Source organism: Meleagris gallopavo, chromosome 3 (genome assembly GCF_905368555.1).
Source record: "Meleagris gallopavo chromosome 3, MGAL_WU_HG_1.1, whole genome shotgun sequence".
NCBI lineage: Eukaryota > Metazoa > Chordata > Aves > Galliformes > Phasianidae > Meleagris > Meleagris gallopavo.
The window spans coordinates 55789387-55933565 of NC_139406.1; the positions used below are offsets into that span (position 1 = coordinate 55789387).

The window sequence follows — 144179 nt, forward strand, 5'->3', positions numbered from 1 at the left end:
TTAAATGCATCTTTTAAGATTGTAAATATATATTTACATTTTAAGTTTTCATTAATGAATAAAATAAATATTAGAATATTGCTGATATTAGCAAACAAACAAAAATAAATGAACAAAAAACCAAAGAAGTTCAAGTAAAGTCATTTTACTTCTGAAAATATTTCCTCTCCCAAAAAAGCCTCAAAGTAATTCATGGTAAAGGCACTTTCATGTCAATGAAAACAGGCAAACATGGTTCCTTACCTCTGTTTGAATTGCTCCCTAATGCACTATGAATCAGCTCCACTCAACAGCCTAGAAAATCTCTACTTAACAATCTAAGTGAGCAGGAAACAGCAAAATAGATTGGTATACACAAAGCAACAAGGCTGCCTGTTCCTTCACATGAAAATATGCAAAAGTTCTCCGAGGGCAAGGAGAGGGAGTTGAGGAATGAGGCCCTAGTCTGTCCTAGAACCTTAAAGTAAAGCAAACCAATAAATAAAAGCTTTGGGCATTATGTCATTATATGGCATTAAGTCTGGTTGACAGAATGCTGAAATATAATTATGTTATTAAAACATGGATGCACATTCTATATTGCCTTTATTATAACATGATCTTAACATTTTCGATGGTAACAAGTTTTTTAAAAGTTACAGTTCAGATTTGTGATAATAACTGCAGGCTCCTTCATTTCCACAATTGTTCATGAGAGTCTAATAGGGATGTATTTATTTATAATGCCTTATACAGTAATAGATAATATCAATCTTGAAATGGAGTTGTGATTTAATATTTACCTTGTGTGTTACAAAGAGGTGCAACTATGTGGGATTAGGAGGTGATTTTATGAAATACAGAGTTCATGTGTAAACGGCCAATTTTTTGTGACGCGTTTTCCAGCACACAACCAAGACCCAGACTCGGGACTCACAAATAGGTTGACGAGGTGTACACATTTTGCCTTCTCTCTGTCCTAGTGAAGTAGAACCAACCTGTAGAAGTGATGCAGCAGTGGGGACTGGGTGTGCAGTCACAGAGGAGCACATACAACTCAAGTTTCTCTGATGTCCAAGGGAATTGCCTTCCCAAAAGCACATGAAAAACGCATGCTCAAACTCATTTTAGGCGAAGAAAGGGGATGAATCTTTGTATCTCAACTTTTGAAGTTCCTCATCTTTAAGCCTCTTTTCAAAGAAGTTCAGGCTCTCGTTTATATAGTCCTGCCCTATGCAGACAAACATTAGCCTGCAATTGTTAGTCAAGGAGAAAGGAGAGGAAGATGCCTGTTTGTACCAACACTATTCACTATTGCTATTCATATTGAAAAAACTGGCCATCTTTAATTAGACGCTCATTGATCATGACCATCCTCCTCCAAGAGAAACAGAGTGAGACCATACCTCCTACAGGGTTACATTGTGCCCTTGTTGAAATGGCTCTGGTCTAGAGGGGGCTTAATGGACTCACTCCGGCTTACTGCCCTGAGCCCATCCCTGCAGAACAGCTGAGAGCTGGAGGCAGAGGCCACTAGTGTTAGCAGGTGTCTTGCTGTTGATATCAGGACAGAGGAAGAGCTGGAACCCTCAGTGAGTCTTTCTTTTTCTCTGCCAAGAAGTGAGGCAGGGCCATGTAATACTAATTGCCAAGCCTGTGATATCTTCATAGGTCCTGACCAGGCCATGACAACTGTAATTCAATACTGAAATGTATTAAACATCCCAGTCACATGCTTTGTGCCACAACAAAAAGGGCAGAGATTTCCAGAAGACCTTGCCACCATGCAGTAGAAATGCTCTTTCTATTGTCTCCTCTCTCCTGGGAACAATGTCCAGCTTCCTAGCTCACCCCTCTGGGAAGACCTAAGGGAGCTCCCTGTGCTGCCAAGCAACAGCAGACTCCATGTGTGACAGAATGGAAGCTTCCCTGCAGCCTCAACTCAGGCAAGCCTCTTTTCCTCACACCAACAGTGTTGCGACAATGGTGTAGGCCTTGGGGGAGAGCACACCGCCGCAGGAAAGGCTGTCTTCACACTAGGCAGGCCTCACTTCCTCTCTTTCTCTTTGATGCCAAGACAAATGGCAGTGGGCCAGAAAAGGGGAAGGTAGAAAGGCTGTAAATAAAATGAGCCCAGAATTGGAAAAGACAGAAATTGCAGCTAGAGAAAAGGGAGGCAGAATCTAAATGGCGTGAGTAATTTCTGCATCTTCCGAATCTGGGCTCGTACTGTAGTAAGGTGACTTCCTCCCCTCCGGGACCTTGCAATTCTGCTGGGAAAGGGGAAGATGGTATTGATTTACTGCTGGGAAACAGGAGCGTCTTCGCTGAGCAGCCGGGGCAGCCCCGAGCCGGACGGGTTCAGCACCCTGGACAGCGTCCTGCCGCGGTGACTCCAGCCTTGGTCGTGCTTATTTTATTGCTCCCTTTTCTTCTGTTACGCGGGTCACAGAATCATAGAATATCCTGAGCTGGAAGGAACCCCCAAGGCTGTTTATTTTATCACGTCTTTTCTCTCTCTTTCTCTCTCTCTCTCTCCCCCTCCCGCTCTCACCCCGTCACCCCGCAGCCCCCGCGGGCCGCCGGGCTCCTTTCCCCGCTCTCAGTGCTGCTCTCCAGCCCCTTCCTCCGCCCGCAGCTCCCCTCCCACCAGCCCTGCCCGCGCTTCGTCTGCGCGCCCCGTCGAGACGCCCCGGGGCTCCACCTCGGCCCCCTGGTTCTGGCGGCCCCCCGCGGCACGGCTCCCCGCTGCCCGCTCGCCGCCCTCCTGCGTAGACGCTGGGCTCTGCTTCCCCCGGCAGCCCCCCTCCTCGCCCCACCGCCGCCACAGCCCCGCCGCCGCCCCTCCCCGGAGCGCCGGAGATGCCCGGCGTGCCACGGAGCCGCGCCGCCGCAGCCCTGCGCTGTCCTCCAGCCTCCCGGCGCCGTGAGTACCGCTCGGGGCCGCCTCCGCCCCATCCTCCTCCTCCTCCCCCTTCGCCGCGGGGAAGCCGCCGTCCTCCCACGTCCCCCAACCGGCTCTGGACTCCGCAGCACCGCGGGCGGGGAAGGAGCGGCCCCGACGGCGCGGCCCCGGGGTAGCCCGCATAGCGCGCGGGATGAGGGGGCGGCTCCTGCCCGGCTGTCCCCGGTAGCGCCGTGTCTCGGAGGTGCCGCGCCGTAAGCGACGGGCGGAGAGAGCGGGCGGGAGGACGCATCCCTGCAGGTACTTAACGTGCGGGCGTGCTCCGTTCCCGCTTTGTACAAATGCGGCTCTTATTTAGGGAACCTCTGAAAACCTAAGCAGCCGTGCGAGCCCCGTGGCTGCATCGCCTCCCCCTCCGGCCCTTCCCACCTACCTCCCCCGAGCGCACGCACACGCGCACCCGCTCCCTCCAGCACTTCTCCCCGCCGGGCGCCCACTGCCCGCCTCGCTCCGCTCCCCCGTCCTCGCAGAGCGGCTCCGGCCGGTGAGGGGCGCATGCGCAGGGCCGCGGAGCCGCCGTCCCCGGGCGGAGAGCGCGCATCTGCCGGGCCGGCAGCGGGAGTGGGAGCGGGCACGGCCGCCCCACGGGTCCCCACCGCCGCCGACACCGTAAGTAGCTCGGTCCCGCGGCGGGACGAGACGGGACGGGACAGGGCGGGGGCTGCCTTGCCCCGGAGCCTGCGGTCCTCACGCCGGCATCGCGGGGCTCCCCTCCTCACGCGTGGTAACATCACCCCCCTCCGCCCCTCTGTGGGTCCCGACCTCTGCCGTCATTGGCACCGCCGTCGGGAGGAGGCTGCAGGTGGTGAGAGTGAGGCACGGCCGCAAATACTGAATGAGATTATCTCGGTACACGCCGATGGGAATTGCAGTAATTTACTAGCGACGCAATGTGCTTGGCTCGACCGTTCCGTCATTTCATTTTGGCTGTTGAAAAATGAGCGATCCGATCGCTCCGCGCCGTGCCGCGGTGCCCCGTGCGGTTTCCGAACCCGCGGCCGCTCCGTGCGGGGCAGCGGGGCCACAGCGCCGCCCTCAGCTCGGAACAACGAAGGGTGTGTCCGAGCCAACAGCAGGCTGTAGCGAGGCGTGCGGGGTGCTCCAGGACGAGAGCATCCCACCTACCCCCCACCCATCCCTGCCCTCGCTCTTGGTCTCGCATCTCGGGAGCACCACCGCTGAGGTGCTCCCCCTGCCCCGGGGCGGAGCACCGCGCCCGTTTCCGGCTGTTCTGGACTTCCCCGGGGCCCGGGGTCTCTCCCCGTGTCCCCGCTTCCCAAAATTCCGTCCCTCTGAACGGCCGCCACTTGTTGTCCCGAGCGGGCGGCGGGAAGCACCGCGAGGATCCTTCGCGCCGGGGAGCAGCGCGGTGCCCTCATCTTTGAGAGAGCGTTCTGCCCGCGGAGCCGCCGCGTGATGCAAAGGAGTCCACAGAGCGTCTGGGCCGAAGTGGCGGTGCGGGATGCCGAGTCCGGTATTCAGAGCGGAGCGTCGTAGCGCCACCCGAAGCGAATCGCGACGGCGGGCAGCGATAGGAGCGCAGCGTCAGTCTCTGCCCCACGGTGACTCACCCCGCGCAGCCCTCAGCGCACCGCACCGCAACCCGCTCCGGCGGGAGCCGCGTGAGTCACACCCGCGCCCGGCACCGCGCGGGATGAGTCAGCGGCCGCTCCGGCTGCGCGGCCCCGGCGCAGCGCCGTGAGTCACCGCGGGACGGCAGCGCCGCCCGGGCGGAGCGCTTCCCGGTATCGCCGAGCGGCCCGCGGAGTGCGGTGGTGGCGGAGAGCGGAGCGCTCCGTGCGTCGGGTGCGCTGTTTGCGTGGGGGAGGAGGTTTGTAAAGCGCGGAGCTGAATGAACTCGGTGTGCGTGTGCGTGCCTGAATATCAGCACAAGCAGTACTTGAAGCGATAGTCGCTCCGGCTGTAAAGCTGGAGGTGTGGCGGTTGGGGCCCGGTGTCGGCTGAGCTGAATTCCAGCTCACGATGATCCGGTTTGTGAACGGACTCAGTGTTGGGCAAACTTCACCCATGCTCACTTTTGAACCGCTCGACTGCCATGGCACCCATACACGTAGCTGGGTGCTTTTGTTGCTTTTGCTGTGTAAAAGATGTAAAACTCTCTCATCTTTCCGAATTTACAGGAGAAATAGCGACAGAGGGTGACTCTGCTAAGTGCATTTTAAAACAACTTTTTCAGTCAAGCCTTACAGGATGGAGTCCAAATCAGAGGTATCATAGAATCGCAGAATGGTTTGGGTTGGAAGGGACCTCAGAGATTATCCAATCCCAACCCCCTGCCTGTGGGCTGGGATGTCCCCCACCAGCTCAGCTGCCCAGGGCCCCATCCAACCTGGACTTCAACATCTCCAGGGATGGGGCACCCACAGCTTCTCTGAGCAGCTGTGCCAGTGAAGGAGCAGCAGAGAACGTTTAAGCCCCTGGCAGAAAACCTGAACTGAAGTGACACGATGGAGGCAGCTGTACCTGTTGTTATGTGGGTGTGATGCATTTTCAGCTATTTCTTTTGAAATGTAAAGCAATGCTTTGATCTGGAGAGATGAACCCGGCTCCTCTGAGCTGCTGCTCATCTGAAAAAATAAAGGAAATATACCAGGTAAAGACACTAGGTTTGTGGACCCAAAAGCATGTCGTAATTGTTACTTACACTCAGGGAAAGGTCCTGCTGTCCAGTATCTGCTGAGGCCTTCAGCAGGCCCAGGTGCAGCCGTGGCACAAAGCTGCGTTATGTGGTATGGCTGCCAGCATCCCCTTACTGACAGCCATCCCTCGTTCCTACATTCCCAAAAATTGCCATTGTCTCACTTCTGTTGCAAGATGCCAAATCTCTGCTAACACGAAATCTCCAAAGAGCTCCTACTAGGAACTCACTCAGCAGGTAACACAATAACTATGCCTAAAGCATGTGTGTGTGTGGGGATGCGTTCATTAACATGTATTTAATTCTTCTATATTTAAAACAGCACACTGCTTAGTGCAGGAAACATGTGTCACTTTCCTCAATGAAGAGGAGGAAACACGACTATCAAACTTTCTATTCATATTTCAGTTGACAACAAACTGCCATAGCCTACAGTTCTTATGAAGAATTTCAAATATTCAAATATTTCTGAATTAATAAAAATAAAGATTTGTGGAATCATAGAATCACCAAGGTTGGAAAAGATCTCCAAGATCACCCAGTCCAACCATCCACCTACCACCAATATTTTCCCCACTAAACCATGTCCCTCAGTACCAACATACAAATGTCTCTTGTGGTGACCCAAACACCTCCCTGGCCATCCCATTCCAGCATCTGACCACTCTTTTGGAGAAGAAATGTTTCCTATTATCCAACCTGAATCTTCCCTGGCACAACTTGAGGCCATTCACTCTTGCCCTATTGCTAGTAACATGGGAGAAGAGGTCAACCCCCACTTTGTCACAACCTCCTTTTGGGTCATTGTAGAGAGCAATGAGGTCTCCCTGAGCCTCCTCTTCTTCAGACTGAACAATCCCAGCTCCCTCAGCCGCTCCCCGTAAGACTTGTGCTCCAGACCCCTCACAGCCTTTGTCCAAGAGACATTTGTATGTTGGTACTGAGGGACATGGTTTAGTGGGGAAAATATTGGTGGTAGGTGAATAGTTTGACTGGATGATATTGGATGTCTCTTCCAACTTTGGTAATTCTTTGATTCTATGAAGTGCCTATGTGCAAAAGACTGTCCTATAGGATATAGGTAGCTGAGAGATCCCCTATGTGTAGCTAATGATCATCCCTAGGGATGGATCAGGAATGTCTGCAGAAGTCCCATAGAGCACAAAGCAGGTGGATGCAGAACTCCACTGGAAAGCATGATCCAGGGAGACTCATCTGGTCCAGCCCACAGCACAGCAAGGAGTTTTACCCCAGAAACTCCTCATGTCACCTGAACATCAACCGTCTTGTTCGGAGATTTTATTCCCCATACAAAGAGCAACTCATGCAATGATAACTTACTTTTTATTATTATTTTATACAGTATTTGAAGTCTCTCAGACTCAGTGCAGATGGGTCATAACTGGTGCTGCTGATGCAGCGCTCCTAAGTTCTTTCAGCTGAGACTGAATGGTGACAAAAGTTTGAGAATGCCACCTCCCACCAGAGTGACTTGATTTTAACAAACTCAGATCCCACTGACTACCCAAGAACCCACAGAATAGTGCCTTTTAGTCCTTCCCTATTCATATGAACTAGAAAGACTTCTATTAACTTATGGCTACCCAAGCTCTCACCAAGTAAACAGAGGTGTCCTTGATAGCGGGCAAACTAATAGAACTGGACATAGAGATTTATTTCATTTATTTCATTTATTTCATTTCCAGCAGTTGGCTAAACCTGTACCCAGACTAATAATAATAATGCTGGAGATAGTAAAGTTAAACTACTTTGTTAAGGTATCTTACCTCATTCCATCACAAATCACAGAACTTTTAGGTCTGTTTCAGAACACATATGAACGCTCCATCACCACTTGTTAAATTTTTTTCCCCATTGAAATCCATTTCAAGCCAGGCAAATTTCTGCTGCATATGGTGGGGGACAGAGGAAACAGACCCCAATTCTCAAGATCAAGCAGTATCCACTATAGAGGCTTCCTCTACAGTTTGTTCTTGCTTCATAGCACCTCCTAAGGGCCCTGGAAATCTGAGAAGATAAAGGAGGCTCACGGCACAGGGAGTTTACAGCAACGGCAATTCCATTTTGGTATAAAGAGACTATCTAGAGGAAGATAAGCAATTTCTGATTGTGTTATTTTTTCCCATCAGACCAAACTTTAGAAACACAGATCTCTCTTGCAGCATAGCAACCTAGTGAGGGAATTTCAGGTGATAGGGAATTAAAAAAGCATGAGAGAGCAAGGAGCATCTGAGTTTGATGAGATGCTGGCATACTGAGGGTAACTCATCACTCACAAGCTAGGTTGATGAATGTCCCCCTAAGCTCTCTTCACGGACCTTTCTTCCCTTACCTTGAAGAAGTGATACAAGTCTTGCCCAAATCTTCAAAAAACAAAGCTCAGTGTGACTGCCCAAGGGACTTTCAAAATCAACAGGCCAGTAATCTGGACCAAGAGGTTGATCATTATAAAGATTACAAAATTTCTCTGTGAGGATAAACCTATCAGCCTGATCACTGGTTCTTTCCCACTTCAATGCCATATTGACTGAAAAGCAGGCTCCTATCTGATGTAGGTGATCTGGAGGCACCAGGTGTAGGAGGATGGCTCTGTACCTTATTTTCATCAGCAATGTACCCTCTTCTTCTACAGCCAAGTAATAGCTCCGAAGAACCCCTTACTCTTGGAAACACACACACTTCAGCTCTCAGAGTTCCTCAAACTCCAAAATCTTCCAGCTGATTGCTACAGCTAATGCTTTCCCTGCCCAGCTGTGTACACGCATTTATCCACAACGTCACGTTTGCGGTTTAAGACAACAGGGATCATTCTTTCAGTTTAAAACAAAACAGCAAAGCAAATCATTAATCAGGCTGTAAGCCACCTCTTCTGCTATGTGTAAAAAGCAGCAGCTGGAGGGGAGCAGTGCACTTGTGCCTCTTCCTCTGCTTCCTTGTGCCACTGCCTGCGAGTCTGCAAAGTGTATTCTCAGCTGGGACCCAGAAGGAAACGTAGTTAACTACATACACGTGTATCAACATCTGTACTTTCCTTTACCAACTTTATAAGTATGCTATTGGCTCATTATGCCATTGGTAATTGCCATTTTTCAGTATTAAAACAACCTGATTGCCTGCAGTGTTGGTCTGGAAAATAAGGAAAGCCCTCTCGTGGCATTAGCAGTCACACTTTCATTTTGATTACAGGTGATTTAAGTTCTTCAACCTAATCCTGTGGAATGACAAGCCTGCAGAGATAACGTCACTAATACTGTGTATTATAGCAGTAGGGTCCACAGGGCAGTAAGCAGAGCCTAGTAACTTACAGTGGGTTCAGATCTCATGTTTGGTATTTATATGGTCTCAGAGTGATCACAGTTTCATGTTGCAAGCATGAATTTTTAACTGTATTTCACAGTTCTGCTTAGAAGATGGAACCACAAGATGTAGATGCTTTATACAAGACATCTGTTTCTTCTGCGTATTAATAATTCTTATGTGACCAAAGGGAGTTAGTCCCAATGAAATAGAATAAGTAACGATGTAACTGTGGTTTGGTTTAGAGCCAGAGGTTACAGTGGTGCTGCATGGATCATTGGCTCATTGCTTGTTCCTTGAATCTGGACCAACAGATGGATTTTTTCTTAGTACAATCCGCCAAAGGAGTTTCTCCAACTTGTAATAATGTGCTGCACTCACGCAGCCCGTGATACCCACAGGTACTCACACAGAGGAGTAAATTACTTCCTGTATCTTAACACGGTACTCCTGCTAACACAGCACAGAAAGTCACGTCCTTTCAGTTTGTGACCCACTCCAAACCTTTATCACATGTACCATACGGGAAAAAAAAGTAAATTTATTCTGCTCAGTCCTTTCTTTTCCATAATCTGTGTAAGAAGAGATGGACATTCATAAATATGTGTAATATCAGAAAACTAGAGTGATGAGGCAGTAGAACAGCTGTCCAGAGAGACTGTGGGTGCCCCATTCCTGGAGACACTCAAGGCTATGCTGGATGGGGCCCTGGGCAGCTGAGCTGGTGGGAGGCAGTCCTGCCCACAGCGAGGGGTTGGAACTGGGTGTTCTTTGAGGTCCCTTTGAACCCAAACCATTCTGTGATTCTATGAAATCTTCTGGATGAATAATTCACAAATGAACCGAAGAACTCACTGCTACCAGGTAGTTTTTATTGAACAGCTATGTCTGTACTCTTCATCAAAAATGTCAAAGAAGAACTGTGAAGAAGAAACTGAAATGGCAACTGTGGAATCCAAAAAGATTTTTTTGAATTAACATATAGGAGGATGAGGTGGGGTGAAAGAGCATATTCCTCCTCCATCCACCACCCTCTATCTCTTCCCTTGAATAAAAGCTAACAGGAACCAGTTTTTCCACATACCACTGTCAGTTAACTGCAGAATGGATTATTAGGGAGATGAATGTGTGAACTACCTATGTAAAACATCTCAGAAGGAAGCCTGGATAGGTTAGGCTGCATAAACAGTATACATCTCTGACTCCAAGTTACTCTTCTCTTGTCAATTATAACTGTTTACTGTTCAAGGAAGCCTGAAAAACTGTTACATATATTACCAATCCCTCAGTGTATTACAGTTTTTACATTCTAATTGAACCACAAAGACTTTTAAAAACTTTTAAAACAGCAGAGGCACCTGAAGGGAAGTTAATATTTAGTCTTTTATTCTATTAGTATGAAACTTGAATTTCCAGATGTGATCTGCATTTCACATTTACGCTTCCACACTTTGAAATGAGCGATGCTGTGGGTTTTTTGGAAGCTGTGTTCTTTTTCTGATTTTCTACGTCTGGGCATTTACGTATTGCTGCTGAGATTAGGTCTATAGATTTACAAATGGGTTATCATTTCTGTCTGCACTGTTCTTGTGCTTTATTCTTCCTGCAAAACAGGTGCATCTTCTGCTCAGCATGTCATACATATTTCTTTTGGGAGAGTGGGTGGTTCTCACAAAAAAAAAAAAAAAAAAAAAAAAGCAAAATAGAAACTCTTAAGATCTATAAAACAAAAAGAAATTCAGCAGAAAAAAAAAAAATCCAGCAGAACTGAGTGCTGTGCTCTGCTAAAATAATGCACGTATTTCTGACTCTCCTTAACTCTGTGACAACGTCTCTGCATTCCTCCTCCATCTCACAACAGCATTTCCTAGACTTGTGCGAACATTCTAAACAGGCAACTTTTAACTATCTTCTCTTTGGCTCTCAGATTATATTTCAAATATGGTACTAAATTATCAACACAAAACTAACCCCAAATCTGTAACTGCTAATTTTAGTTTCCCTACAATCATCATGGTCTCGAGAGAAGATTTCATAGAATGGCCTGGGTTGAAAAGGACCACAATGATCATCGAGTTTCAACCCCCCTGCTATGTGCAGGGTCACCAACCACCAGACCAGGCTGCCCAGAGCCACATCCAGCCTGGCCTTGAACGCCTTCAGGGATGGGGCATCCACAACTCCTTGGGCAACCTGTTCCAGTGTGTCACCACCCTCTGAATGAGAAACTTTCTCCTAATATCTAACCTAAACCTCCCCGTCTCAGTTTAAAACCATTCCCCCTTGTCCTATCACTATCCACCCTTGTAAACAGCTGTTCCCCATCCCGTTTATACACTCCCTTCAAGTACTGGAAGACCACAATGAGGCCCCTCCCAGAGCTTTCTCTTCTCCAAGCTGAACAAGCCCAGTTCCCTCAATGTTTCCTCATAGGAGAGGTGCTCCAGCCCTCTGATCATCTTAGTGGCCATCCTCTAGACCCATTCCAAGAGTTCCATATCTTTCTTGTGCTGGAGGCCCCAGGCCTGGATGCAGTACTGCAGATGGGGCCTCACAAGAGCCAAGTAGAGGGGGACAATCACCTCCCTCTCCCTGCTGACCACTCCTCTTTTAATGCAGCCCAGAACTCAGTTGGCCTTCCAGGCTGCAAGAGCACACTGCTGGCTCATGTCCAGCTTCTTGTCCACCAGGACCCCCAAGTTCTTCTCTGCAGGGCGGACTGCTCTCAAGGGGCTCTTCCCCCAGTCTGTATAAACACCTGGGATTGCACTGGCCCAAGTGCAACACCTTTGCACTTGGCCTTGCTGAACCTCATTAGGTTTACGTGGGCCCACTTCTCCAGCCTGTCCACGTCCCTCTGGAAGGCTTAGCTACCTGAAAAAAAACCTTACACACAAAGGTATCATTTGGTACAGGAGGATGACTGTTACATATCCAAGGATCAAACACAATCCAACTGAAGCACTGGAGCACTGGCACAAGGTGCACAGAGAGGCTGGGAGCCTCCTTCTCTAGAGGTGTTCAAAGGCACTTTGGATTCTTTCCTGTGTAACCTGCTGTAGGGAACTTGCTTTAGCAGGGGGTTGGGCTAGATGGTCACAAGAGGTCCCTTCCAACCCCTGTGACCCTGTGAAGCTGCACTCACTTTTCCACAAGCTGGTAATTCATCTACAAACACACCAGGCACTAAGACACAGCACAACTCCCGGAGTAAGAGAGCACATACTAAGTGCTGCAGAGCAAGGCTGAAGCTCACACAGGTCAGAAAGGGACAGTGCGTGCAGCACAGCTTGTCATTTCACTGACCTTTTTTTTTTTCTTTAACAATCAGCAGAACTTGGGCTCCACCAATAATTGTCTCATTGTTTGTTTGCAGGCTTGAAGCTGTAGCTTTCAGTCGATTTTTATGACAAAACTAAAATGATAAAACCCAGATGTGCTTTACATTTCCCTTGTCCTGCTCTCTTGCAGCCCATGGGATCGGAGCGGACGGAGATGCGCAAGCGGCAGATGGCAGCAACCCAGGAGACCCCAGGCACGATGCAGACTCAGCACAGCGTAGGGAACCGCGGGCCCAACGCCTGCTGCTTCTGCTGGTGCTGCTGCTGCAGCTGCTCCTGGTACGGCTCTTACCCAGCACAGAAGGGGAGGGAGGTAACAGCCAGCACGTGGGACAGCAGGAAGCAAACAAACCGCCTGGGGCATTCAGCAACACTGCAATTAGGAGACATTGCTTTTTACTGCAGTGCGTTTTTTTGCCACTGAAATAACAATATATACATGTTTAATCTCTGTACAGTACCTTCAGAAGAGGATAAGTAGGAAAGCATTTTAAGAGATGTTTTAGTCCTTGCGTTAGCCTTTCTCTAAGCTTTGCAGGTGCACACACACACAAGCGATCACCTTCTTAATGAAGCCCCAGCAACACATTCCACTGAAGTTAGAAACAGAACAACAAAAAAAGACAGTTAGAACATTAACTCTTATATACCTCCTTTTAGAAATCCTTATCATTCTCTCTCTGCTTATCTTGTTAGTGAGCATCTAAGTCTGATTCTATTTCTATAGCCATTTACCCTTAGACAAAAGGCTGTGGTACCAGGTGGTCCTCAGCTCAGGGAAACCCTGGCTTTTAGTTGTCTGCATTAGTACTCAGGGTCAGAACTTAGAACATCTCAGCAGCTGAAGGAATAGACCCAAGCCTCACCCATCCCTACAGAACTGCAGGTGTGATTCAAGTGAAATGTTTTGTCTAGCTTCTCCCCCCCCACCCCTTTTACTTCCTTTTTCTTTTATTTTTCTTCCCTGGTAGCCTTTGTTAGCTGCAACCTAAGAACTGGTTGTTCTTGGCCTTTTCCTTGAACTGGTGTATCACCTACTAAATGAACACTTAATGTATATCATGTACTAATAGTGATTCTCCTCAACCTTGAGCTTCATTGGGACTCCCAGTAAAAAGCGAAAGCAATACCATAATGTGTAACAGTTCTAGATGGAGGATTGTGCCCTAGAAGGAACACAGATTGCTACAGGGAGTTAAGAGTACGTGTAAGGATGCGTAGGTCAGAAAGATAATAGCCAAGTGTCTGGCACTGCTTCTCTGTTGTAAAGGCAAGCAGATTTGTTGTCATTAATTAGTGGTGTCAACTCATGGCACCTGCAATTCATATCAAGCTAACTCTTGGGATCAGAGACTTTAAACACTGAAGTGTTCAGTGCTCACCTTCAGTAAATAGTGGACCAGAACATATTTTCAAAGAACTCCTATTACAAGCTTTTGAAGAGGAAAATTTATCAGGGAAGGAATCAAACAGGAAGAGGAGTCACTGGATTCCTTAAAAAAAAAAACAGAACAAAACAAAAAAAACAACAACAATTTGTCCACCTTCACTCTCATATCAGATGCAGTTTATTTCATTTAAAATTCAAGCAAAGCTTGCCATATTCTAAAGTCCTGTTCCTGTTTGGGGTGCATTACTAATTTAATGGGTTAGACCAGAATTTGCACTGAAATAAAGAAAAAAAAGTCTAAGTCATAAGAATTAAACCAAAACACTGACAGCACGCCGAGTGCTTCTTGTAAATACACTATCTACCATATGAACACTTCAGAGCAAGCAAACCTGGGACTGAAGTGGAAGAAAGAACCTGACTGACCAGACAAAGAATCTGTTCCACCATTACTTTTTCCCAACAGCAGCTGGTAGCAAATGCTTTGGAGAACATAAGTTAGGGAACAGTAAGCTTATCATTCCTTTGCTATTAGTACGCAGCTCGCCAGAGCCTATAGACACCCAACCCTGTCCGCCCTGATGGAAACAGAAAACATTTGTTAAGGACAAAAGGCTTCTTTTTTTGCAGGATGCCAAGGTCTCTGGCTCTATCCTACAAAGCCTTGCAGCAGGTGCTTAGAAGTAAACTATGGTAATGTTGAGACAGAAATACCATGCTGGTTAGGATCAGAGTTTGCTTCCTTGCAGAATGGTGCCTATACTCAACCATCACCATACAAACATCAGTGTCACCCGAGCAGTTGTCCACTACAATCTCATGTGGGTCATTTGGGACCTACATTATTACACTTACAAATACACTTGTATATAAGAAAAGAAAACCCCAGACATTTATCTATGAAGTCAGAGTACATAAAACTTGCATTTTGTCTTGGAAATTATTGATAAGTTTTTTGTTTTTTTTTTTTAATTTTTTACCTAATATTCCCAAGGATGCTGATTATCTGTGCACTTCACTATTCAAACAATTCAAAGAAAGCAATTTACTCAATAGATGGAATTATATTACCCAAATTTCATAATGTTGAAAATTCTTACTTACGCTCTAGAATAAAATAAGAATCCAATACAGGCTCCAAAACAGAGCTGCTCATTTTAGCTTTAAAAATAATCCCTGATTTCTTTGAGAACAATTGTTTTCTAGTAGCAAGAAATGCAAAACAAGCCATAATTAAGCTATTTTTATTCCCTGTTCATAAAACCTTTCCTCTAAATAGCTCAAGTACTTTGAACAGAAAAGTTATGAATAGGAATAAAAATAACAGTCTGCCTGAGTCATGCAGCTGATTTGCAGAACAGCCAATACCCAGCATACACTTAATAGTAGATTTAGAATGAAATGGTGAAACGAGTCTCTCAGTCAGATTCCCACAGCCCATGTTCGCTCTGCAGCTAAAACTGAAGCCTCCAGCATGCTACTCTTTGGAAACCTGAGAATATGCATTTTGAATCTTAGCTCTGTTTACCCATACGTTCCTAGGAAATGAGCTAACCCGCAAGGGCATCTTGTGAGGCACAGCATGACCTCTGAAGGCAACATTTCTTTTAGGCTGATTTGTTTTCTTCCCCTTTCTGTTGGATATGTTTGTTCCCGTCAGTCTAAAAACAACTCTGACAAGCACATCAGTTCTTGTGTGAGGAATACATACCACTTCTTTTATTAAAAAAAGGTCAGAACCACTGGTAAAAAGAATACTTAATGTAGACACAAAAATAATATAGAAAAGCACGAATAGGCTTTAACTACTTATTTTCTAAAAACACAAACTCCAGTAGTTCATTGGTTTGAATGTATGGTTCAGATGTTGCAGAGAAAAGATGTGCTTGCTCACAAATCTCACAAGAGGAAAGCTTCCCTATCTCTTCAGTTTTTCTCTCCTCTATTGCCAAACCTCCAGCCACTCTTCCCAAGCCTTGAAATATTACCATTCTCCATCCTCCCACCAGGTCCCTGCAGATGATGGACCACCCATGGAGACAGCAAGAGAAGGAATAAGTGGTAAATAGTAAGGCTGCAAATAAGACAAAGGCAAGAGCTTAAAAGGAAGAAGAAGAAAAAAAAAAAAAAAAAGAATTGATTGGTTTAACAAAAAGCCTTGCTAGAGACAAATGAGATTCTTAGAGATTAAAGCAAACTGTTACATTGAGGAAAAGAAAGATACAAATGAGGAAATAGAGTTTGGTATTTTCCTAGAAGTTGTAATAACGGTACCACTTTATCTCAGGTGAAGTACAGATTTAATATAAATTACTGGTTGTAAGTCACTGGAATGTTTTCTTCTTGACAAACTGTTAGCAGCTTTACAGATCAAATTGTTCGTGTGCACATGTGCATTTCTCACTGAAATGTAATAATCTCAGAATTCAGTCCCTGTTTGCTAAAAGGAGACATGCTAAAAGTCAGCATCAAAAGAATCATCAGCAAAGAAAAGAGAACACTCAAGTTTAAGTGACATAAAATAATTGCATCAAGGGTAACTTAGGTAAGAACAACACTGCAGTATAATAAACCTCAGTGGAGCACATATAGACTTTGTTGCAGATACAAATTACTTTCTATCCAAGGACACTCCTGATATTGTGTAGTTCTGCTGCATGAAAGTTGGCTAAACTTACACAACTGAAGAGCTAGCATCAGAGTATAACTATGGCTCCTGTTAGCATTTCTTTCACTCAACCTTTCCTTTCATAAAATTGGTAAAACTTTTGCTTACTACCTTACAGTCTTACTGTTAGAAACCAGGAAGAAGAGAGAGCAAGGAGAACATCCCATGAACTCCAAGCAGAGGGTATTCCGAACTGTGAGGAAAGGTATGGCTTTTATCATGTGCTCTATCAAACAAGAAATGAAACAAAAATTCAAATCTTATTAAATAATGAAAGTCAATTATCAGACATATGCAAATAAATGTGGATAATAATAAAGCTGAATTTGCAAGTCATCCATCTCTTGCTCCTGAAAGAACCAAGAGTCTGATGTATATCCTTTCATCCCATTTATATGCGGTGTGTAATCACATTCCAGTTTTCAATGCTTTCTGATTAAAAAACAAAAAAACACACATAGTAAATTACAGAGTCATAAAATCGTAGAATGGTTTGGGTTGGAAGCAACCTCAAAGCTCATGAAGCTCCAACCTCCTTCCCCTGCTGCAGGTAGGGCTGCCAATCTCCACATCTACTATTAGACCAGGCTGCCCAGGGCCCCACCCAAGCTGGCCTTGAACACCTCCAGGGATGGGGCATCCACAACCTCTCTGGGTAGCCTTACTGTAAACACAGTCTATCCTTTATCTGAAAAAAATTTAATACTTTCACCATTCAGTTAATACATAACTGGAGCTACCTGGCAGCTCGGCCTTAGAAAAGGCCTCAGATACTCTTAAGAACCAGGCATTTGTCTCTTAAGAGTTGCCCAAGCAGGTAGGAGGATCTGTGAAGCTGCAGTAGATTGGAGGGTGTCTGTTGTGGTATTTGGATTGTTGCTTTTTACATATTTTCATACACTTTGTAACACAGTGATTCAGTAAGGACTATTATGAATAATAAAAAGCTTAGTTGTTGCCGAGGGTTTTTTTTTTTTTTTTTTTACTGCAATTACTCTGAGCAGTAAAGTGCAATTTCTGCATCAACGTACAGGCAATCATCTTATCAAAAACGCATCTGTTTACTGCAGTTTGCACTTGGGTAGTTCCAGTAAGGAGTAAAGAGGTTCATGAACTTTGCATTTTTGTTCCATCATGATGGCAGATGCCTTCTACCAGATGAAAATAGTTTAAGTAACAATTGCTCATTTCTCTCTTGCCCTCTCATCCTACCTCCACAGCCCCGCTCCTACTCTTGAAGAAGTGAATGCTTGGGCTCAGTCATTTGACAAGTTGATGCTTACGCCAGCTGGTCGAAATGCTTTTCGTGAATTTCTACGAACAGAATTCAGTGAAGAAAACATGCTTTTCTGGATGGCCTGCGAGGAACTGAAACAGGAATCCAACAAAAGTGTCATCGAAGAAAAAGCAAGACTGATTTATGAAGATTATATTTCTATCCTTTCTCCAAAGGAGGTATATTGCTTTCCCCATTCTTTGGTGCTGTTTTGCACGGTTGATGTGTTTAAAGCTAGAATACCCGGGGAATATCTCTCATTCCCCACATTCCACTGCTAAGAAGTAGAGATTTAGGGGTAAAAGACAAACCCAGTACTGAGGTGAGATGGTCAGAACTACTTTCACCGTCTGTAAGAAAATTCTTCCTATGCTGCTTTGGCATGCTGATGTGAAGGCTTCAGTTTGAGGCACAACTTAACACAGAATCAGAATATCCTGAGTTGGGAAGGACCCATAAAGATCATGGAGTTCAAGACAGAGATGAAGATTTTATCCTTGCTCAACTTAAAATCTGTTGGACAAATCAGTGGTTTTCTTTTGCAGTGCACATAGATCAGGTCTCCAAAAGCACAGTAACCACAAACAAAGTGTTATTTGCACAGCACAAATTGCCTTTGTGTAAAAAGCAGCTCTCAAAATACGGCACACAACAAAAACGCTAGCTTGAAAATTTTTCAAATCTACCTGTCACTTTGCTGGTAAAAAATGCCCCAGGTTTCAAACATATCTTGATTCATAATTTGAGCATAATTCTAGAAGAAGGCAGGAATTTTAAACTTTCTTATATTCTTGCAAAAATTTGTACACTTCATTATTTGTGGTGCCAAGTTGCAGATAAAATGCAGATAAAAACGCTGTTTAAATCTAGTCAGTGCATTCTAGTAATGCTAACACCTTTCCACAGACTGGTGCTTACAGGAAAAAAAACCAAAACATCACTTGAATGCATGTGGAATCGTTCTATAACTATGCCTGTGGTTCACATCAATTCATCCTGCTTTTTAAGATAGGGATTTGATTGAGCACCGTCTTTCCAGGTTGCAATTTCCATCTGCGTCATCCTGCTTACTCCAAAGTCAGTCTCTTTACCACAGAACTACTTCCCAAGGAAACCAGCTGTCACAAAGCATTACAAATCCTCTCTGCTACAGAGCAGGAAGTCGGTCTGGAAATAATCTTCCAGTCTTTCAGGTTTTAGTAGCAACAGGGTTGCAGATGGGCTTGTTCAAGCAACACTGCTTCTATGAGAAACTTTCTCTGATGATATTCAATAGATTTTTATTGCCAAATTTCAACAGAATCATTCTTGGTGTAAATATACACGTATTTAACAGTCCTTATACTCTTAAAGGACACCAACTGAAACAATTAAAAAATATATATTTTTAAGCCAACAGAACAAATAGCAAAGAAACTGTACACCACTATTACTTACATGATTCTTTATTTTAACACGCAGGTCAGCTTGGACTCCAGAGTAAGGGAAGTGATTAACCGAAACATGCTGGAACCCTCACAACATACCTTCGATGACGCACAGCTTCAAATCTACACCTTAATGCACAGAGACTCCTACCCGCGGTTCATGAACTCTGCTATTTATAAGGACTTGCTTCGGTCCTTATCTGAAAAATCCATTGAAGCATAAGATTTTTTCTTATATGTATTTATTTTAAAACAAATGGGACTCTGGGCTACCCCGATCAACAGGGGATTTAGTATTCATTTACCTGAAAACAACTCAGGCAAGTTTTACTACAGACTGAATGCTTGGAACCCGCACAAGGCTCTGATACGATCAGCTAACGACAGTTTCTGATCAAATGAAGTATTACTTTGCAAAAGAGAATGAAGAACATTTATGTTAAAAAACAAAAAAAAAAAGCAGTATTTTTACATTGCAGCATCCAACTTGGACACAAGTCTCTTATAATGTATATCTGAAGTACTGAGCATGAAAACTCATTTTAAGTGGACTGTCACAGTTTTCTTGAAAGTCAAACCAGTTGCTCCATCCACACTACCACCAAAGTAAGAACAGTTGTACCGTCACTCTCTGGGTTACACAAGATCAAGTTTCACCTCCTGTATGAATTGTGCTCGGTGCAGGTAAACCCCACTTGTCTTATCTGATGCATAACATGTGATAATGGAAATCAGTAATGATCTCAAGTTTCCGAAAACTAATTTTTGAAATAATTAATGCTGCCTATAAAAACCTTTTGCTGAAAAATTGTTATTTTACTACTGGAGTTCACTGAGAGCATTTTTAAGTTCATACTTAACTTTATAACAAAATTATTTACTGAGTAGGAAGAAGAGTCTGGGGATTGAAATTCTCAAATAAAGCACAATTCTCACATATTTTTAACTTCCCTCTGTAGGTAGGTGTAAAAAGCATTTCATTGTTTGTTCCTGAAAGAGTGGCACTATCAGTCATCTTGGTTTTGTACACACTAATTTGACTTGTTCACTGACAGAGCTTGTAAGGCTTAGGTAACGAATACTCATACCTCACACTGACAAACGATGGAAGCCAGAACTATCTCATTCCATAGCACTTTTTCAGACTGTCCAAAAGAAAAGCAACAGCTTTATCAGCTAATAAACTTACGTTCATTACACTTCACCCAAGGCATTACATTACTCCTAATTCTAGCACCGTGAAAAGCATTAAAAGAGCACTTTCAGGAAAAGAAGAAAAAGAAATGGGAATAGCAAAGCAAAATTTAGGATATTAATTTGTCTGCCTCAGTACACTAGATAGGAGATGTGATCTCCCCTAACCATATTCACATTATCAAACAAATAAGGAGCTTTTTCACTGCAGCAAAAGACCTAACACAAGGTAAGTTTACAATAGCTGTGGACTAGTTTCTACAGTCTCCTTCCAAAACTGACACGATTCAACACACCAACTTAAAAACAACAACAACTCATAAAACTAACCACCTTGAAAGACTGGAAAGCAAAGCTCTTTTTTCCTTCAGTATGAAACCGGATGACCCGGAGCACTAAGTCAAGAGGAATCACTTCTACCTACTTCTACTGCAGATGTGCCACTGCTTCATTTATGAACGCAGGTTCTCTAAACTGACTTTGGCATATCCCAAAACACTACCAGTACAGCCTTGGTTATATAAAGTATAGCATGCTAGGCAACAAAGGAACAAACTGGACCTATTGATAAGGCAGCATTCAGGGGAGCTTGCAGTCAAACTGAGAATGCCAGTGGTGCTATTTGAATCAGACTGGGTAATGCTGCTCTAAAACTCCAAGCTGACAAAGTAAGTTTAACTAGGTTAGATTCTGCTTGCTGGAAAGATCAGACACACATATCAAAAAAAGTTCAAAGCGTGCCATTTCACTGAAATGGACTGTTTCATTTCTTTTAAGTTATCTCCTTTCCCTGCAAAGATACCTCATTAAAAGCTGGAAGACAGCTGGAACACTCATACTTTATAGTAGACAATGCATTCTATTATCCTGTGGAAAAAAAAAATATATATATATATGCTGAAATTAAAGGGGAGACAAAATGATATTGGATTGGACAGTTCTATGGCTAATATGAGAGTACTTAAAGAAAAAGTAGTTATTTCTAAGCTTATTTCCCATTTTCCATATTCCATAATAATTAAAATACTCAAGGTAGTTTTCATTTTATTTCTGCATTACAGTGTGCTGATATTTGCAGTGCTCATCTTTCTTGGAAAACCTTAAACTTTAATGCTGAGTTTTAAATTTAAACTGACATTCAATACTAGTCCCTAGGCACCCTGAGAGTATCTCATACAAAATAAGTCACTTCTTCCTTCAACAATGTTATTTTGAGGCTGTTCAATGCTGGATTTAATTGAAGGAAAAAGAAAAAAAAGAAAAAGGCAAAACAAAACTCACACAGAAGACAAGTTTTTAACTACGCTTCATTATGATGTACTTGCTAATTGTGCACAAATCTTTTCCACTGCAAATGTGAATTATAAGTTACTATAAGCAAGACGTTATAGAGAAAAGAAAACAATAATATTGATGCAAAATATTATTTATAATTCATAAAGTAAAAAATTACAAAATCAACTTATCCTAGCTTGAAAATAAGCATGGGTGGTTTGCCTTGGCCTTTATTTAACCACAGGATATCATTAAGCTATAACAAGTATCCAGCCCACTGGTATTTTCTTCAATGTCTGTACTTTAAAAACCAACAACTCTCACAGAACATGCATACTGTTAAAGACTGCTTTTTTCCAAGAGCCTGCTAAGTAGTATTAAAATTGTATGGCCTCCTTCAGTCAACACATTGTGCTTTATACTGACCTTTAAAAGTAATTAGCACAGTACAAATGGAGGAGGGAAAAAAAAAAAACATCTAAACATACACAGGCTGAAAGATTCTACTGTATCAATTAAAATTGATCAGAGAAACATTAAGCATGCCTCCTGATTAATAACAGCTGAAACAGAAAATGTGATCAGAGTCCACCTCAATGTTATTTAAAGTATGTGATCACAAGGGGAATCCAGAACTCCAAATTAAAAAAAAAAAAAAAAAATAGGCAGTTCTTGACAATATCTGGGAAATGCCATGCGACTTCAAAATGGGATTCACAAAAGCTTAGGTCACTGAGCAGCTGTTTACCTTCTGTTTAGTGCAAGTCAAAAAAGACAGTCAGGACAACATCATTTAAAAATCAAATGTTCTCCTGTGAAAGTTAACAGAATTATGTATGAGGAAATGGCTTTGAGCTAAAGATCCAGAAGCCTTCAGTATCTTCTGAGCAGCAGCGTCACTCAAGAAACATGACACTTAATCCCACTACAACTCTATGAGGAATACGGCCTTCTCTTCTTTGCTAATGGACTAATGTGAAAACTTCAGCTTATGCTATGGGACAACTATGTTCCAGACTCCTCTTTGTTAAAAAAATGCGTATGAAAAGCTCACTGCTGAGCACTTCTATTTTTGGATTTGGGTAACCAAAATGAAGCATAACTAGAATTTAGGCACCTACGGTTTTGGGTTTTTTTAAGACATTTCTTGGACTTCATTCTTCCACTGTGACAGCTCTTTATTCTGAAGTCAGAGGAGTGAAAATTTGAGGCTGCTACCACAGCCACAAAGCTGAAGCAGGAGCAAAGAAGGGCAACAAGGCTTGTGAAAGGCGTGGAGAATATGCCCTATGAGAAGTGACTATGTAACTGGGGCTGCTTAGTCTGGGGAAAAGGAGGCTGAGGGGAGACCTTACTGTTCTCTTCAAATACCTGAAAGGTGATTGCAGTGAGAGCGGGGTAGGTCTCTTTTTACTGGCGATAGGTGACAGGAAGAGGGGAAATGACCTCAAGTTGCGAAAGGGTAAGTTTAGGTTGGATATCAGGAAAAATTTCTTTAGAGAAAGAGTTGTTAAGCACTGGAATAGGCTCCCCAGAGAGGTGGTTGAGTCACCATCCCTGGACGTGGTGCTCAGGGACATGATTTAGCAGAGTTGTTAGAGTTAGGGTAGTATCATTAGGTCATGGTTGGACTCAACGATCTTTAGGGTCTTTTCCAACCTGAGCAATTCTACAACAGAGAAAGCACTACCACAGGTCTAGCTCTTTTAATGATTTTCTTATATGTGGCAGTCAGGCAGAAAGATTAAAGAACAAATAGCATTAGGAAGGTTGCATAAACCAACACTGCCTGTCCTGTATGTGTTTTGAACAGCAATGGAAATTTAGGTCTACTTGTCATCCAATTTGCAATCATTTTTAACATTTTTTTTTTTGCCTCATTCCTCTAGAAATGCACTAAAACACAGCATTCTCCTCGAGAGCAAACATCTGTATAATTAGTTTGCTGCTGCCTAAAGCAAATTAAATGAAAAATCTATTATGAACCTGTAAAAAATTTCTAAGAAGCAATTCTGTCTAAGGACTCACACATCGGCAAAAGATATATGAAATATATCTATTCCTCTAATAGAAAAAGGAATGCTTTCTGAATTACAGCCATACTATCAAGTTGAATTTAAAACGTTTTTATGCAAAGTTATGCAAGAAACCTTGAAATGCTGAGCTATTTTGTGCCTAAGAAGCATTTAGATATGTAACTCAGCTTCTTCGATTTAAGCATTTTTCCTTCCACCATAAAAGCTACTTTTTTTTTTTTCTATGTATAATAATAAAATAACATACATTATGGGAATAGGATACATATTTCAGACAAAAATACAGCAGATGATTCACATACTTTGGGAAAAAAAACAAACAAATTATCAAAATACTTCATTGGTAAAAGTTTAATTTCAACTTACTTACAAAAATGAAAAAATATTTTAACATTCACCATACAATCGAGCAACCTGGCCCTACTGACTATCAGCTATAGGAAGGCATTTAAGGAAATGATGGCTGTGTCAAAATGAAGGCTAACTTCAGGCATGTATGCTGCATTAAAAAAAAAAAAAAAAAAAAAAAAAAGAGGAAGAAAGGAAAAAAGAAAACCAAATAACCTCTTGTTTGCAGGAAGCTAGCTGCTTAGCCTAGTTTTTAAAGCTAATTACAAAATCCTCTTTCATACTGGTCCAGATGTCTTGACAATTTCTTCCTCTAACAGAACTGTGAAAAGAAAAGAAATTTTATGAGGTCTCCATAAAACTTAATTCTAAATCTTTGCAAGAAGAAACAGCAATATGACACTATACTTTGGATATGGAAATTAGTATTCAAAGCATTTGCTTATATCATACAAGTATGCTGTCACTCAAGCACATTTTTATATAGACAGTTTTATAACTACTACCTCAGTAGGGGATTTAAGGACAAATGAACTTTTTCTTTGTAACGTATGAAACAACTTCTAAGCTTTATAAATTATTTAGATATCTTGAAGCACAGATCTGTATTCAGTAACAGGAAACATAAAGCAAGACACATAAAAGAACTCCTAATGCAGTAATCCTAATAATGCTTTGCAGCATTATTCATAGAAAAAAACTAACAAAATGAAGATAGCATGCAATATTAAACTTAATATTATATCTTAAATTGTAAATTATGCAGCCTTCATTTCAGTGTTTCTCTACTTCATTACAATTGTTCCTGAGACAACTTCTGTTGTTATTTTAACATTTTATAACTCCCATTTCTTGAAGATTTTTGTTTTTTTAAAGAAATGAAAGCAAATTATCACTGCTCTTAACCCAACACAGGAATATGGCAGCAGTCTCCTCTTTTTTATATTCTACTATTTTTTAGAGTAGAAAATAAAAGGGAAAAGAAACCCAACAAAATGCCTAAAAGAACCTATTCCACTCATCAAAGCAGAGATTAAAAATGGTTTGAAAATCTTTGGGAGAAGACTGGGAAAATCCAGTGGCTATCTTGCCACCACTTTTTATGGTAAAGCATAGTACTGTACCTAGATGTCACAAGGTCTACGTCAATGTCCTGACTTTTACCCTCAGCCAGAATTCTCAACACCTTCGGCCACAGATAGTTTTCTAATATGAAGCTATTTCAGAATATCAACGTACAGTATCATTTTTGGGTTAAGAAATAACTACAAGTCAACAGAAATTCAACTGTCATTTATGGTAAAACATGAAATTAAGCACACAGAGCCTGGTTGTCTGCTGTCGGGTATACAGAATGGTCTAATAGCCTTACCTTCCATCTGTTTCCACATTCATTACAAACAACAAACGTTGTCATAGGTTCATCAGCACTGCGGGTTTGAACCTTTGACAAAGGCAAGAGCCAGAGCAGAAAAGGAAAATTAGCATGTTCAACTTTTGTTAGCATGTGTTCAATGAAAAGGTTTAAAATCAAAGTTTAATGTTAAGTAACTACATTTGGATAAGAATATAAGTTAACTTTGCATCCCAGTTGAAAGCACTTTATTTTGTTTGGATTATATAGTGATCATAAGCTTGTGTTTTGACAAGCAGTAAAATACCAATTTCAGTACAGGAACTGTTCATATATTTCTAGGAAAAAATCTGTGGTGAAGCTACACTTTAAAGCTACAGCATAGGACACAGACACAAAGACTTAAAGTTTCATGTCTGAAACACAGCTTTCTGTTTGAAATACCTAACACAACACTAAACTATAAACATAGCTGATCATGTGATCAATACTACATGCCCTGCAGCACCACTACAGTTCTTGCACATATATTATAATAAGAAAAAATTCTAAGTCAGAGTCTAGCATCAGTCAAATGTAGATGAAAATATATACATATTCACTACCTCCATTAAGAAAAGGTTTACACATTACAAACAGTGAACTAGTTCTCTTCCATATAAAACTGTATTATTAAAATTAAACCAGAAGAATTAGCAAAAATTCAGCATCACAAACCAGCATTTCAGGCTACATACATACTGTGCTTGAATTTAGATATTTGGTAAATTAATACAATTAAGACAACAAACATTCTTTACATAAGCACACCTACATAGGCCCAACTGTTTCCATGTTTTGTACTTTGTTAGCATTTTGTAACGTCATTTTGTAATGAACTCTTTTTTCTCTGACCATGTTTATACAGGGCTTCAGCTTTGAGAAAGGAAAACGAACGTCCCGAATAACCACATACCTGGGTATATGTACAGTTCTTCTTTTTGCACTTGCCACATGTAAACAGATCCGTTTGGGTACCTCCTGTTTTGGCCATCTGGTGCTCTCTGATAGCCTCTTTGGTCAGATTTTTGCGCATTTCTTTCAACTCATCACTTGCCATTTCCTGTCACAGAAAAAATGGCAGAGTTTAGTAGGAAGTTCTTGTTTTAAAGAAAATGAGGTGTGAACCATAGCTCCAATGTGCAGGATCTCAAAAATACATAGTAAGCATTATGTGCACAGTCAAAAAAAAAAAGTTGTTTCTTTTTTTTTCCAATAGCATTTTACTCTGCATTCTGCCTTGATGTGGAATGCAAAGTTTTCTATTAATGCCATTTCCCTTAAGATATCATCTTCAAGATATAATTATATAATAATGTTTTATAGCCATTACATTTGAGAACTTGGTCCAATATACTAATTAAAACAAATAAGGAGCACCGGACAACATGAAACGTGTTTCTGCATTTGTACTTAAACACACATAGAATAAAAACACTGAAAAAATACACTTCAGATACAACCTACTTTTCTTTCCCCATTCTTTTGCCAGCCTCAATTTTTTCAAGGCCTCTATATAAACCACAAAAAAAGCCATTCCTTGATATCAAAGCTAGTCATGATTTTTGTTACTCCTATATACAACTTTATACCTATCTGGGGCTGGATATAGGAGAGGGTGAGAAGTAGCAGAACCCAACACGCATAAGCTGAACTACAAAACTGAAATCAAATGCTATCCATGCTTTTATTTTTCTTTCCTATAACATTTTATTTTTCACTTCTGATTTTCTTTATAAATCAAAACAAATCTAGACAGTGAGCATCTATTTGAACGGGAAGCTTCTGTTAAAGTGCTCAAAATGTTCTTTCAATAACAAATCTAATTTGATTCAAAGGCCAATTCTCCTAGCTTCCTTCCCATATCATTTATGTCTTCTATTTACTGTAAAGTGTTTCCTTCAAAATCATTTGACATAATCTGTCAAATTTCAGATAAACTTTAAGTCAACACTAAAAATGCCAACTGGACACGCACTTCAAAAGCACAGTGCTATACACCTTTCACAGAAGAATAACAGCAGAGGCTAGTATTTGAAAAACAAATGGCAAGACAGGGTAATGTGGATGGTAGTATTACATATCCAGAAGGGTGAATGGCTTAGCAGCTTGAAGTCAGTCACTACCCTGAGCATAAACCATCACTAACAGACCATAGAATTCAGAATCCTTAGGGTTGGAAGGGATCTCTAAAGGCCATCTAGTCCAATTCCCCTGCAATGAACAGAGACACTACAGTTAGATTAGGTTGCAAAGAGCCTTATCCAGTCTCACCCTTCAAAGTCTCCAGGGACAGGGCATCAATCACATCACTAGATAACCTGTTCCAGTGCCTCACCACTCTCAGTGTAAGAATTCTTTTCCTTATATCTAACCTAAATCTACCCTCTTTGAGCTCGAGGCCCATTGTTCTGTATTTCAGAGAATCTGGCAGAGAGCTTACCTGACTCACAGAGAAATTACATTTTCAGGAACCACTAAAATACACCACTTTCATTTCCTCTGCCCTCTATAATTCAGACTGTGCAAGCCATGAACAAGTCGCAGTCCTTCAAAAGTTCAGGCATTTTTCATTAGTTAGTTAGCGGCCAAGACATAAGTCCAGTAGGGAAACAGTTCAAGAGCTTTGTTTTACTTACCTCTGCAGTCATTTTGGCAAATTTGTCAGGAGGTATGTTCCCACATAACACGTTTTTTCTTAGGTTCGGATTCTTTGCATCCTTGAGATTCGCTATCCTACTTCGTACCCTATTTTTGTATTTCATATCAGTGTTTTTTAATTCTTGAAAAATAGGTGCTTTGGACTTAAGGAACAGCACGAGTAAAACAGAGCACTGTGCATTGCTTTTTTGCAGGGGAGCAACCGTTTTAAAGAGAAGTCCCTCCCCATACTCCCATCTCCAAACAGCAGTTATTCTCTGCTCAGCACAGCAGACAGTACTTCACATCTTGCCAAAGCCTAATCACTGTTCAGCACATAGCTGGCAAGACATGAATTTGGGGATAATAGGATTTTAACAAAAATTCACAAAAATCACCCAAGGACATAAGCCCAGTTCCTTGTTCTCATTTAATTTCTAATATAATTTCTGTATTAAAAGTAAAATTAGAAGTCACACATACACAGATCCCTCTGTTTAGTTTGTGGTACTGTTCTAAATACTGAATTTCAGTACTGACGTGTTGAACAGTTTGCTTGTTTCTGTTTTAAATGAAATAAAATACTCAACACACAGATTAAGTGAACTATTTTTTTTTTTTTTTTTTTTAAACAGTACCAACGTTCTTAAATACTCTCATCCTAGAGCACAGATACGCCCAGCAAAGGATATCTTCTTCAATCTGAGAACCCAACTCTTCCTCATCAGCGCCAATAGCAATGTAATCATCTGAGGAAACAAAAATAAGAATATTAGCACTCTGATGATCTCAGCAGTATTTTATATCACTGAGATCCAAGCTGGAACATGAAAAAAAAAAAAAAAAAAAAACAAATCACAAATAACTAAAATGAATTTCATTTGTTAAGGGTTGGCTGACTTATAAAAACTTGTTAACAATACTTAGAAGAAAAATCAGTGAAATGAAGAGCAACAAGAGTTGTTTAAAAAAAAAAAGTAGAATCACCTTAAATCTTTCAGACAAAATTATCTCTAGCTGAAATACAAACAATAATAAAAAACAACTATGCTATACAGAAAAAAACACATTGTCTTCTATTATGCTTGGCAATTACCCATCTCTAAACACAGCGCATCTGTGTTTAGAATAGGCTATTATAATGAGAAAACATTCTTTATCAAGTTTTATCAATTCTTTCAGCCCACACAACACCAGCTATGTTTTGTATGCATGCATGCAAGAGAAAGATTTCTCTAGAAATACAGTAATTAAATATTATTGTTAAAAATATGCCAAGTAGGGAATGGTCATAAAATGTGCAAATTAGAAGAAATGAACCACAGCAATATTGTAGACAACACGACCTAAAACATCTCCAGATAATTGTTTAGTGTTTCTAACCCAAACCCTTCTTCATAAAGACAGCTGCCTTTCCAACACAGCCTGGGACAAATTAGACACTATGTGTTTTCCTCCTCATTCTAACATGGGTACACTTTGATGAGTAATAAAAACTCAGTTTCTTCTTCACCTTAAGCAAAAGGGCACAGAACCAGAAAACAACCACACATTTTGAGACTGACATTAGACCTCTGGATGATCAGCTTACACACTGAACAGGAGGTAAATTACAATAGGAGGTAACACTACAAAAACATTTCTTGGAAACCTACTGAAAGTGGTCAACTACACGATTACAAGAACTAAGAAGCCATATGCATCTTTATAAAAAGCTGTTCATCCTCTGAACTACATATCTGGAGGATCCAAAATCTATGGCCTTTAGTCAGCTCTGATTTCTGCCTGTATCAAAATTCATGTGAATTAAAAGTACAGAAGAGAGTGAAATAGAGTAAAACATAATTTCAGAAGTCCGCTTACATTGAGTCAGGTTACACTAAGAACAGAGAAAAGTTCTTGCAGATGAGAACAATGCATAAGAAAGAATTCAGGTCACTGAGTACAACAGTTGATTTGCTCACTATCTAGCGTATTATCATTCATCAGTTCAAAGACACACAAGTGTACAACAACAATAAAAGTCAAGTAATTCCCAGATGCCTCAAAGGCAGGAAGATGAACAGTGTAAGACTAACTGTGACTATATCCACGAAACTTCAAGGTTAAATTAAAACAGAAAGGCATCCTTCAAGATCTAAAATCTGAAGGCTCACAGGACCTCTAGAGTAAGAAAGGCAGTCATGCTTATGGTGACGTTCTCACTCAGAGATAAGACGAAAAACAGCAGTTTCCATTAATAGAGTCAAATGAGGAATTACAGAGGAAATAACTTCCTGTAATGAAGGTTCTCTGTAGGCAAGATATCAGATGAACAGAAACCACAAAATGTCCCATATCACTAGCAACAAGAAAGTAGTTCAGTACACTCCTTTGTCGAGATTACTCTGTTTATTGCATCTTGAGTGAACTGACCTATGGGTATGCACACACAACTGGACATAAGAAAGGGTACAGTAAACAGGGACAAGAAAAGAACAGAAAGAAGAAACAGTTAAACTTTAAAATGTTGTATACGGAGCTCACCTCCTGTTCTGAGAGCTGCAGAGAGCATTTCTCTACATTTCACTCGTACAGAATCCGAAGTGCTTGGAGCTCGTGGAAAGGAAGGGATGAAAGAATTTGAGGGAGCGCTACCCTCCTCCTTTCTGCTGCTGGAGTTGCTACTTGAACTGCTAAAAAAAAAAAAAAAGCAGAAAAAAACTCTAATAATAAACGTTTTTTGCTTTCTTCAAATCACTTTGTTTGAGGGGAACCCACAGATCTTTTGCTATAACCATTTAATGATATTAACAGAAAAGAAGAACACAAGACACCGTCCAAAGTCAATACAAGACACCACTCTAGAGTCAAAACAATTTTAAGAGTGTCTTCAGAATATTTACCAGGGTATTCCACACAACAGAGACGACAGCAAGTATTTAATCCCATTATGTGGTTACTTATATAGTAAGTTTTAACTCTCAGTTCTCTACGTTAACATGAAACCATTTTTCCCTTCAAGGAACTTTACTTTAAAAAATAGTAAAGAAATATCACACTAACATTCAATCTGCTTACTGTACTAAAGTGGTACTATGGTTTAAGAAAGCTTTTGCAAAGTCTGAAAGTGTTCTTCTCACACTGGGACAAATAATTAGAGGTTATATTCTAAATTGAAAATGGCTGTTGTAAACAGATTTACTACAAGCGGGAATCCGTAGAGAAACCAGACTTGTTGATACTATGCAAATATTCTTCAGCACCTCAAGTGCCATTTAGATGGGCTCATCTTTCTGACAACATATATTTTGTCTTTACCAAAAAAAGGTGCAGAACAAGACTGTTTTTCAAACATAAAAGCTAACAGACAAAAGAAGTATTCTAAACCTCTAATGTACGTAATTACCACAAAGTTGTAACTGAAAGCTACACTTCTCAAAGCTCAGTACTAGTATCGAGAGAGGAAGGAGTCTCTGACAGATAAGACAGAATAAACAATAGCTAGACTGTCCATATCTTGTCCTGTGGCTTTCGTCTTTTCTTAATGTGTCAGCAGTAGTCGGATCTTCTTCCTTAGCAACATACCATTTTTTTTGTACAACTGTACACATTTCACAAAATAACATGGAAGATGTCTCTAATATTTAAAATTTTGGCCCAAGTGTATGTATAAATTGGTTGATTTTTCAGGTTAATCCAAATTTATACTGAACAAAGCTATCTGTCCTCAAGGATTAAGTACCTTTCCTCTCTTGCTTCAGGGCTGTTTTGTGAGGAAGATGCAGGCTCCTTTTTCTTTTCTTCAGAATCTTTATCAGTTGAAGGTCCATCTGGGAACACAAAACATGTGAAACTTTTACTCAGTAATTGATTTAAAGCAGTTGTACAATATCTCTGATAATTTCTTCTGAGCCAGTTAGACATGCTATCAACTCCTACTCTCTGATTTGTCTCTCTCTTGCAGTACAGCTTTTCACCTCTCACACCCTTGCCAACCCAGCAAACGAAATCTATGTCAACACTTCAAATCCTTCAGGCCAAGTCCAGCATCTGCTTTAACTGGCAGTGAAAATACAATAAAAAAGATTCTGAAGTAGCTTGACACTAAATGAGCCGCCTGCTTTGGCTTCCTTCCTCCATTACCTACAGAGAACACCCAGAGACACCGCCATCACTCACCTAATTTTTGTGAATTTCTCCTTCCAAGCCCTCATAGATCTGTCATTATACACTAACTCTGTACACCGTTATTACTTGGATGAACTTATTACAAATTTTAAAAGAGAACTAAATTCAAAGAAAAACAGAGAAAAGGCTCAGTCACAAACTGGGTATCTAAACCTTTGCTTAAGCATCAAAAAGGAACCTCATTTCCTGAAGGATCCTATCCCCATGTTTCTCATGAGAACCTGTGGTATGAAACACACAGATTCAGGTCTCTTCTTACTCCAGCACTTAAAACACACTAAGAATTCCATCTCCAGATGTAACCAAAAATTGATGCCTACAAAACAGTCTGAGATCCAGGCAAGTCCACAAAATTCTCCAGAATATTCTCTACAGGGGAGCACATATCTATACTCCCCTTATATATTACTATTATATATACTCCCTTATATATTTGGAGTGATTGTTTTTAATAAACTGAAAGTATTATTTAAAAAATCCTAATAAAGATACTGGTTCAATCAAAGTATTTATTTAAAAAAAAAACACTAAAAAAGCGAAGTATAAGCAGAATGGACTGCAGAAGATTTTTACTATGACACCCGAAGACAGAGAAAGGAAACAAACCCATAATCCATTTTTAACACGCACATTCACAACTAGTCTCTATGGCTACAAACACACGGTAAATACATTTTTAAATATTCTATTTATGCATGTTATCTCATCTACTCACATCTTCAGCACATGACAATTTTTGCCAGAGGTTTTTAGACAGATATATCAGTATGTATCTTAGAGTAAGCACTTGTGAACATTTACTGATACCCTGATTGTGTCTTTCACTTACATAGGGCAGAGTATACATGAGACCAGAGGGTAAAGTAGGAGGTAAAATCATGGCTCCTTCTAACCTGCAGAGCAGTCTATGCAAGCATGTCTCAAACAAAAGGTCAAACTTCAGCAGCTGAGACAACTGAACCATCTTCAGCGAATATGCGTTCAAAACTACACTATCTTTAATATCTCAGAGAAGAGTCTATATATATTTCTCTTAAATCCAGCTTCATAAATCTGAAAATAAAAACATTCTCTGCTTAGTAGAAATATTCTTACTAAGTCACTCACTTTTATGCATCATACATTGAAAGTAGTGAGGAGGTTCAGTGCCAAGCAGTAATTACTCTTAAACTCACACATGAACAAGGATTACTTATTTTATTAATTATATACCTTTCTTTTGTCAACACAGTGTTTAACAGGGGAAAAAAATATTTATCCTTGAGAAATAAAAGTCTCTTCCAATTAGCTTTTTACATCCAGTGGCCAGACTCTGAAGCAAAGGAAGAATGACAGCTAATGGGAACTACAAACCACCATAGAAATCTAACAAAGAAAGATGAAAAAGCAGCTTGTGACAGACACTTAAAAATTCAAACGAACAAGTGATTCACATCAAGAAACACACAGAAGCAGATAAATATTTAGAATTAAAATTTAAATTACCTAAGTTCCTCTGAAGAGGCATGATTTTTTTTTTTTAATTGTACAGCTATTATAACTTACAAAATCCTTTTTTTTTTTTTTCCAGAAACAAACTGAAATTATCATCAATTTTAGAAATGAAAAATGTAACTTCAGTTTTAGCCACTACTGCTTCAAAAGCCCATTAACAACAAACTAACACACCCACTTGAAGCTTTTTCTTCCTTTTAAATAACAGAAGTTAATTTAAAATAATATCCAGTTAACTGAAGGTTTGCAAACACAACTCCAGTCTACCAGAAGGGCAGGAAGGAGGATTCAGAGAATTATAGGCTTGTATGTCTGACCTCAGTACCAGGGAATGCCATGGAGCAGACCATCTTGAATGTCATTGTACAGCACATACAGGACAACCAAGTGATCAGATGCAGTCAGCACAGATTTATGAAAAACAAATTCTGCCTGACTAACCTGATCTCCCATGACAAGACGACCTGCTTAAAAGATGAGAGAATGCGTGTCAACATTGTATACCTTGACTTTAGTGAAGTATTTGACAGTTTCCCATACCTACTGGAGAAACTGGCTGCTCATGGCTTAAACAGTTGTACAATATGTTGGGTGAACAACTGGCTAGATGGCCAGTTACAGAGAGGAGGATGTTGCTCTCTTTCTCACATGCCTAGCAATTGGACATGAGAAAACAGTCTCAAGTTCTGCTATGGGAGGTTTAGATTATATATCAGGAAATTTCTTCAAACAGAGAGGAGCCAATCATTGAAACAGGCTGACTGAGGCAGAGACAGAGTCCCCAAACCCCGGAGGTATTTAAGAGATGTGTGGGCAGGGCACTAAGGGACGTGGTTTAGCAGTGGGACTCAGCAAGTCAACCTGATGGCTGGACTTGATGATCTTGATCATCTTTTCCAAATCAGGTGATTCCACAGCTCACACGTGAATGTAAAAGAGATATTCTAAAACTACTTTTGCACTTGCTATCTTATAAATAGACATATTATACTCAACAATAAACACTATTCCTGCACACGGACTGTAATTTAGGAATTTATTTTCTCAATAAAAACTTGAATTCAACCAGTAAGTTTTTAGATGTCCATGAACAACTAAACCTAATGACAGCATTACCATGCCTGTAATAAATAGTCTTAGACTGTACCAGACTTGCTCCAGCAAAATCAAAACTAAGTTTGAAATAACAGAGGATCATATACACAAATTCAACTGAATAACACACTTCTGCATAGTCTGACTAGTGTTAACTTGGTAACATTAAGCATGCCTGAGCAATTTTGTTTCAAGACAGACTTTTTTTTTTTTTTAAATTGACATTTCAAAATGCGCTTGGACACATTTTTATTGTGGTTGTTTTTTTTGTTTTGTTTTGTTTTGTTTTGTTCTTTTTTTCCCCTGGCAATACAGCATCAGACTTACACTTAATGATAAGATTATTGTCCAATAATTCTGCATTTCCAGCCCAGTACATAAGCTGACTGAGGTTAAATCTACTTAAAGGTCTAGACGTTCCTTCTCACTGTAAACTCTTAGATTTTAGTAAGAAATTTGAAAACTACTGAAAAATTACTAATTGTGTATATATATATATTTGAAGAACTCCTCATAACAAAAGTTGATATCCACTGATTAATCTGTATAACATAATCTACATACTCAAGTACTTGGCAAAACAGTAACTTCTTGCAAATTCCATGTTATGACAGAATGTTATTTTATTCTGAGAACAGAATTTGCTTCTTCATCTAAATTGTGACCAACTAGGATGTGTGGTTTAACGTTTTAATACCAACATCTGAAAGCAATCTTTCACTATAGCTCACGCAGTGACTCACTCCAGATATTGCCTAAGAGCCCTCTGCTGGGCAGCTTCTGACCTCACTTGAAAATCCATTTGTAACCTGGCATAGTTTTAAGCAAGCCATAAAAATCTGTTAAAACTCTGGTGATTCACAACCTTATTTTGATTTCTAGTTTCCCATGCACCCTTAAAACATAAGTTCCAAAAGCATTCAACTTAGTACATGCAGCCTGAACAAAGATTCTTTCCTAAATTCAAAATATCATTTATAAAAATAACTCACAAAGATTTCAGATCTCTGAGTACAATGCTTGGTATGATTAACAGCTGTCCGCTTCTGTTGCCATCTTTCATCCATACCATTTTACATGCACTATAAACAGCATAATCGAAACTGATTTCTCAAGCAGCTCAACATAGGGTATTTCGTATTCTTCTGAGAAAGTCAAAACTAATGATAAAACAGAATAAGAGTACTTCGTAAGATTCCCACCCAATAAGTCACGCAGCCCAGATAAGTCTTGTAATTCTGGAAGTTCTAATTACCAAGCAATGAAACAAGAGATGAAACATTTGATCTACTGTGCTTTATTATATGCTCTACATTGTCATCAACAAGAATCTAATTATGTCAGATTTTAATACAAGAAGTGCTGTATTTTCAAAAATAATTTGGTTTTATTCTGTACGTGCATAACCATAAGTGCAACAGACTTAGCATAATCATGTACATGCAGCAGTATCTGCCCCGTAACAAAAATTAGAGTAAGATAAAGGTAACATACTCTCTGCCCCAGGAAGAACATATACAGTTCTGACTGTAGTCAAATATTTGCTATTTACTTTCCAGTTCTTCATACGTTTGAGATCACCTGATGTAAGCAGCCTAAAGGTAGATTCTCACAATTGTCTTAAAACAATCTGAATGTAGCAAGCCATCAAAAGGGGCACCTTTTAAAGTTCCATCTTTCCCCAGCTGTGTGCTACTGCTACAATCCCTTTGCAAGAACTGCAAAAGAGCTGGATCAAGAAACTGACAGTTGAGAATTCAGAAGAAATAAACAAAATAATTAGTTTACAACTCCCGAGTTCCCTTTTCTGACCTCTTCAGTATAGGAATGAGCAAGAAGGCCCCTCTGCAGAAGGGAAGGAAAACCTCTTTCAGCTGCCACCTATACTTGGATGAACCTACCATTACCATCAGACACTACAGACTTATTCCAGTCTTCCACAGTAAGAACACACTCAGAGGTTGAAGAAGTGTTTTACAATGTTTGAATAGTTAAATATCAGTCAGCCACAGGTAACATATATTAACACAAATTTGCCTGACTTCAGACATTAAAGAAAAATCAAGCAGAAGACTATTTCTATCATCTTAAACAAATAGAAATCCCTTTGTTCACTGGGTAGTGACACCAAAAAGTTACTATTACTTGCCTAATTAGAATTATCTAATGTTTAAAAGTGTTAAAAATATCTCTGGTACAGAAGCTGTTGCTTACAAGGATGTACAAATTATTGAAAAGCAGATTATAAAAACTGTCACAATTTCTCCTTTTTTACATATCAAAGCACTGTCTAATTGAAACAAAGACATTTCTATGCCACTTACAAAAGGAGTGATAAAGTATTTGCTAATACTTCATGACTGATAACACAGCTAACAGGGATAAAATGAGGCTAACAAAACTGAGGCTGACTCTGAGGCTGGCAATGAAATGGCAGACATGTATTTAGCACATTTATCTAGACAGAATATCAAATATTTAAATCAGTAGAAAATCATACAAACTGTTTCCTATTTCAAAATCTTAAGCTTCCTGAAGCTTAATTTATCTAAATTGGGATACAAAGAAACAATTGAGTACAATACCATGTTGTATTAGATCCAACTATCTAAAAGACAACTTGAGATTTAAATCTTTTCAAATACAATAAGTGCTACAAGATATCCTCATACAAAACCCTGTTAGCAGAAAGCTTTCCGTAACTGCTTCGTTGCAGTCACGGAAATGAAAGAAAAACTGTTGGTTCACTAATTAGTAAATTTTCTAGAACTATTAGGGTTTTACAAAGTACAGGCTTAATTAGAGAAACATTCACTATCTCTAACAGAATTTTAATTTTTTTGTTTGTTTGTTTGCTGTTTCTTCTCTTTACAAATGAGTTTATAACCAAACTTCAAAGGCTATACACTTTCACATGAGGTTCTGCATGAATTCTTCAGAGTACTTTTTACATTTGACAGAGGAAATAGTCAAGAAAGGGATCTTTAGCTTTTAGTACTGCAGTACAGTACTGCTCGCTCAACAGCACGCAATGAGGCTTGAGAAATGAGTCATGTTGCAGAAGCTGGTTTCCTACCGTTTGTCAGCACTAGTCAACGCATATTAACTTTGCTTCTGACCATATTTTCACAGTAATCATCCGTGGTAGTCAAAGAGGTTAAAAAAAAAACAAAAACCTACCTCAGCACAGATAGTTTCAATACTTAAGCAAGAGCACAACTGTTTCTGAAGAATGGAAGCATAAGGTTCTTTATCAAGTCTACATGTAGTTGTAATATACAAAATTATTTTTTTTAAAAAAAAAAAAAAAAAAAAAGGGTGGTGTCATACCTAACAGTTTCTTCCAAGATTTGATCAAAGACTTTGCTAAAGAAGTAACTTCTTCATCTGTGCTTTGCTTGCGTATTGCATTCACCGACATTCCAATTCTGGTAGTCTGCAACAGAAATGAAAATACACACTATAAGAAGTGGCATGAAGATAATTGAATTAACATTTCTAAAGCTGCGTTTTAGACAATTTTATTTTAAAGGGACATGTTTTTATTTATCTTTACGAGTATCAGGATGAAATGCTGCAAGCTTTTACATAAATTTATTTTAAAAACACACAGTACATTTTACAAAGAAATACAACACTACCATTTGTCTCCATCACAGAAGTTCAGAATTAAAGGAAATTGGCCCAAGTATTTCTGTCCTTAAACCACTTCAAAAAAACTCTACAGACTACTGACCCAAACTAAGTGTGGCATCCAGACTACCTAAGAACGTGAAAATCTTCTACACATTTTACTGTTCTAAAAAAATTACTTTAGTATAGGTTCTAACCACAGAATCTTATTTTCCTGAGACAGAATGACTTTTATATATATGAGCATTTATATTTGGTACGACCAGAAACTTGCTAAATGTTTCAATAACTTCGTATTTTTCAAATTCCCATTTACTGACTATGGAAGAAGCTGTACCTGTCATGTTGGGGATGATCATGTTTTAGGTCCTAAGTCATTTTGGCAACATTGAGACTTATTAAAATTTTAAGCACAGAGGTTTCTGCGTTTAGGTAGAAACAATAAGAAAAGCTTATCATTCTGAGAAGGCCAAGCTGGCAAATAGGCTTTAAAGCTTTGGCTCTACTGCCACCTATAGAGTGAAGATGAGATTTATGAACTACTCAAGATTTTTTTTTTTTTTCCCTTTTAAGATCTATGTCCATGAGGACATAAGTTATAGATTTAGATAAACAGCAGTAAAAGTTTCATTTCACAATATTTGCAGCAAACATCTTAATAGAATAATAAATAATAAAGAAAGAAAAATAGAACACTTTCACACTTTCAGTTTTGGGAAAGAAGCATTTTGTACAAGTATTGTACTACAATATCATATTTTGATTGATGACTATATTTTCACATTGTTCTTAAGATGCCCAGCTTTGTTGCATTTATTAATTGCCAGACTCACTAAGTATGATTTATTCTATTTATTTTTGCAGTGGCTTGTCATAAATATCTTCTCCTTTTCCTTTAAAGGAGAAGTTAAATCTCAGCGTTACACTAAAAAAGGAAATGATTTGTTTCTGAAAATTACCCCTTACAGCCCACACAGAACACTTCTCTAGGCACTCTGGATGTGCTAAATGACTGGAACCATACTGAAATCTTCAGTAGATATTTCAGCAAAGGAGGTACATCAAAATTTGAGGTCTGAACATATTTTAGACTGAAGAAAACAGATGGCTACTCACTTGTAACTAAGGTTTCTCAGGATGATCTTTGTGCACATACACACTAACAGAAAGCATCAAACAGGTGCAGAAGTTCTTCCCCATTTCACTTTTCGCCCTCATGGTTGAGCACTGACGACAGGCCAAGGACTTCACTCATGGGCAGCTATTTAGCATTTCTTTACTACTGCCTACATGCTCTTCCCATGATACGCTGTATGGAAACTGCTGAATCACAGCCTAAACCTCTGATTGATCACCTGAGGCGAGCAATGAGTCAGCCCTGGGAGCACAGGTGAAGGGGCGGAGCCTGGCTCCACCTCTCCTAGGCCCATTTAAGAGCTGACTGCCAGTGGGGAAGGATCTCTTTCTTGAGATCCCTCCTTTGAAGTTTTACAGCTAGCCCAGGAAAAGGGTAAGCCTTCTATCTATTCTTTTTGGTGTAATAACCTGCTTAGCCAAACTCTCTTGTGTATTTCTTAATTATAACACCCATATTCATTATTATACCCATGCTTTAGCAACTAGCTAAGTATCGCACAAAGGCCTAAACAGAGCGGAATTGATCAACTACTGGATATTATCCACAAAAATGATTAGATGGCTGGAGCATCTCCCATATGAAGACAGGCTGAGGGAGTTGGGCTTGTTCAATCTGGAGAAGAGAAGACTGTGGGGTGACCTCACTGCAGCCTTCCTGTATTTCAAGGGAGCTTATAAACAGGAAGAGAGTCAACTCTTTGAAAGGGTTGATAAATGCAAGACAAGGGGAAATGGTTTTAAGTCGAAAGAGGGAAGACTTCTGTTAGATATCAGGGGGAAATTCTTTACAGATAAAGTGGTGAGGTGCTGGAGCAGGCTGCTCAGAGAGGCTGTGGATGCCCCATCCCTAGAGGTATTCAAGGCCAGATTAGATGGGGCCCTGGGCAGCCAGGTCTGGTATTGAATGGGGAGGTTGGTGGCCCTGCATGTGGCAGGGGAGCTGGAGCTTCATGATCCTTGAGGTTCCTTCCAGTCCAAACCATTCTATGATCCTATGATTATGTTTACATTATAAAGATAATTTTGAACTCCATAAAACTCTCCTCTGACTGAGAAAAATGTACCTAACAAAAAAAACTACCCTTCACTGCTAACTGGGAATGATCCTCCAATTTATTTACCTGAAAACTTATGCAAGCAATCATGAAAGATCATTGTTATATTCACCAAATGACTGCTTTAACATCAGCTATCAGCATTTGAAATTTCCTCAGTCTTCCAACCTACAGAAGTGTTACTATGAGAATCATTTCAAGTCAAAGACTGGTATTTCTGTCTAGTCCAATTTAACCCCTGAAACTCTGTACCAGTTTATGATATGCAGGTATTCAAGAACTCTGTTTAAGTGAATCACTCTTCCCTACTTCATGTTTCTGAGCACTTGTTTGCATTTACTGTGTTCTGTTTTTGAAGAGTAAAGAAACTCAGACTTGCATAAACATCTGTTTTTCTCCACCAAAGCATTCAGGCTGTAGGCTTAATAGCTAGGCCAAGCAGCTCAGAAAGAACAGTAATCGCTAAAGCAAGCAGAGATGTTACCAACTTCAAATTGCAATGAAGTAATAAGACGGAGTTTGGAAAACTTGGCCCAAAGGACTGACAAATAAAGCCCTTGAAAATAACCACATCAAGTTTCCCAGGTCTCCATGGCTTGCCAGTGGACTGGCAAGTAATTAACAAGGACTGCATTTCACAGCTCAGTTTTGAGTAGGGGTGTGCACCTGCATGTGTGTAATTTCCAGTAAAACCTGCTGGTTCAAATGAAGACATCTACTTCACTCACTGTCTAGCTGTACACTACCTACAATGAGAATCTGAAGGCCAGTGTACTCATTATTATGCACCTGCTATAAATTCCATGTGACATGAGCTACTGGCTGTTCACACAGGTGAGCAAGCTTACACATAACTTCTGGTATGTAAAACAGATTGTGTTTAACTGCTTCATCTTTCTGTGACAGAAGTCCAATAAGACAGACTCACGCCACAAGCACTAGCCCAAACTGCTCAAGTGTACTTTCCCACCCCATGCAGCACTTGTAAATTGTCAGAGGATGCCCCCAGTTCAGACTGAAGTGACAGTCATGCCATAAGATGAATTGTCACTTCTCTTACTGCAAAGGAATAATGAAACTATCAGTCAGAAGTGCTCTTTTCTGTGTAGGCAATTTTGAAATGGTTTCCCCTCATGTCCCATGCTGGTTTGAATATATCAGTCAGTATTTCCATCTACACAGAGGAAGTTAGTGCTCCCATTCTCTCACTGTCATCCCCCTTGACATTAGCACACCAATGACCACCAACTAGCAGAGCCAGGAGTGTGATTACTCCACATTTGGAATCATTCTTCCAAGTCCTCCATTGCTTAAGCAATTTTGGGAGACTACTAAACTTACAGCAGACTTTACATGTTTATTGAACTCGGCAAAAATAACACAAATTTCAGTCTAAATGAAATCTTACACAGCCAAAGAAGTGTTTTGGATACAGGAACGGATGCTTGAGTAAAATTTGTCTAAGCTATAGTTAGTCTACTAAGAGCAGACAAAAACAGTCGATCCCTTTAGACTTACTGTAACAGAGAAATTTTCTTTGAAAACTCATAGCATCTGCCAATACAGATTAAAACCAATCCTTTATTAGAAACATTACTTTACTTTTAAAATAGATCCATGTGATGTAGATGGGAATAAATAAGCTTATTTCAAATAGATCAGAAAACAGGACGGAATTAGTATGCAACCCATATAAACTGAGCTAGTGTGACACAAGTACCCTAAAACACAGACAGGTGAATTAAAATTTATCAAGATTAAGAGTCATCTCTGTTTATTACTAAGAAAAGTTTACACAGCAAATGAATAAGAGTCAATTACCTACTTTATTCAGACCCTTAAGGTCTGAAGGGGAAAAGAGCGCAGTGTCATATGAGATATGCTAATGCATGCAAAAAGGTGAAATTTTAATTAAAATTCCAATATTAAATGGCAATCACTAGTACTAATTACGTACTGAAATACATTATACAAAAGCATAGGCAAGACTGACACTACTTAGATCTTTCCAGAAAATTCTGCATCTGCAAATTAAATGTCACTTAAAAAAAAAACATTACTTTTCGGTCTTTTCCAGTGTGCCTATCACAGCAAAAAAAAAAAAAAACAACTGAACTTCTGCTAACCTCTGCTATATTCAAATTTTCAGAAATGGGTAATCTCCAGTTAATTTAGGACAAAAGTTGATCATTGCAGAACTACATAACCAACTCTAAGACTTTACATGTAAATAAAGTTCATTGATACACTTTTTTTGGAAAAATTTATAAAAGTAATGTTAGAGATGTAAGAGATAAGCAAAATGAGATTATATGCATGTAAGAGAGAGAGATTGTCCCACACCATCATATCCCATACAGAGGATGCAAAATTGGTACTGTAATTAACTACAGAATTACACTACTGAAAGGTACATATTTAAACAGGCAATGATGAAACACAACCTACCAGAAGATATGAACTACACTTCTCCTCAATTACAGTCCAGAAACAGAACTAATTATGTAAAAGGAGGACCTCTTATCAGGTGCATAATCCTCCATCAAAGAGGGAAACATATCATACTTGTATTAATAAGAAATTAAGAATGCATTTAAGGGAAATCTATAACAGTGCTCTCCCTCTGCTCTCCTGTGACAACATTCACCATTGTCAAATCAAAGCTCAACTTTAAGAACTTGCCACTGGAAGAAAGTACTTGAGAGCCCTAAATTGTAATAATACTGTTTAGCCAAAATAGCAATGATTCTTCACGAGCTTTCTCCACAGGAGTCTATTTAAGTACTGCAACCTTCTAAATTTGCTGGCTTCGCTTTCATTATTACAGAGTTAACTTTTGCAACATAACAATAAAAGAAGTTGTACCTGTAATAACTCAAGGGTCATGGGAATATTCTTAAGCTCCTTTAATAAATCAAGAGCTCCAGCCTGCAAAACCAAAAAAAAATAAGTCAAGTTAGTAGGAATCAAGAACTTCAAAAATATAGTACCAACAGCATATTCTTAGTCTTAACGGTCCCAGATTGGATCCAAGCCATCAGCTTTCAATTTACCTACAGAAAAATCCCAGGAAAAGTAACATTCTGATTCACTAACTCTAAAAATTAACCAACCTGAACTCAGAATTCACAGTATTCACTGAAAGACTAGAGAAGTTTAATCCTGTATAAATCAAATGCCAGTCATTGTATTCTTTAAGTTGCTCCTTAACCACCACACATCCTCTAGAAGATGTCCTCAGTCACTTATCATAAACTAAACAACAGCCACGTACAGTGAAGAACCTCATGTTTGAGAACAAGAACTTGGAATTGAGAAACTCTGCAGAATCCATCAGTAACACAGCTGGTTATAACTAACTTTCCTATCTGTATTTAGAGTGGTTAATTTAAGCCATAAAGTCATACTGGTTCATACACTGTTCTACTAGACACAGGTTTACTGTCCACCACAGAAAGAGACATCTGTATAAGCATGTTTACTAACAGATGTCCCAGTAACAAAGCTGAACAAGACTTGCTTAGAAGTCTTATTTTCAACTACTCACTTTAAATATTAATTCAGTGAAATATACGTATATTAAATGACGTAGGTTAGTGCAGACAGATAACAGTATTCATTCTACATCACATTGGCCAAGCATCAACTTCTTCCAAAATGGAAGCCAGAGACCATCCCAATGCATTTGTTTATTATATGACTGCCACGTGGCTCTCTTTATTCCTTTTGCACTGCTGTGATAAGGAAAGGTACAAACAAATACTGTATGAGCAGCAAATTTCAAGATAGATGAGCCCATTTCAAAGACTGCACTTAATAGCAATTATAATTAAATAATTAATGTGTCTATACACACAGCTACTTCAACAAGTCATTCGCTTGCCATCCTGGCCTTATTTAAAAGTTTTCAAATATGTCGAGCAACATGCTTCAGAATTTACTCATTCACTTCAGTAAAGCTGTGCAGCACCCACTCCTCACCACACACAGGGCTGCCCAGCAGAGGACAGCAGCCTCACAAGCTAAGACACGCCTGCTATTATTCAAATGCATCTGGTTCTCAACTTAAGGACAGCAAGAAGTTAAAGGACTTCTCTCATAAGAGGCCACTAACTTCATCACACCCCTGTCTTTTTTTCTTTAATTTAAATTTGTTTGGAAACAAACCCCCAAACCCCCTTCTTTCATTAAAATTCATTCCCTTCTCTTTCTTTACCTCTCACTCAACATATCCTATTTTGCTTACCATATTTGCTTTTCTATACTTAAAATGTACATTTTGCATATCTTTATTTGCATTTGTCTTTGTTTTTAAGTTCCCCCCAATCAACTGCTCACACTTGTTACAAGGGAACTCAAGTAATCTGCTGTTGCACCTGCACCGTCTTACAATTTAACCACTAAAGATAACACACACAACAACTACTAAGAGGCTAAGAAAAAGAAAAGTTTCAGGTTTTTTTTTTTTTTTTTCAGCATCACATCCGAACAGACACAGGTTGGGATGCTTTCAAGTTCTGCTACAACCTCTTGCAAGTGACAAGCAGCTAAAACCAGAAATGTAATTAACTCCTACCTTGCACAAACCCAATTCATTCATGAAACCAAAGATCTTCCATTTCTCTGTTACAGAAAAAAAAAATCCTAACTTCTATCCATGAAATACAAGGCTTCTCCAAACTGAACTACCATGCTAATCCATATCCTTCTCTTACCACTCACGTATACTTTTTTTTTCCTATGCAAACACTGATTAAAACCAAATAAGTTCATTAGCTTTAAGAAAACACAATAAAATCAACTTCAAGAAAATTTTCTTAGCCAAAAATAAGCACCGTATTACAAAAAAAAAAAAAAAGAAAAAAAAAGAAAAAAAAAGATGTCCTTCTCCAAAAGACAATACAATAACACTTACCTCCAAAGTAATTAACTTATTAGCAAACTGTGCATGGTACGCGATTTCAAAATAAACTCAGGATATTGCATTCTGGTACAGCACAGCAACGATACTGTAATGCAAAGTAGGAATTATAGCATGTTTCTCATCTCATCTTAGAAATACATTCCATTCAAAATTTCCCTCCCTCTAGTTTGTTTTTTTTTCTAATTCTTCTCTAGTCAATTACATTAAGCGTACTAAATAGTAGATGCTTTACAATTAAATCTGAATTAAAAACTGTACCATTGATAGGTGTATAATCAATAGGTATGCAGATGTTAGGCTTGGTAAAATTATAAGAGTGAAAAGTTATTCAATCAAAATAAATGGAAACGCTCACTGGTGTCACAGACTCACAGTAAACCCCACAAGGAACAGTTTCCAGGAAGAGACCCTTCCTCAGTGGCAGACAGCCCTTAAATGGGGTCTAGGAGAGGTGGAGTCAGGCTCCACCCCTTCCAGTAGGGCAGGTGAATTGCCTTCACCTGTGCTCCCACGGCTGATTCATTGCTCGCCTCAGATGGTCAATCAGAAGTGCAGGCTGTGATCAACAGTTCCCATACAAAAACACATTATAAAGATGATTATAAATCTTTTTTTGCAAAGCATTTCTGTAATTTTATAGGAATTGAAAGACACAGTCCCATTGCAGGTGGCTTCCAGCTTACCTTACTTTTCATCTATGCATTTAGCAGATTATCCTTCTCAGCCTCCCTTAGATGATCAGATCATAACAACAGAAACGTGCTCTACGTGTATAGTTTAAAGTTAGGCTTCAGGCTACAGAAAATGTAATGTGTTTATGAATATGGCAGACCTATACAGTTATACATCTGATCTACTTCAGGAAACAAACATTTATTGACACAGATAACTTTACGTTTTCTTTTCTGAACTCACTCAACTGTTTTATCATCCAACCTTGTTTTTTATACTTATCAAAGTAACTTAGTGGAAGAAGTGTACCTACACACAAATGAGAGCTACAGGAGGGTACAAGATGCATTTTAACCAAATCCCAATAATTCTGAAGTAGTGACATCTATCTCAAAAATGTAAACACCTGAAATAACAGCAGAATATGTATCTCACTGTGTATTAAACACAAAATTGCATTGTTATTTTGTCCTTCAAAATAAAAGATCTGTGTGCATCACTTCAGTACAACAGTTATGAAATCTGCCCAGATACAATTAAACCCTTCATCAAAGCAAGTCACCAAGAGCCTGACTCAGGATGGGTGTCTGCTCTGACTGCCTTTTCATCCCATCAAAAGAAACGCTGCGCAGCTCTCTGTCACAAGCACAGAGCCTCCCTGTGTAGAAGACTGTTTCCTGCCATCGGGCTCTTGACAACTTCAGAGAGAAATGGCATCAAAGCCTTTTTTATTGACGGGTTTCATCAGATCATTCTCAAAGACACACACTAAATGTATACTGAAACACAAAAGAAGTGTTTCAGACTAAAATGCATGTTGGCAGCATAAAGAAATGGTTTAAGGTTTCCTGTTCATTTTAGAATCACAGAATCATTAAGGTTGGAAAAGACCTCTAAGATCATCTAGTTCAACCATCAGCATATCCCCACCATGCCCACTAACCATATCCCTCAGTACCACATCTCCACATTCCCTGAACACCTGCAGGGATGATGACTCCATCAGTCCCCTGGGCAGCCTGATCCAATGCCTCACCACTCTTTTAGGACATTTTTCCAAATATCCAACCTGAACCTCCTCTGGCAGCGTCTCATTGAGGTTTGCCCCATGGACATGGTGCCACTCTGCAGCTGTGAGACAGTTTGCTTACACAAACCAGAGCATAAGCGTATCCCCTGCTGCTGTTAGGAGTTACAGCCCTAAGCCTCCCAAATCCCCAAGAAATAGATGATGGTCAGTCACCAGGAGCATCCACAGGATCAGTGCACTGACAGCCATTCCCAGGTTGTCTGAGATCTGCCACTTGCCTTCTATTGTCAGAAACCTCCCAGATAACACTGAATTGACTGTATCCCACTACTCTCACTATCATGATATTCAAACATTCTGCAGTCAACATGTCTTTCCTAGAATCACAGAATGGTTTGAGTTCAAACAGACCTTAAAGCCCATCCAGTTCCATTTGCCTATCGTGAGCAGGGTTGCCACTACCAGCTCAGGCTGCCCAGGGCCCCATCCAACCTGGCCACCAGGGATGGGGCACCACAGCTTCTCTGGGCAGCCTGTACCAGTGCCTCACCACCTCCGAGTAAAGAGTTTGCCCCTAACATCTAATCTAAGTCTACGCTCCTTTAATGTAAAATCATTAACCCTTATCCTTTCTCAACACAAAGAGTCCGGTCCCAGCTTTCCTGTATGTACTGGATGTCCTCTGACATCCTAAGAAAGAATCACTACTCCAACATCAGAGCTGGGAAAGCGAAACAATGAATCCTTTAGTGCTTAGAAGTTGATAGGGGGGAGGGGAAAGGAAGAAATGAGTATTACTGTATCATGAAAAGCTTGCAGATGAATTTTCTAAGAGCAATAGGGATGTGAGCCTCCCCTTGTGAGGCGGACTGCTGCCAGAAACTTCAGCACCTGGGTACAGGTGCTGCAAGCTGCCATCCCTCCTGTACCAATCTTACTTAAAGTATCTGGTGCTGCTGTTGGCTATACAAAACTTGGTCCAGTCACTGGGAACCAAATAAATTTCATTGCTTTACTGCAACTGGAATTGCTACAAATATGCAAACCTTAGTAAGTACTGTTGATTTTTTTTTTACTTTTGCAGGAAAAATAAATATCGCTGTGCCTACTGTAGAGTTTTGTAAACTGAAGCATCACACCGTTTTTAACGCTTGTATGCTACTTTGTGTATCACCATATCAGGCACTTGGCCTGATAAAGGGGGGAGGGAGGTTTGGTGCTCAGCCCACGTGTGCCTCAGAACCCTGCCCACACAACCTGGCCAGCAGAACCGGGACTCCTCAGCCCCCTTCACGGCTTTGAAGCCTCACCGTCAGTACTCGAACACGAAAACAATGTATTCGGTGGATAGACCCGCCCGCGCGTTTCCCACCCAACTGCTGGCCGCGTACCCGCCTGCTCCGCCGGGCTCAGCGCGGACACCTCCGCGGGCCGGCACACCGAGCCCGCCTCGTCCGGCGCCGGGACGCGAGGAGCCGGGCCGGGCGAAGCAACCCCGACCCCGTCGCCAGGCCAAGGGCTCCCCGGGCCGCCCCCGAGCGCCGCGTGGCCGCGCGGAGCTTCCCGCACGGCAGCAGACCCCGTGGGCCGAGAGGGCCCGCTAAGAGAAGGCAGCGCGGAGCCGGCTGGGGGCCGCGCCTCGCCCCGCCCCGGCTCACCGCGTTCTTCTTCTGCACCATCTTGTCCATCTTCTTGGCGATGCGGATGATCTCGTCCTCCGTCGTCATGGCTGCCGGGGCCGGCGTGGCGGCGGCACCCCCAGCACTGAGACGCGACGGCGGAGCCCGGCGGGAGGGCGGGACGGCGGCAAGGCCGGGACGGAGGCGGGCCGCGGCGCAGCGCCCCGACCCAGCAGCCCCAGCGGCGGCGCCAGGCAGCCCCGCCGAGCGCCGGCCGCTGGAGCCACAGGCAGCGCTGCGGCGCGCCGACAGCAGGCGGGGCGGGGCGGGCCTCAGGCAGGGGGCGGGCCGCGGGAACAGCGCTCGTACCCGCCTCGGCCTGTGAGCGAGACGGAAATAGAGCTGAGGGCACGGCGGTGGCTGCCAGGAAGAACAAAGTGCAATTAAATGAGCTGCTCGCTGCGTTATCCTCTCCAGTTCGCGGTGCTCGTCAGCTCTGAGAGAAACACACCTTCCACGCAGTTACAGCCTCTCAGCATGCCGCCAGTAATCATTCCGTCATTTTGTTTTCGACTGCCAGTTACAGCACTTCGCTTTAAGCTGGGGGAAAATCCCTTCTTCCCTCGAGCCAGAAAGGTCTTTCAGAAAGTCTGCCTCTGGAGGGTGTGTCGTGGAGATGACAATTTTAGATGAGGTTCAGGACTCAGCTCTAATACAAAAGCAACGGAGACACAGCAGAAATCTTTACCTAAGCCCCACATTACGTTGCAGGGCACTAAATGCCTCCTGGTCTCCACACTAGCCCAAGTCTTGTCTGTGTTCAACTGGGATACAAAATGATGAAGCTTGATGTAAATCTATGATGTGCACCACCAGTTAATTTGCCCATTAATTTATTACCCTTAATCTTGTTGTTGAGAGAAAAACAAACAACAACAAACCAGCATCATTTAACTACTTTCACTGCATTTACTTCAAGAAAGCAGTCGGTATAACTGCAGGTTACATGAAGATGATATGCAGATTATCCCCTGCTGAGATTCAGGAGGGTGTTCATGCATGCCTCTAGGCTCTATTATTAGTAAGCCTGTAATGCTGCAGATGTCTGTGTTGTAAACCAGGGGCTGGAAAACATGAACACTTTGGAGAAGAGGTAAGATGTGCATTGTCCTTGAAGCAAGACTCAGGAAAACAATGAGAACAAGGAGCACTGCCATTGCAGCTACATGCCGCGTGCTTTGCAGCAAGACTGCTTTCAATTATGAAACTACATACAGACAGGTGCTTTTAAGGCACTTCTGCACAGCACTCAGTGCACAAGACAGTCGCAGCATCTGCCATTGAAAGGCCCAGGCATACACAGATATTATAGAAGTGATAACATGTATTTGGGAGCTATGTGATATCTTCCCAGAGGGTAGATCTAGCCCATGAACAGGACTAGCATAAAGAAACCTTGTAGTTTTTCCTCTGTTACGTGCTCAAACAAGAAAACTAAGGCACATTCCTTTAGAAAGAAAAAAAAAAAAAAAAGCTCTTTCTTTCATTGACAGATTTCAAAAACAGAACAGTGATCTTTACAACATGACAACATGTAAAGGACTGTGACAATTCAGGTATGGACAATTTTGTCTAGAGGCAGTAACCTCTAGACTAGTACTAGTACTAGTAATGATGAATTCAGGTTAGATTTCACGCTTACCTGAAATTAAATTTATCACTGTTTTTCTCATTACCGGATTAATGATAAAAGCATTGCAGTGAATGCTATTAGCTGAGAGCTTTTGCTACGCTGCATATCAAGTAAGTTCATCTGTGTTCTATAGTAGGTGCAAATTAGGTCAGGGATAACACTCAGAGATCTAGTCAGTATCATCAGATCTAGTCTAGATCTGTCAGTATGCTTACTTTGAACATTTTAAGTTCTGAAATAAAGTCATCAAAAATATTTTAGAAGAATACCTTATTCTATGGAAATACATGGAATAAATTCAAAAATGCAGATGAAATCTTCTTAACACTCAAACTGTGTTAGGTAAGGAAATGATGATTATAAATGCAATGCTACATAGCACTTATAAGAGGCAGTAGCAGGACTGTAAGGAGAAAACAAATCATACATTTAACATCTAAAGTAACAAAAGTAGCAACAGGGAAATATTTCAATGGGGAAATATAAGAATAACCAGATGGGAATGCATATCCTTTTCTTCAAACATCTGCATTAAAAGAAAACAAAATAGAGCTCACATAACTGACTACCATTTTGATTCTGTAGCACACAAAACCACAGGTCCTCCTACAATACTGAGATTTATGAGATAGCTCTCCTAGCAGGGTGCACATATGAAATGCTGTAGAATACTACTGTATTCCTTTGTTATGAAACAGCATACTGAGAAATCAAGGGGAGATCAAACAATAGCACACAAAAAAACTTGTAATGAAGGATCTTTAACTGACACACTTTAAATCTTCCATTTTCAAACCTAGCAATCTGTAAGGAAAAGCTCCTCTAATTAACTGTTATTGCAAGCATGCAAAATATAAAATTAACTGCATTCCACAGAGTATTATGGAACAACAAATTAAATTCACTGCGCCTCGCCTTTTTATTTTAGCACTGTCTGTAACAATGACTTAAGTCTATCAAAGCAGAATTGTAACATGTCTACACCAGTCAACAGATCCTTGCTCTGCACAGAGGATGAACAATTAGTCTGATATTAAGCATATCAGGGGATCTGTATCAAATGGAGTTTTGATGCAAGACTTTCCTCAAAACTTTCTGAAATGGTAACATTTGTGTTGATTAGTTGTTTTTATTGTACTTCAGCAGATAGGATCCTTAATTTCCTTGTACAAGCTGTAGATTATAATTGCATGACCTGTAGTTAGACCACATGTTTTTAAATTCAGGTGCTAGCAGTATCATTTAAAAATGCTATTCTCACTTTTTCCAATTGAAATCAGTAACTGGAGGCATTTATGTGCGAAAGTCTAAAATATTTAAGAAAACCTGATATATATATTTTTAAGGTTTTGTTATTAGACTGTCACTCAGATAACTAGCCTGTAAACCATTGATAGCCCTGCTCTCTATTCTGGAGACTATTCTATGCTAGAGATTCAAAATACTCCAGTCTTTTAAAGACTTTTCACCCCTCGCTCTCATCATTTTAAGCACTACTTAGCAAATCATTCCAAGAATAAGGTAATTCAAGAGTTTGCTCACATTCACAACCAGTGAACATTCACACTCTGACTTTTAAAGTCCATCATCTTCCTCTGTTATCATACAGAAGAAGCCTTTCAGAAACGCTGAACTGCCTTGAGGGAAAGCTACCTTATCTACATAGAAAATCTGAACCTCACACTTTGATGCCTGAAGTGGACTATACCTCTGCAAACTGGCCAGGAGTTTTTACAGAGATAAAAGGAGGTAATGTGTTGCTCTCTTCCAGTATCTGGAGCTAAAAGAAAACCATTATTTACTGATTTTGTGGATGTCAATTAAATTATGTTAGCGCTTCAATTAAATCAGTTTTAATGAGTTACATCAAAGGCACATTTCACTCAAAGAGAGTTAATAAAACCTGTTGTCCCAAAGGCAAATGGCAGTAATGTGAGCAGCAAGCAAAGAAAAAAGAAATCTTTTCTTCTACATCTATTCTTCTTCTTCAAAGAATCCCATTTGCAAATGAGTTGACATTATGAAAATGATGTCACTTGCTTCATTTATCACACCAGTGGTATCATACCGTACTGGATAAAGTTTAATACAATATTACACAGTTGTAGGGGTTAGAAGGGACCTCTGGAGACCATGGAACTCAACTTCCTTCCTAAAGCAGGTTCCCCACTGTAGGTTGAACAGGAAAGCATCGAGGCAGATTTTGAGTATCTCCAGAGAAGCAGACTCCACAGCCTCTCTGGGCAGCCTGTTCCAGAGTGTTCTGTCACCCTCATAGTAAATAAGTGCTTTCTCATGTTCACATTAAACTTCCTGTGTTCTAGTTTGTGCCTATTTCCCTTTGTCCTAGCACTGGGCAGCACTGAAGAGTCTGGCTCCACCCTCCTGACACCCACTCTTCAGATATTTATCAACATGGCCAACCTGTAGTCCACTGGAACATCCAGATCTTTCTCAGAGCTCCTCTCCAGTAGGTCAGCTGCCTACCCCACATCAATGCAATCATTATTCCTCCCCAGGCGCAAGACTCTACATTCGCTCTTGTTGAACCTAAAGGTTCCTCTCTGCCCAACTCTCCAATCCAGGTCTCACTGAATGGCAGCGCAGCCTTCTAATGTCAGCCACTCCTCCCAGCTTCCAATTACAAAGTAATAATTATTATTTACTATTATGCTAATTGTAGGCAACTTTTCTCCTCAAGATTACTTAACTACAGAAAAGGATGCCAGGGCTAAGAGTAAATGGACATTGAAAAATATCCCAAAAGTTTTCCATAAATATGAACTGACAAATTACTTTGTATATTGTTGCATCTTTACTGTTACTAGCTATATTCTCATGTTGCCGTTACACATTCACATATAGCACCGCATCTAATATGCATTTGCATACATTTATTAACTTCATAAATGTACTCCACTACCTTCTAGACATCAGTTTATGCAGACAAGCAGACTTTAATTAAACTGCTGGTGGGTGAAGGTCTATTTTTACCACATGAAGGCCCTATTTCCTCTCAAGTTTCATCAGACGACCACTTCACAGCATGTCTTCCCAGATAATCTTCATGTTTTCTGTTGAGTTTACCTCATACTACGCATACCACCGATCAGCCTCAAATATTAGTTAACCTGAAGAGCATGTGATCCCAACTCCAACCATAAATCTGCTTCTTTAACAAAAATATTAAGTGTTACAGATGCTAAACCTAACGGAACTTCAAAAGCCTCCCTAACACTACAGAACCCCCACAGAAAGGTCTAAAAATACACAGTGAGAAGACTTTGCTATTTAGAGTCCTACTGTAAGAGTACTAGAAGATTTCCTTAGTTTCCTCCATGTTTCAGCAAACTAAATAAAAATTAACCTAGAATATGAAAAATAATATTTAGCATTCTCTCAACAAGGTAGCAAATAATAAACTAGCATACTTTTTACTTCTGATAACTACAAATCATCACGCTTTTGTATTACATTACAGAATCACTCACGCACTACTATGCAGTACATTTGCAATAGGCCTCTGAAGCACCTGCGTGACAGCACATGAAAGCTCAGCTTCTGTCAAGTATGCATAGAAACAGTTGTGAGCACTTGCCCACAACACCTTTATTTCACAAATGATAAAAACTGAAAGATTTTACATTTTCCCTACTAAAGAAGTAATTTTCCAAGTTAAGATTCCTTGTCATAGATGAGCAAACTAAATTACATCTTAAATCTTTATATTAAATATAAATGGCTTATACTTGATAACATAAAGAGCAACTATTCAGTATTTCTTCACAAAAACTTAAGATACGCAGTGACGCACTGCAATTGCCCAAGGAGGCTGTGGATGCCCCATCCTTGGAGGCATTCAAGGCCAGGCTGGATGTGGCTCTGGGCAGCCTGGTCTGGTGGCTGGTGACCCCGCCCATGGCAGGTGGGCTGAAACATGACTTTTGAGGTCCTTTTCAACCCAGGCCATTCTGTGATTCTACGATATGGCTTCATTAACATCTTCAAGATTGTTCTTAGTCACATCTGTTAACATAAATAGCATCCCTACATGAAAGATGCATCCTAATAACTTTAATGAAGTTCAGCGTACCCCATCAGAGAGAACATGTTTTAATTAACAATTCTAGTATCAGCTACAGTATACAGTACTTTTTATCAATCTACTGTGTTGTAATCATACAAGGCAGGAATAAGAAACAAGAGCACAGCCCTCACCACAGTTTTACTTCAAGACTGGCTAAGAGACTTGGCTTATAATACATAACTTGATGCACTTATTTAAAAAATGAGCAGCATATTCTAACAAGAAGTCAGACTTCTGACTGCACAAAACTGCAGCTGAATGTAAGTACCAGTTGAACTTGAAATGTGGTGGGGAGTTAGAAACCCCCAGGAAAAAAATTGACACTTTCATATCAAATATTTTAACAGGTTTGACAGACATCATACCCTCTGGGAGAAGTTTAATGCTGCAAAAATAAAATTAATTCTTGGCCAGTTTTAAATTGTAGCTTCTGAGAATGGGATCTTCATATGTAGAACACTGACAGCCCAACATCTCCATTTTAATAGAAACTGTAGAAATGAACACACTGGGCCAAGCTACATTATACACACCAGTTATGACAACAGTCCTAGCATCAAATCACATCAGGCAGTGATTAAGTTCAGCTACAAGATCACACACAGCCTTCCAAGTAGCTGGGAAGTTAGCAAAGTCAAATCAGTAACTCAGGACAGTGTATTATGGGAAGAGACGGCTTCAAATACATCCACGAAGTTTTCTCTAATTTCTGAATTATTTAGGAACTTCTAACTACAACATACACATCTTCCCCTGCAACACAAACATGAGGAAGGACTCTTCTTAGAAGACAGAAATTCAAATAAGTCATGACATTTACTTACATACACTTTGGTAACACAGCTCTTTGTGATTTAAGTAAGCAGCAAAACAACAGTATAACAAGAAATCTTGTTATGATAGCCAGGTATTTGAATGCAATTACAATATAAAGCATTTATAGAAGAACATTTGAAAGCATCATGGAGAAAACAGTTGAAGCTGACAGCTGAAAATGCAGAAGTACTAGAAACTGACTGCAAACTACGAACACATTGCCTAAGATAAAAGTGTTAAGATAGAATAAAGCTAGAAGTGATCTCACTTTAGCATCTTAAAAGTATTTTTTTAAATTATTCCAACAGAAGAAAAAAATGTCAAACAAGTAGACAGTCAGTTAGAAGATGAACAAGAGCAGAACAGTGTTATTGAACAACTTACAAACAGGACAAGAAAACAGTACAGGAAAAAAATCAGAAGCTCATATAGAACTTTGGAAACACGCCAATATTCAGGGCATAATTTAGACATAGAGGAATGAATAGCCTTCTAAAAAGTAGGGGCAATATACAGCTTTGTTACCACATTCGCAATTTAGCAGGACTGCAATATTAGCTAATGCAATTTGGGAATGACTCCAAGCTAGAAAATACTATTTTCTCAACAGAACATTGGCACAACTGCAATAACATTATGGCTCCTTCTGTGAAAGAAATTAGCTGAAAGACAAATTGGCAAATATATAGAACACGGTGACCAAGTAAAAAGACTAATCAAACTTCAAACTTGATACTCTCCTCAGCCACAGACAGAATTTCTAGAATTGTTCCAACACCATGAAAATAAATCATTTCTTAAATTTTACATATTAAAAGATATTTAGTAATCCAGAGAAACAGAATTAGAAAAGTAAATTGGCTTCCTAAAAATGAAGTGCGATACATATGAAGAAAAGTACTAAAATCTGAGAAATCAAAGTGAACGTGTCAGGTTTCTGGCAGCAACTGTATTAAAAATTGCAGTTCCTAATGTATATATATTTGTACTGGCAACGCTTCTGATATAAATCCAAATGTACTGTAAGAGGATCACTGATTAATCTAGCTGAGGAGTAAGTATCTTTTATGTCAGTTTGAATTGCAATGCTGACAAAACAGATCATCACAGATGCATTCAAGACAGGAACATTCTTTGCTTGCAAACATATTTTAGTATAGAACATCGTTATGCAGCATATTACGTTGTAAAAACCATGGTGTCTTTTTTAAATATTCCTCACATGGCAATGGCCTATAAACTCTAAACAACATCTACCTCAGAAAGTAAATTATTAAAGAAAAAAAAAAAAAAGCTATTGCATTGATTTCTGTAATCCATAGCACTCTAGAATTGTAAGCTTCTGAAAGAGGAGATACCTTGTATCTTGAAGACTTTTTCCCCCACTAGTAGGTCACCATATTTTTAGGCTACAGCAATCCAGGGAAATGCAAAATCACACAATTGAAAATAAAGTTGTGTTCTTTTCCAGACAAATCTCAAGTGTCAGTATAAAGTAAAGAAAGTAGTAGATGGTAAGAATGTGTTATGGATGAGATTCAACAATACACAAAACTAAAAACTATACAGCTGCACTGTTTTCATTTAGTTACTCCAAAGCAGGCAGTAAAGTCAGAACTATATGCTGGAATAGCTCATGTAAAAAACATCATCAACATTTCTATATAAATGAAGGCTACAATTTTGAAGTGTAAGATGAATATTCAATATGAAAATCAGAATTTTAAACAAAACTCAAATTATTCCTATGCACTTCAGAATTCTGTTCGAGTCAGCATTTGGCATAAATTTATAGTAATCCAAACCAAATGGCAGCAGCACAGCAACAAATGATGGTCTAATGAGGAATGAGTGCCTTCATAATTTCCACAGTATCTACCTGTATAAAAACATTTAAAACTGAGGTGTTTTAAATACAGGAAATATTTCTATTGACTATAATAGTCATTCTAGAAGAAAAGCCCTTCCTATTTGGAGCAACAATTAATGCTTAACATTTAAAGCTTTGTCCTCAGTAACATTTATTCTACAATCATATGCTCACTTTGTTACATGTTGTGCACTTTATACATCCATTACATACACAAAATGTTTTAATTTATTTTCAATGAGTACTAAGAACAAATCATGTCTCAAGTATACCAAAGTGGTCACATTTATGTTGCTTACATAAGTTCAGTCTTTGATTGTACAAATAGTTTAAAATTCTGCAAAAGTTTTAAAATAGTTACATTCAGGTTACATTCTATCACTGTTACCTAGCTGCATCATTTTTCAATTCCATCAGAGGATGATCAATACTACAAAGATTATCATTTCTCACATACGTGTACAATTTACTCCTTGTCCTAAGTATAAATTTGCAACACAGTAGTAACACTGCAGGTACAGAAGTAATGCTTTCTTATCAGGCATGTGAAAAGACTAACTCTACCACAGTTGATGCTGGTGTTTATGTAGGCTTCCCACGTGTCATTTCAGTCTACGGGAGGTAGATGTTTGTCTATGAACTGTTTTATATCCATCATCTCCTGCTCAAAGATAAAGGTATGTATTAGTTAAATTCCTTGCTAATATACATTCACTAAATAATGTTTCAAAATTTCAGTTATTGTGGGCAGCTCAGCTAAAAATATTGAACATTTCATTAGTTATTTGACATGTTTTAATCACTTTGCACGTAGCAAGTCAGTGCTGTTAACTCTTCAAGGCACGAAATGTATCTTTACTCACAAATGTTTAAAATACAAAAGAGAACAAAGGTCACCTTCTCTGACTTTCTCTATTACATATTAATCATGCGAACTGAACAGCACCAGGCTGAGGCTGGATTGGATTTGAAGGTAGCTGGATTGGATTTGAAGGTAGCTAAAGCTGTAGTTTCACCCATACTTGAAACTCTGCAAGTTAGCAGTGGCATGAAAAGCCAACAGCTCTCCTAGCCAAAATGCTTTACCTTCGTGAACTTCCTTCCTTCAGTTCAGAGAAGCAATTAAGTGAATTAGACTGCAAAACCAATCCACATTAAAAAATAATTTATTTTTTAGAAGTTTTTTTTTAACTACAACAGCTCCTTCATCAGAATACGCAATAGAACTATGTGATAATAGAAATATAAGCAAGTGTAGAAAATACATGAAGTTATGGCCTCAAAATTATAAATTATGAAAAAAATAGATCACATGGTACTAAGTGTTGTAAAAAAGAGCACATATTTACACATTTGCATGACAACTCCATGTTTTTACTGCCTAAATGTAATAAAACTGCATAAATATCCCAAAAACTTTCTTCAAGAGGTGCAGCAATCCAAATTAAGAAAGTTACTGCTACAGACAAGTGGAAGACCTGTTCCTTGTCACCTCTTCTAACTCCTATCATTTACTTTGTGTACATTCAGATGCTTCAACTCACTAAAGCAGCAAAACTTAAGCCAGCAATCTTTACTATTTTTGCAAATCCAAATAGTTCAAAGTCTCTGATCAGCTCCAGACCTGGTATTGGAGGAGAGCACCAAAAGGTCATGAGCAGAAGGAACAAGTCCACCTTTTTCTGGCAGTTGCAAGCCATTATTAAATCAGCTCAATTGTTTGCTGATCCAGAGCCATAAACACGTTTTGTGGCTGCCATTTCCCTAATATCAACCCTCCTTCCACATTTTTCTGATGTCTCTGTTCAAAACCATGCAAAATTCTCCTCAAAATATCAAGTTGCACTGGTGCTGTGAGAATTCAATCTGCCTTCTAATTCAGTAATTATTAATGTGATTAATACAGATTAGGAAAAAAAAATAAAAATAAGATTGTTTTATAGCTCAGCCAGCCCACTCCCAAAAATACAGTCCTCTGAGGAATTTCCCACTGGTCATATAAACTCTTCCCTTGGATGTTTTTTCAGACAGGCATTCAATATTATAGTTATTCAGTAAAATAAGTCAGCAGCATTATGTGCTTTTAATTGAAGAAGATAAAATTTAAAAGCCCTAGAATTGTTTTGAGGAAAAAATAAAGCCATACTTAGCTAAAACATTTATATTAAGAAAATTACCTCAATACATGAACTATGCATCATGCCAGAGTAAGTTCTGAAGGTTATATTGGCTGGATTTATCATACTCTTTAGCTTCTCAACAGTAAGAGAACCAAACATTAAAGGAACGAGTGGGTCACAGTCCCCATGGCACTGAAGAACAGGAATCTCCTTGTTGACACCAACAGCACCCTGTCAGGAGTGAGAAGAGAAGGAGGAGAAAGTAAGCAGGGTAACTTTAACATCTCTGGGAGAAAATAACCCCAGGACACTACTCCCTACGGTGTGACAAAGTGAATTCTGAAGGGGGAATAAAAAACAATGAACAAGAAGTACTGCAAAATAAAATTGGCACTGATTTCAGAACAGTTCTTAAAACATATGATTTCATATGAATGTCATGTTAAGCAGAGGTAACTGCCGAGTACTTCTTCAATTCCCCTTCTTGCTAGAATTTAAACCCCCAGTGCCCTACTCTGAGAATTGCTGAGTTATCCAGCTGCAGCTAATACTCAGGAATAATGATAATTACTAAGTCCTGCACAAGATACCATCTTCAAGTATACTCATTCTGCCAGTGCAAAACTGCTTCAGAAAGAATAGATAAATACCTGTACAAAAGAGGAACGTAGAGGAAGCCAACAGCTGAGGGCTACAACACCTGCTAACTTCTGATGTGTTGTAAGAGCTGTATACAATGATAAAGCACCACCCTAAAAATAAACAGACTGGTATTAGAATGGTGAAGGTAATGTTACTTTTAAGGTTTGTTTCAGGATCTTTGGTTTCTCCTTAAAACAACTTTTTCTATTCCAATTTATTCTTCCTTAGAATCAATACTAAAAGCAGTACTCTTATATGCACTTATTGTGCATTTTTTTCCCCTTCAACTTCATGTGATCAATTCACAAGTAAAACAGAAAATGTACCACAACTGACAACTGAAACCCAGGCTAGAAATAATGCAGTATCACTCATGACAGTATCATCTCAACTTTAATATTGTAATTCACTTCAACACAGACTACAGAGTTGATACGGACCTAATAGGTCCATAGGATATTGGTCAATTAAGATATTTTAGAAGTACAAATGATGGAAATATATTTCCCTAACAAATCCAGAGCATGAAATATCTATCACATTAAAGGTAGATTAAAATGCTAGCAAGATGTTAAAGAAAAAAGATTTTCAGACAACACTACAGAAGGTACATATATGACTAACAACTTCAAATAGGCAATTAATTTTAGTAACTTTTTTCCACAAGTTCATTTGTTAGTGAAAATTAATTATTTACACAAACTAAAAAACTTTGATTATTCAGGCAATGAGTAACTGACACCTCAAAAAGTCAGAAGCAACAAACACCCATTCAAGTTTGGATTTCCCACATTAAGAAAGCTAAGCTGTTCCCCAAGAAAAGGATGGTTCTTTCCAACCATACCTTACCTGAGAAAAGCCTCCCAGAATAATTCGATTGGAAGGAATTCCATTTTTTACTTCTTGATCTATCAGTGCTTTAACTGCAACACAAAAGCCGTAATTAAAATGCACTCTGTTCTGTAGAAAGTCTAGGAGAGGAGAGGGACCACCTCCCTGATGTCAACATAAAGCTCATGAGAGAAAAATCTTGTCTGCTATACAATAACAAAAGTATCAAAAATCTAGGATGCAATCAAAAATTCCAGTGCCACTATATAACTTCCAACCAGGAAAATGTGCAAGTCTTCTACTGCATGGAAAATGGTGTCACGTTCTAACTATCCAGCGTGACAAACGAATGCCCATATAGCTCTAACTTGCCATGCTATCCAGGGAAGAACAAAAATAAGCATACAAGTTTCCCTGTCCATTTCATCTTTGAAGGTTTGAAGTGTATAAAGTGTTTTCACTGATGAACTGCCTACTTAGTCGTGAAGCTTGAAAAAAAAAAACAAAAAAAACAACCAACCAACCAAACAGTAGCTAAATTTAGATCAGCAATAATACAGTGCATACATATTACCTTTCCTAATAATTTTGTCTTCTTTAATCTAATAGGCTCTTCCAGACTAATCACTAGCTCCTAACAATACATGGAAGTACTTTCAAGACTGAAAAAGTATTCCTAAACATACCATTCTCTGCTGCCTTCTTGATCCCAACTTCATCTTCCTGTGAATCTGGAGAAAGTCCAATGATATCAAACCTTACAAAAATATCAACAAGAGCATTACTCATTAGAGCATCCATTCCACTACTTTAAAGCACAAAACTGAGATACTTTCCAAACTAGAATGCTTGCTAGCTGACATATTTCATACCAATTACCCACAATTTCCAAGAAACCATGAACAATAAAATGCTTGACCTAAAATGTTTGCTAGTTTGCTAAAACGTTGCCTAAAATGCTTGAGGCAACAAAGTTTTTGAGAGCTTTGCTTTCTTCTGTCATTTATTGCAGATTAAACAGCACAGTTTTGATACTTGCTCCAAAAACATCAGCAGGGACTTAAATTTAACAGCCACGCATACAAAATTAAAATACTTTTTGAAGAAACAAACTCAAGTTACTTGAAGAACAGAAAAAATCATGACGGCTGGCTTAAGAATGCTGAAACTACCATATTTTTCCTGCTTTCTATTCAGAATGGATGTTCTAAAGAACAGTTGCTAGACATCCTAATTCTACTGATGCACTAAATATTGCTCACTTGGTAGCAATGGTATTTATATTCAAACCTCAGCTACTACTGACTACAAATCCATACACTACACAGATTATAGATTATAGATATAAGATGAAATTATTTTTTCATGTAGTTTAATACATGCAGATTAGAACTGAAGATTAACCATTACCACAGATACACAGAAAACTGCAGTATACTTTGAGAGCCCTTTCATAGAAGGAAACTGAAGCAAAAAGCTTTTAATACTTCCACCCAATTAAAAGAAGCCATTCAGGATGTTCAGGATTTTTAATTAAGAATAAGGAGCTCAGACCTCTAGATATCTTTTGAATCAAACAGTTTGCAGCTTAATAAATACTCACCATGATGGCATAGCCATGTTCATGTTTAAAGTAACCGGCATAAATGGCCTAAGAATGGGAATGAACAACATTGATGTAAGGTACATACTGAAATTTAATTACGCAGATGCAGTTATGTCATTGAATTACATCTCTCTTTTTCTTCCAAGCCATAATTAACACTAGCTACCCTGCAGTGTGTCTTCAACTAATCTCCCTTGAAATCGGTCCCTCCAAACACATTTATCATTCAGGGCTGACCTTTGATTGGAGAGTAAGCAAAACATTAATGGGCTGTTTTATATATACACCCACACATGTAAAATACAAGTGTGTATATATACATATACATATATATTCCATGCAGCTATTTCTAAATAAGACTTGTATATCACAGTTCCACAGACAGGCTCAGTGGATGAAGGCAACATACACAGCATCAACAAACCTAACAATCAGCAAAATGCAGCATAATGGCAGAGCCTAGCCACACCTATTCCCCTCAGCAGCAGAAGCTGCTTAAGCAATGCCTGACTCCATTCAAAGACTCATTCCCACCCTCATGCTGCTGCTCTATGGCATCTTCTCAGATAACTTCTCTTGACTGCATGACGAATCAAATGTGGCTGCTGTTTTAATCAACTGAAACAGAGGAACAAAGTCTGCAGGGAAGATTGAAAGGAGACAAAGGACAATCAAAGAGAACAGCTTGCTTACTTACTGATGTTAGAGCAAAAGAAAATCTGAATTTTGTGTTAAAGTAAACTAAAAGCAGTAAGATACATCTAGGATTATTTACTGATTCCTCACCCTGCTCAGTACTTCAGTTCTCAAATTGCAAAGAGAGCCCCAAATGCATTATTTGCAAAAGATATAAGAAGATATCCTGTGAACCTCTGAAATGCACTATACGTAACACAGAAAATGCAACTACTATACACACACAGGTTTAAGACGTGCATGTGTATAATGCAAAGTTTATTTAATGGTCAATAAAACAAAAAATTACTCCTTGTTAAGAATGGCTTTTAATGTGTGACGGGGGGTGAGGAGAGACCTCAATCCAGTGAAAGCATAAAGTCAAAACAATCTAACTTTATATCTAGAGGTTTTCAATTTCTTTTCAGCCTGAATGAGAAACAAAAGCAAAAATGAATGCAATTTTGTCCAAAAAAAAAAAAAAAGCAACAAAATATTTAATAGAATCAAAATTGTTTTGTATGTCTTTTTAGTTAAAAGTTATAACCATTCCAAATTCTGTGTGACTTCATCATCTGCACAAGTACGTTAGTATTTACAGAAAAGATGAAACAAGAAAAGTTACAAACTTACGCGTGTGGGCAAATGTATTTTACATGGGGGCTTTTGATACCAGCAAGTGCTTCTGACCATCCATGCCTGTTAACAAAAAAAACATTGTATGTTATGTACTAGCTTAGCTCCTATGTTTATCTTGCTGAAACTACACAGCACACATTAAAAAAATGCTGAATAAGGTCAATATTTATAAAAGAATTGTACAGATAGTCCAATATGCTATGAATACATTCCTAATTTAAAAGGTTTATCCTGCTACTGCATATTTGTTGCGTATATATACAGCCAGGGACACCTTTATCTAGACTATCACAATTGTGTCACAGCTGCAGAAATACTACTTTGGCTCTGTTTTTAAAGCCTGCTCTTTACCTGGCTGGGTTTAACTGCTTCAGTACTGCAACATATGAACGTGTACTGCTTCCAGACTCAGCACTGGCCCACAGCTCACTGTGCTGCTCCTGCAGAGTTAAGGCAGCTTTTTTCCACAGGCAGCCTTCTCATTTTTGACTGCACCTCTTGATGTGGGAGAGGAGAAAACCAACACCTAAGCACGGACCATGTAGAGCCAACCCAATCAAACCAGCATGCTGACTTCGGTTAGCCTGCATGCTCTCAGAATCAGGCAGTTTTTCAAATCTTAAGCATATGCTGTATGAATGCACAGAACCCAAAATTTGCCCAGGATATGAGCCATCAAGTTTCCTACAAACCAGATAACTGGAATCATTATTTAAATTAAGAGATCAGTGAGATTCATGCTGGGGCTGAGCTAGACTTGTACACAGCTTTGGACCCAAAGCCAAATCTGTGCAGAACTGTTGGCTGTGCCTGCACTTTGCTTTAGCAAACATTCAATAGTCACTGGATTTCCTGACTTCTCTCGTTATTCAGCATCCCTAACTCACCAGCACACTGGGTAACAGAGAGACATTTCTAAGGAGAAAACACCTGTAACAAACTCAGTGACATAGCTGAACTTACTCAATCAACAGCAGACCAGCCATAACACTATATCTGTTTTTAGTATCATCTTAAAAAGTTAATGCATAACGCATGAAGTGAACGAGGTTTCAAACTCACAGAGTGCACAAGCATTTGAAATCCAGGCTGGAGATGGCAACCTGCTTCCTACCAGTACTTTTATATAGTTTACTAACAAAGAGTGGGTGATCTTACCTGCAGAGTGTTAGTAATAAAGCACAAAAGACCAAAGAAGGATCTAAAGGAAAAAGATGACTGAGAAGACCTAGTTAGATTTTAAAAATTGAAGACTTTTTTTCTTTTAGCCACGTATAAAGACTAATTTGACAAACAGCAAAAATCACATTGCATAAACATGTACGCTGACTCTCTAGAATAATCCCCTGTGTTGCACGCTTTCTTCAGATTCTGACAAGCGTGCAGTAAGCTGAGCGGATGCAGCAAAGTACAAACTTTAAGCAACTTTCAGCGGCTCCCATATCTAAGGCACGCAACCTTACGCCCGGAACCCTTCACAGCTACAGGCAGGCACTAACACATCGACATACACACCCGGTATCTCCCAGTCCATGAAGAAAAATCACCTAGGAAAAATAAAATCGCGCTATAAGACTACTTCAGGAAAGCGAAATCCCCGGGCTGCAGCCTCCGCTCCACGGCCCACAGGAGGCACCCGAAGCGCCGCGCGGCACCACGCCCGCTTCCCCCCGCCCGCTGACACCGCGACCTTTCCAGCACCGGGCGCCGCTCCGAGCCCGTAGCGCCGGGGACCCGTGGCGCTGCGCGGGCCTTTCACCGCCCGCCCTCAGCCGGGCCCGGCCTCGCCGCGGCGTCACCCCCAGGCCGCCGCCGCCCCCAGCCCCGGTCCGGCAGAGAACAAAGCGGGGCGGGAGCCGCCGCCCGTCAGGGTTCCCGAAGCCTGCGCTGTCTCGCCCACTTCCCGCCCGGACTCACGGCAGCCGTCGCCTTCCTGGCGGCCGGGACGATGGCAGGGAGCGGCGCCGACATATTGTTGCCGCACATACACCGGACTGCCAGGCGGCCGCGGGACGACGGCCAGCGGCGCGAGGCGGAGCGGGGTGGTGGCCGGGGGCGGGGCTGTTCCCGCCGTCACCGCCCCGATTGGCTGCGGTGGGGTTGGCGGGAGACCGGGGCGGCGCGGGGGAAGCGCTGCCGTTAGCTGGCAGCTTTGAGGGAAGGGCAGCGCTGGGCTTCTTTAGATTCTACACAGCTGCTTCTGCTTTGGGGTTTGCAGAAATTACGAAGGGATTGTGCGTAGAGGAAAAGGATCTAAGGGTGTTAGCCGATGTTTGGCTGAACGTAAGCCAGCAGTGTGCCCAGGTGGCTAAGAAGGCCAATGGCATCCTGGAGTGTGTCAGAAGTAGTACAGCCAGCAGGGAAGTGATTGTCTGTACTCAGCTTTGGTGGGGCCATGTGTTGAGTACTGTGTTCAGTTTTGGGCCCCTCACTACAAGAAAGACACCAAGGCCCTGGAGTGTGTCCAGAGAAGGACAATGAAGCTGTGAAGGATCTGGAGCACAAGTCTGATGGGGAGCAGCTGAGGGAGCTGGGGTTGTTCAGTCTGGAGAAGAGAGGGCTCAGAGGAGACGTTATTGCTCTCTACAACTCCCTGAAATGAGGTTCTAGTGAGGTGGGGGTCAGTCTCTTCTCCCAGGAAAGCAGTGATAGAATGAGAGGGAATGGCCTCATGTTGCACAGGGGGAGGTTCATGTTGAATATTAGAAACAACTTATTTTCAGAAAGAGTGCTGAGGTATTGGAACAGGCTGCCCAGGGAGTGGTGGAGTCACCGTCCTTGGAGGTATTCAAGAAACATGGAGATGTGGTACTGAGGGACATGATTAGTGGGCATGGTGTGGGTGGGTTGATGGTTGGATTAGATGTTCTTAGTTGTCTTTTCCAACATTAATGATTCTATGACTGAACTGTCTTTCACCTTTAAAACTAGCTTTCAAATGGGCTTTCAAATCTGAGTGTCTGCCAGATTACACCGCACTTCTATATCATAATTTGTTCATGTCTGCCATTTGACTATTTCTTATAAAAATCAGTTTTTGTGCTTTGAAACGCTTGGGGAAAAAGGAAAATTCAATGTTCTTTAATGGAGTAATAGCAAATACTAAGTCACGGGAAGCAGGAAAAACAGCAAAAAAACAAAAACAAAAAAACAACAGCAGGCAACACTGTTGGACAGAACTCATTTGTCCCTGTCAGATCAGATGCTTGCAACAGTGAATTGTGGTTTATGGCCAAAGAGTGAATGCCTCTTATTCATTTGTTCATTCCAAGAACTCAGACAAACTCTGAATGAGTATGGCTAACACACTGCTGCCAGAATGAAATGCTTTGTGTTCTGTTCCATGTATCTTTGTCAGATACTTCCTCCCAAGAAGTCAATCTGCTCATTGTATTTTGGTGGGTGGTATTTGTCGGAGCTCAGACACTATTTGGCAACTCAAACAGCAGCTGAATGTGCGCTGTGTTGTGTGAAAGCACATCCATCCTGCTGGCAAGTTCCATACCAGGCAGGGATAGTTTTCTACTAAGTAAATTCTTCTCAAGTCTTCATATCTTTGTCAGCGTGGCTGCATAACTTATGTTGGAGAGGTCTTTGCACCAACTGTATAACTTCAAGTACACAACCTCTTTTGCCACGACTGTGATGCTGTTTTGATATCTAGTATCTATGACAGGGGGTTTCCAGTGTTGCTATATTGTTATTTTTAACAAGGCCTCTATGTTTTATCTCTGTGCTTTAGTTCTTGTAACACGTATGATACCCAATTCAAATCTGCTACAAGTATGTTTACCAGATTGTTTTTTTATTCAACAAAGGTAACCCTCCTGAGGTGACCTGATGCAACTCCTGCTGTGCAGGGCCTGATGCCTGCTGACAGCTGGGCCAAGTGGTTGATCATTGCATCTGGACTGACCTTAGCTGAACTGCCAGCCCTGCCAGTGCTGCTCAGAGCTGCTGGAGCAATGTGGCTCTGTGCGCAAAGGGTGGCTGGGAGTTGCACAACAGCAGAAGGGCAGTGGGGCACAGGGCAGCCTGCTGCCTGCAGGCAAACAGCACAGGGCTTGTCTTCCTGAGGGAGCCACTGTTAGCTTCCAAATTGTGAATCTTTCAAAGACTTGTGAGTTGGATGTCTTTAGAGTGAGTTATCTGCATATGAATATTTTTCTACAAAATTTAGGGTAATGAGAATTTTACAAGGCAGAACGTGCTCTAAGCTGTATATTTTCCCCTATCCTAGTGGCTGAAATTGACACAGATGGTTTCCTATACCAGCATTTTATGTATATTGCTAGATAGTTGGTGTTTCTGAACACCAGGAGAAGCAATACAGACTTCAGCCTCTAAATGGATTTCCAAATGTCCATTTCACCTGTTGCTTACTGGCAGAACAGTAAAGGTTACCAGGCTGAGCTGTTTGCTAACTTCCATCAAATCGATGCGCTACGTGCCCTAAGTCACTCTTGTTCATAAGCAGCCTATCGGTTTTAAAGGCTTGGCTTTAAAACACGGGGCTGAGGGCAATGCGAATAACAAAGGAGCGAAGAACTAAATCCAGTTTTGTACCAAAGCCATTGGCACTGTCTGCTGAGAGAAAACTACCTGACGCTTGACTCGCGCTTCCCCGTTCTCGCAGCACGTAGCCCACTCGCAGCTATCCGGAGGAGCGGAATCCGACCGCCGCCATTTTGTGCCATCTCCCGCACGCTCCCGCCCTCCCAGGCTGTGGCACTGCGCGACAGTGCTGGGATGCGCGGTTTACGGCTCTTGCCGTAAAGCAGCTCTGCCTGGGGAGCGCCGCCGTCGTCCTTGGGAGGGCAGTGGCGATGAGCGGGAATGGTGCGCATGGGGCTCTGCAGCTGCTGCGGTCGCTGCCTAAGGTCAGCCTGGCCAACCTGAGGCCCAACCCGGGTTCAAAAAAGCCGGTGAGTGCCTGTGGCTGGTCGGGTGGGTCTCGGGCTCCCTGGGGCCGTCGTAAGGTCTTTGGGAGACCGCGGCAGGCCTGGGAGAGCTGCCCAGCTGGAATGAGGTGGGGTGGCCCCGTATCCCTTAAACCTCTGTGCATGTGGCCATCTCCACGGACAGCTGACTGATAGGCGGCCCTAACTGGGCCTCAGGGTTATTGTAGTGATTGAGAGACATTAAAAATATGGAATACCAAACGTTTATGTTTGGGAGTAACAGTATGCATTAAAAAGGAGAGGCCAGACAGAAAAGGAAAGTAGTTCGAGCCAGCATTTGTTATTAGTAGTGACTGTTCCAGAACAAAACTGAATTCTCTCTTCTCATCCCTACTTATAAAACAATAGAGAAGTAAGGAAAAGAAGCCCAACTGATATGGGGGTAAGAAGAGTCATAGGAAGAGAGAACAAACAGAACTCCAGGCAGAGCATCCCTGGCAGTGCTCTCCAAAGATACTAACAGACCTGGTGAGTTCTGCATATTTGTAATCGCACAGGCCCATGTCGTGGCAGGAGGACCGATATTTTTTTCCACTGTGGTTATCAGGAGTTCTCCTGTCAAGTTGCTTCTCTAGATGCAGCTTTGTCAAGGTCATAACAGCCTGGAAGGGAGACCCTGTGTGGGGCTGGTGTCCTTTTTTTTTTCTTTTTCTTTCTTTCTTTCTTTTTTTTTTTTTTTTTTTCAAACTAATCACACCCATGTTGTCTAAACTTGAGGTTTAAAGGAACAAATGTAATCAGTTCAAATGAGTGTATTTAAGTGCATGTTATTTCACTAACAGATGTTGTGAAAAGAACCAAAATGTTTTGATTAGCCCTATTGACAATCTAAAATGTGGTCAGTATACCAATTGCTTTCTATTTTTGACCACAAATTGGTGTATGTGCAGGCAGCTGCCAGAAAAAATGGGCCAGTAATGCCCTCCATCTGCCTCCAAGTACTTTCACTCCTGCTGTGTATTTGTGCTGATGCTAAAGGTTGTGTGGTGAGCCAGATCAAGGAATGAAATCCCTGAAAACTAATTAGACAAAAAATAATTTTCATCTGGTTTAATTTCCTGATTTATCTAATGCAGAGCTATACAACACAAGAGATTCTTTAAATTAAGCAGTACAGTGTGTGGGTTAGGGATGAGACAGCTTCCAGTGGCAGTAGTGTAGTCTAGCATGATCTTGCACTTCTACTCTGTGCTATTTAATATTAATACGGGTAAGCCTTGCCTTGTTTCAAGTATGTTAATGATTTTTTTTTAAAGTATGTAAAGCCACATTGGCTTTTTTATTAATATGCCAATGTACATTAAGTGTTCCATAACTTAAAAAAAACATAAAACAACAGATTTTTTGTCTTTGTGGCAGTTCTCAAACCTTAGTTTTACTAAATATTCCCTGCTGCAGTATAACTGCAATGAATGATTTACAGTATTACGAGTGCCCACAGTTTGCTTGAATGTTGGATGCGAAAAATTAGAATGTGAAGAGACAATGAAATCTTTTTACTAATGACTTATTTAACTTAATTTTGAATCAACAGTGATTATGGAGTGACTTAGGATATCAAAGGTTGCTTGTGAACATTACAAATCGTGTTTAAAATATGTTCCTTTACGTATTTCCCAGTATGACTGATTCAAATTGAAGAATACAGTGGAAAACAGTAAATACTTGTGGAGACGTGAGAATGTAAGCAATTAAATGGAAAAAAACTTTGTAAATCAAAAGCATGCATCAAGGTGATGTGCAGATATGGTTGTGCCTCTTGGAGCTCGGTAGCAAACTCTTAACTGTACAGCGCAGTGGTGAGGAATCTGAGGCTTGTGGTTTATCCCTGACAAAGCACGAGGAAATCAAAGTGAGCTTTAGTGCTGCAAGATCTTTGGTATGTGAGATTAAGTAATCTTATGCAGTAGATTTTTAATAGCTAGGTCAGTGCGGGCTGGCACTGCTTCATTTCAAGCTGGTACACCCAGATGCTCATTTCCACCATTGTTTAATGCCTATCTTGTGATGCTGTAGATATTTGCATGCTCAGATTCTGCTAAATGATGTAACTAATTTTTTCTACTTTTTTTTTACACTTGCTGTTTGTCACTTAGCTGTGTAAATGCTGTTGCAAGAGGATTGCTAACAAGCTACTTGTGGCTGCAGTGCTAAGTTGAAGTTCAGCTTAGTTTCAGGGTCTTAGTTTAAGCAGTAATAAAAGTTTGAAATATAATCCTCTTCAGATTTGTAGTCAGTAGTTACAGACTTTCTAAAAGATCTTGGTCCCTGGAAAAGAATTATATGTGTGCATTGCAGGTTTTCTGTTCCTCTGCATCTTGAAGTTTCCATGCAATCTCTGCATCTTTGATTTCCACTGTTCGTATTCGCAAACTTCTGAGCACTAAGCAACTTTTTCATTAAACAAGAGGGAATATTCACAGTTAATTCAGCATAATTGTTTAACTTGGAGAGTGCAGAATGTGTAACAGGCAGGATCAAGTACTACTATTCCTTTTATTGCAATATGTGTTCATGTAAACTTCCAACTATTTGTGATGCTTACCAAGAGCGGACTGTCAAAAAAGGCCGCATTAACTGCTTTTCTGAGCATTTTTCCCCTTATAAAAGAGCTGTTTCTAACTCTTTTCCCTCTCTAAGAATTAGCATTTTGTTGTGTTGGATATGTCTCAGAAATCTTATATTTTAAAGATTCTTCGTTAGAAAGTAGTTAACTAAATGTATCATTTATTATTTTCAAGGAGAGAAGACGTGGCCGTGGACGACACAGAGGTAGAAAGTGTGGTCGAGGTCACAAAGGAGAAAGACAGAGAGGAAATCGCCCCCGATTAGGCTTTGAGGGTGGCCAAACTCCATTTTATTTGTGTATACCAAAATACGGGTTTAATGAGGGACATAGGTAAGTTCTTTCATAGTAGCACACAAATTAATCAGTCTGCTTTTCTTAGTCTTTCTCGTGAAGCCAGAATCTGTCTAGTATGCCAAAACATGTTGTAGACTAGTTATGTCTGATAGTTACCTTGCCTGCAAGCAGAATCTCCTGTTTCTCGTGAGGTACTTATTTCTTTTAATAAATTATTTCATTTTGCTTTGCAGCTTGTCTTGTTTGCCCTTTTCTTTGCATAATCTCTCATTTGTAGCAGTCCATCCCCTACAATTAAACCTATTTCTCTTCTGAGAACCCTCCTCCAAACTTCCTTGTTTTTCTCCATGCCTCTTGTCACAGCAGATAGCTGATTGGACTGACTGGAAGTGGGCACTTTGCCTTTAATGAACTTCTGTGAAGATGTTAGCCTTCAAAGTGTAGCTTTTCTTTGTTATTTCAGTTTGCATTATTCACTTGCAGCTCTGATGTCTGCTAGCCAAGCAATTCTGCTTTTCTTCATTGCTTTACTTGCTTAGCCTTGCAGTGGTGCCATTTATGTCTATCTGTGCTCCATCTGTACTGTCTAGTATCTTAAAAAGCTCATTAATAACAAATCTGTCAGACATTAAATCGTCCTTTGCTACATCAGGTGCTCTGCCTTGTCCAATGCTTCTGTCCCCTTTTCTCGTTGTGCTCATTTGTGCCATTGTCCTTCTTTCAGCTTTTTAACATTAGTCACCCAACTTGTTTTTTCTTCTGTTTCTTTTCTTAGTGGCGGATCTGTGTGCTGGTCTTTATATTCATTTTCTTAACTATATTGACAGATGGAAAACTGTTAGGTTTTTGTTGTCTGTTTTTATTCCTTTTAATTGTGGTCTCAAAAACTTCTATACCTATACAATACTGTTATAGGTACTAGTAACTTCTGTTATGTGCCACAAATGGAGACAGTTTAAGAATGAAAAGACTGATGTCTTTGTTTGTTAGTTAAAAATTGCAGTTTGATTTAATGTTTCATTTGCTGATGTAACTTCAGCAAATAGCAGTTCAGTTTTATATTTTCAATTTATATATGAGTTTATACAGACCTGTCCTCATTACTAAAGTCTTTTTCAACTAGTCTTGTTAGTTTTGAAGTGTTTTAAATTATATTTCCATTTACTGTCGTTTCTTCCTCTTTGGTTAATTTACAATAAGAGTAAATGAGAAGCACTTTTCATCTACAAAGGACATGCTACAGAATGCAAACATTGAGCTTCTCACGTTAGCAGTGTCATAAAAATCCAAGCTTCTGCAGTGACAAAAATAAAAGGATCCTACTGCTTTGTAATCATATTGAGTACACATAGAAACAATAACAAAAGGTACTTTTTCAACTTAAGTGCGCTCCAGAGACTACTGTGGTAGAATAAGAGCATAGTGAACAATGTCTCTAGAGTTTATCTGTACCTCTTTTTTTTTTTTTTTTTTCCCTATCTCCAGTGCTAATCCTCTAGTTTTTCAACTTTAGCTCTGTTACGAGCTATCTAATGGGACTAATTCTGTTGCTTTTTTTTTTTTTTTTGCTTTTTTTTTCCTGGCTTAATTTAGATAAACTTCTCAGTTTTTCTACAAGCATTCATGGATTTCCAGTAGCAGTAATTGATTGTATGAGGATAGTTTTGAGCATCACAGGAATCCTTTGGAGTAGGCAGAGAGACTGGGACTGGGCAATCTACTCTGAGGATTCGATTGTGTTAAGTTACAACTTTATAAAAGGCAATAGAAGATTCTGCTAAAGGTGACGGCTATTGACAGAATACTTAATTTTCCTTGGTGATAGTTTGTCTTGACTTGTTTTTTTTTTGCCAGATTTTCCAAAGGCATTACAATGATGTTACCAAGCTGGATTCACTTTCATGTGGTGGTTATTTAGAATCTTACTGAATTAGCAAGAAGTGCTTATACTTAACTCATAATGTTTTGCTGCTTCCTTAAACCAACCAGCTTGTCAACAGCAAAAAGATCAATGTCATATTGGAGGGTGGAAATAGAACGCATAGTGCAATCTTGTTCTGTAACTTGGAATAATTTAATGCAAATCTGGCTTAGGGATGAGTCTTTTGCAAGCATTTACTTGGCTGTTTTAAGACTTGGTAGACAACTGAAGATGTACTGTATATCATTGACCAGCTCTATTAAAGTTTGAATTTTGTACATTTCTTTTTGTTCCTTTTTTTTCCCCCTCATTCTTCGCCAGTTGCCGACGTCAGTATCATCCGCTCAGTCTTCAGAGGCTGCAGTACCTGATTGATTTGGGTAGAGTTGACCCTACGCAACCGATTGACTTAACGCAGCTTACTAATGCTAGAGGTGTAACAGTACAACCTCTCAAACGGGATTATGGTGTCCAGCTGGTGGAGGAGGTAGGCCTACAATGCAGATATATTGTTTCAGGCAGCATAAAGCCTTGGGTTTTCAGTTTTTTCACACTAGACTATCCAATTGTCCTGCTTTGGAAGCATCCTTGCTTTTTTAAATTACTTTTCTGTAGAATTCAGGATATCAATTCCACTAGGGGGCAGCATGTGCAAGCAAAATATTAGGGAGATGTTTTAAGACCAGACAAAAGTAATAGTTAAAGAAAACATAACAATAGGTCAAAAATTATTTTGGGACGGAAGATTAGAACATACAAAAATATATGAGATTTTTGGATGGGTAAACATTTTTTATTGAACCCAGGTGACTAAAGGAGAGCAATTTGGGACAGTAAACAGACAAATCATAGTTTTTTTTTTTTTTTCAGGATAAGAAACATTTTATAACTTTGCAGAGAAGAATGTACGTAAGCCTTAAAATACTCCTGTTAATGTTACTCTAATATGTGTTGAAATTTACAGGGTGCTGATATCTTTGCAGCAAAAATAAATATTGAAGTGCAGAGGGCATCTGAATTAGCAATTGCAGCGATAGAAAAAAATGGAGGTGTTGTTACAACGTCGTTCTACGATCCAAGGAGTTTGGGTAGGAATTTCTGTTCATTTCTGACTTTTTAAAATATGAAGATTAAGGGTCCAAATTTCAAATGTAGTTTTTTTGGGAAAGTTGTCCACTTCATCCATTCTAAAAGCTTAAGCAAAAGATATGTATATAAATGTTGACCTGCAGTGTCTCCTCCATTTTCTTTTTTCTTAAGATGTTTATCTGTTTAGCCCTACTGGTGTTAATGGTTATTTACCTGTCAGCCAGTTTAAGAAATGTCAGTTGCTGGGTAAACAGAGGAACTAATAAAGGATTGTTTCTTTGAATTTTTGTCTTTTCCACACATTTAATAACCCTTGGGAAATTCAGGGGAAGATTGATTTAAATGACGCTTGGTTGATGATACTTTTAATTTAAAATTACTTTCCAGTTAAAATGAGGAAATAACTAAGAGAAGGTCAGAATCATTCCAATAAAAATGGCTATTGTTTTACAACACTTTCACTGAAGAATGTGGCTTTGCTTTGCTCAAGGCTGCATCCTGCCTGATACTCATTCATGCCATTTTTATTGACAATAACGGAGCTTTCATGTGTGAATGAGGCTGAGGACAAGAGGAGTAGGCTTCTTTTGTGCAAAATATGTTGTCCTGGACTGATACAAGCAATTTTTTTTTCCTAATCCAGGAAATGATCAAATATTTAGTTTAAAAACATCTGAAATGTAATTTGTCAACTGTAGTTAAAAATGAAGTGAGGACAGTTCCACAAATGTCCAGATAGACTCATAGAACGGCTTGGAAGGGACCTTGAAGATTCTCTAGTTCTATCTCCCGGTCCCCCACTGTGGACAGAGTTGCCACCCACTCGATCAAGCCTTGAATAGGGCCAGTGAATGATACGTGCACAGCTTCTCTGGGCAATCTGTTACAGTGCCTTTGAGTAAAGAGTTTCTTCCTTATGTCCAATCTCAGTAAACTTCCTATTGATTCTTTGTTTAAGATACTTAAGGAAATGCTGAAGTTACCACTCGTTGACTGTGTAAATAGTGATTTTTAACATCTGAGCCAGTGCTTTAAGCCAGAAGATGCCTCTTCTTCAGAGTTATCTTTCCAGTGAAGGCATTGTAAATGTATTAGAAATGGTAACTCATCTAGACTGTTTTAACTGATATTTATAATGCCACAGTTCTTTCTTTGGATAGGAAAATGGCATTTCGTTCCGAATAAGAATATTCTTAAGATTTGCTTTTTGCTTGGTATGTTTTTATTAAGTTAGCTTAATATATTATTTAGCATAAAATACTAAGTGAGTGTAATTTATTGTCTCTAAATATTGATTATAGAGGATCCTATCTAATCTCTTTTCTTTGCAGAGATTTTAATTAAGCCAGTCCCTTTTTTTCTGCGTGGCCAGCCTATTCCGAAGCGAATGCTTCCCCCTGAAGACCTTGTGCGTTACTACACAGATGCCAGTAATCGTGGGTACCTGGCAGATCCATCTAAGGTTGCAGAAGCCAGACTTGAACTTGCCAAGAAGTATGGTTACACCCTACCAGACATAACTAAGGATGAGCTCTTCAAAATGTTAAGTTCGCGCAAAGACCCTAGGCAGATATTTTTTGGTCTTGCTCCAGGATGGATCGTAAACATGGCAGACAAGAAAATTCTGAAGCCAACTGATGAGAGGCTGCTAAAATACTATAGCTCGTAAATTCAGGACTGGAGACAACTGCAGGTGTACAGGAAACATCTGGATATGAAATAATGGATACGAAGTGGTGTTTGTTTTTTTTTTAAGACTCCTGTTATACCAGACAAAACAAAAGTTTTTGTTTATGTAATCTACTGGTGTAGCTTTTGCTCTTTTTGATTGTTGTAATACTGTGTATGAAAAATCTTAACATTTGGAAGCAGTGCGGAGTCTGAAATAAAGCATGTATTTGGGCACTTTCTCTTGCTATTATTTGCCTATTATATTTTTTCAGAAAAAATAGTTTGGAGTTGTATGTTTCAGTGGATGTTTCTGAAGAGTAGCTTGACTTAATAAGTAGTTTATATTCTTTCCCTTCAATCCAGAAATCTGAAATATGCTTGTGTAAAGCAAATACTAGTGTTAAATTGTTATAGAGCATTCCAATTAATGTTATAGAAAATGTTACCTTGAACACTTCCAAAACATAAACCATCAGTTTTTCTTGGATGGCGAAAATAAAATAACACTGGAAACCATCAAAGTACAGAAGGGTTATTTAACCTCTTCAAGTTCATAGCAGTATTCTGGATTTTACCACTGCCAAAAAAATCACAGTTTTCTTCTTTTCTTTTTTTTTTGTCTTGTAGTTGTTGCTTCAGATGGAATTGAGAAAGCCATAGTGTGTAGTTTGAATTCCAAAAACAAAAGATAACTCTCTTAACAACTGCTTTTATGCAAACAGAACTTAGAAGTTGTCCAGATGCAGATATAATGTCATTGCTGAACATGCACAGAATTCAGTGACAATGAATATTAGTAGTGCATCCAGTGATGTTAGATTATGAAGGACGTATGTGATGGACAAAACGTACAATAAGGATTCAGTTTTCAACTTGGTCAGACTGTGTGGTAGGAGACTAATTCAGGTGTTGTATAAAAAACCTGCAAATTATTTTTATAGAACACAGTATGTAACAAGAACAGCTTGATACGAAGTGAGTAAATATTTTCCAACAGCTGCTTGTTCTATCAATAATACTGAGGTATTAGAATCCTAGGTTTTATCTGGATGCTTAGGATTGGGCACTTTGGGATGACAAACCATGCAGTGAATTGAAAGGAGAATCTTAAATTAATCTGTGAGTGATTGATCTTACTCTTCACAAGTTAGTGAGATGTTTCATAATTACTTGAACTTTTAATGGAAGCTGAGTTTGGCATTAAAGTAGGGATAATTTGTATATCAAGATGCAGGAAGCAGTCCGGAAGACCAGAACATAAGAATAACACTTGCTTTCCAATTTTTTATGTGCCTTTGGAAATGCTGCTTATAGTTTCCTGTAGCAGACAAACCACCCCATCACCTAGGGAAAGCCTTCCAAGTGCCAGAATCTGCTTCTAATTTGTAACACCTGCAGTTTCGTTTGTGTGCTTCAGTAAGAAAAGCTTTTTCTTTCAGAGAATAAAAGAAGTAGCTTTTTTTTTTTTTTTTTGCTGGTGTTTGTCAACTCAGATTTCTGCTTCGCTCAGCAAGTGGCGTTGGCAATCTGTATGAACATCTGTAATTACAAGACAAAGTGAAATGTTCTCATGCAGAATAACTAGCACAGAATGCAGAGATTAGCAGTGGAAAGTTGTTTTTTTTTTTCTGACAATTTACACTTCAGTTTCTATTGTCTGTTAATGTGTGTGAGATGCTATTAATAATGGGTGTTCTCCTGATTTATAGCTGAAGTATAGGTGAAGCATAGCAAAACAACCCCAGTATAAAACTGAATTGTGAATAGCAGGAATTTGCTCTCCCTGGTGTTAACATCAGTATTTTATAAGGTGCACAACACTTTTCTGGCCCATCAAAAGTAACACTGCTTGCCAAAAAAAGTATAGCGAGTGTTAACTTGAACGTGAAGTAAATAACTTTCTCACTTTAGATGTATCCTGTTCTGCATCCTGATGATTGTAGGTTTGGAAACTTAAATGACAAGCAATACTTATTTTTACTTTTTTTTCCCTTGCTGTTGTTACAATGCTGCCACCTCCATTTGGGAAGGAGTTGGAGGGGGAAGAGTATTTATTGCCTTCCCTTATTTGTGCCATAATGTTTCTGTTTTTATGAATCAATTCACAATTGTATTATGTGGAGGTGGTGGTACTCAACAGGAAAGCTACTTAACTGGAAGCAAAGAAGGAAGTTAGTCATATTAGTGAAGACCAGAAGACAAAAGTGTTTATGTATCATTGTGTATTTTTGGGAGGAGGAGAGGGGGGAAGGCAACTTTGTTTCTACTCCTGCTCTTTGTATTAAAATGAACAAACTGCTTTCAGCGATTTTTTTCCTAAATCAACTTCTTTGATACCCACACGCGTGTGCACGCACTGCTTGCTATAGGTTTCTAAGTGGTTTTCAGGTGAAAGGGTAACTTGGATAAAATGATAACAGTGAAAGAAAGAATGAAAACAGGAAACAGATGTCTGGTGACGTCGAGTGATTGGATAGCACTTATTCAAGTGAACGACATCTTAGTCACAAGGCAGCTGTATCCTGGCTCTAGTACTATAATGCTACAAATACCTTAGAGCCAAAACAGCCACGTTCCACAAAATCCGGTCATTCTACTTTATAAAGGTGATCTTTTATCATCTTATAATTGGAGAGGGCAAAGGGGGCTGTATGTTGCTTTATTTAAAATATGCGATGTTCATCTTTTTTTTTTTCCTGCTTATAGTACTTAACATTTTATAACACTTGTTCTGATTTTATTTACTAGTGAAAAAAGTGACAAAGCTATAGAGGATATCCTGTTCATTTTATCTCATCAGGAGCACAAGTCTGCTGGCAACTGAATACAGAATTATCTAAAGCACATGTAAATTATTGACAAGGTTTCCAATAAATCTGTAATATAAACAGCCTCCCAGTGGGCTGTCATTTATTTGGTGATCAGGCCCTTCAATGCAGGACTACAAGCCAGCACTGGCATCTAAGGGCAACCTCTACCTAGGCGTCTGTACCATGTTTTCATGCTTGTAAGATAAACGAATGGTTTCAATATCCTGTTTTGAGAGGGTTTGGTTTTTGTTTTTCATATGCAACAATTAATTACACTGCAAGAAGCACTGAATCTGCTGTAACTAAAAATTGTTACCAGTTAGCTGAGAGAAAGCATATCAGTGCCATAAAATACCAAAAGTGGTGTTCATTCTTTTATCAACATCAGGCTTGAATGGTTCCTTGATAAAAAAGGTCGCATATGTGAGACTGGAATGAAAAAGGCCTTTGAACAAGTATCCAGCTCCATAACAATTAGGTCTGTGTCTATTGTACCTGCAAGTGGCTGCAGGCTTGAAGTGAAACTAATTAAAACGAATGTCTATTCCCTTTTACTTGTATGTACAACAAAACAGTTCTTAGAAGAGCTACTGACTTGTCATTCATTATGCTGCCTACTAAATTATTAGCGTTTAAGAGTCAGCAGTTTTGACTAAACCACTCACTGATTTCTGAAGACACAAAGACATAAATTATTGGCCCTGGCCTGAATCTTCTCTGGCAGAGTGCCAACATTGTTTTGACATATGAGCATAATTGATGTCAGCGCTCCAGGAAGTCATATAATAGTGATCAATTATGAAGATAGCTTCCCATTGTTATTTTATTGGGTTTTATTTCACTACTTAATTAAAAGGTTACTTCAAAGCTAATTTTGTGCTGCTGAGCACTCGGAAGTTCTGTAAGATTTGCCTACATTAATTTGAAATAGTTGCACAATTTGTTATTTTAAGTATTAAATATTAATATTATTCTTATATATCTTTAGAACAAGTGAGATGTAATGTTTGCCCAAAACGGACAATTCTGTATTGTGGGTGCAGATTTCTCTCTTAAAATCTCCTGATCGGAGATCAGATGGGAGTAGTTTTACTGAACTCATGGACTGTACTTCAGTTTATTGTGTTGTCATTCAGTATGTGAAAAGACGTACTTGGAAGTCTTGGTGTGGCAGAATCTTTGCCCGTCAGAGGAAAATTGTGAACGTTGAGCTCCTTTATCTTAACCCATGCAGTCATCATTGTCTTACTTAGCAGAAATGTGTGGCATTGTCTAACAAGCTGTCTGTTTCTTGGTGGAAGCAAGCTCTCCTCAGATCTATTCTGTCTCCTCTGTTCCATCTGTGTCTTTCAGCAGTCTCTTCTCACTTCTCCTGTTGTAGTTGTGGGAACTGCAGGACTCAATCATTCTCACAGTGTCATCCTGTCTGGCCCACTCTGAGTTTGAAAATCTGGTCGTTTAATGTGCCTCTGGAGCAGGAAAAGTGTTGATCATTCCTGCATCTGTTTATATGAGGGGGGTTTTTCGTGGCTTGAGTTTCCTGGACTGGTGTTGCTTTTGTTGTTAAAAATGTCAACAGCAGAGTTGTTTACTTGTTAACCTCATAGATTCCAAGAAACAAGCTGACCAGTGTGGAGAGCTCTTTGAGCAATGGATTCAGAGCTTATTCAGAGTCAAGGAGAACTCCTGGAAGGGTTTCTGTGCACTGAGTTCAGAATTATACACCCTAGATCCAAGTCTCAACAGACACTTCTGTATATCGTGCCCAAACCAGTCTGTGCTTGGACTTTTGGAAACCCAGCCTCTGTAAGATTCATGGTAGTCTCCTGATGGGATCACCCTGACTGATCTCTTATCTATAAACATGGGCAAGTTTGCATTAGCATATCAAACACTAGCATATAATTTCCCTTTACAGTTAATACCGTGAGTTGCTTTTTTAATTTCCAAATTAATGGAAGAACAATCTACACTGCTTACAAGCAGACAACACAAACTAACTGTTTGTAGTCTGCAGAAATCTGATCGTCAGTCAGCAGAGCCTGGACGCTCACTGCATGTAGCCTGGAGTAGACACCTGAGCAGTTGAAGTGCTCTCCAGGCTCCACTATCTCTATCAGTAGTTTTAACATTTAGCACATTTGTCCTATAAAGTATCTGGAGCTGAATCTCAATCTCTGTGTCTTCAGTGACTTGCAAGCGTGAGCTGGGATGATCTTAAGAATCCACAGGATTCACACGTCACCTAGCTCAGCATTAGGAACTTCTGAAGCTTGATGCACCAAATCCTTGAAAATTAGTAGGCTGGTGCAATAAAAAACAAGCCAGAGGTCTTAATGCCACAAGAGATGAAGCTCTGGCAATTAGATGATGAGTGTTACCTTGCAGCTATTGGAGACAGCAGCTTTTCTGAGGTACAGAGATCAGTGGCACTCCCTCCTAGCAGCCTCTGTGACTCTTTCCAGGTGGATGGCTCCCATTTCCCAGCTCCGCACTGGTACTGTCATTCAGAACCTGCTTATCATCTTGACCCTCTTGGTGCAGTCAGCCGCTGTTGTTTGTGCTAACTCTAAAGTATGTGTTTCCTCTGTTTGCAAAACATGGAAACACGTAACTCAGAAAAATGGGAGAGGAGCTCTGAAGTGTGTGCTTCTGCAAGTGGTGCATGCAACCTTCAGAGCAGGTGACAGATATTTAAACATAGGTGTTGTCTCACAGCTTTCTGAGCTGTGTAGTCAGTGTGTCTCTTAAGGTCACCCTGTGACTGCAGAGATGAGTTCTGATGATCCGATGTGCAGAAGACCTATTTTGGGACTGCTCCTTTACAGATTTTGACTTGCCATTTCTCCTAATGTCAATGATTCCTGGGTTCTTGACACCCCACTGACAAGTTTGTTTTTCAGTGTGTAGACAATCTTTATTTTTCCTAAGTAAATAATACTTATCACCACAGCAAGCAGTCTGGGTACGGGCCATGTACTAGACTTGAAACTGCTCCAGCCAAAATATTATTCTACTGGTTTTATGTTAGCCTTGGCTTACATGACACTGCTGCTGCCCTGACTTCTAGGACTTGAGGAATGTTTGGGCTTATTGCATCTTTGCTGGTTTTTTTTTTTTTTTAATTGTTTTTTTTGTTGTTGTTGTTGTTCATTTGTTTTTGTTTTTGGTGGGGTTTTTTTGCCTTTTTGTTGCTGTTGGAAAGTTCCAGCCAAGTGTTTACTATCAAGAAATGAATTACTGTAACAAGGATGTGAACATGTAGCACATTTCTGCCCATGTCAGTTCTTCTGAACTCACTTGTATGCATCTGAAGGAACCAAAGCACAGGGATGTGTTGTCTATTAACTGTGGAAAACATAATCTGTCCATTAAGAGAGCCCAAGAAGAAAATGCAGGGAAGAGAGCTGTCAAGACATTTTTGCTACCTCTTGTGAAAATGCATGTTTTCCCACTTCAAACTGTTGCTCTCAACAAAGTTGGATGGCTTGGCTTGCAGCATATTAAGAAGCCATGCACAGAACCTGGAATACCAGATACTATGGGCACTGACAGGCAGCTCTGGCACTGCAGTCAGCCCCAGTGAAATAAAATATAATTTTCACAGACTTGAGAACATGAGAAACAAAGTATGAAATTCCCCATTTGAGGAGATTCCAAAAGCAGAAAACTTCTGAATGTAGTGCAAACACCATTCAAACTCTGCCATGTACTTAATTGCTCTGTATTTTTTGCTGACTGTACTGTTGTGGACCATAAATGTTCAAGAAATCATTTAAAGAATACATTTTAGGTTTTCTTTGTTGTCCTTAGTGCTTTTAGCCCTGCAGGAATCTTGTTTCCAAGCATTGTTCTTGTATCCAACAGGGCTAAAAACAAATCTAAGAAGCGGGTGCCAGCATTTTCATGTGGTGGCACTGTTCCAGAAATTTGTTCTTTAGGATAAACAGTAAATATTGTAAGGCTTGCAGAACAGTTACTGATTCATATAGTATACCAGTACTGAGTTTTATTCATTGTTTGAGAGTGTAACTCCTCTGCTGTACCTACACTCAACCTTCAGTCATGTCTTCCCAGCATGAAAGCAACATTCAACACTCACTTATAATATTCAACAAAACACTGCATTACCTGGTGCATAACTATCCTATGCAAACAGCATCCTTTCCCCAGATTCTAAGCCTGCTCTGATGATTTGTGGTGCTGAGAGCTGTGTCTACTCACCGGGCTAGGCAAGTCTACCGTCCTTCTGGTACAGACAATGCTGACACCTAGTGACCAGATGCATTTATTCCTAAGGGAATTCACCCAGTCCTGATTTGGTCACTCATCAGTCGTCTCTCAATCCGGAAAATTTAAACTCCAAAGTGAATGGTTCTTCTACAGGTCGAGTTAAGGTGGCTTGAAGTCTTGTTCAAATATTTTAGCCATGAAGGTTTTGCACACGGTCTCATTGGAGCTGCACCTTACAGCTGCTCTAAGCAAACTGAGATGACTGATAGCACAGTTTTCTTGTGTTCTTTTCCCCATTGAAATCATGCTGTTTGGATTCTCTTTGCTCCTCCTATTTTCATGAATCCAAAATCAAACACGATGGCATATTCTCTTAGCTGCAAAATTTTCTGTCCATAGAGGACATCTCCTCATGACACTGCCACCTGGAAAGCACTGCCTGTTTTGTCATCACTGCAGGTCCTGCTGGACATACTTTGAATTTTATGCCTCACTGAACTACATATCAAAGACAAAAAGACACTTCCAGAATGCTTGTTACCAAATTAAAATTTCAAGAGCATTATATATTTCTATATTTCTATGTGACCTTTGTTAAAAGAAGTAGCCACAAGAAGTTACAGAAGGAGTCACCCAGTTGTGAACAACATTAGCATTTTCCTTGCAAGAAAAATGACTGCCTCCAAAAGTAGACTGCAGATGTTCTCAGTAGTTGCCCAAATTAATAGATTTCATATCGAACCAAAAACTGTAGCCCTGAAGTAACAGGACTTGGAGGAATCCTCAGGGCTGGAGAAATTTTTTACCTTTAAATATCTTTTAAAAGTTTCTTCAAATGTTGGAAATAAGCATTTTGGTTGATTCAGCATTACCCATTGCTCCTAGCACCGTATTTGGCTATACAGAGTCGGAGCTCAATGTTTTTCTGTAGCTGAAAGGAAACTTTGATTCTTCCTGAGTGAAATAACTAGGAACTTGCACAAGCCCTGTGCTGCTGAAAGGAAAAAGCAGGCTTCTTTTCCTTCAGATAATCTCCTATCTCTGACTCAGAATGTTGTAGGCAGCTCAGGTTCTGTACCTGTGGTGTGTTTCTAATTAGCTCATACAGACACACACACACAAAAAAAGGTTCTGCATTTTAAAATCCACACCCTCTGATAGGATGTGTTAACAAATTTCCCAAGCAAAAATCTTTGCCAAAGGCAGCAGAGTCCAGTCCCTGAGGAATACTCACCTCCAAACTGTCCAAATGGCACCTATGATTGTTCAGAGAGAAAGGAACAGTGTTGTAGGTCTTTGTAAGTGTAGGTTTGATGTTCATCTTCTTCATGTCAGAGCACTGCTGGTGCAATTTGTCAAATGTCTCTGTGCTGTCACCCAGCAATGTGTGTCTGAATTAAAGCCTGCTTTTTGTTTTCACTGCTGTATGCAGCTGCCCTTGGTTTCTCTTCAAAAGGAGCTCACAAAGAAAGAGGGCTAAAAGATAATTCATTTGCATCATTAATTTGAAGAACTATTTTTAAAATAATTGAAAATAAGCTCTAAACTTATAATAATATCTTTCCCACTGAAGATCTAATGATCTGTTCTGAGCCATGATTCATAGAACAGGTAAAATGTAACTTCAGTCAGTTATAATCAGTTTTGATCTAAATATTGGTGACCCTCAGAGCCTTGAATGTAATCTTTGTATCTAGGAGAAATGCAGTATTTGGTGAATCCTCTAACTTGTCTTCTTTTTTTCTTTTATTTTCTTTCTTGTTTCTTGTTTTTTCTTTTTTTTTCTTCCCCCCCCCCTACTTTTTGGAGGTTCCATTAATTGGCCATACTAAGCGAATTGTTTTCATTATTTCATACCAAAGAACTTCATCTTTCAGACTCAAATGTCTTTGTAGGAACCTTATGTGCAGTAGTGCTGGAATCAACAAGCAAGGCACGTAGTGCTGGAGCTTTTCTCCTGTTATGCTTGTATCCAAAATTGTTAGTGATTCTTCTGTCCAAGGAGCTGGGCCATTTATATGTAGGCTTCCTGTTCTACTTCCCAAACTTTCCTGGCAGTTCACTTGAATTTACCCGTATTTTAATTATAGTGTAACTGAATTCATCATACACTTGCAAATATGAAGTATAAAGGCATATCCAAATTTCCATCACATCTAAAATTAAGGTTAAATGAAAGTCAGATCTAAACATTCCTGCTTGATCTTAGTTCTTCCTGAGTCTTAGGATGCCTCCCTCTTGAACTGCACAGAGCTATGTTCTAAAAACACCAACTGATGAAACTTAAAGTATAAGATCTTTATATTGTTAAGACTGTAGTGTTTTTTTTTTTTCTTTTATTAATAGAAAACTATCATGAAGAACATAATTTAACATTGAAACTTGGTAAGGAAGAGATCTTTGTGTTATGTCTCTTCCACTAGTATACTTTTTTAGAAGAAGGCAACATGATTATTTCTGCTTATTGTATTTGTTGACTGCTTATTGGTGTTTTTGACTCCTTTTTGAAACAGAAGTTTTTGGAAACTCCTAATTCCACTTTTCAATAAAAGTTGTTTCTTAACGGTTGGACTTGATTGTCGTGGGTTCCTTCCAATTCAGGATATACAGCATACAAGCTATACAGTACAACACTATTTAAAAATAACGTATCATTTGTGCTTACCAAGAAATGACTGAGTATCTTTTTGTATATTTGAGCAACTTGTTAAAATTACTAACATCAACAGAAAACACTAAAAGACAGCAATGTCAAAGGGAGACTATAAAGGTCTCATGTAAGTGAGAAATATTTGCTGTGACATGGAAAGAAATTTAGAAGCTTTTTGGTGTTGCTGGGAGGTGTCTATTTTCTGCTCCCATTTCCACCTCTTCTGTGCCATCCTTACTAAGAAGCTAAAGCCTCTGGCCAGGTGAGAGAGATGTCTGCGGCTCCTGCAGGACAGAAATCTTCTGACTCATGACACAGTTCTGTTCTGATAACCCTCTATACTAGTTTGTTTGGAGCAATTAGATTACATATCTTCGTCAAGTTTTTTTTTTTTTTCTTCTTTTCTTCTCTCCATATCCAATCTGAAAGCAAACATACATCGTCTCATATTTACTACAAAAATATCATCCTTTTTTAAGCCTTGTCTGGTGATCAAAGTCCATCAGCAAACTACTCTGTGCTGTGGATTTATTTTAGTAAAAGCACAGTGCACAAACACATTTACAAAATGTAATCTGGAGTATAACTTTCATATAATCATAGAATCATAGAATTGCCTGGATTGAAAAGGACCATAATGATCATCTAGTTTCAACCCCCCCACAACTTTACAGATTTTTCAAATAAAACTACGACCTAGATGCCTGATAGTCTCCAGTATTTCAGGAAGACTGTCAGAGATGCATTGGTCACAGCATTTGGGATGCACGGGCAAAGCAAGAAACACTGGAGTCTGCAGAGCCCTTTGTTCAATGGGCAGCAGCACTCTTAGCTGCAGATTCACTCACAGTACATGAAAGAAAACACACTTTGATAGTGTACACTGACATAGCTGACATTTCTAAGTAGAATGGCTTCTTATCAGAGTCTCCTACAGGCAGAAGCTGAAGCCCTTAATCAGTTTTAGGGAATGCTGCAGTAAAGTTTTTCTTTGTTTTAGTCTCATATCCTAAGGAAAGGAGTGATGTGCAACAGAACATGCTTGCCTGCAGGCTCATCCTTTTTGCTTCCTCTCCATTTCTTTTAAAGCTTTTGAACAGGTTCTGTGTGCCAGAGGAATGGAGGTTCTTATCTGCAGAGAGGGACTTGGGTGTCCTGGTGGACAGCAGGTTGGCCATGAGCCAGCAGAGTGCCCTTTTGGCCAATGGTTTCCTAGGGTTCATTAAAAAGATCATGGAGAGCTGGTCGAGGGAGGTGATCCTCCCACTCTGCTCTGCCCTGGTGAGGCCACATCAGGTGTACTGTGTTCAGTTCTGGGCTCCTTAGTTCAAGAAAGATGGGGATCTCCAAGAAGGAGGGACACAAAGATGATTAAGGGCCTGGAGCATCTCCTGTATGAGAAAGGCTGAGAGACTTGGGTCTGTTCAACCTTGAGGAAGCTGAGGGGTTATCTTATGAATGCTTGTAAATATCTAAAGAGTGAGAGTCAAGTGGATGAGACCAGGCTTTTTTCGGCTGTGTGCAGTGACAGGACAAGGAACAGCAAGCACAAAGTGGAACACAGATAATTCTATATGAATAGAAGGAAGAAGTTATTTATTTTGAAGGTAACAGAGCACTGGAGCAGGCTGCCCAGGGAGGCTGTAGAGTCTCCTTCCATGGAAATATTCAAAACTCACCTGGACACTTTCCTGTGCAATGTGCTGTAGGGAACTTGCTTTAGCAGGAGGTTAAATAAGATGATCTGCAGAAGACCTTCCGACCCCTGCATTCTGTGATACTGTAGATGTCAAAGATAGGATGTTCCCCCAGGTCCCATAAAGCCAAGCAGTAAGATAGGAGAGAAGCTGGCATGCCTGGGAAAGTCAGGCTGGGATGGGAACTCCTCTTGCAGGCATCAGCAGATGCAATCTCAGGGGTATGGCTGCCAACCTCCTGCTGGAGCACTGTAAAGGACGCACACAAACAGCCTAGCTGGAGAGGGAAGCAATGAAATCAAATCCAGAAATCATTCCATCAGAAATTAATGAGAAACATCTTCGTTTTTCCCTTCGTATCTGCCAGTCGTACAATCTTACTATTGCTTGTACCAGTAGTGAGAGCAACGTTCTGCTCTCACAGCGCAGAGCCCTACTACTTTCTAAGCTGCTCAACGTGCGTTCAAATACCAACTCGGTTGAGTACATCGCGCGCTTCTTTCCCCGTTCCGAAGCTCCCTGAGGTACGGCCGTGGCCGGGCCGCTGGGGGGAGGTGTGGGGCCGCGTTCCGGCCCGGCGCTGCCTGCGGCCTCCACCTCGCTCGGGGCTGGGGGGGGTGCGAGGTGCCCCCGGGGGCTCCCCGAAGAGCCCGGTGCTGCTCACAACCCTCGGCATCGCCCCGGGACGTGTCTTGGTAATAAATCGGTCATAAAAGCTTTTAACGCTTCAAGTCTTGCATGGAGATTAATGAGGCAACAACAAGGGGCGAGGGTGGAGGGGCGGAAAGGAGGGTTTTGAGAGATAATGGTTCGTAAATGGGAAAGCTGCTGCTCTATTACCTTCACATTTCCTGGTGTTAAAAAACGCAATCTTTGAGGATATCTCGAAGTCAGAAGTGGACAGATGAATGCTCTCCTTACAATGAAATAATGAAGCCGTGGAGGTCTTTCTAAGTTTGTCAGGAAAAGAAGCCCTGACAAGACAATATGTCAAGGCTCCTTGTACATTTACCTTTTCTTTCTCTTACCGTATATAAATGGTGATGCAAAGTATACATTAAGCAGGAGATGTTCGGGCCAGTTCTTAAACTGTTTAGAATTACATTACACTACATCGATCTGCACACAGTCCCACTGAGATGCCTCTACCGTTCAGTGGGTGTCAATTCATCCCCCTAGGGCTCTCCTTACGAATTAAGGAACTAAAGGTATGCAGAGATTAATGCTGCAGGAAAGCAGCCAAACGCTGGAACGAGTAGCCTTAGGGGATCAGATGCAATACAAACAAACAGCATTTTCACGTTTGCTAGCAGAAGTACTATGGGAAACCAGTTTTGTGAGGCATGCTCCATGACTGTAACGTGGCAAGAAGTATCTATAGATAGGGAAAAAGGTGTCTATTCTGCCTTTCACCCTGTGGACCCAGGCACAAAGTGGCCGATTCCATGCTCCCCAGTGTCCCTATATTTCAGGAAAATAGATGTATCACCTTCTTGATGGCAGTTGACAGTGTTAGGCTAGGACAGAGAGCAATCTATCTTCCCTTTACCATCAGTGAGTCACCTATTGCTTCTTCACATCATGTCTGGGAAAGATGTGAATGGATCGTGAAGTCATATTTTGAGATTTCCTCAAGCCTGGGAAATTTTTTAGTGCATTATTTCAGAGTATACATATATATACACACAAGTATACATATCGCTCTGAAAGTAATGCTTCCTATATATTACCTTGGAAACTAAAACAGATGCAAAGAGCAGAATAACACTAAGTGTCAGTGCAAATTCTCAGCTAAAAAAACACTATTTTCAACATAGTCACCCCATTAGCTGGTTCACACAGATGTGCTGATTGAGACGCTCTACGTTTCATCATGTGACAGCTTTGTATGGCCACCTGGAATGTGGCCTGTCTTTCACATCACTGTTGTCACTGCTGAAATGCACCACCCACCGTCTCACTGTGTTCACATCCACTGTTTGGTCACCATAAATGTTCAGCAAGCATCAGTGAATGTCAGTGGGTGTAATTTTTTCAGCACAGGGGAGCTCAGTTCCACACCTTTGCTACACATGCAGTTCCATTAGACACCATTCTGTCAGACTGCCCCTCTGATGCCATCTGTCAGATAGCAAATAACATCATGGAATACTGATGGGAAGGTTCAGCCTCTACTGCCATACCACAAGCATTTGCCTCTGACACTGTGGGCTCACATAATAAAATAGGAGGCATTACTTTCAGAGCAGCCCTTGTATATCTGTAGAGGATTGTTTTGTTCTTAGTTCTGCTGAAGACAACATTTTGTCTTCTGGGTTTTGGAAAGCCAATGTCTCCCTACACTCCACTGCTTTCCTGAAGACCACTACAATCCGATACCTTTTTGGAGGGGAAATATAATGCCAATTTCATGCTTTCCAGTTCCTTCTGTAGAGTACAGCAAGAGCTTTGGCACTGGCTGTCCTCAACTCCTCCAGCTACAGCCCTGAGGAAACAATGCAGCACAGATCTGACAGCAGTCACTGTTTTCGCTCCAATCCTCAATACAGTGAAACCTATCTATGGGTTTCTTCTCCTGCATGGCACTCTTTAAGTATTTTCTATGTTCAAAAGCAAACATCACTGCAAAGTCTGTTGGCTTGTGCCCTGCAGATTGCAACGAGCTTCAGCAGACTAGAAGCTGTATCATAGCATTCTGGAACAAGGTGAAGCGGATTGCCTAGGAAGCAATTTGAACTGTTTGCATCTTAAGTGTGAAACTCAAGTGCATAACTAAGACTGGATAATTTACTTATGGATGATAGTTCTATCTAGTTGATACAACACAATCAGGAGCAATATCATCTGAAAATACTCAGATCTGTTTCTGCCCAGTTTAAGTCCAGCCTTATGTGCTTAAAGTAATGAGAGACTTGCAGAGACTTTTCAACTTCTATTCGTCTTAAATGACTGTGGAAGAAAAGATATGGAAGAAAAGAAGAGGAAGGGCTCTTGTCATGTGAAAATGCATGAGCCCTGTCTCCAGCACAGTGAACTGAGTAGACAAAGGACATATAATGTACTCTGCCTTTACATGATGAGTGATGCAGAAGATCTATGTGTTTGAGTTTGATAAATGCGATGTATTATTTCAGAAGGCATTTGGAAGAGAATCTTGTAGTTTCTATCAATGAAGTCATCATCTCTTTGAAGAGATCGATTGGAATAAAATCTGAGCTGGCTAATGAAGGAATTCTCAAGCCCTTCCCCTACCAAATGAATTTGGTACAGTTTTGAGGCGTCATTACTTGTAATGTTGTCCAAAGAAGACTTGGCCTGTGAACTTGGCTGAAAACTTAGTGTTTGATTGCCCTAATCAAGAAAATAAAACCCTTCAGAGCTGCCCCAGATTTTGCGTTATTGTACAATGGATGGAGACTTAGAACTAAAGCACAAGTGTGAGTTCAGCCATTGTGAAATAAAACCTGCATATATGCAGAGTTTCTGATGACATAAAGAAAATTCCCGCTGAGACAATCTTCCACTTATTTGTTTCAGAATCATATGAACAGGCAGAGAATGTCCTAAGCTTTGTTCTTAGTACCCAGGCTGACAAGCTGTCTGGAGTCAGAATAACCCTGGCCTCATACTTCTTCCTACAGTCTCCTACTGAGTGTAAAATATGGCTGTCTTGCAGTTTGAATAAGGCTTTTAATATGCCATGGGATGTCACGGTCCACAGAAGTGGAATACAGTGTTCTGCTTGCTGTGAAATAGAAAAAAGCTAACCAAACTGGTTCCTTCCTCCTGAGTACATAGTGACTGGTTTGAAGTTCAGTCACTGAGACTAAAAATATCAGTTTGATCACAAAGGAAAGAAAAACATTTGACAGATGGATTTAGTCTTCCTTCAGCATGAACATCTATTTGCCACTAAAAGTTTGGTTAGAACATTGAAGCCAAATAATGTGATCTCTTCTCAATCCATCAAGAACAGTCCGTGGCATAAGGTGGATGCTATTTCTTGGAATTGAGCTCCTGGGAGGGACTGTTCAGTGCTCTCATAGAAAACAAGAAGGTTGTAAATGGCTTTGGGGGAAGAAAAGTTTATTTAAGAATATAAAGAGAAGGAACTCATAAGAGTGGGGCTTTGTTCCACCATGGGGTGTGAGCTGAAGTACTGACTCCATCCTCACACCCACACAAATGGGCACAGATTGCTCTGATGAGAACAGGCAGAGCTTGGTGTGATGGTGCAAATGGCAGTGGTTGTAGGAGAAGCGTCAGGAACAGCAAACTTCACTAGTGTTGCTAAGTTTCTTACAGGTTTCTCACCACCTTTTTACCTCCTCGTCTTCCAGATAAGTTGCAATTAAGACCTACCTGTGGTTGTGACCATTATCTGATATGTCAACAGCAAAATAAACACACACTGCTTTGTGTCAAACTTTTCTCAGTGATCTGGAAAGTCCATAGTGAAGGTATGTATGAGTGCTGAGGTTTGCTGAGGTGAGACAGCTAAAGGACACTTTCTGGGAATTTTTGCTTCTTCCTCACATCCTGTTCCAAGGAGGACTCTGCCATGGCCCTGATTCTGAGGATTATGAATGCTTTTCATCATTTTATGACTTTGAAACCAGCACAGATCTGTGTTTACTTTCAAGCTCTACAGAGTGCTGTTTTACAGTGTTGGACTCAACCAAGGCTACTGTCCAATTTTAATAGATGTATTTTCCACAGGAAATTAATGTATTGTTTCCCCAAAGCTATTTCAGTCGGCAAACCTCGCTGCAGGCTGCCTGGAACGTTACTTCAGCTGGCCAAACAAATCAGGTGCTCTCGGACAGTCCTCTGCCTAGTTTTGGCCAAGTGAGCTGTGACAGTCCCAAGGCTACCATCAGTAGCTGAACAACCCTATGTATTTTTCACATGGAAAACCACATACAGAGAGGTTCCTAATTGCTGTGTTAGTTCTTTGGCAAGCTGTACTATGTGGAGTCAACATCACTGTAAGTGTTCAAGAAACGTGTAGATGTGGCACTGAGGGACATGGTTAGTGGGCACGGTGGGGATGGGTTGATGATTGGACTACTGGACTATCTTGGAAGTCTTTTCCAACCTTAATGATTCTTTGATTCTGTAATTTTAAGACAATATAGATATTCTGTCTATATTGTGTACATACTTTAGTACCAGGACATGTGATGCTGAGTATATGATTTATATTTGGCTGTGGATTAGTATATTTTTTTACAGTCCATTTTTTTTTTCTTTTAATTAGCATAAGTACTTCGAATTCTTCCTCTTCTTGGGATGTATTGCCAAAATGGCAGCAGAGGGTCAGCTTCACCACTCTGGTGACAAAGCCTTACAAGGAGCCACCGCGATGCCTTCCCCAGTCCGTTCTCTGCCAAGATGACAAGTCCCTCACTGCTGTCAGCCCAGCGTAGGAAATCCACACGGCAACGCGGAGAATGTTTATTGTGGAGGGAGAACTTTTGCCCTGTGAAGTCACCTCCTAGCAGTCACCAGTAGGCTTCTGATATTCTATCACAGGAAATTCCTGGTGGGCCACAAAAGCGGTCCCCTGAGTGCAGCTGCCGGGGGAGCAGCGGTGCGACGGACTGCAGGGCTGGGCCCGGGGCCTGTGTGCACCCGAGCACCTGTGCCCTGTGAAACGCAGACCGTGTGCTCCCAAACAATGTCCCAATGAACCGTATGGGGGGCAGAGGTCACGCGAACCATTATTGTGCTGCATTTTATGCAAACAAAAAAAATGTATTAGAGGATGTGCTTTGTATTGTAACAAGGTACTGTAAGATTATATTTAGGCTTGGTGGCTTTGAAGCCCTTGGTAACACAACCGCATAATCACAGCTCTTGATGTTAATGAGGAAGTTATATTATACGGTACTCTAGCTTACTGGGAATGGTGTAGGAAGAATTAATAACCTTTAGGAGAGCATATAAATGAGCTATTGCAGCCTCAAATTCTGGCTGTATGAAGTGGATATGTTCACATCTCTGCAGAGAAGGAAGGAAGATATCAACTAGCAATTACTGTCTTCACCTTGCCTGGCAGATTGCAGTTCCTCGCACACCTTCATGGTGCACAGTTCTTATTGGCACGTCATTTCCTTTGCTCTTCTGCCTATGTTTCAGCAGGAGATTGCCTCAGCAGGGCTGAGTGGGGCAATGGAACAGATGAGCACCATGGGGCTGAGTGCAATAGGGTTGCATCTCCCTTGACTTAAAGGCTCCTCATTTTTACAGACGGGGGTGTTGTGGAATCAAAATATTCACTAACCACTGTTAAAACAGATGCAGTTTCTTCCAGAGAGTTGCTATCAGCTCCTAACAATCAAAAGCAGCAATATCTTTATTAGATGTTAGAATTTGCACAAAACAAAATTTGATCCAAATGTAAGCTGTTCCACTCATACAAATACAACTCCCTTTTTTATCAGTCCTGAAAAGAAATTAAACTGTTCTTTTTTCTCCTCTCCCCTCCTCTCCTCTCCTCTCCTCTCCTCTCCTCTCCTCTCCTCTCCTCTCCTCTCCTCTCCTCTCCTCTCCTCTCCTCTCCTCTCCTCTCCTCTCCTCTCCTCTCCTTGCAAAAACACTCTCTTTGAAGTTTCAAAGGATTTTGATGTTGCACTCTCTGTTTGCTATTCCTGCAGTGCACCTCCATGACATTGGCATCATCATTATTGCCAGCCTTGTCAGAGCCAACTGTGTGCAACCGTGAGGAGCAGGGAGTCATGACTGGTGGCATCAGCTCTCAGAACCACAGCAGAGCAGCACGACACAGTTATGTTTTAAGAGGTTGCGTGTTTTTGGGGAACTTGAGGGACTGTGAGCTTTTTATTGAGTTAATGAGTGTGACTATCTCCTCCTCTTTTTATTGCAGACAATATTTAGGGAATACCAGCACTGTACAAGCCTGCAGCAGCTGTACCAAGTTACTGAAAGACCAGAACACATACCCTCCAGGCCAAGAAGCAAGTGATTCTAAAGGTGCTTTCAGAAGGTGCCCATGAAACTGAGAAGCATATGCACAATTTTTAAAAAGTGCCTTGCTGAGAGATGATGGACTGGGTAGGGCAGAGAAATCAAATGGACATTTTCGAAAACTGCACCCCTTATTTTAAAAGAAAGGAAAACGTGAGGCAATCGCAGCTGATTCAGCATCCGGCAGTCTCAGCCAAGTCATATTTTACCTCTTCCCTTCCCTCCCCACACAAAACTTCCAGGAAAACCTGCAAAGAAAAGGCATATGTGGGTAGGAGGAGACCTGCTTTTAATTTCTGTACCTCCTATTCAACACAATGCCACACAATGCACAGGATGCGAATATCCCAAGACACCTTATACAATACAAGTAACAAAAGCACACACATGCACAAGAAAGGGGGAGAAACAAGCATGACAGAGTTATAAAGCAGAGTGCAGGTAAAGCTATCTCTAAAGTATCTCCAATATAAAGGAGCTCCATGGAAAATTTACCTTTAGAAAAGGGAAGCGGGGGACTAGAGAAATATTTCAGTGAACATGAGAACTAGATTTCCATTTCAAAGCAGAGCAGTATTTATCTATTTTTTTCTGGTGTGTTGTATGTAGTGGCCAGATCTTCATTACCAGCAAAGGAGGAAGTCTTAAGGAGGTGTTTGCACTGAGGTCCAACAGGGATGTTCCTATGGTTGGTCTACAGAGCAACCTGGTGTCTGTAGAGCACTGAGTCCCATAATGGCTGTGATGATAGCCTACAGAAATGGCTGAGGTTTGCAGTATATCACCTCAGCTGTAAAGGTTTTCACCTTCTTTTGTCTGAGGAGTGTGCATGTAGAGTCTGCTCACTCCCAAGAAACACTACCTGGCCTGGTTAAAGGAGATCATTCAGGAGATGGGACCACAGCTGAAGTGCAAGTGCAAAGTGCCTGGAGCAATGCTCAGTATTACAGCTCCTGTCAGCACTCAATGAATGCATCAGAGCGTGATCAAAGAAATCCAGGGTTCCTCCAAGCCTCTTGCTGAGGCACGGCTCTGCATATCCGTGAGTGAACATGCTGTGGGTCAAGCACCAGGAACCTTGCCTGACCTGCTCTCAGCTCAGGCACAATTCATTCAAAGTTTGTGAGCTTGCGAAGTTTACAAAGAAAACACCATTTCTGAGTCAGCAACTCTTTAAAGTTTGTCTGGAGTTGCTGTGAGATTTTTACAGCAAAGATGTATTCTGTTTTCAGATAGGAATGAAAGCAAAATACTTTAAACAATCAATCAAACAAACAAAACCATGGGACATGATCTTTACAATATGTTTATTAGAAAGAACAATTTTTTAGTGTACAAAAATAGGGCTTCATATGTAGATAGGAAGACTAAATGACTTTTAGTCACAAGGCTACTGGCTGCATCAAAATCCAATGTGAATATATAGAGGCAGAGAGGAGAAACTGCAGGAAGCAGAAGAGGGCTATAGCCATGAATCACTTCTCCCTGTAGAATGGGGTCACCAGAGTAACTTGTTTAATTGATTACATATTTCTTCAGTGTTTGAAAAAAAAAAATGAAGTTGGCACTTTTTTTTATTGTATTTGTGCATTGATGGACAGTTGCTATCTGTATAGTGTAAGTAGAGTGGGCAAAGAGGATCATTTTGAGCATCTTAGCTCCTAATCCTAATTCTGGATCCATATCACAAGCAATACCTCATTCCTCCTTAATGGATGTTCAGTTACTGCATCAAATATGCACTTGGTTTAATGTTATTGGGAACTTCATTAGGAAGAAGGAATAAAACAACAAAAAGCAGAGAAATATTTTTTTAGTATTGTATATTGTGAAGTGTGATGATAAAGAGGTTTTTTATTCTGGCTCTTGGGGATACTCACTAATGGAACAAGATGTCCCCTGCCCACCACCAGCCACAGAGCTGCAGCTGTGTGCTGCTTAAAGCTTCTGCGAAGGACGCAGATTTATTATGTTGTGTATCTCCACTTCCTATATTCCTGACAGGACTGCACTCTGGCTTTTGCTTTTGTTCTTCCAAAAATAAAAAAAAATCAAAACAAACTAACGAGGCTCTGCTGTACAAAGGAAGGGTAATCCTAGCTGCATATAGAGGTGTCTTTCACAGTAAGAATGTGGATGCTTGAAGACATATCTAAAAGATTGCTTTGTATTAACCGAAGAAACATCACTTAAATAATTGGCTGAACTTCTGTGTGTTTGTGCTCTGTAATCAATGTCCTGATAGATAGATGAATAACTGGTATCTCCTTCAGCAGTAAGCTCCTCGCCCATCCCTGTGGCCTGCTGCTCCCCATCCCACCTCACCTTGCAGATCTGGCTGCCTCTAGCCCCAGCTGGCACCTCCTCAGCTGCCTGCTCAGGAAAAGGACTCATTTGTTGCCTGAGCATTGGGCTGAGTGGTAAAACTGCTCCAAAGTGAATCAGTAGTCTAGTTCCAGTAAGTGACTTCATTATTCTTGTGTTTGTGTTTGGCTAAAAGCCAATGACTTGCTTAGGAACAGGCTGAACACAAATGGTGTTCCGTGAAAGTTAGTGTGTATCATGCACAAATATCCTCTTAGTACATTCTGGTGTCCTAAGTGTGCATTCATAAATATATCTTTTTATAGTAAAACAACATCCAAAGCTTATCCCATAGGTACTCTGCATCTAGGTAAACCTTTTGGGAATGGGGCAGTTTTTCTGCTTGTTTGTTTAGTGTATATAAAACCAGAGAGATTGAGGTGCAGTGAAGCAGCTCTGAGACCTGAGACCAAGAGAGACTAATCCATAGGTTTGACCTGATCATCAGAGTATTCATTGCTGCCTCTCTCACTCATGGGCTACAGCACCAGTAAACCGCTGTAAAAATATCACATTGTGGAGAAATTAATACTATTATTTAATACCTAGATCTACTCCTGAATGCCAAGACAATCTTTCTCAGCACAGGTTGGAAGCCATATTGAATCTGCTGTCCTCAAATTCCAAGTTTCCTTCATCAGATTTTGGAACAGATTGAACTATAAATTGCTGAATGAAATATCTAAAATCCAGGTATTGAAAAGCTGCTACACATTTAATACATCTTGAGAAGAGAAAGGATTTTCCGTGGGTAGTTTTCTATAGAAAGGAAGAACCCTTTGAGTGAGCAAGAAGTGCAATAAACTATAATTCAATCATAGCTGATGACTTCATACTGCATAACAGGGCTAGCACCCTGCATGCCTCCCATGTATGCAGGGCTCTGGTGCTCTCCTGGTCAGACAAAGATCTGTAACTCCAACGGACTGTCACCAACACCAGCAGTCTCAACCCAGCAGGACAGAGGGAAAATGGTGCAAAATTCAAACCCTAATTTGGCAGTTTGCTCCAAGAACCACACATACAAACACATCCCTATTTATTTTTATTTATTTATTTATTTATATTTTTATAGAAACAGAATCTAAGCACAAGTTTAAAGCCACCTCTTTTTCTACTCATCTTCTTCCTCACACTGGGTTCCATCAAGGTCTCACACTACAGTGACCATATGATTTTTGTTTTCATCTATCTAGTATTGTCTTCCAAGTACAGCTTCGGCAGCTTGTGACCCATGTTCAATTTTGATTAATATTTGTATTTCCAACTAATGGCCTCAGGAAAAAAAAATAATAATAATCTGTTTGTGCCCTGCCACTGCAGCACAAACACAGCAAAGATGAGATGTCCTGCCAAAGCTACTGGTAAAGGATTGTGAGGGTTTATGTTTAGGAACAAAAACTAACAGAGTGGTTTGGTGCTTATTCTGGTTGCCACCACAAGGAAAGAACACCTGATGACTGCATCTTCAGGAGCTCATTTGTTGTAACAGATGCACTGTAATTTTGACCCCTTTTCCTCAGGCTTGAATAATTAATCTCAAGAAAGGCCAAGTATGTCTCTTAACTGCAGGTGGTGAACATGGGCTATGTGGTTTTTAACACGTGTTTTGGCCAGGAAGCTTATATCCAATGGACATTCTTATAATTATAAGAAAAAAATCATAGTGTCTATCTATCTCTGAGTGTTTGGATAAGATTTTGGCATTATTGTCTGGGCTATGAAGTGACTCAGTTCAGTAGGAATGCCAGCTATGTGCAGAGGAATTCTTTACATCCCATTCAGGGGAGTAAGGGGGAATCTCTGGCACATCCCCATGCACAGTGCAAACAGCGAGACAACTTCCAGCTGCTGGACACAGCTCTACATAAAAGTGAACTACAAAGTGGGGGAACATGGGCGTGTTTTGTTTTGACTGTGTTGCACTGCAGAAAGATCTGGTTTTCCTCCAGATCTTTTTTCTTCCCCCCTCTCTCTCTGTTTGCATTCCTTTTGTTTGTTTCTTTAATATTAGGAATTTGGACTTCACTTATCCCTGGACAACTCTGTGGCTAAGCTGAAATAATGATAATAAAGGAGTGAAAGCTGAGAAATGGAATGGAAAAGATTTTGCAGAAGTGGCAGCTTCATAATTCCCCAGAAGATACTGCACTTCACTCAGCAATCTCTACCATTACTAGCACCACACTGATAGCTGAATGCTAAATTCTTGGCCATGAATATAGTGTGCTGGGGTTCTATACACTGATGCCAGCTAGCTACCCTATTTTGGATCTGTAAGGCATTTTTTATTTTTAATCTTGGTTCTGGACAACAGAGATATGCTCTTTGGGTAGTTTGATAAGGATCTGTTTCCATCTACAAAATTGTTATCGTCATGAGTACTTGGTATCTTCCTGCCTGCTGCTCACGCTGCCCCAGCAATGCTGGTTTGCTCTTGTGGAGGCCACAGAGACTCTACAACATATACAGTAAGTAATAGATCTGCACTAAGCTTGCCTCCACCATGCTTGTCAATTCTGTGAGACATGTTCCTGCTTTGTGGGACTTCAACACCATCTCCCAAGTCCTTTGGACAAAGGTATAATGCTATCAGGCACATGGTTTGAAATTTGCATGGTCCTGTGTGAAGCCAGGAGTTGGAATCAATGATCCTTGCAGGTCTCTTCCAACTCAGGATGTTCTATGATTCTATTCTGTGACTCTATGAGTCTCCAGCTGCAGGTCCTGACTAGAGAAATTGGAGCATAAAGCTCTTAGCACTCATAGTGCTCCTGCTAGCATCAGTGCTGCGGACACAGAGCTACATTAGCTAGAAAATCAGAGAGACTGGAGGGACCACCAGCCAAGTGGAGCAGAGCTCCCTCCCCATAACAACTGTGCTTAAGCCCAGATGGATCTGAGCTGGAGCACACAGATGTAGGCATCCAGCTCTTCTCATGGGCTCTTTGTGAAGATGCCCATAGGTGTCTCCATTCCCTATGGCTTGGTGAGTGCCAACGGATGATTGGTCATTTGCTTCACCTGCTGTTCATTTGAGCTGCTGCTGATACTGGGAGGGGTTTAAAAGGTTAGCTGGATAGACATGTGTGTGTCAGAGCAGAAAGAGCAAGCAGTTCTTTGTGTGTGCAGGACACCCTCATGTGCAGGACATGATCCTTGGCACACCCTGGGGTGGCTGATGCTGGTTCACTAAGCCTGGGGAAGGCTCCAGAATCTGCAGCAACAAACATGTACAAAGCATAGCTGTGGAAGTAATTAAGTGAATTTAGATCATATGCGGTTTTGGAGCCTGATGGGGTGAGTGTGCCAGACTTCCGACAGCTCTCAGTTTCTTTTTTAAGGACTATTGCTTTACCCCTTGAATTTTACAGTAAGTGCTTAGGGGATGGGTGAAGCCCTTTCTCTTTGAAGTATTGCACAGCAAGATGGTAGAAGGTAAAGAACTGCTAAGGCCTTCATTTCAGGCTCCTAATCTTCCAGGTATTCACACTGTCAAGTCCCTTTCCAGCTGATTCTCAGTTTCTCTGTCATGGAAGCAGAGGCTTTTTGGAGGCTGACTTTCTACAGCAAAAAGAGATTAGATAAAAAGATGATGCAAGCTCACTTTAAAGAAAAAAAAGAAAACATGAAGGAGGCTAATCAATCTCTGTAACTTTCGGAATGATTATAAGATACAATCTTTTTTGTTTGTTTGTTTCTGTGTCATTAACTGCGGGTCACAATGTACTCTAAAGCATAAATCTGTCCACAAAACCCTGAAATGCAGCTTGCATCAGGGATGGCGGGGTTAGGAATTCAAGGGTAAGCAGTAGCTGAGTTGGTCCAGCAATTTCCTGAGTTAGGACTGATTGATTCTTCTTTCTTATGCTTTTTTGTGAAATGAATAGATTTCAGAATCTTAGACCTGCTTTTCCCAAGGCTAACTGTTAGTGATATTGACCTGGATTGAGTTGAGTGAGGATCTTGATAGCTCTGTACATCCACTTTATCCTGATTTTTTTACTTTCAAATTTAATGTCTGATGTAATGTTAAGGTCCTGAATACCAATGGTGTCTCATTAATGGATTTTTTTTTTCCTATACCTTGTTTTGAACTTAGATCTAGTAAGCGTAGACGACTACCCCTAGTGAATGAATTGGTAGTCTATAGTCTTTGTTACCAGATTCAGTCAGCAATGTATCTGTATTTTTTAAGATCTTAATTGGTTGTATAATCACTAATCACTTCTGTGAGTAAAAAAGTAAGGGTTAGAATGACAAGGTAAGGAAAATACTTCCTAGGACACACTTCTTGGTGTCATGCTGCTTTTTGATGCTGAGTACCAAACCCCTCATTTCTTCCAGATGCAGCATCTGGACTGTGCAGTCCAATAAATATATTCAGAAGAATTCACAGATTTAATATAAAACTGTATAATAACATCCACAAAGAAGTTTGTGAATGTATAGGTAATACATCTCTTTTGTGTGGCAGAGTAAGAGTCATATCTTAAATTAGAATAACCTCAACTTACTGAAATTCAAATTATTCCCCCCTGCTATATCCCTTTGAATTTGATTCACTGTTTTCTCTCCTTATTCAGTTTGCAGCCATATTACCTCATCCCAAGCTGTCAAGGTCGGGCCACCTGGGGACCCCACCTAAGTTATGGGTGCTCCAGGAAGCACTGATGACAGCACAGCAGGTAGCATGCTGCCCTCTGAGTCACAACAGAGAAGTCTGTCACCACTGGGTATGGGCACAGTCTTTTGATAGAGATGTCTTTCAGAAGAGGCATAAAACTGACCGTTGGAAACTCTGGAGTGTTTTCTCACCGAAAAGGCCAGGCTCTTCTTGGTGACAACAGGACAAGGAACAATGACCTAAAACTTGAACACAGGAAGTTCCATACAAACACGTGGAAGAACTTCTTTCTGGTAAAGGTGACAGAGCACTGGAACAGGCTGCCCAGAGAGGTTGTGTAATCTCCTTCTATGGAAATACTCAAGACCTGGCATGGGATGCCTAACTGTGCGACCTGCTGTGGGATGCCTGCTTTAGCAAGGGGATTGGACTCGATGATCTCTTCAAATCCCTTCTAACCGCTGTGATTCTGTGACTCTGTGAAAAGAAAGCAATGTTCTGCTTAAGGAATATATGTGTTTTGCTGTTAGTGCAACTCTTGAACTGCTAAAATAGATGCCAGTGTGATGTTCAGTAGTTTTCCTGTTCAAGCTTAATTAGAAGCATTTGTGAAAAGAGAAATGATTCACTAGGAATAGAAATTTTTACTTTCAAAGTGTTCCAGAGTTTAGCACTATTTCAATAAGTATTGTTTAAGTTTGGAGGTTACTCAGTGTAAAAAAAGCTTTGTTTTCCTCTACATGGAAGAATGATTGAGTTTAGGTTTAACTAATATATTAATAAAACCTAGGCGAAATTCCTCTCTTCTAATGAAGAAGGGCTGAGATTCGAAAATGTAGTTCCTAACAGCGCTGTTATTGAATCACATAAATACCTCACTGAGCTCCCTCTCATGTATTGTGGTGACTGTGTGCAGAAAGTCCATTCAGTATACAGCAAATCTCAAACTGGCCATCAGAGCTTTTGTAAATGCTGAATTTTTTTTTTGTAGCCCTTCTACTTGCTTCTCTCCCAAAGACTCTGATACCTTTACACATTCTAATGAAGTGAGAAAGATGTCTCAGATTCAGCCCCAGTCCATGGGGCTGCTGTATTGTTTTGTCCTCAGTGGGCTGGCTGGTATAGTGACTGGTAGCTGGCAGGGAGGTGGGAGGTGTCCTTTGCAGCCCAGTGGAGCAGCACAGCAGGCTCTACAGCCTTCCAAGTCTTCTCTGTCCCCACGTGCTCACGTCTCCCTGGCTCAGCTCCCTCTCCCTCCTTGAAGTGTGCCCCTCTAAAAAGTAGTACATTAGAGTTCCAAAGATAGAGTAAGCATAACAATTCAAATATTTGAAATAAAAAGATATGTAACACATAGCAAGGATTATATGGTACTGAAGGGCTCTCAGTTCTACTGTGCAGATAAAACAAGCCAAAGGTAGAAGATATTTAAAGGGCAGAATCTGTGTGACCATATTTTTCAGGCAGATTCTTTCCTCTTGCTCTTATCTGCACCAAGACCTGATGACTCTAGTGAAAGAAGGCTATCAGCACAAAGAAAAAGAGTGCTGGGCCTACTGCTTTTGTGCAGCTGACAGACACGAACACGCCTTCTGAACAAGTCTATTGTGGATAAAATACTTCCATCCCTACCTCCGCAGAAGGGCTTCGCACTATGCATCACTGCTTGTCTCTATCCAGTTCAAGTTCACAGTGATAAATCTAGCTTATAAGGCACTTACAAAGATGGGTGTGGTATGCTGATAGCATTCATGATTAAGAGCTTTCCTGTGTCAAATATAGCCCGTAATATACTACAAACAGGCAGTCGATTTTTATACAAACTGATCTGGCTGCTATCAGACTCTGACATTTTATACTTATGCTTAAAATAAATCTAGAAACAGGAAAGAAAGTACAGAATTATTGTTTTAAGCAAACTGTGAGGGCTTATCTTCAAAGTGGCAGAGTTTCTATTGTATTTGAAGAAACTGGTCAGTATACTGGTGTAAAGGTTAGAAGTACGCATGAAGCCGGAGTTAACTGCTAGCTTCAGTTTTCACTTTTGATATAGAGCCTCTTAAGGTGCTTTTTGTTCTAACTAGAAAACTTAAAAATACTTTTGCTTTATTTTATTTTTTCTCCAAGCTTGCCAACTCAGAACCGAGACCTACTCTTAGTGAAATCACTGCGTTTTTTTGCCACGCATTTCAGAAGGACTGATATGTGTGTCAGTATACACTAAAATGTGTGTGACTTGCTCAACACTGCAGGCTGCTTAGATAAGAGCCTGGGACATGTGAGCTAACTTTAGCAGTCTTTTCCTTCTGTGCCGTATTACAAGTAACATCTGTGTGTATTTTTGAATTCCCAGTTTTAAAGACTAAGAGAATGTTTAGAGTTTGGCTCCTTTGCCGATGAGGACTGTTTCTGAACTGAATATGTTCACTGTAATGGATTTCAGAGAGAAGGCATTTGAGTAATGTAAGGACTAGGGAGGACCAAATCAAACTGAAAATAAAACCAGTGAAGTAGAAGACATTATGATGAAGCTCATAAAATATCTGCTTAAAAGAGGACAAATTTCTCGGTTGTGTTTGAAATTTTGACCAGCTCAAGGCTTCTCTATTGCCAACTAAGGCCACTTGCATGACCCTACCTGTAACTCAGCATGTCAACCACAAACTAGCCATAGGCTTGGTTTCAGCTGTGGTTTGCTAAGGGTAAAGCCCAGTCACACCTGTATTGTGATGCAATCTGAGTTTCCTTTCCCAACATCTGGACAGATCAGGTTAATAGTATGATCCCCAGAAGATATCTTGTGTCTGGCTTATCAGAACGTGGGAGTTTGAGCTCCATCTGGACTAACAGACTGCAATTCAGATTGAATATGGACCAGAACTGTGGAGTTTCCCATTGTGAGCCTACATTTTTTTGGTCTGCTGCTACTTCTATAGTGTAAGTACTTATGTTGTCTTTTTCTGTTGTCTGTAAGCAGAATGACTAACGGTGGCATGTCAATGTCAAATTCTGAACCTAATGAAATGTGAGAATTAACACAAAATGACATTCCTACAATGGAGACACAAAAGTGTGGAACTACTTTGAAATGTTAAAATTTAGGGACTTTAAACAATCAATTGACGCACATCATGAGATAAAATCCTATATATTCTGATGAATTTAATAGTCACAACCTTTTCTTGATACTTTTGTCATAGGTTCTCACTCCTCTCATATGTGTCAACTCTATGAAAAATAAGCAGGGAGCTATTAAAACCCTTTCTTATACAAGAAAATCCATACTCCAATACTATTTGCTAAGAAATAGAAAATAAAAAGACAGTTATATTAGTCTGTTGGCTTCCCTAGGAGAAGCTGGTATTATCAGATGAAAATGTTTTTTTGTCTTCAGCTGACCAGTCTACAGATTGAACAAAATGTTTATTTTTTTAAATCAGTACAACCAATGCTAGTTCAATAGAGGTAAGGGAGGATGTAGTGTGTACCAAACAGGTGGCTGACAGTCAAATAACACTTTACTAAGGGATGTATCAGAACTTCATTTTTATTAGTTAGTAGAGCAAACATCTCACTAGTTTAAACTATCCACCATAAAAAAAAGTATTGTCACTTCAGTCCATTACTTTCTGAGGTCACGTGAATTGTTAAAACGTGGATTTTTTTTTTTTTCTTTTTTTCTTTTTTTTTCTTTTGCTATCAGTTGCACTAATTCAGGCGAGAAATAGGAATTTGTGTGTGATTGGTGCACTTTACTTGTGCAATATTTTGGTTACCAAAGGCACAAGAGATTTTCTGAGAAATAAAAATGGTACAAAAAAGTTAAAATTCTTGCAAAAATCACACTCCAGTTCTTGAAGTGTGAATGTTTGGTGAGCTTTTTTAACACACTGGTTTTCGTGTACTCTGATGCCAAAGAGTGAGGGAAAAATGAAGGAAAAAATGCCTGAGTGACAGCACTCCGCCCAGATAAAGCCACTGCTTACAGAAACTTGGGAAGGGCTCAATGCAAGCACTGTGCCAGGAACACATGCTCTGCTGCATCCAAGAGTGGTTTTCAATCATTCAACCCTTAGGAGGTCAGTGGTATTAACAGCCTGCAGGCCTGATCTCTCAACACAAAAAAGACTCATACCACTCCTGAATCTGATTTAGGTCCTTTTCCTTACGACCTCTATCTTATTTATAGAATCACAGAATAATTTACACTGGAAATAACCTTTGGAGGTCATCCAGTCCAACCCTCTTCTCAAAGTCAGACAAACTTAAAAGTCAAATGAGGTTGTTTGTGGCTTTTTCCAGTCAAACACTGAAAATCTTTGAGGATGGATATTCCACAACCTCTCTCACTGCTTTTGACCACCCTTCCCTGCTCTGTTTTGTGTTGGCTTTTTTTTCCCTCTTATACTTGATGAGAATTTCCTTGGCTACAGCTTGTGTCCACTGATGTGAGCCTTTTAGCTTCACGCCTCTGAGAGAAGACTGGTTCTGTCTTGTTTATAACATCACTTAATGAAGTTGAAGATTATCATCAAAGCTCCCTCTCCTACCCAGACATTGCTTCTTCAGGCTGGACAAACTCAGTTTCCTCTGCTTGTCCTTGAATGCCTTACACCCCTGTCTTTGTGACCCTCCATTGGACTTAGTCTAGCATACCAATGCCTCTCAGTCTGAAACCCAAAACTGGACATTACACATTATGCCAAATGTGGCCTCGCACATGCCAATTGAAAGGGATTAACCATTTTCTACGAGCTGCTGGCTGCTCTCTTGCTAATGCAGCCTAGCATGTGGTTAGCTTTCATTACCTCAAGGGCGCACTGCTGATTCGTGTTCAAAAACTTTACCTCAGATCCTGTCCTGCAGAGCTGCTCTCACTCTAGCCAGACTCCACCTTACAGGGTCTTCTGTCCAATGGGAAGTACCTTGCATTTGTCCTGATGAGCTTTATGAAGTTTCTGTCACCCGGAAAAGATGTACAGTGTTATGCAACATCAGCAAATCCTTCACCCTTTTCTCCAGAAGTCTTTTCTACACATTTTGCTTTAACTTTCTGTTTCTTGCCAGAAGCCCATGGATGAGAAACTGGCCTACATCCCACAGCTTTGGTTCTGTAATGGCCCTGCACCACAGAATTGCCATGCTTTATAATTGACCTGTACACAAGAGTTTAGTCTTTGACAGGATTTATCTGATACTTAACGGATGAGGCTGGGTCTAACTCCTTTAGAAGGGCATACTGGCCTGTGTTAGATCAAAAAGCACTAGGAGACTGCAGGAGGTTGTCTCACTGGGCAAAATGAGGAAAACACCAGTGGAAAGAAAGAACACAATCCTAATAATGCTATTTTCAGTTCTGTGAAGAAAATATTTAATAATTAAGTTAAATAGAAGATTTTATATAGAAGATGTCATCATAAAGGGCAAGTTTGTTCATCCTGACCTTTCTGGTATAATTCCACAGATATGTGCCAGAAATAGGACTCTAGTCCAGCTCTTCATAGCATGTGAGAGTATCTCTTTTGCCAGCAACTGGAGAACAAGAAGAAATTCTGGGCATATGTGCATGGAAAATTCAATAGGAATTCATGGGAAATTCAATAGGAAACATTCATTGTCTGGAAGAATTTTCTTTTTAGCACAGGTGGCAGAAAAAAACAGGAGTCTGAATTTTGTACCGATTGCCATGTCTCTATTTCTCTTGATAGTACTGAATAGAATGCTAATGTAGCCTATAAAAAGGTAGGATTTTGAGTAAAACTAGGATTTGTATACTTCTTCTGGTAGAAGTTTTTCCAGGTTTCTCCATGGAGAAGAGATAGTGGTTAGCAACGGGCTGAGATTCAAACAGCTGAACATAAAGACTATGGCCTCTGAAAAACTTAGCTTGGCTCCAGAACTTTCAAGCAAATCTTGTACAATTTGTGGAAAACCTTTTGCTTTTCACCTGATATGCTGAAATATCCCTTGCTGTCTGTTTACATGTGGTATACGTACTTGCTATGTAGCACTCTCAAAAAGCAAGTGGAAATGTTTGAGCTTTTTTTAAAGGCTTCTTAAAAGGCTACTACATCACAACTATTGTTGTGCAAGCAATATATGATTATTATATTAATTAGGAAAGCCCTGATATTCTTAGTAAAACCTATGGGAGTTCCACTGTTGAATTCAGCTGGAACTGATTCAATACCTAAATCATAAATCTGTAGGGCCGAATAAGAGAGGTGAAATAGTTCCCTCCATTGTAGTTGTATCTATGACTATGTGTCCATGCTGCAGTCCCTTAAAGCAGGAGATGAACATGGGAAGCATGCCAAATCCTGATGTTCTTTGTTCATTTCACCATGAGGAGGAAATAAGGAAAGCCCTCAGTGTCTGACTCATGGTAGACTATCAGTGTCATCAAGCTTGGAGTGAAGCAAAATATTTAGTTGCTTAAGGCAGTAAAGAGAAATCCCAGCCAAAGGCATTGATGAAGCTGACTTCAAGGATCAGACTCAGACTCTGATCTGAGGTGACAGACTGACCTAATTTCTGGGATTGGAAAAAACAACACATCAGAATTTAAAAAAAAAAAAAAATATGTGAGGGAAAAAGAAAGTGGCTCAAATTGTTTGAAGGGCTTTTGCCAGACATTCTCAGCACTGCAGTTCTCACTGTTCTGAAATCACTTCTTCATTGTTTATCTTAAGTAAAGCTCTTTGTAATTAAGTTAATTCTGATTTAATCATGACAATCATAGCTGGTAGATATCCAAGACAATGATAACAAAAATTGAGCAGTGGACAGATTACATCTATGACAAGAGATAGAAGAAGAAAAGAATACTGCAGGGGCAAGTGACACTGCAGTTTTCCTATTGCAAATACTGTTCAAAACAAGACCAAATAAAACAGCAAACTAGAGCTGCTTCTTCTAAGTACTTAATCATGCTTTGTGTTGGACTAGTTTGTTAACACAGTCCCAGGTAGTGGTGAGGATTTGGCAGCCACTTCATTACATTGCAACTTGGCTGAGAGATGGTGGGAGACGCGCTCATTGTGTTTTAGGTCATTTGTGCTCATTAGCAAGCGCAAAGTCATCAAAGTCATGTTTGCCTTCCCCTGCTAAGCAAGGCTGTAGCTCTCTCGCCTGGACTCAGCACCATTCAGATACGCAGAAAGGTTGTCCAGCTGATGCCTCATCTCCTTGAGAGAATGAGTTGGGATTATGAGGCATTAGGCATGGCCTCACTATATCTTAATTTCTTTTTACTACCTGGCGAGTTGTCTGCTCAACAGTAGCAGTGGATTGGACTCTTGGGGGCAGGTGTGGAGCCACTACCTGCCGTGCCAGTACAATACTCCATCAGGCTTAGGTCTCCATCCTTAGACCAGAGCTTGCTCAGATAAGCTAGCCAGTGCTAGCAGAGGAAAACCCTTTAGCATGATTCATGTGTTACCTGAAACAATGTCACAGCCCCATTTCAGATTAGAAAATGTAATTACCCTGATCAGTTGTTTACCAAGAAATTGTTTGAAGCTTTCCAAAGACATTGTTTGCAGTCAGGGCAGTATCACTTCCATTGTGTGTTTTGTGTACTGGCCTGATATATAATGAAGTGAGCTTCCAGAAAATAACCCTCCCTCAAAGCATCAAAGTTTAAGAAGAGTTTATAACCCAGATGTAGAATCCCATATGAGATGCAAAATGTATCAGCCTTCTAACCCATGACTATTAAGTTCATTATGTTTTAATTTGAAAATTGGACGCTCAGCATTAAAGGATTTATAGCCTTATCCCACACACTGAAGTCAATGGCAGTTTTGTCCTTGGCTTCATTTGGAACAGGATTAAGCTCTTGTGATGTAATGTTTGATCTCCAAGCAATGAATTCAAGAAATAACTAGATCTGAGTAGTTATCAAGATCATTTAGTGCTGATCAGATAAAAACCCTGCAATTTTGAGGGAAAGAGGGAGGGTGCCAGAAATTCAGGGCCACTGAATGCCATGGGAAGACATGGTGGAGAGCATTTCTGTGTTGTCTACATTTAAATCATAGTCAGAGCTGTTCTGAGCCAGCCCAGGCTGGAAAAACCTCGGCTGACTGAAGAGTGGAGCAGCTCTGTAAGAGAGATTGCCATTTCATTTTAAATCGCAGTTCAAAACTGATGCTGAACTTAAATGTTAAATTGGACTGGGGTCAGTGTAAGAGTCAGATCTCTTGCCAGTACTGATCTGTAAATAAAATCTGGTATGGGGATTGCTACCTTTGAAAACTAGTGGTTGCAGATTTTTTTCTTTTTTACTTCTTCACGCTAATCGAGGATATTGGAAGTGAAGAAATGGGGGAATTAGCACTTCTCCCAAACTGATTTTTTTTTGGAGTGAGGATCTCTACAAGAGAGGAGCTTGTAAATGAGTTAACATGGTGACAAAAGCACAAAGATACACAGGTGAAGAAAACATCCTTAACCTTAATTGTGCTCTAATATGGCTGATTTCACAGCTAATGTGACTGCATTCTACACTGAATTCCAGTGTTTTACAGATGTACCTTTTGAACTTAATTGTATCCTTATGGATACAGACCTTGACTCCTCTTAAACTCTAAAGATGCTTGAAATTGCCAACTTTAGCACATGCAAGAATTTGTGATACTTAATTTGCCCAGAGAAACTGTAGATACCCCATTCCTGGAGGCGTTCAGAGCCAGGCTGGACGGGGCCCTGGGCAGCCTGAGCTGGAGGTTGGCAGCCCTGCACATAGCAGGGAGATACTAGATGATCTTTGAGGTCTCCTCCAAGCTAACATATTCTATGATTCTATGATTTTAATTCACTGGTTTTTAGCTGTCACAGAGGAGCTTCAGATAGGTATAAACTGTACAGATTCTGTTTAAATGGATGCCTTTACTATGAGGAAAACCTGGCTGAGCTCAGTCAGTTGATACTATCCCATGACAAAACTGGATTGTAACTTTCCTTCTTACAAGTGTTGGGGGCTGACTGCATGCCCTGCATTGGTGTGGTGTTGGTATAAAGCAGGAGCAGGAATTCACATTTGCAAAGTTTGGGATGCAAAACTGAAAATAGCTAGCATGAAAGATAAACCCTGGGACAACATTTTTAGCTATTACTTTTCAGTTTCAGGGGAAAGGCATATATAACTGCACTCTTCCTTCTTTCTTTACCCACAAAAGGAACAGTGCTTTCAATTTTCTCTGAAACTCCTCTGGTTCGCTATAACTGTGCAGAGGTTAGAGAGCTGCTGGAGCCAGGGAAATGTCCCCATGCAATCCACAGGCACTGGTTTCAAGTATATTCTCCCCCTTTACTCTGCCTTCCTCCCCCACCAACCTACCCCAAGGAGGCTGTGCCAGAAGCAAAGTGCAAATCCATACTTTAATTCACCATAAAGGCTGGGATTGCTACTGATACACCTCCTTCTTATCTGTGTCAGAGATCTGACATGCCTCATTTTGAAATTACTGGGAATCAAGGATTTGCTGCAATTCACCAGGTTGGCTTTACAAATCCAGCGGTAGGTCTCACCTTCACTGCAGCAGAGGTGTGGGGATGTCTCAGCTGCCACTTCTGAACCACGATGCTGCTTCACTGCTCATCCCATCACCAGTCTTCTACTTGTTTTTAGTGCTCAGATTACAGCATTTTCATATACTCCAGTCCTCAGCAAGGAAGCAGTGCTTGCCTCCCTGTCTCCTGATAGCACTGCATAAATCCACTTCCTACACACAGTATAATGAACCGGAATCTTTCCTCCCATGGAAGGCCATATCCTCCCTGCAGTCAAAGCACACAGGCTGGATGTCCTACTGCACATTAATCACATGGCCTTTCACAGCCGTGTCTCCTGGTCTCCCTCTGAAGCAGCCATCCAGCTTGAATCATTTGTGAAATCCAGATCTCTTTTCTTGCATGTGCAGCAGCTTTCCAATATCCCAAAAAGAAGATGGAATGAGATACAATTCTTGTAGAATTAAATGCATTGATGTGAGCTATTTCTCCCTTTTTCACTGACTAATGCAGACACAGCCAATAGACGCCCATACAGGTATGAGTGCAGCAGGAATATCCAAGTGTTTGCAGCCCTGGAAGACACTGAAAATGTGAAGGGGTCTGAAAAACTGGTATTTAATGCACTGATCTTTGGAGCCTTCACAATGAGGCATTGTTAGATATAGGATCTGCTAAACAATGAGTCCTTGATAGGACATAATACCTATTCAGAAGCTCAGCTTTGCACACTTGCTCTTAAAACATCTTTAGCTCAACTTAAATTTACCTTTGCTGCACACAATGCACATGTGACAGACCGTTGCATTCATTCATCTATTTTATTTAGATCACTGAGCGGCTTACCTACTGTCTGCCGTAAAGCTGAGATTGTTATGGGCTCTTCCAAGCAGCACTATTGATAGCTGGCTGCTTTGAAATTGTCACTGTCAGATACTTCACTAAAATAACATTGAGGTGAAGCCGAGACCTGGAGCTCTGGTTTTGTCTAGTTGCCTTTTGTGCGAATCTCATATGCCTTGTTTGGACACTTTCTCCTTCTGAATCAGAAATGCAGTTTACAGCACATACTGTACTTTGTCTATCAGCGGTTAAAGATCCGAAAGTACTGTTTGTTGTTAGCAATCAGTTAAGAACCTCCTATTACCATGGGCCGATAGCCAAGCTGCAGTGCTGGGAAGGTGAGAACGTGGGACAGGACATCCTGACTGTACGTAACGTACCGTGCCATTCCAACAGGGACTTCCCTCAGCTGGCATTCCTATAGGACAACAGGGCACCAAGGTGGCACAAAATGGCAAAGGTTTTCACCTTTTTCTGTTTTTTCTGCCTTCATTTCTTGCAAACAAAGAAGTTGCTTAAGCAAACATGCCTGTCATTGCAAATTTTATATGTTCCCCCTACAATATCTAAACGAAGCTGACCATGTGAAATTGTGCAACCTTTCAGAATTTTATACAGTGAAAATAGAAATATCAGGGTGCCAAAACTTATAGAAACTTATTTGTCCAGTTGTTCAGCTAAGTTTAGAATTTCCAAATCTAAAGCAGAAATCTGCAAATTGTGTCAGTGGTGATTTTCATACAAAATATGTATAAATATTAAATACAGCTATTTACAACAGTTTCTAGAGACTCATTCAGCAGGAAAAATAATTCCTATACAAATGAGGTCTTGTGGTGCTGCCATTCCAAAGAGCAACTCCATTATGTGGCCAGAAAATGCCTGGTGGTTGTTATGGGTTTAGTTGGAGGTAAACACTACAAGGCTCATCAGTCAAAAGTTCTTCCCTGGGGCCAAGTGGCTCATAGTTCAGTCTTCCGTCTGCCCCAGTAAAAGGCAATACTAACAGAAGGGCAGAAGAAGAGGAAGGACTGCTGAGAGAACAAGTTCATGCTTGCCCTTTGGACAAGTCTGTTCGTGCCACTCTCAGAAGATAGTTTGCCTGTTACTTCAAGCAGGATGGTGAAGATCCCTCCATTTCAAGGAGGGAAACTAGTGCAGTGGGAGAAGTAATTGCCTGTGTGATGGGCCAAGCGATCAGCAGAGCCCTTCAGCACAACCATGATTTGATCAAGTGTAAAGGTCAGGAATCATGTATTTGCATACGTTTCTCATCTAACTGTTAGTGCAACAGATGTAAATTAGAAATAGAAGCTGTAGAATCTTATACTACAAGGAAATGTAAGTGAGAGTCTTAGCTCAAAATTGAAACAAATGAGATTTCACTTCGCTCTTGGAAGCGCTTTCAATTGCTTACATTCACTGCTAATTTGGGTGCTTTGACTGGTCTACAGATATTCTGGATCAGGTTTTACAGGTTTATTTCTGAGCCCTTTGATAAATCCCAAGGATCCCTCCCGTCCTACAGTCCTTTAAAATGACATTGAGTATTTACATTTTTGATAATGAAAAATATAGGCCTGCCTTTTAAATGGCCATCCCTTTCTGTTCCAAGCAGCCCGATTGCCTGTGATTGAAGACAATTCGAGATGTAAATAAGGTGCTCGGAGAGGTGGCAGACACGAGTACTGTGTATTGGCCGTGAAGGTGGGAGCCAGTGTGGGGACACCCCAACTCATCTGCTTTGCTTGGGAGGCTCCAAGTCCCACTGAAAAGAGCTTGCTTCTCTTTGCTCTCTGGCCACCTCTTTTCAAGCCAAGGAAAATATTTTTGGAAATTAGGACGTCTTTTCTGCCAAGTACTCCTGTATCTTAAACATCGTTCTTACAGATCTATAGGAATTATACAATGTCATCTAGCTAAGGATAAGATCAAATGCCACTGTATGTTTATTTTTAAGAAGGAGCTGACTGTATGGGAATTTGCCATTTTGATTGTGTTGTTTGCACAGTGTTTTCAGCCCTGATTTCCTAAAGTTTAGGGGAAAGCCTTGCCAAGGCTTGAGCATAAATCTAAGCCACCCTCTGAGCTGTGCTTCATCAGCTCTCTGGCACCTTCTAACAGATCAAAACCACTGCATCCCTGTTTGCCTTCCTGTCTCCTGGCATAAGCTGGTAACAGAGGGGTTCTGCAAGGTTTTCACCCCTTGAGATGTATTAAAGACAACTGGAAAACATGTCTGAATTATCAGAGTGCAAGTAAACAACAACTTGTCTGAAAACCACTTAGTAAAATAATCACTTGTTAGTGGTGAGGAATAGAACTACAGCAATGTATGTAGGTTTATCTGAAAGGTAATGCCTCCTTTTAATTTCCATGGAAACTACAATAGATACAAAGAGCACGATAACAATTTTTGATAGAGCAAATTCTCAGCTACAAAACATGATTTTTCAACACATTCACCAGCATTAGCTATGCATTCTCACTAGCAATGAACAAGAGCCTGCATGTTGTGCTTGTAAAAATCTGCACTAGTGAGGTGACCCACTGTCACTATCACCACTCTTGAAACACACCACACACACCTCACTGTGTTCACATCCACTGTTTGGTCTCCATAAACATTCAGCAAGCACCAATCAATGTAATTGGGTGCCTCTTTCTCTGCATGGAGAAATTCAGTGACACACTTTTGCTTCGCATGCACTTCCATGTCAGACGCCATTGTCAGACTGTCCCTTTGCTGCCGTCTGTCACACAGCAACAAAATGGAATGGGATATTGGTGAGAAGGTTCATCCTCTACTGCCATACCACCAATATCCACCTCTGACTTTGTGGGCCAACATAATAAAACAAAATGCATGACTTTCAGAGCAGCCCACATATTTCATAGGCTTATGTTTTTTAGGTCTATGTTTGAGTTGAAGCAATGGAAATGAAATCTTAAAAGTTTTGAATCACTCCTTCACCAACATTGCAAAAGCCTTGAGGATCTTTTTTGGTTTAAAAATCTCTGATGTTAATGTCTGTTATTCATTAGTGCTAGTTAGTTATACACTGATGTAAAAAGTAGTGGCTGGTTTATGGTTACAACATCCCCTACAACGCTATCCAAGACCTCACAACCTTCTGTTAATTCTTTCACTCGTTCATTAGAAAATAAATTTGCACTCCTGTATCATTTAAGACAGCTGTAGTGTACATGAGACACAGGGAAACCTGCCCAAGGTCACACAAGATTTCTAGGGTGGATTAGAGACCTCAGTTTTGGTCACTTGAGTTTTAGATATTACAAGGAATCACCCTTCCCACGACAGCATGCACAGTGAAGATATGTCTTGATGCCCTAACCACATTACCTAGCCCTGTGGGGCTGAGGTAGCTGCTGCCATGTGGTTTTCTGACCCTAGAAAGGAGGGTGAAAAAGACAAGAGAGAGAGGAAGGGAAAGGGAGGAACAGTTCTTGCCCAGCAAGCCAGTTGATACCAAACATATGGTATGAGCACCCTTTGGCCTAAATCACTCAGTACTCTAACATACGTGCTATCAGCATTATGTGATGTCGATGACACTGAGCTAATGGAGAGGAGAGCTCAGGAGAGGGAAGGGGAAGAGAAACAGGCAAATAAGTGTGAAAATGAGGGAAGAGGTGAAGTCAAGATGGAAATGTTCAATATTTCTCATGCAGTCCCTGGTTAGATGCAGATCTTCTCATGAGAAATCATATCCCACTCTGAGAATTGCCTCTGTGTTGGAGAATGGATTCAAAAGCAACTCTGGCACCATGAGGATAAGGGTCAGCAAAGGCAGAGGTTAACAACTATAGTTAGCGCTGTGAGTCACTGTTGTGTGGTCAAGGCCAGCATTTTATCTGGTGAAAGTGCTTTTTTTCAGGAGAGGGAGCAAAGAAGAGGTGGCTTCATTGCTGGAACTTGCAAAGGCTGCAGATCTAGGAATAGAGTTAGAGGCAGGAATAGGGCAAAAGGCTCCATTGTTAGTTTGTGACTGCTAGAAATCTCTATGGTACAATTCAAACTGGAGAGTTGGAGTGAGGAGAAGGTCCCAGGATACCACAGACAAGATGAACCTAGAGCTAGGTTTTCTGCTAGATCCTATAAAATCTACAGCCTTTCTAATGACAAATTCAGACAACAACGTTTGGAAATGTATTTGGGTCACTAGACAAAACTACTGAATCCAGCCTTAACAGTAGCCATATCCTGGGGTTTCATAATGGCGTATAACCACTTGTTTATGGTCATAAACCAGAAACATGATATGTTGTTATGTTTAGTCATTGCTTTGAGATGATAAGAGCTCTCAGTTAGTTTTGGCTGGAACCTGCAGCCACCCCATTTTTTGTACTAAATTTATTGTCCACCTCCAAAGCTAAACCTAACTGCGTCTTGTGAATTGATCAACAGGCTCCCTGTTAGTAAACCTGAAGCTCTTTGTTACTGCATCTAGCCTTTGCTGGGCTTTGCAAACCTCCTTTTTCTCCAGCTATCTCCAGCCCTGCTTTGATGGCCCATCAAGCCCAACCCTGCCAGAGATGGTTGTTTCAACACCAGTCTGCATCTTATCCAGGTCAAGCATCTCTGTTGGTGCCTGCCTCATCAGAGACCTCTAGTTATTGTAAAACTCAGTGATAAAGCAATCTTTTCAGTTTGTGTTGTGCCTGACCAGAACAAAAACCCAACACTAACTGTAGGGTAAGGTACAGCCCAGCAGACTCATATTTATGCAGAACTAACAGAAGTCATTTACTCTTTTTGGCTGAGTCTTCATCTTACCACTGCAGCCTTGCACATCCAGTGACAAAATCAGCACTGTCCTAGACACAAACTCCAACTCAGAGATGAGACTGTAGCCCAAAAAATTTCATGTTTGTGTTAGCAGAGCTATGTGCTTTGAAGTACGCTTTTTGCATTAATGTTTACACTGCAAGCTACACTGGGTCATTCAGCTATGATTAAGCCTTAGCTTTGGGTATCACAAAGCTGAAGACAGCTCACTGCTGAATCCTGCAATTCCTGCAGGGCTGGGATGAAAGTTCAGTCCGACAGGTGAGAATATTTTAAGGCAAGTTTTAAAATATGTTGGGTTCAAGGTAGGGCTGAGTAAACTTTCTCACAACTAAGAATAGAAGATGCATGTTTGTGCTAGGTCCTGCTGAATTCACAGCCCTTGTATGTATGGACAGGAAGATTTCTGGATGTGGACAGAAGCCCTTGGGCTACTGTTGAATTACAGTTAGGTTAAAGACTCTGTAAAAGAACAAGGAAGAATTTAAATTGTTACTGGATGCCATATTGCTGGTCTTGCTGGAAGAACGGGGGTGAGCAAAATATTGAAGAATTTGTGATAATCAAGGGTTACATTTGGCTTTGATTTGAGCTTAAGTTTAGGATAACTCGAAGAGAGGTGGCTTTAGGATTAAACAGATAAAGCTCTCAGAGATAAAGTGAAGATGAGAACCATATCTAAAAAAATCTAAAGAACAAATATGCTATTTTTATTTTTGCTACAGAAGGAGTTTCTGGGCTGCAGTGATGCTTCTCTGGGGATTAGCATTCTGGACAGCTAGAGGTAGGTGTATTTCTGAATCATGTGAAACACTGCAAGGATGTAGGTTTTTTGAAGTCATGACAAAAGCCTTTTATGAGTGCTTGGGCAGGTACAAGTCACGGGGATAAGGTTCAAGGTTAGTGTATGCCTAAACACAGCTTTATTCTCCCTCTATTTGCCTGCGGATAGCAGAACATGAGCTTCCTGTTTGTGACTTGTCTAAAAATGAGTCCAAACAAGGTCAGTTCTGGTCTGAAGGGTCTTCAGGTTTTGAGAAAGCTGGGGTCTCTGAAAAATGTAGTTCTGCTCCCATTCATAGGGAATATGGAAATGTTAAATGTTGAGTGGAAAAATAACTAGAATTTAGCTTAAATGCTTCATTTTGATTTATCAAGAGCAGTTGCAGCAGAGCTGTAGCTGCCTTTCCTGGTGCCTGTTTGAGCTATGCTTGTGTTGTTAGAAAACAGCCTAATTGCTCAGGGTGAAGAGTTAAAGTTTATTTTTATGTCGCTGTTTTTAGCTGCAGATTGACATAACTGGCTACTAGTGGAAGCCCCTTTGTATGAAACATCCCTTATCATATTTGTCCCTCGAGTATATTATCTGCCAAATTATCATTCCTAATAGGCTGGCGGACCTTCTGGAGAGAGGAAACATCTTGATAAGTTTGCTAAATATGTTATGTCAGAGAAAGTTCTTTTATCATCTGCATAAGGAAGAGCTCGAGTCAGCTCTGAAGTGCCAAATTCCCTAAGCTCACCTGTTGGGCAGCATGTTATTCACAACATCTGATTATCCAACTGTGTACGCCTGGCTGCCATTTTTTTCAGAGACACTTACGCAGTGAGTTTTTGCAATGACGTCAATTCTTTTCCTGTCCGACCTAGAAGACTGCTGTGACTCAATGTTGGCTAGGCAGCCTTAAAGATTAAATCGAGGACACTAGCTTAATTGCTTTAACAGTCTCTTTAAAGGATTTCCCAAGAATGAGAATCATGACAAATTGTAGCTTAGGGGATTTTAGTAATTCCTGAAACTGAAGCTAATGATGCAACCCAAGATACTCTCCGCGTTCCTGTTGATCCACTGCGGATTTCTTAAAAGAATAGTTAGGATTGAGAAAGCTTTTGTGCTACAAAGCCTGAATTCATTTGGAATTTCACTCTGATGCACCTATTTGTGAGACTAAACCTGTTACCCCATCTGGAATATCTTACCCAAGCAAGGCTTGCAGGATTTGGCCACAGTGGATTATATGCAAAATGTAATTTAATCTTTCTTACATCTAGATACAGTAATGTGATAAATTAAAAATAAATAAGAGCAATTTCCATAGATCTTATCACTGTTAAGAAATATTCAAATCTTTCATTTAAAACTATCTTCAGATTTTATTTTCGTCATGTGGAGCTTGGCCATAGAATTTGGAGAAGCTGTATTTGCAGTTTTAACTGAAGTGAGTGCCTCTGCTTCTTTGCTAATAAGAGCAAGAGACTTAAATCTCTGCTACTCCTGCATAAAGGTGAACTAAAACCATTGATTTTCACTCTACTGTTCAAGCAGTGCTGGGTTTTTGGTTTTTGTTGTTGTTGTTGTTTTTATTGTTGTTGTTTTTAATATGTTAAACCTTCCATTTATTTCATCTCAACAGAAATATTAATTTTGGATTGATTTTCCATAATAAACTATCATAATCAATATAACCAAGATAAAATCAAGAAATCTTGAGTTAAACTTTTGCTTCAGTTACATTGGTGTATTTTCAAAATAACTTTAGTAAGGTTAATGAATTTAGCCTACATTTATACTGGAGCAAATAAGAGAGATTATTAGCAATCTACTTATCATTATGATTGGTTATTATTTGTCATTATGATTAAGCTTGATCTTTGCTAATTCTGCTTGGGTTCTCACCATTTACAGTCAGTCTTGGTCACAACCTCAGATCTATAGCAGAAGGAGAATTTAAATTTTTTGGACTTCTGTGCAACGGTTAAGACTTGTTCATCACCTCAGAAGAGCCGTATTTTATCATGTAGCTCTTCTAACCACAGATTAATTTTCCTTTCTGTAAACTACAGAGATTGTAAACTACAGAGCTGCTGGGGAAAAAAATCTTAAGGGTTTTTTTTTTTTTCCTGTAAAAATACTTTGCTGAAGGTAAACAAGAATTGAAAATAATTAATGGTGATTAATCCACATAAATGCTTGTAAAAATACTGCAGACAGTCATACACTGCAATCTCCAAATGCAGGGAACTCAGCGTAAGATGTACCAAAGGGATACTTGAAGTTGAGGTACCAAGCTTCAGGTCTGCAAGGGGAAAAGAAAATATCTTTGAATATCTCAGATTTCTGTGGGTAGTTTTCTAATTATTTGACTTTTTATTGACGGTAGGCATTATCTATGCTCTTTAAAGCATAGCTTCCTAAAAACATATGGCAACAAACTGGGAATGGGCCACAGCACCTCCTCCTGGTTGGGATTGCCTGGCAGTAAGTTTAGTGGGATGTCCTTAAGCAGGAAAAGGAAAACAGTTTGGCATCCTTGGCTAAAAGTACTTTTTTTTTTTTTTCTCTTTCTCATAAAATTTATTAATTTGAAAGATGCAATACTGAATTTATAATAACCAATAAGATACTGCAATGATGAGTTCTATAACTCAGATATGCATGTTTTAGCTCAGTATCTATCTAGTTTCCTCTCAGAACTATCTGAAGAAGAAATACCTTTCACAATGTGTTAGTTTAAAATGTAGCCCCTGAACGTGTCAAGAGAACAGCCTCCCCTACGTGGGCTGGGGTCCTGCAGCGTGACCAGGACTTTAAGGACATCCTCAAAAAACCTGAGAGTACTATGAAATACCCAACCTATTTACTTTTGATAAGAGAAACAAGAAATGCAAAGAGAGTTGTTTGCTCGAGGGAGAGGCAGAGTTGGATGATCTGAGGAGTTTTGTAGCCAGCTGTGTGTACGGTGCATCCTGAATTCCACAGTAGCCCCATTGAGCAAGGTTGGAGATTGCTTCTTTCCCAGTGCTGAAAGCTTGCTCCTGCTGCCTGCTGCTTCTTTCATCCAGACCAACCCCATTCAGCCTTCTCAGCAACATTTTTAGAAAGTATATTATTGAGAAAAGTGGTGATCCTGTTAATCTCATTATATCCATGCATCTTTGACTTTTCCTTATTTTTTTAGTTAAAGGGAATTGTTTTGAAGGAAATAAGCATTTAATGGGATAAAATAATTGCTAAGCTTAGGTTTAGCCAGCTTATGTTCAAAGCAGGAGGGGGAAGAAATTTCCAAGGATCCAAGGAATCACGGGAGTTGCTTTGGACTTCTGTGGGAACAGACGTAGAGGAAAAGAGCACTTTTGAACAGTTTAGTATCTCAGCAGCACAGTAAAGTAGAAAAACTAGCACTGAGGAAACTGCAATGTCTTGAAATGCAGCCATTATTCTAAGTAACATGAAAGAGTCACAATGAGATGGTGGAGCCACCTAAGTTATGAAGTGTGCATATGTCATGATGGGGGGAAGATGGCTTCTGTCTGAAAAGTTCTTTGCCTTTGTTTCTGACTTGTCATATACATGTGAGGTATCAACAAAGAGTAATCAAAACGGAACTTAAATCAGGAATAAACTGATATATGACTCGTCATGAAATATTCCTATCTTCACAGCTATTGTGCTCTTTATCTAATTTCCATAGCTATCTGATCAGGGCTGTTTATTTCACTGTTGAATTATTGCTGAAGTCTGAGAGGGTGCTGCTTTAAACAATGGAGCTGGTCAGCAGTGTTAGCAATTCATTTCCATACTATCTAGCCATGTGAGGGTCTGTAAAGTCTGGATTTGCCCTTGGAGCTCTCTCTCGTACCAGATAGCATCTGCAGCTATGACCAGAACAGTGCTGGGTTTCAATGATGGCGAGACGTACACAGCGGTGGATTTTCCTGTGACGAGCACATTTTGTATTATTTTGGGATATGTTTTTGCTACTGATGATGAGGGTCTGTTAAATTTGAACTATAAGGTTGCTGAAGGCCTGAAGGAATACTTGAGAAATCCAATATCAGATTGCCTCATGATTTTCAAGGCATTTTATAGAAATAGACATGTCCTGCTTTAAGCAGCAGGGAGTTGACATTAGGGAGTTCTTATTTGAAGCATCCCCAAGTTAGCTTCCCTAACCCCATTTTCAAAGCTGACATTTACGAGATGTCCTGAAGTAGTATTGCTATGGTGAATGTGAAAAGGAAGGACAGATGGAGCTCCTTCTTCTTGACTTTATGTGGATATGATCAAACATACCTGGCTTTAAACCTGGGCTGTCTAGGAGTTAGGAAATTATGGGAAACTTAGCTGCATCTCCTCTTGCAACTTGTACCTCGATAAGGTATTCATTTCATAAATGGGCCTTCTAAATTACTGTAAGCATTAAGTCCATTCTGTAATTGCATGCACAACAGTATGCTCCCCGAGCTATGAGAAACATCACTGCTGTGGTGACTGCACATCATAGCGAAGCAGTGACCCAGCCTTTGCTGTGAGCCATCCACCCCAAATCTGCATCCATCCTTTGCTGAAACCCAGGGCTATAGTGTGAGGCTGCCCTTGACTGGGAGCTCAGTATGTGTTGGTGCAACACGCTCATGTCTTGTGAACGTGAAGGCACGGAGAGCTACAATGGAGCTTAGTGCACCCAACAAGAATTTGCTGCACCTGTTTTATTCTGGCTTTCCACATTACACTATGCCAGATTTGACAGATCTGGGCAATATTTCTAACTTGTTAGAAGTTTTTGGTGGTCAACTTGTTAGAACTTGTTGGTGTCCTAGAGTTACCATTCTGAAACAAGATCTGGCCCTACCAATATGTGACACAGCCTGTTGTGAGTAAGGTGCCTGGCATCAGTGATATTCCTGTTTGGGCCCAGTGTCGATCAACTAAACCAAAGGGTTTTGTCTTATGGGTATGTTGTGGTTTCCTGTGAGTTTGAAACCATAACAGCAGAATAGCGTACCCATACAGAGGATGTACGTATGGATACATCAAACTGCTATTTTAATGCATTATTTTGTCAGAAGAAAGTTCAGTCGACATTTTCATGAGAACTTGGATGGGCATAACCAGATGCTGGATGCACACATGCTGAAGCCCAATTTTCAGCTATAACCAACTTTTTGGAAACATACCAGGGGAAACCTGTTGTCCTGATGTTTCACTCCTAGGCCACAAAACAAGCTCTCAAACCACTGTCCCCAGTGGAGGGCTGAGTGACAGCCCGAGGGGGAAGCTTAGCTCCCTGCCAGCAGTGCCTGGCGGATCCCACTGAGACCTCATCCTTTTGTGGTTTTATCTCTGTTCATCTGACACCAGCGCTGAGCTGGGAGGTAATTTCTCAGCTATTCTTAGGGATTTTGACACCTGCTGTTACTTTGAGCTTTTTTTCTGGTAGGAGGTTTCAGCCCCTTCCCTGGACAGGGCCAGACTTAGTGAAAATAGAGGAGAATTTCCATGAATGTCAATGAGGCTGTGCCCTCATTAAACTGGGGCTGGTTTTGACACTAATTCTTTCTTGAGGAAACTGTCGGTGATAATCAGTGCTGTCCTGTAATAATCGCCCTCACACTCTGCCCTGCACTGATCCCACAGCTCTGTGTACATCCTCTGGGTATGGGCAAAAATAAAATATTAAATGCTACTGCTAAAGAACGTTTAAATGAATTCCATCTGCAGATAGAGAGCTCTAACTGAGTTTATGATGGCTCAATTTAAAATTCTGATTCCTGAAAGAAGCCAAAATTCCTTAAGTTTTCTGTCAAGGAGATATCAAAGATGGCCAAACTAAGACAATTAACATTCGTGTGGACATGGAATTATTTCTACACACTGTGACCTCAAGGAGATGGCTATACTACCTACAAAATGACATCTTTGGGAATTACGAAGTATATCACTTGTTTTTCATCCTGAACATTATACAGTAAAAATAGGAAGTAAAGTATTATTATTGGCAGGGAGAGACGACAAACCTTGTTTTTTTTGCTTGTACACAAATTGTTTCCACACTTCATTAGCTTCTGGAGGTATTCTGCTTCTTTCCTCTCCTTGGGGACAGAAAGAGGAACTCGAACATAGCGCGTAACCCCTTCCATACCATTACTTCACCGATTGGACAAAGCCTGATAGAAATACAAACAACTACCCTGTCTGTTGCTTTACTTTATATTCACGCAGGATTTAGGAAAACGTGAGGCAGGATGGAGATAACTGCAAATGAATAATTACAAAGAATAGACAGGAATAGAGGTATAATTACATACCTTCTCTTAGGGACAATATTACATGTCATTAAATTTGATGGACTGATTTTCTTTAGGATAAACAGGCAAATATGTCTTCCTAAACAGTAGATGTTATCTCCTAAGAAGCATATATTTTGTTTACACATAATTAACCCTTCCTGAAAGGAATAAAATGTTAGTAGATGTAAAATCCTTGACTGAATCACTGAAACCTATGTGTGGATTGCAGATACACACATAACATTTTTATCTCCCTGTACAAGAAGTAGGACAAAATGGATTTATTTATTACTTTGATTTCATAGGAGCCTGTTAATTGCCTTGCATCTCTAATATTACTTGTTTTGTGTTGATTCCTAAGATGAGCTGACCTCAGGGTCTTGAATCTAAGCCACCACATCCAAATATCCAAATATTGCAATTCAGGCAATGCTAAGCATAACACAACAACAACAACAAAATTAAGGTGTAAAAAACCTCCAAGGTGCTTACATCAAAGATTCACTCAATTCAGTATCACTCAATTCATCACTGAAACTGATGAATATCCAGCATCAAGCAGTTGCCTGAGCATCTGCACCTGGAGGAGCTTTGTTCTGTTTCCTAGACTCCTCTCTATGTCACTGTGGATCCTACATGGCATGTGCACTCCTCTTGGCTGGGCTGCTGAACCCTGCAGCTGCTTTAGGAACTGGTGGGAACATGGTGTTCTGCAGTAGGATGGGACTCTCCAGGTGCGAGGTCCTTGCAAGGCCCATGTAAAACAGACCCACTGTGGTTCAGGACCATTAGTAGGTTATTTGAATAGCTTTAAAGCATGAAGAGTTCTGCCTTTTGTCAATACTAGAACTATTCTGGTAGATACCCTCATCCACAAAAATGTCCAGTCCTTATAAATCCTGGTAATAGGAAAAGACAGCATCCCAGAACTGTCATTTACAATAACAACAGCAAAAAAGAAAACGCCAAGTTAAAAATGAAACATGATAAAAATATACCATAGAGTAAGTCTGTTGCTGTGTTGTTGTGATGATGGAGTTTCCATCGACATTCCCTTGGCAGTACCGACTGGTCCCAAATGCCTGGCAACACCATCGCATGAGCGCGTGTATGTGCGTGCACCACTGCAGTCTGTGCTTGGAGATAATCTTTTCCTCCTCCAGGGTTGCAAAGAGCAACTGCACAAAAGACTTTTTTTTTTAATAGAATATGTTCTTATCTTTCGTAAAACATGGACCCACCCGACACTTGGACTAGTCTATGTGCCCCACCCTTGCCCTTTTGTTTGGAGCCTGGGATCATGCGATGAACAGTGTTAGTTCGTTGCTGTTTATATTCTCCAAACTTCATCTGTTTTGATTTACAAGAACATACTACGCTGCTGTGGCTTTATTTGTGCTGCAGTAGGGAATATTGGTGGGCAGCAGGGAGTGGGGCTAAGAAAGGGAAAGGAGATATGATGTATCTGCCATGATCTGCTGATGTTTTCACACCTGGGGTTGGGGCAGCACTGTGATCACACTTTAAACATGAAAGAGCTGGAGCTTGAGCTCACTGTTTTAAAAATCAGGAGCAATTTCACTGAAATCAGTGGTTTCTCAGAAGTACAGAAGTAATAAATCTGAAATCAGAATCAGACTTTTGAACTCCTAGGTTTGCCAAGAGCTATAATGCATTATGATCAGATGGTTTGTGACATTTTGGCAGGCACCTGGGGAGTGTAAAGAGGGTGTCCTTGGCCTGCTTCAGGTGCTTCCCAGTTTATTCCATTTGCTTCATCACAGTGCTGTGAGGTGCTGCTGAGGTGTTTCTGCTGCCCCAGGCTTGGTGCTGAAGCTGTAACACAGAGCCTTGAGGTTATGTATTATTGATAGTGTTCTGGTATCTGACACAAAGTACTTTTCCCACAGGACAATGGACCACTAAATCAATAGGGCCAGACTCAGTGCCAGACACAGGCAAGCTGATGGCAGGGCTCACTGGAGCCAGTCAGCCAGAGGAAGACACAGAGGAACCGTGTCCCCAGAGATATAACTCTTTGTGTCACAGAGAGCAAATGACCCAGCTATATGACCGTGAAGGAGAACGGCTTTGTCATCTGATGCAGACAACAGGTAATGAAAAAGATTTTGAGGCCCCTTGCCTCTTTTGGGCAGCTTGCAGTGATGGGGCACCAGGAAGGAAGTGCTGCTGCTCTGTTGGGTCAGACGTTGTGCCCAATACTTCTGTTCTAAGGGGTAGCGAAGTTATGGCAGTTCCCTACACACGTGGAGGGGTCCAGATGTGGGCCAGGTCACAGGGAAAGCTAGTTTTCCTGTTAGCACTGATGTTCTGAGTTAGTTTTGTCTGCTGACTTGTTATTTTTGTCTGCTGTGGTCTTGGTCTGAATGGCACTTCACACAACATCACAGCAGGGCACTTTGACAGAGCCGACAGAGATGCCTCCTCATCTCCTGCCACCCAAGCATGAGGCTGAGCACAACCTCACGTTCCTGAGGTTGCAGAGGACCCCAAGGGATGACTCTTAGAGAGACTGAACACCCAGAAATTTGGCCTGAATACAGCTCCAGGAGGCAAACAGTGGTTAATGGAAGGAGCTGAGATCTCTGTCTCTGTGATACAGGACCAGAAATCCCTGGAAAATTTCTTTTGGAGCCAAGGTTTTGGAAAGTTCCTCTGGCACAGATGAGCTGGAGATGCTGTAGCCAAACCTCAGACATTTGAAACACAGAGTTCTCACTTGGAGTACATTGGAGCTGGAGCCAAGGTCCTTAAAGAACTTCAGTGTCCCTGTGGCCTCAAGGTATAGCAACAGCTGGAGAGTCCCTTTAGCTGTTTGCTTTGGGTTTCGTGAAAGGATCCAAACCCAAAAGATAATGTGTGAAACATGTTAAGCTCCACAAAATTCTCAGTTCTAGTGCTGACATACAATGAAAGATGTATGTTGTCTTCTTTCTTTCTTTTTGTAATTTTTATTGGGCACTATAGATGATATAAGTAACACATTACAAGACTTGAAAAAACTGAAATCCTAACTTTACTCAGTTCTTAAATTTTGCAGAAAATAATCAGATCAGTTTAGACAATAATGAGATAAAGTGCATTTAAAATAGACATCACTAATACTTGCTTGCAACATGCCTGGTCCTACATGAAAAGATTTGTAGAGTAAAATGTAAGTATTGACCAGCAAGTGATAAAATGATAAACTACGTATTGCTGTGTCAGTCCCAGGGTTACCTGTTTGAGGGCCATCTTTTCTAAATGTGATCCAGCTGCGGCCACAGTTGATTCCAGTCTGGCAGGATAGCCATGGTAACAGCCTGCTTCCAGGTATTCATCAGGGTGGGGTAAGATTTGGACACATTCCAAAATTCAGTTCTGTGCTTTATTAACATCCCCAAACCTGACTTGTAAATGCTATAGTACAGGGGGAAATAATGATTGGAGCTGGTGAGGGGAAAGAGAGTGAGAAAAAAAGTTGCAGTAATTGAATGTTTTGCACATTTACCATAATATAATTTCAAAAATTTCAATAATTTCAAATAGTTTCTAAACCTACCTAGTATGTAATCTTATGGCTTTGAGTTTGCTGCAGTACAAGTGAATATAGGTCACTGAAGACAACATGATACTTGTTTACAGTGTAAAGAATTTGGGAGGTATTAGATGTGAGCAAAATAGAGAAATGTGAAGCAAACAACTTTAAGTATAAAGAACCTGGCAGACACACTTCAGTTTATTTATTTATCCCCTTTTGATTATTTCATGTCACTGTACAGAAACCTTCTACATTTTATCACTGTACTGGAGATGCATTTCCTGCATCCATGTATCCCTGTGCTAAGTGGGGCTGTGCAAAAAGCACACCATGACTGGAGCAGAGACATCGTGATTCAATTTCCCAAGGGAAAATATCTGTACGTGTCTCCTTATTCATCCTCATCAACAGAGTTGAAGTATCAGAAACCAAGCTCCACTTATTTAGCAGCATAGGAATAATAATAATAAAAAAAACAAAACCAGGTATTGTCTACTTTGCAGAACAGGTATGCCTAAGAAGAATGATAGTCACTGGTGCTTTGGTTGACACACTGAGGATCACATTTGAAATTTCAAGTTTGAGGTACAGAGCTTAAGCTAAAGTTCAAAGGCACTGCACGCACTGCAGCAAGTGCACATCCGTGGAGCTGCACACACCAATGTATCTTCAATACCTCTTTTGTACAAAGTGCTGTGACAGCTTCCTTTGCAGTGCAACAGTCTGGGCTTGCTAGTCTAAAGTACAAGAGACTCATGCCCCATCCCTGGAGGCGCTCAAGGCCAGGTTGGATGTGGCTCTGGGCAGCCTCATCCAGTGGGAGTCAACCTTGCCCACAGAAGGGGGTTGGAACTGCATGAGCTTTAAGGCCCCTTCCAACCCAAGCAATTCTATGACTCTGTGATTCTATGGTGTATTGGGTTGCAGAGCAGGAGAAAGGGCAGTGTGAATGCATAAAATGATTACACAGTTTTTAAGCAGATGTGGGACATATTTGGCTTGTCTGCAGTTGGTATGGTATAAAAACACTTTACGAGCTAGAATCCATCCAAATATTCTGGTGTGATTTCTTTTTTTTTTTTTTTTTTACTGCAATGGTTTAATAGGTAGATTTGTGTATATCAATTTAGTCAGAAATAAAAGTGGGAGGAAGAAGTGCAAAATTTGCTTTTGGGCAACACAGATATTTCTTGTAGAAAGGTTTGCTTCTGCAATTTCATTTCTTCAATTTTTCTTTATATTTTCATAATATAATGTCTTCATTTGAAGATGTTGCAATGCTTGTCTCACAGAGCTGTTCTTTTGGCTCATATTAGCCCTGCCCTGCTACAAGGCCAGGCACAGATTGTGTCTATTCCTGATCACATACTAAGTTCTGTTTTGCAACTAAGCAATTTGTGTACGTAGTACAGTGGTTCAGAAAATGCTTTGGAGATGGACCAGGTAGGCAATGATGATGATCCTGGTAGATAAGGAGAACATTCCTATCCATCAGGAACACAATCCAGAGATTAGAACCAGGACAAGATGGGGGAAGATTTACAGGGAGCAGGGCTAGGTAAATACAAGTGTTCCTTAATAAATACATGTAAATACATGTTTCTTAGATAACATATTTTGGCAAGCTGCTCACTGTTATGGGTACATGGTTGAAAGTGTATGAGTTAATTTATCTAAAGGAGTTGCTATCCCTTAGCAGGAAGTTATTATCCTTCAGCTGAGGAACAGTGGCTATGTGTGTTCTGCTCTATTGTGGTGTTATGGACAATAGGGTAGTTTAAGTCATCTTAAAGCATGCTATTTTGATAGCTTACTCCTTTAGGCGCAAGACCTGATTATGCATAATTTTTTCAAGTGAGTGTAAACCTTTATAAAGTTTTACCAGCTTTTTTTTTTGTTTGGTTGGTTGTTTTTTTTAGAAAAGATGCTCCAGCGATTCTCACAGAGATTTTGGCTGTCTTGTATGGTATTGTATGGAGGGCTAAGCCTCACACTAGAAGCTTTCTAATTCAAGATGCTTTGAACTAACCTCATAGGCCTAGTAAGACAGCAACTCTTTTTAATGGACTTCTTATTCTTCCATGGCTCTAAAGTAGTTGAAAAGATTTCATTAAAAAAAAAAAAAAAAAAAAAGTGTAAATGAGTAAGTTTTTGAATAGAATGAAGAAAAAAAAAGTTACCAAATGGTAACGCTTTCTAGTGAGAAGCATATGAGAACAATGATTTAGAATAGGAAGTTCCTCAGAATTATCATTAATTACTGTAAGTAGTATAAATTAATCACTTTTTTTCATATTCTGAGTCTTTGTAGCTGTAAAATGAGTTTTTTTTTCTTTTGTCTCATAAGTTAATTTGCCTTTGTCAAGTCATATCCTAACTCTTTTGTTAATCCATTGAACTACACAATAATATTGGATTAACATCTAGATTTTCTACCTGATTCAAGTTCTAATAAATGTATATCCTGGGAAACTTAACTGTATAATTAGCTATAGTCTTTTCCAGCACTTGTCTGCTCTATCATCTGTGAGTATAAAGGCAAGAAAAACAAGGTTCTTGTAGTACTAAATAAAAGGCCATAAGACCTCCAGATGAACCAAATCCATTCCTCTAGCTAATGGATGTACTTCTGTTTGCGTAGTCTAAAGGGAGGGAAATTGTAAATATCTCACAAAATGCAGCAGTTAAAGGATAAGAATTAGTTCTCTGTGACTGCTACTGCAATTTATAGAACAAAAGTTTTATATTGAAATAAAGGTGGTAAAAATGAAATCTTATTAGTACATATCAATTTCCTTCATATTGTGGGATCCCTCCTGATTTTCGGGATGGAATAAGACAGCATATTGAATAAGCTAGCAGATAACATCCACAGCACAGAGCTGCACAAAACATCAAGGCCAAATCTGTAATATGCATGGATAATTTTAGAATTTGACCTTCACTTCTTAAAATGAAGAGCTTGAAAGTTGAGAAAGTTGAGAAAGTATGCTTGTTGAAAGCATCGTATGGAGGACCCCCTGGTATGACTCTTCAGATATGAGTTTAATGGGTAACAGAATGGGTAACATAACTTAGGTAAACAGTCCTCTCAACTGAATGATAATGTTCTTCCACTTTCCAGTAAATTTGATGCAAAATGGGTAATATCTCTATCAGTTAAAACCATGCACAGTACTTCTACCCTGCTGCCTTTTGCCTGCTCTTGGTGTGGCACTGAGCTTTGACTAAAAGAGATGTGCTGACCTTAGCAAAAAGCCCTTTTTCCTATCCTGTCTCCAGTTTTGCTCTTCTTTGCTGGGACCATGGAGGGTGAGGGCGGCAGTACTTCTCTACAACTTACAGCTGGAGAAGCAGCACATTTCCAGTATCAGTCCCATGCAAGTTTTGTTATTCTTCCTGTCATGTTTGTTAGGGTACAGCTTTTCATTTATTTTTCTTGCAGAAAGGCAGGAAAGCTGATCTGAAAAAAATACTTCTCACTTGTCATCAGTAATTACTTGGCCGTTGTGCCAGGCATTGGCTTGTTGGCAGTTTCAAGGCGGAGAGTGGGTGAGACCCAGCTGCAGCCAACAAGAAGAAAGAGAGAGCCAGATCTTAATCTGGCTTGAGCTTCACCTGCCCTCCCTTCTTTTCCCCTCCATCTTTCCCCTCCCTGGGGAGCCACACAATTGGCCTTCTCTATTCTTCACAGGGCTGCTGTTCTCTGGTCTGTGCAACTTTCTGTCCTCTTTCTTCCACTCAGTAAATGTAATACCTACTGAAACAACTTACCTTAGGAAGGAATGTTTTGGGAAGGAATATAGTTCCTGCTCCCCTCCAGGAGCATTGGAATAACAAGAAGACCTAGAAGCATAGAATGTCCTGAGATGGACTCATAAGGATCATCAAGTCCAAATCCCAGCTCCACACAGTGCCACTCAAAAACCAAACCCTATGTCTGATAGCATCATCCAAACTCTCCTTGAATTCTTCCATCTCAGGGCCATAATCACTGCACTGGGTAGTCTGTTCTATGCCCACCACCCTCTGGTGCAGACCCTATCCTTAACCCCCAGCTGCCCTTCTTCTGACACTGCTCCATGCTGTTCCCTCAGGACCTGTTGCTGGTCCCAGATAGCAGAGTTCAGTGCTGACCTTCTGCTCCCCTTGTGAGAAAGATGCAGGCCACCATGAGGCCTCCCCTGGGTCTTCCTGAGTCATATGGTCACCCTCATTTGCAGTTAAGCCAGGATCCTGTTTAGCTTTACTGGAGGTAGATTGCTGCTACTTTCTTTACTGTGGCTGCTGAAGTTTTATACTATGGTGCTGAATGTTGCCTTCAAAATGTGAATAGCATGTGGAAGAAGCCCATCATAAGCAGCATAAACTACAAGGCTGTAAGTTCCTTCTCTTTCCTTTCGCAACTGATCTAAAGAGAAGCAGCCCACCCCCCAGAAGCCCCTTAAGAATGTAGGCAAATGGCTGATCTTGGGAGAAGTTTTGTTGATATTTCCTCTCCTTGCTTTATCTGGCACAGCTGTGAAGAGACACACAGCTGTGTTGCTTAATGGCACTTCCTCCTCTTTATTCAGATCACTCATTCCTCTCTTTTGTGTCGTAGCAGTCTTCTTCCACTACATCAAACTGATGATAAACTCCCTATGGGTTATTATAAAGCATACTCTTAGAATGGAAGCTTTAAAAAGGGTTTGTCAGGGGCCTGACTGGAACACACAGATTGCATCTTTATTTTTTCACTCAGCTAGATAGCATCTTGCTGGTTGGATTCCTACACCAAATTAAGAAGGTATGTTCAAACATTGTTTTCTGAAATCTGCTTCTGTGTTGATGTTTTTCTTCCTTTGTTGTGTGGAAATTTGCCTCAAAGTTATAGGTCACGGATGGCAAGTTTGTTGGCGTTGTTTCTAATTTAGTAATAATTTTTGTTCTGAGGAAAGCTGAATAATTCAGGGGTATTTACAAGGAGATCTGAGAACACTTGACAACATCAGGTCAGTGGAGCTTTCTGTGTGATGAAAAGGAGAGCATGTATCTCTGTAGTATGTGCTGAGAGCTCTGGGTGAGGATTTTTTTTCTCCTACTGTTGATGGTAGCAGTACCACCAAGCTGTCTAGCACTTGCCAGCATGGGTTTAGATCAGATCAATCAGCTTCAGGAACAAGTGTGACAGGAAGATATTCTTTGCTTTGTACAATCTATGTCTGGTTCCAAGGAAAAGGAGATCTGGAGAGCTGACATTTGATAAACCTGTGAATTAAGTCTGTCTGGATATAGTCAGTAAAGCTAAAAGTTAGGTACTTGATTTGATTCACTTTGGTTCAAAAAACCATATTAATCAGTGATAAAGCATGCTGTGCTGTTTTTTTTTTTTATAAATATACTTATTTTTAAAACTGATCAAAATACTTGCTGTGGGAGATCAGATCTTCACATGCTCTGCAGTGTCATTCTTGAGCTGTGTAGGAATAAATCACAAGGCTGGAGGAATCTTAACGTGGGAAAAACATTTTAGGCTCACAAGAAGGGAGTTGTAAACTTGCAACTGGTTCTTAATAGCAAGAGGGACCTGCTCAATCTCTGTCAGCTTTTAGGCAAGTGATAGAGCTGATAATGCAGACGTGTCAATATCAAACTGCTATCAGTATCATGTCAGTACCTATCTGTTTCAGAATTTATAACCTGTTAACAACAGAGAAGCTATGTAGTCTAATGACCTGAGAATGGGACTAGGAGCCAAGAGGAAGTGGGGAAAGGAAGCTGACAGAAGAACAACTTCTCTGAACAGGATGTCTGGTCATACTGCAGCCCAATTTTTCCTGTATTTTCCTTGGAATTTCAGTAAATTTTGGAAGATCGTTCTCCTGACTCTTTAGGCATGTATACAAACTAGCAATTTGCGTTGCTGACTGTGGTATTAATTGGTCAAAGCTGAACCTTAATTGGTCATTTCAGTACGATGACCTGGCATAAAGCTGAGTTTTACTTTTTATCTCACCACATTTTCCTCCCTTGGCAGAGCAATTGGTCAGGTCACAAATGTGCCTTTATTTCAACTCTTCCAAATCCTATTTTGGCAAGACAGCTTTCCACTGAACATGGAAGCCTTCTGCTTCTCTTCAGGTTATTTTGAGAGATTCACTGGGATACCTGAAAGTGAAAACTCAAGGGTTTTCCTCTTGTCTATCAGTTTCCTGAAAGTTCTTGAGAAGTAGCATCATAGACTCACTCAGGTTGAAAAAGATCTTATAGATCATTGAGTCCAACCACGACCTAACCATACTACCTTAACTAACAACCCTCTGCTAAATCATGTCCTTGAGCACCACATCCAAACAGTTTTGAACACATCCAAGGATGGTGACTTAAAGTACTTCTACTATAGAGAGGACATTTAGCTGTATCTGAATTAGCAAAGCTAATTTCCAATGAATCTCAGGTTTTGTTCAAAGAAGTGGGAATTCAAAGCCATTTTCTTAATATAATTCGGAACAATCTGTATAGCTAGAGCAATCTCTAGGTGCAGAGCAGGCAGGCAGCTAATGCAGTGTAGTGACTGTACATGTCATGCCTTCTTTCCTTCTGCTGGACCTGAAGAAAACAAGACTGGAAACAGCTGCTGCTCCTCCACCCAGCGGAGGGTTTTGTGTCCACAGGGCAGTGGCAAGGAGGGACCCTTGCAGCAGTTAGCCAGTATTGCCAGGGCTCCTTCTGCTCATTCAAGATGTGACTCTTTCCCTTTCCTGACTCCCATAATAGGAGTGGTCATGGTTTTGTCTTGTATTTTAGAGCTGGAAAATTCAATGATTCTGAGAAATACTGAGTCAGCTCTGTATACATATACCTAATGTGACAGATACTACTTTTTACTGCTATTTGCTGATGATAGCACTTACAAACATGCTATGTGAGTCACATGGGATCAATAGAGGAGGATCCCAGAACTACTAAATGCATGTATCACAAATAAATGATGAACTTGATAGGCAAATAAGCAAAGAGGCTAACACTAAACTGGAGAAATTCAACAAGTTTCTATGGAGGATGGTTATATTATACTATTTCCACTCTCAACAGCAGAAGTTTGGGCCCATTGGCTTTAATTGAGTTATTTCCAGTGAACAACAATACAAACAGTAGAAGAAACAGGAGAAAGATCTTGAAGCAGCTGGAATGAGGGTGTGGCATGGAAATAAGATTAGGTATGGCTACCCATGTGATTTGAATTGTCTGATGAGTTTCTGTCCTCTGCAAACAGAACATTAGTGAAGTAATGGTGTTTAAAAAAGTTATTTTAGCTAAAGGTTGTGCCAGGTTAGGGTGAAACTGGATAACTATATTGTGGAAAGTCATTCCCATCTGCTAGAAAGAGCAGCATGAAATAAGGTGTGGATCTGTTTGGGAGATAAGAATGTATTATGGAGGAGTACTATGTGAAGGATGATTGATGTAACAGTGAAAATATTTGCAGTGATGTTGTTAACAGATGTAGGAAAATGAGTAGTTTTTTTAAATTTTTATTTAATTTAAATTCCTGTTGTTTTCTTCACTGTGCCAATAATTCTTTAGTCTTATTATCACTTCACTAAATGAGATCCTTGTAGAAAAGGAGTTTTCTGCCTCATCTAGCTTTTACGCTATTATAAATATGTACTTGTTATATTCTGGAACGCATTTTTGGCAACATGCTATGAAAGTGGGAGGAGGTAGAGAAGACTTTTTGAAGGACTGAGAGCTGGGACAGGCACTGTGGCTGGTAAGTATGAGCATAGAACATTCTTTGCTACAAGTTTTTGAAAGTTTGTAAATAAAATAAGGTTCCTAATTAAAGCAACCAGTAAACCGTTTAACTTGCATAACTAGAACTGACTCGATACATCAGCCCAGGTCTCACTGACCCTGGCAGAGTGACAGGACTCGTATTTTGTGTGGATGAAATGTTCGATAATTTCTCCAGAGCATTATGTGCAAATAGGCTTTTCTTTAACAGCAGGCATGCATGTCTTCTCCTTCCACCTTACTGTTTATCAGTCAGCAGATCTTAGCTGGACATTGTGAGAAATGATTACTTTCTCTTCATCTTTTTGGTCCCATATGTGAAACAGAGGATAGCATGTTCATACAAAAAATATGATCACCATATTATTCTAGAAGGGATGCAACCTTGCTGTACACTACATTTAATTTAGGTTTTAGTTGGAAACTCACTTTGGTGCACACATTGAGCAGCTGGGGTTTCTTTCATTGTTATTTCAAGCATCTGGTGCTCATTCCCTTTCAGATACAGGATTCTGGTGTATCCATGCCCAAATGTTACATGGCACATTTGAGAGATGTTGCAACCATTAGTTGTTTGAAATGGATATCAATAACTTTAGAACCCAGAATGGACAAGCAAAAAGTGATAACAATTATCTACCCTTTTGCTGCTGAACCTCTTTGTGTGTTCTGGACTTTAGTAATAGTATGTGGAGCTTTTCTTTGGAAGTACTTCAGTAGAACATTGTAAGCATTGCAACAAATACTTTCAGAACAGTAAGAATTTCTATGTGCTTTTGTCATTGATGGGGATTCAGAGACCCCATGGAAGCTCTCCAAAGCACTGTGTATTCCAGTTCCCTCGGGCTTGTAACTTTGCTGGTATGAATAGGCAAAGGAATGAGAAGAGGATAGAAAGAAAAGGAGAGGAGAGATGGAAGTCTGAGAGCAAGTTTTTACTTACTTCACTAACGGGTGAAGATAAAAGATGGGAGTGAGACATCAACTAAGAAAAGTGATGGACTACTAATAATAGGAGGAAATTCATGATATTTTGGTTTCTTCATCCATTATATTTTTATCAATTACCTTTTTTATGTAAATTCTTAGGTTCTCTCTTTTCCAGAGAAGAACTGTGTGCCGGGTTCCTCAGGTACACCTGCTAAACTACAGGCCTGTGAAACTGGTCTCACTGAAATTGATAGAATAACTTGTAGTGTTCAAGATCAAGCATGAACACATGCTTGAAGATTGCATGAAAGGGAAAGCTGCCTAGTTGACTTGAAGTTATTTCTAAAGATCTAAGACTCCGAGGAAGGGGGGGAATCAGTGACTATTCAGTCCTTATGGCTCTGGGCAGCCTCATCTAGTGATTGGCAACCCTGCAGGGGGGTTGAAACTGGACAATCATTATGCTCCTTTTCAACCCAAGCCATTCTACCATTCTATGACATGACACGAGAAATGCCATATGGGGCATGGTCTGGCTGCAGCCTGCCTCTAACAGGGTGCCAGGAAATGCTGTTTAGGGAAAGGCCTGCAAGGCTGACCACATCTGTGGGTGCTTTCTCCTTACGCTTCCCAACAAGCATGGCTGTTGTGTGAAGGATGTCTGGGGCACAGCTCTGACTGTTCCTTCCAGAACCTGTCTATGGAGCTGTTTCCTATGAATTTTTTAACCCATTTTTGAAAAACCACCTGCCTTCATGGTGTCTGATGGAAGCAAGTTCCCAATGTTTACTACCTGCCATGCAAATAAATACTTGATTTAATTTCTTTTAAACTCATGACTTTCTTTTAAACTTCTAATAGTTTCAGTAAGTTTCCTATCATTCTGCTACTGTAAAACACCACTTTCTTCACGTATTCTTTTATCTTCATAATGATCACATCCTGCTCACCTTTCTCTCCAGTCTGAAGAGATCTCTTTTCATTCTCTTATTGTCAGACAATTGTGTTTGATCTAATCTCTTTGCAGTGCTGTACAAGCTATTAGGTTTGGTCTCCAGATGGATTTCATAATGGTAGAGCCAGTGGATATTAACAGTTATTATGTCAATGCAGACGTTGCTTCAGTATTTGTGGCTAAAGCCTCCCCATTCCTCTAAAGCATCTGGAGATAAAGGACTCTGGCCCAACTGATTTCTGCTACAATTCACAGTAGCTGCTGGTACCTAAAGAGGAATTGATCTCCTGGTTGTTCTCTACTGATTTTTGCAGATAGAGTACAGTCAGTGCTTTTCTTCTAGCACGGCTTCACACGAAAAACAAAAACATCATCTAGTTAAGAAAGTAGATAATTCAAAAGGAGAAAGTGGAAAAAAGATCTTATGCTAGACCCTTAGCTGGTATCTTTAAGCTCAGTTCTTGTTCTACTTTCTCCATTAGGCAACAATTGATGGCCCTCAATATATTTGTCAGGTAATGCTGTGCTTAACATTATGTTGTAAGACATAGCATGTAGCATAAGGCCTCAGCTAGGCTTAACAACATCAACCAGAGTATAATTTATAGACTTAAGGCTACTGATGTTCTGATCACATATTAAAGTTCTGTTAGTGTGTTATCAGGTTTTAATTTAAGAAAGGGAGACTTCTTTATTCTCTCCTTTCAGCTGCAAGGACTCTGAATGGTCCTGTTTTCTGCAAACAAGACAAAGCAAGGAAGTGGGCCATCATTCCTGCCTTTCAGTGCAGTGTGTCCTCTTGACAGGTAAATCTTGTGAACATGTTCACCAAGGATATGTTATTGTTTCACATTCCTCTTGTAACAGCATGGGTTCCAAGTAAATCTGAGATGCTTTGGTGTAGTACAATAAGGACCTTGTTTGTTTGCTGCTATGCTGTCAGAGGGAATATTTTAGCACCTGATAGTGCTGCATAGATTGGGTTTGGGAGGTTGTCCATCCCTAACTGAAACAATGGTAATCTACATCTTTTCTATGGTTGGCTTCTACCTGTGCTCTGGGCCTGATTCACTTCTAATCAAGAAGGCATTGTATTGATGCTGCATGTAAAGCCAGGAAGGTGAGCAAATTGTGGATTAGCTTTGCTTTCATCTCCTAAACTTTTTAAAGGACTAGCAAGCTGAATTGGGATAAGGATGCATTTTAAAGGCTTTGAAGTATTTGTAAGTAAACAGAGGTTTTGAAGATCTGTCCTTGACTAGAAAATGTTATGCCTTTCATTAATGTACCTTCTGAACTAAAACTATTGCTCTGTATTAACTAGATATTCTTGAGATGTGGCTAGAAGTAACTTATTGTAATTCTAAATGCTTTCAAAATTTTACATGCATGTAGAAAAAAGTGACTTATTTTCACAGTGACATTTCAAACGTTTTTCAACTATGAAATATATCTGCAGTTTTTTTTTTTTTTAAATAAGACTTTCATTTCTATGTCTTATTTCTTAAAAACATACATATGTCTGTAACAGTGATTGGGATCAGAACAGGGTCTCCTTAGCACTGTATCCCATTTCTGGCAGTGATCAAGAACAGATGCCCAAGAGGAACTATAAGAACAGGGCAAGTGTATAAAATACTGTCCTGAATGCTCTCCCAGCCTGCAGCCATTTAAGGCTCGGAGAGTTCCTGAGTTGGACAAGGTTTCTGTGGAGATTGTAACCCTTCATGAATTTCTCTTCCTCTGGCTTTCCTTTTGAACTTTTGTGTCTTCCACGCAGAGTAGTTCTACAATTTTAGCATATTTGAGGAGGATCATATATTTACTTGCAGTTAAACAAGATGGCTTAATAGTCTATGATTTTAAAATCTTTCTATGTAGACCTTATCTCTCTCATAGCCTTACTGCTGTGATGAGGACATTGCCACAGATTAGACTACAGTGGAAAGTATTTCCTAATGGTATTCGAAGCTGTTCAGTGGATCTACTTAATAGCAGGTTAACACTGCCCAGTTTTAAGAATCTAATTAAGGTTTCTTACTTGTCAGCTAATCTCCTTAAGTTTGCTTAAGTAGTTTCTAATATAGAATTCTGTGAACTGGAAATGGAAGGCAGTGCTATGAATTGTCATCTAGAGCAGTCAGGCTACCCCTGCAAAGGTTGTTTTAGGCAGAATTTGAAATCTAGAATTTAAGAAAGTAACCAAAATCGTGGCTACAATAATAAAAGTGATATTTCATTTGCAATTCTTCTATGGGGAGAGCTTTTGGTGATACTTCTTCCTTTGTTGCTTGTCATCTTTCTCTGAATGGAATGACGACTAGTGTTCAGTGGTGCTGAAGGATAAGACTTTGCAGAGCTGACCAACTGTTATTGTTGTGTTATTGAGACTTGTGTTATTGACTCAGTTTTCAAGAGGTAGGAATTTCTGGTGGTGATAGCGGTGGCGTTTGCAGGGGTGCTGGTGGTGAAATTAATACCAAAACTTGAAGAATGCTTACGTTCAAACTAATCCATTGCTCTCAGTTTGGGGCAATGGCATGTTCTTCCTCCAAAAGGTGAAATTATTTAAAAAGAAACAAACAATTTCTGATATTTCTAACAGTCAAATTCATTTTAGTTAACAAAAAGCTTTATAATGATTGCTGTTACTATCACTGTTGGTACTAAAAGTGAAATGGAGGACTGACATTTCAAGTCAGACTTCTTGCTAGAGATTCACTGTCAAAAATTTTATATTCATTTGGGCATACAAGCTCATATTTGTATTGTTCTGTGGCCAAGTCTCCACGTGAGTGAGGGAAGAAATGATTACAAAGATGGAAATAACATTGAACTTTGTTAATGCTGAAGCAGTTCATTGCAGGGGAGTTGGATTATGTGATCTTTGAAGATCCCTTTTCCAACTCAAACGATTCTCTGATTCTGTGTTCAATTCTTTTAGTGTAGCTGGTAACCAACAACTAAAAGATCCCTTCAGAGGAGATAGAACATTAGCTATAGAAGCATGCAAGTTTGCTAATGATAAAAAAAACATTTCCAAAGACCTTAAAACAGAATGAGACAACCTTTGCAGAATACGCTGCAGAGTTTATTTCCCAAGGCTATAAGGTTTTTTTTTTCTGGGAGGCTAAAATCATTTTCTTCAGGAGATATTCATATGCTCTGCTTTTGGGTACCTGCTCTAGATAGCCCTCTAAGGAATTCCTTCATGCAGAGAGCCCAGGGAAGCTGTCTTCTAGATCGAACATCTGAAGTAGGTTACACATACCTATAGGTTCTCTGTAAATTAAAGTCAGCCTGTAGGTCTTAACTATAAAAGATATAATACCAAAAACTTTGCTGGCCTGAAGCAAAAATGCTAATTTCGTGCAAAAGAGTAAATTTGGCTATTTCTTATAACATTATATTTTGGAAAAAAACAGATCAAGTATTACTTAATTCCTTATTTTTATATGTGTTGTTTAATATTAGCCCTGGGCAACTTGGTCTAGTGCCACATCTGGAGGTTGGTGGCCCTGCCTCTGGCAGGGAGACTGCAACTTGATGATTCTTGGGGTCCTTTCCAACCCAAGCCATTCTATGATTCTGTAAAATAAAATTATAAAACTACTTGACAAAGTATTTGAACAAAGTATTTAACTTGTCAAAAATACCATGTAGACAACATTATTGTGAAATGCTCTATTATCCATAAATGTGTACTTTCCAATACAAAGATTAAAAAAAAAACCAACAAAACAGCTGTGAATAGAAGTTGCTGGTGCACATAATTTTTAATGAATCACAGAACATGGCACAATTCATTTTAAATGTCAGTCATTTTGTATAAATATGTAATGCAGGTTGTTGCTCATTTAATTATCTCATTAATCCCAGAGGCCTGAAGAATATCTGAACTCTGATGCCTTAGGACTGGAGGCAAATTTACACTAAAAGCAATTTGTGAGGGACATTCCCTTGGCTATATTGTTGTAAAACTGGACATTAAAGGATTTCTTAAAGTCTGCACAAACCATAATACCCACCTATTGTATGTGTTACCATGTTATATACACTATTAGTCTGATTCAGTTTGTCACTACTGAAAATCAACAAATGCATGTTATAGTCCATTGTCCAACTTGCTTTTTATTAGGAAAATGTGAGGGAGCTGATGATATCACTTTCATTAATGAAATCTTGGACCAAACATAAGAGCCAGTGAAATACTGTTCTTAACATATTTTAAACAATGACACATGGAAAAGCTAAGCCAGAACAAAAGCTTGGTGTTTTGGCCAACTGAGGCATCAGCATAAATATTCAAGTAAGCAAAGCTGGAGAATGTATGGTATTCCCCTTTCTGACTCTGCTGAAGGTTACAGCTTCCTGTGTTAAAAGAAATATATGTGTATCATACCTATTTCAGTACAAAATTGACTAGTTTTGCTTAAAACTATTTATTGGCAGTTCATATAAGGTCATTGGACTCTAAACGAGTGGACTCATGTAACTTATTTCGTTGATCCTGTTGCAACTCTTTGGCACAAAGGTGCATTCTGATAGCAATAACATCTTCTGTTACCTTTTATTGAGTGCTAATGTGTCAATGCTATGATAGCAGCAGGACTGGCTGCTGATGTTTAAAGTGCAGACTCCAGGTATTGGGTAGCTGCATCTGTCTGATTACATCTGCTCTTGTAACAAAGTTTGTCTAATGAAAGTCTCATGTTTAGCCATTACAGCTGCAGTTTCTAGAAGGGTTCCCCAGAAAAGCCCTTGCTCCCAATAGCATCACTGACTGCAACATGTGTCACATGAGCTGGGAGTGACTGTAAGATGGCAAATGCTGTCACTACTGCAGCCCCTGCTGTCCCTGATAGCTGTCTAAAGGCAGCTTATCTGCTCCTCATCTGCTCTTAGTCACAAGAAATCATTAGGTTTCTGTTTTGTGGTGTTTTTTTTTTTTTTTTTAAATAGCAAAAAGAGGCCTATTCAAAATGTTCTTTTTAATGTGCTTTTTAAGATGGAAATGTTTTTCTTCATGTATTTTAGCTCAAACTTCTATACAGTGTTTCTATTCAATGCTTGTAAATGAATAAAAATGTGTTAGTACAAGAATCCTTTATGCTTAATGGCAGGGGGTAAGAAAAAGAGAGGGTGGAAATCAATCTTTCCTGAAAACATAATGCAGTAATAAAGGATACTTGCTCTTGAATACTGTTGGCTGTTTTATGATTTTTTTCTCAGTTCAAACAAAGCTGTATTCAAAACAAGGATAAACATATCAATGCTAATTTTATATAAGACTCTTCCTTGTATAGTAATTTCACATATTCTATTCATATAGCAAAGAGCAGGATTTCTTTGATCTCTTCCTGCCATCTATGTTTGCCATTTAGGCTACTACTTAACATCTTTTGTTCTGGTATATATTTGCTAAAAGTGATAGATCATTCTGTTTATGATCTACATAACTGTCTATGTTTCTGCCAGATGTCATCTACTGCTCTTTCCTGTTCAAGTTCTCAGGAATATATCACAGTAAATAACTCGATACCAAACAACAAAAAAAGAGGATAATGTCTTGGGTTCCCATGTGAAAATATCAGTATGAATGGTGAGGTTTTAAGTTTCCCTCAAAGTTATGTACTGAGAAAATAATAAAGGGTAGGTGACTTCATGGGACAGGATTTCTCGCAGGATGGTCTCTCCAGTGTGGTTATGTAGATTTGTTGTTTTTTATACTCATGATCACGAGACATGGTCCATAAATGTTGACTGTTATTTCTGGTTGGAACGAGGGATGTTACTTCCATGACTAGATTGCTTACTTGCTAGCCTACTTACACAGAGGTTCTAGGAGGGCATCACTACTGCTTATTTTCAGAGTCACAGAGTAGATGAGGTTGGAAGGGGCCAGGGTAGGTCATCTGGTCCAAATTCTGCTCAAGTAGGAGCCCCTTTCTTTTCAGCTGCTACATTCACGAATTTTCTACACTCGGTACTACTGTATTAGTGCATTTGTGAAGTCTTCAGGAGACTTTGTGAGATTATCATACTCAAATATCTACTTTATTCTTATCAAGAATAACAAAGACCTTTCTTATTGTTTATTGAATAAAACAAAGTAGGAAAAATAATAACCTTTTGTTTCCTGTCCATCCAAATCACAGTAATTATGGCCTGTTGCAGGTGGACAGTGTATCATATGTATTGGTGTATATGGGACCATCAAACATGAACCATGTTCCATCTTTGGCTAAAATTAAGTTTGCTCAGATGTGAATCTCACCCAGAACATTATGGTTCTTCTCTTCAAATGTTTGGGACTCTCTCTGGTCTGCACAACTGTTCTGACTCAATTTTTATTGAGTTGACAAGCCCCACCTGCCTAAAAGTCTTCCAGTTGCCTTTTCTGTGAGCACCTCTCAGCTTAACATCTTTTCCTCACCTCACAGGATAGTCAATAGTCAAATATGGTGGTCTTTGGTAAGTTGTGAAAACAGGTTTTTGAAGAGGTGTTAAAATTGTGAATTAGATGTGTAAGAGCTCAGTGGCCCTGCAGGTGTGCATTTGCTTCCTGAGAAAGCATTGAATAGTCCAAGCATCCTTCCTGGAAGTCAGAGTGTTTTTTCATATGGCACCTCACACTCCATGGTACAACTTTGATTTTCCTTTGAGCGGGTAGGGAGGGCAACAGAACTGGAATGATACATAAAGGCCTTCCTTGTGGAAAGTTTGTGAATGCTATTATTTTGTTGATGAAGATGGTTTCTAGTATATAAACATCCTTGCACTTTTCTCAAGTAATGAATTTTTCTTGGAAGTCATCTGATGACAAAAGCATTTAAGAACAACTTAAGGAGCCCATGTGCTTAGAAGTAGCCAGCAGAGGCACAGGAGACAGTGCTACTGCTTCAGATAAGCACCGAGTGGGATGGAGAAATGCCTGGGGGAATTCTGTGGCTTCAGATTATTATCTGCTAAGTCTCCTTGAAAGCTCCTTAAAATTCCAAACTGGATTTTAGTAGCAAACAACATGTATAGTGAAAAATGCAGCATCTAATTTATGCCCCTCATTTAGCCAACTCTAGCCTTCAAGAAGAAGGAAAGACTGTTTAGTCTTTTATGGTAATCTAGAATAGAGCAGAAGCCA

The 144179-nt window shown here is 40.2% G+C and overlaps 4 protein-coding genes across 11 annotated transcripts; 2 read left to right on the forward strand and 2 right to left on the reverse strand.

Annotated features, from left to right (window-relative positions):
- The first annotated feature begins 3044 nt into the window (after positions 1-3044).
- RGS20 (regulator of G protein signaling 20) lies at positions 3045-21969 on the forward strand. Of its 4 annotated transcripts, none has more exons than XM_085221099.1 (5): positions 3045-3184; positions 12393-12541; positions 16439-16525; positions 17541-17775; positions 19058-21969. In XM_085221099.1, the coding sequence occupies exons 2-5, from the start codon at positions 12396-12398 to the stop codon at positions 19244-19246; spliced, it is 657 nt and encodes a 218-aa protein (XP_085077225.1). In that variant the 5' UTR covers positions 3045-3184; positions 12393-12395; the 3' UTR covers positions 19247-21969. The 4 variants fall into 4 exon arrangements, with proteins under 4 accessions (XP_085077225.1, XP_085077223.1, XP_085077224.1 ...); XM_085221097.1 differs by lacking the exon at positions 3045-3184 and adding an exon at positions 3296-3553; XM_085221098.1 differs by lacking the exon at positions 3045-3184 and adding an exon at positions 3587-4775.
- A 1892-nt stretch (positions 21970-23861) lies between these two features.
- On the reverse strand, positions 23862-49038 carry TCEA1 (transcription elongation factor A1). Of its 4 annotated transcripts, XM_085221096.1 has the most exons (11): positions 48778-49035; positions 45409-45502; positions 43359-43421; positions 37999-38104; positions 31634-31721; positions 30436-30584; positions 28602-28658; positions 27909-28063; positions 26186-26332; positions 25249-25320; positions 23862-24198 (listed from the first exon to the last, which is right to left on the reverse strand). In XM_085221096.1, exons 3-11 carry the CDS (start codon positions 43377-43379, stop codon positions 24190-24192), a joined length of 804 nt encoding a protein of 267 aa, XP_085077222.1. In that variant the 5' UTR covers positions 43380-43421; positions 45409-45502; positions 48778-49035; the 3' UTR covers positions 23862-24189. The 4 variants fall into 4 exon arrangements, with proteins under 4 accessions (XP_085077222.1, XP_085077220.1, XP_085077218.1 ...); XM_085221094.1 differs by lacking the exon at positions 45409-45502 and having other exon boundaries at positions 30436-30581; positions 48778-49038; XM_085221092.1 differs by lacking the exon at positions 45409-45502 and having other exon boundaries at positions 48778-49036.
- A 5490-nt stretch (positions 49039-54528) lies between these two features.
- Positions 54529-65787, reverse strand: LYPLA1 (lysophospholipase 1). Of its 2 annotated transcripts, XM_085221101.1 has the most exons (10): positions 65635-65787; positions 65233-65264; positions 64876-64935; positions 63712-63777; positions 62401-62448; positions 61484-61554; positions 60816-60889; positions 59975-60076; positions 59382-59555; positions 54529-57865 (listed from the first exon to the last, which is right to left on the reverse strand). In XM_085221101.1, the coding sequence occupies exons 1-10, from the start codon at positions 65701-65703 to the stop codon at positions 57812-57814; spliced, it is 750 nt and encodes a 249-aa protein (XP_085077227.1). In that variant the 5' UTR covers positions 65704-65787; the 3' UTR covers positions 54529-57811. The 2 variants fall into 2 exon arrangements, with proteins under 2 accessions (XP_085077227.1, XP_085077229.1); XM_085221103.1 differs by lacking the exon at positions 64876-64935 and having other exon boundaries at positions 65635-65786.
- A 2685-nt stretch (positions 65788-68472) lies between these two features.
- Positions 68473-76456, forward strand: MRPL15 (mitochondrial ribosomal protein L15). Its single transcript, XM_003205039.5, has 5 exons — positions 68473-68642; positions 71420-71577; positions 73784-73949; positions 74427-74550; positions 75883-76456. The coding sequence occupies exons 1-5, from the start codon at positions 68544-68546 to the stop codon at positions 76218-76220; spliced, it is 885 nt and encodes a 294-aa protein (XP_003205087.1). The 5' UTR covers positions 68473-68543; the 3' UTR covers positions 76221-76456.
- Positions 76457-144179: the final 67723 nt, after the last annotated feature.

What these genes read in the sequence shown, in the direction of transcription:
- LYPLA1 (XM_085221101.1), bottom strand. Translation starts at nt 65,703, where the DNA reads ATGTGCGGCAACAATATGTCGGCGCCGCTCCCTGCCATCGTCCCGGCC. An exon ending in AACATGGCTATGCCATCATG is followed by an intron (nt 61,555 to 62,400) that starts GTGAGTATTTAT and finishes TATTTTTGTAAG; the next exon opens with GTTTGATATCATTGGACTTT. An exon ending in TGCATAGTTCATGTATTGAG is followed by an intron (nt 57,866 to 59,381) that starts GTAATTTTCTTA and finishes ATCTTTGAGCAG; the next exon opens with GAGATGATGGATATAAAACA.
- MRPL15 (XM_003205039.5), top strand. Translation starts at nt 68,544, where the DNA reads ATGAGCGGGAATGGTGCGCATGGGGCTCTGCAGCTGCTGCGGTCGCTG. An exon ending in GGGTTTAATGAGGGACATAG is followed by an intron (nt 71,578 to 73,783) that starts GTAAGTTCTTTC and finishes ATTCTTCGCCAG; the next exon opens with TTGCCGACGTCAGTATCATC. An exon ending in GTGTCCAGCTGGTGGAGGAG is followed by an intron (nt 73,950 to 74,426) that starts GTAGGCCTACAA and finishes TGAAATTTACAG; the next exon opens with GGTGCTGATATCTTTGCAGC.
- TCEA1 (XM_085221092.1), bottom strand. Translation starts at nt 48,846, where the DNA reads ATGACGACGGAGGACGAGATCATCCGCATCGCCAAGAAGATGGACAAG. An exon ending in TGACCCTTGAGTTATTACAG is followed by an intron (nt 38,105 to 43,358) that starts GTACAACTTCTT and finishes TTTCTGTTGCAG; the next exon opens with ACTACCAGAATTGGAATGTC. An exon ending in GGGTTCTCAGATTGAAGAAG is followed by an intron (nt 28,064 to 28,601) that starts ATATCCTTTGCT and finishes AGTCCAAAGCAC; the next exon opens with CTATTTTTCAAGAATTAAAA.
- RGS20 (XM_085221097.1), top strand. Translation starts at nt 3,440, where the DNA reads ATGCGCAGGGCCGCGGAGCCGCCGTCCCCGGGCGGAGAGCGCGCATCT. An exon ending in TCCCCACCGCCGCCGACACC is followed by an intron (nt 3,554 to 12,392) that starts GTAAGTAGCTCG and finishes GCTCTCTTGCAG; the next exon opens with CCCATGGGATCGGAGCGGAC. An exon ending in ATTCCGAACTGTGAGGAAAG is followed by an intron (nt 16,526 to 17,540) that starts GTATGGCTTTTA and finishes CTACCTCCACAG; the next exon opens with CCCCGCTCCTACTCTTGAAG.